The 144,179-nt window shown below is 45.5% G+C and overlaps 2 protein-coding genes across 6 annotated transcripts; both read right to left on the reverse strand.

Moving 5' to 3' along the window:
* Positions 1–10,623: 10,623 nt before the first annotated feature.
* Positions 10,624–77,545, reverse strand: allc (allantoicase). Of its 2 annotated transcripts, none has more exons than XM_038800330.1 (12): positions 77,484–77,545; positions 67,359–67,461; positions 56,757–56,807; positions 46,692–46,779; positions 44,912–45,037; positions 43,842–43,921; positions 42,788–42,920; positions 38,323–38,478; positions 36,236–36,309; positions 33,702–33,810; positions 28,881–29,008; positions 10,624–11,095 (listed from the first exon to the last, which is right to left on the reverse strand). In XM_038800330.1, the coding sequence occupies exons 2-12, from the start codon at positions 67,446–67,448 to the stop codon at positions 10,961–10,963; spliced, it is 1,170 nt and encodes a 389-aa protein (XP_038656258.1). In that variant the 5' UTR covers positions 67,449–67,461; positions 77,484–77,545; the 3' UTR covers positions 10,624–10,960. The 2 variants fall into 2 exon arrangements, with proteins under 2 accessions (XP_038656258.1, XP_038656257.1); XM_038800329.1 differs by lacking the exon at positions 77,484–77,545 and adding an exon at positions 72,673–72,780.
* Positions 77,546–95,210: 17,665 nt separating this feature from the next.
* colec11 (collectin sub-family member 11) lies at positions 95,211–139,790 on the reverse strand. 4 transcript variants are annotated; one of them, XM_038800341.1, is made up of 7 exons: positions 139,679–139,790; positions 138,270–138,425; positions 123,898–123,969; positions 115,355–115,426; positions 100,805–100,858; positions 100,611–100,706; positions 95,211–98,248 (listed from the first exon to the last, which is right to left on the reverse strand). In XM_038800341.1, exons 2-7 carry the CDS (start codon positions 138,397–138,399, stop codon positions 97,857–97,859), a joined length of 816 nt encoding a protein of 271 aa, XP_038656269.1. In that variant the 5' UTR covers positions 138,400–138,425; positions 139,679–139,790; the 3' UTR covers positions 95,211–97,856. The 4 variants fall into 4 exon arrangements, with proteins under 4 accessions (XP_038656269.1, XP_038656267.1, XP_038656268.1 ...); XM_038800339.1 differs by having other exon boundaries at positions 95,211–98,266; XM_038800340.1 differs by having other exon boundaries at positions 123,898–123,975.
* Positions 139,791–144,179: the final 4,389 nt, after the last annotated feature.

The raw sequence follows: 144,179 nt of genomic DNA on the forward strand, positions 1-144,179 counted from the left end.
ACGCCAGTGCACGTTCTGTTGGGCGTCCGGCATAACCTCAATTTTTGGCTACCGCCCGATTTTCCGCCAGATTGCAATTCGTGATTTCTGCATCGCTGGACAGAGAATCCCGCCCATAATCTTACACCACTTAAAATAGTAATTAAAATGTCTGCGTTAGTCCACAATTTTAAGAGTCTTTATCACATGCTGGAGACAAATCTGTCACTTTTACCAAAATCAAAGGCAACATCTGTATCTTCAGTAAACCTGGTCAAATGAATTGGACACTAACTTACCCGAGCAGTAAGAAATCTTACAACATCAGGTTAAAGTCCAAATTGGCATCTAAGGGCTGTTTAGCACAGGGCTAAATCGCTGGCTTTGAAAGCAGACCAAGGCAGGCCAGCAGCACGGTTCAATTCCCGTACCAGCCTCCCCGAACAGGTGCCAGAATGTAGCGACTAGGGGCTTTACACAGTAACTTCATTTGAAGCCTACTTGTGACAATAAGCGATTTTTGTTTTGCTTTCACATCATGGTTACCCTAGCAGCACAATGTGGAAGAAATACAACTGATACACCTTGTTTGGTCTTCCTCTTTCTCCATTTTACTTTGTCTCTTGGAAGCGGAGACATTGGCAACGGGAAAATAATACCTCAGCCAAGTAGCTGAGAATGTGAGAAGTTGTAATAACTGTAGAGGCCATTTAGCCGAATGAGTTTGCCCAACCAGTACTTTTCTTTCTTAAATACAAAAAGGTTTTCTCAGATCTCAAACAATGATGGGTCAAAGTACAGGAGGAAGATAGAGAACCTAGTGGCATGGTGCAATGACAACAATCTCTCCCTCGATGTCAGCAAAACTAAGCTGGTCATCGACATCAGGAAGTGAAGTATCGTAGACACCCTTGTCTACATCGACAGGGTAGAGATGGAGATGGTTGACTGCTTCAAATTCCTAGGTGCGCACAGGTTCACCAACAATCTGCCCTGCTCCACCCATGTCGATGCTACGACCAAGAAAGCACAAAAGTGCCTATACTTCCTCAGGAAATAAGAACATTTGGCATGTCTACTTTGACTCTTACCAATTTTTACAGATGCACTATAGAAAGCATCCTATCTGGCTGCATCACAGCCTGATATGGCAATTATTCGACCCAAGATCGTCAGAGACTACAGAGTCGTGAACACAGCCCAGTCCATCACACAAACCCGCCTCCCATTCATTGACTCTGTCTATATCTCCCGCTGCCTTGGAAAAGCGGGCAGCGTAATCAAGGACCCCTCACACCCAGGTTATTCTCCCTTCCAACCTCTTCCATCGGGCATAAGTTACAAAAGGCTGAGTAAACGCACGAACAGATTTAAAAACAACTTTTTCCCCACTGTTACCATACTCCTAAATGACCCTCTTATGGACTGATCTCTCTACGCATCATCTCTACTGTTGTTAGCACTGTACTCCTTATGCTTCACCTGATGTCTATGTATTTACATTGTGTATCTATCGTATGTCCTATGTTGTTCATGTAAGGAACGATTTCCTGGACTGTTGCAGAATAATACTTTTCACTGTACCTTGTGCAGTGACAATAAATAAACCAAAGAATCTAAATCTACACACAACCTTTCATGACCTCAGGACGTTCCAAAGCACTTTACAACTAAATAAGTAGTTTTAAAGTGTAGTCACTCTTGTAATATTGGAAACGTGGCAAGGACCTACAACAATAATGTGATCATGACTAGATATTCGTTTCAGAAATTGGTTGAGAGATAAATGCTGGCTAAGGTTCTCATGCTGTTCTTCGAAGCATATAACGGGATCTTTGACAGCGACCTGAAAAGGACAAACACACTCTCGGTTTAGTGTCTCAGGTGATACACAGCACCACTGACAGCAATAAAGTAATACTTTGTTGAAAAGTATTTTTATTCAACAAATTTTCAACAATTTAACAATACAAAACAACCCCACAAACCCCCCCAATCCCTCGCTTAACAGTCAACGGTAACCAACTCCTGAAAGTGCATGTTGAACAAACCCCAATAATTGTAGAACCCCCTCCTTCACCGCCCTCAGCTCGAAATTCACCTTTCCCAAAACCTCCACAGGTTCTCTCGCCACGGCGAGACACAGCATGGAGAAGTTGACCTCCACCCCAACAAGGCCCACCCACGAGCAATCAGCAAGGCAAAGGCTAAAACGTCTGCCACCGCACCCGCCTGCAGCTCTGGCCAGTTTGACACCCCAAATATGGCTTCTAGGGGACCAGGCTCCACGTCCATATGTAAAACCCCCGAAATGGTGCTCAACACATTCCTACAAAACCTTTCCAGCTTTGGGCAGGGCCAAAACATATGTTCACAGGGCCCCTCCCACATCTTGGTTCATCCCAGTACATACCTTCAGCTGTATCAGCCCCAACCTCGCGCACAAAGTCGAGCGGTTTACCCTCCGCAATACCTCACGCCACAGACCCTCCTCCAGCACACATCCAATTATATCCCGTCCTCCAAAATCATCAAGAGAACTCCCCTCCCCTTCAATGCCCCCCCCCCCCCCCCCCCCCCCCAATGGCAGCATGCCTCCAGCAATGAGCAGGCAGGCGCTATCACGAAGTTCAGGACGACCTTACTCACAAAGTCCCACTCCTGCATATACCAGAAACATTCATCCCGTGCTAGCCCAATCTTCGTTCCCAACTCCTCCAAACTCACAAATCGCCTTCCCAGGAACCAATCCATTATTTCCTTAATCCCCCTCTCTCCCTAACCCGGAAATCTCGCATCCATCCTCCCCGGCTCGAACCCACGATTCCCCTAATCGGCATCCCCTCTGACCCGGCCCCCAACCTAAAATGCTGTGTGAACTGTCTCCAAATCTTCAAATCTTCAACGTGGCCTCCACCACCGGACTAACCAAGTACTTCCCTGGGGCCATCGGGAACGGCGCCATTGCCAGCGCCCCCAACCCGACCCCCTGCAAGAGCCCGCCTCCATCCTCACCCACAAAGCCCCCCCCCCCCCCCCCCCCCCCCACCCCCCTGCTCCACAACCACAACTTCTCTACATTTGCCACCCAATAATAAGGCAATAAATTTGGGAAGTGTAACATCACCCGCCAGCCATTCCCTCTTCAGTATCACCCTCCTAATCCTGGCCACCTTCCCCCCCCCAAACAAACTTTGTTTAGGGGCTGGTTTAGCACACTGGGCTATATCGCTGGCTTTGAAAGCAGACCAAGGCAGGCCAGCAGCACGGTTCAATTCCCGTACCAGCCTCCCGAACAGGCGCTGGAATGTGACGACTAGGGGCTTTACACAGTAACTTCATTTGAAGCCTACTTGTGACAATAAGCTATTTTCGTTTCATTTCATTTTCACATCATGGTTACCCTAGCAGCACAGTGTGGAAGAAATACAACTGATACACCTTGTTTTGTCTTCCTCTTTCTCCATTTTACTATGTCTCTTGGAAGCAGAGACATTGGCAACGGAAAATAATACCTCAGCCAAGTAGCTGAGAATGTGAGAAGTTGTAATAACAGTAGAGGCCATTTAGCCCATTGAGTTTGCCTCCCTGAACAGGCGCTGGAATGTGGCGACTGGGGGCTTTTCACAGTAACTTCATTGAAGCCTACTCGTGATAATAAGCGATTTTTATTTCATTTCATGAGGAAATCAGCCTGTCCACCCCCCTGAAAAATACCTTGGGCAAAAAGACCAGTCGAAATTGAAACAAAAATTGGAATCATGGCAAAACCTTCACCATGGCTGCCTGCACCCAGATTGCCAATGACAGAGGGAGATTGTCCCACCTCACCAAATCAGCCTTTACCCTCCCCACCAAACTAGTGAAATTAAACTTCCAAAGCCCTGCCCAATCCCAGGTCAGCTGCAGCTCCAAACATCTAAAATGAGACGGCGCCAGGTGGAATGGCAGCCCCCCACCCCTGCTCCTACTCCCAGAAGGGAGATCACAGAACACTCACTTTTCCCTCAATTTAGTTTGTACCCTGAAAACGTCCCAAATACTCCCCACTGAAGTGCTCAGCTCCGAAATATACAGCAACAAATCATCTGCATAAAAGGACACCCCATGTTCCACACCACACCCTCCCCCGCCCCGCATTATTCCCTTCCTCAACCCTGAGCTCCTCAATGTAATAGCCAAGGGCTCTATAGCCAATGCAAATAGCAGGGGGGACATGGGACATGTAATGCAAAATACCCTGAGTTCATACTGTTTGTACACACGGTCACCATCGGCTCCTTATATAGCAATAAAGTAATAAATAAGATATTAATTACAAATCAATTCACTCCTCTACATTATGTTTCCTCTTTCCTTTGATCATTTTATCAGATATTACTTCATTTGCAACTAGCACAGAAACCATCCACATAACATTTAAAATGTCGTCTTTAATGGTTGGTTTCTTTGAAGCACAATTTTGAGCCAAGGTTTTTTGCTTCTGTTTCCAATTCTTAAAATTGCATTTGATTCCTCTCCCTTGACCTCATGAAAAAAATAAGTTTTGAATTCATTCATTGGACGTGGGCACCCCTGACTACCTTCTAACTGGGTTGCTTGCTAGGCCATTTCAGTCAACCACATAGCTGTGGATCTGGAGTCACATGTCAGCCAGACCAGATTTCCTTCCCTGAAGGGCGTTTGCGAACCAGGTGGGTATTTACAGCAATTCACAATGGTTTCATGGTCATCATTAGACGTTTAGCTCCAGATACTTTTTATTCAATTCAAATTTCACCATCTGCCATAGTGGGATTCAAACTAAGAACCCCAGAGCATCACCCTGGGTCCCTGAATTACTAGTCAAGTGAAATTCCACTGCGCCACTGCCTGCAGACATTTAAAGAAAATACGAGAAAGATCTGGCATGTAAGAAATAACCTAGACGTCGGTTGGAATAACTATACTTGTAACAGATTTATTTCTTCAAAATGTTGTTACGAAGCACATTGATGTTAACTGTGAGTGTTTCACAACTTGGAAAACTGATTCATGGGGGTATAGTTTTATTTTGATTTGGTGTGAGGAGACAAGCAAAGCCCCAGTGAAAATAGACAGCCCAGTCATTGTGTAACGCTTATTAAAGACTATTTATTAAAGTAAAGACAAATACAGGCAAACAGGATTACTCTGTTCTCATGCAACCGTTTCAAAATATATCTGTGATATCTGAATTCTGCAAGACTTCCCCATTTCCCCAAATAACATCCAAATTCAATAACCAGCTATTGTTCCTGCGCAGTATAGGGATGATACTTAAGTCTGGAAATCGTCCTTTTCTGTTCCAGCAATAGATTTAAAAATACCGTTATGAAAGTTATTTGCAGGGCAGCACGGTGGCCTAGTGGTTAGCACAACCGCCTCACGGCGCTGAGGTCCCAGGTTCGATCCCGGCTCTGGGTCATTGTCCGTGTGGAGTTTGCACATTCTCCCCGTGTCTGCGTGGGTTTCGCCCCCACAACCCAAAAACGTGCAGAGTAGGTGGACTGGCCACGCTAAATTGCCCCTTAATTGGAAAAAATAATTGGGTAATCTAAATTTATAAAAAAAAAAATGAAAGTTATTTGCACTGCCTTGGCTCGAGACTCAGCAACTTGTTTCCTATAAATTTGGCCTCTTGGATGATAGATGGAAAACTAGCATTCAAGCTTGGTGGCTGTAAATTGGCTTGTCTGCCTTCTGAGACTGCTAGATGCTAACTGCCTCCTCTAGCTTCTGATCGTCCGGACCATTATACCTTTGTTCTGCCTTGATTATGTCTTCTATGTATTTGGCTGTCTATCCTTATCAACTTCTTTAACTATGCATTAACATATGTACACCTCATGGACCTTCCCAAACTCTCTAAACTGTTTTTCCTCATAAGCTTTTCACACCTGATTTTTATCGAAACAGCCATCTAATCTTGTTATTGGGAGAGATGCATATCAATGGAGCACTTGAATACAATCTACTGCTGTCTCAAGGCAGATTTTTTTTTAAGTTACATGGTTTCAATAGCAAACTTCATCAGAATAACTAGGTGTTCCAATCTTGAAATCTCTCCAGAAATGTTCAAAGGGTTGTGGTCCGTATATTTGATTGTCTCTATTGGGTTTCTGGCAATACAAGTCTCACAATGTTGCAATGTTCAGTACCAGACTTAAAGTCTCTTTTCTGAGTGGTGGGCTTCACCCACATGCTCTGTGTTTTTGCATCTCACGGTGCCATTTGACCATGTCCTACTATGTGTCCCAAATATGAAATTACGGACCTCCCAGGAATGTCTTCCTCTAAGCAGTTCCCTTAGGTTGTGTAGATGCTCTTCCCAAATCTGGCTGTACACCACTAAGTCACTACTTTATACGGCACAGTGGCTCCATCCTTGAATCATTCGGTTTGTGGTCCAGCAACGTTCAAACTCCTTAACTTTGGATTGATGGCATCGCACAAATGGTGATCTCCTCTGCCCTCTCAGTCAGAGGTAGTTGCCAATAGTCCTTTAGCAAGTTTATGTTGATGATGATTTGTCACCATCCAATGATTTTGATGCAGTCTTCCAAATGCGGAATAGAAAATGAATCCCTCTGGGCTATGGCATTCACCCGCCTGTAGTCCATGCACATTCTCTGGGTTCCATCCGGTTCGGGCATCATGACGATAGGGGACTACAATTCAATAAGATCAGTCCTGAGCATATACTCAATTTCCTTCCACACCTGCGATAGCTTAGCTGGATTTAACCTGAATGGGTGGTCTTTGATTGGAATCGCATCCCCCATATCAAGGGTATGCATTGACCCCATTCTACCTGGTTTATTCCTGAAAATACATTTACAGGTCTGCAGTAATTCTGTCAGTTTGCTCCGGCTCTTATCTGGGAGATGACTTAACCACTGGTTCAACTCGTCCAGTACGCCCTCATTGCCCAAATTAATTATCGGGAAGCCACAGTCAGAATTTGACCCCTCATCTTCCACTTTGTAGTAATCCACGGGAGGCAGGAGTTCCGTCACCACACCAATATTTATTTACAATAACGATATTACAGGAGCAGCTACAAACAGTGCTGCTAGCAGTCCAGTCAACTGAAGACTGGCTCACAAAGCCTACACAGGTGATTATATGGGCCCCCTCAATGAGCTATCATTGAGGGAGCTCATACTCCAATTGGCCAACCAATAAAGCCAATTGGAGTTCATTACACACTTGCTTCATTACTACCAATGCTTCCTGTTGTTCTCACCTCCTCTAACCCAATACTTCTTTGACATGTTCACATGACATACTCTGTGTGATTTACATCTATCTGGGGTGCAAACCAGATAATTTACCCCACTCAATTTGCTTTCGCTGTGGTAGGGTCCACCGAATCTAGCTTTCAAGGGGTTTGCCTGATACAGTTAACAACATTAGCACTCTCTCTCCGGTTGTTAAGTCTGGGCCTTCGTATCAGCCCTGGTTTGTACTCTCCCCCCTCCCCTCCCCTCCTCCTGGGTTGTCTTTAAATGTTTAACTTTCAAGTCACTCTGCTGCAATTCAATCAACCTCTTTAAATTGAATGTTTGCCTCATTCTCTCTGCCTGTCTTATTGTCATTTAGCTTGCTAAAAATGGTGTCAGATATCCTGATCTCACTGGCCTCACACTAGCCCCGCAGCTCCTCCCTCTTTTGTCTTAATTTATGAGCCTCTGATTGAATCACCAAACAATCTGGAATTGCTGCTGGGGGGGGGGGGGGGGGGGGGGGGGGGGTCTATATTTACTTACTCTGTGGTTGGATTATCTATAGACTGTTCAACTACAGTAGGCATCACAACCACCCAGGATCCTGTAATATCATTCCCTAGAATGAATTGAATGCCTGGAATGCAAAAAGTTTCTCCCGCACCTACCACTGCTTCCCCGTCTTCAAGCTACTCTGTAAGCTTATTTTTACCACAGGAATTTCTTTCTCCATTTCCCCATTAAATGCCCACTCTTCTAGTTTCCATTGAAACCTGCTCTCCCTTTCCCTTTCGCTAATTCAAAATTCTTGAAATTTTGGGTCTGGATGACCCCTCTCATATATTTAAATGTATTTCAGCTTTCTTAGATCCTGTAGACAAGACTCCTTCTAATTTATCTGCTAATTCAATTAATTTTGTTTTCGGCACACTTTTCAAACTTGCTAATGCTACATTATCTACATCCAGATAAGATTGGGTGAGGTCAAGAGCTATTTTCTGCAGCTATCTTACTTCATATAACACATTCTTACTTGTTTCTCACGCTCACTCTTTTCACGTTCAAAAGTCCAAATTCCCGACACTCAAGTCACTTTTTAAGATACCAGAATAGACTAGAGCCCTCAATTTTCTGTCTCGAAGCACACTGATGTTATCGGTAAGGGTTTTGCAACTTGGACAAGGGTTGTGGGGGTATAGTTTTATTTTATTTTGGTGTGAGGAGACAAGTGAAACACCAGTGAGAATAAACAGCCCAGCCATTGTGTAACAATTATTGAAGACTATTTATTAAAGTGAAGAAAAGACAAATACGCATGAACAGGATCTATTATCATGCAATTAAGATGCATAAATTCCTAAACACACACACCATGTAATGTACCCTTGTTCCAAAATATATCTATGAGACCTGAACTCTGGACAGCTTCCCCATTTCCCCAAACAACATCCAAATTAAATTAAGGTAAAGTTGCCATAGTCCCAGTGACCATCGGCTGCTTTCCCAGTTGAGGGGGAGAGGTTACTGATGGTGGTTTAACCTGAGGATCACCACACCTCAGGCGAGGGACAAGGTTGAGAAGGCAAGCCTTCATGAATTAAATAACCATCTTATAGTTACCACACAATACAGGGATGACACTTAAATCTGGGAAACATCCTTTCCTGGTCCAGCAACGTTATTTAAAACTGCCGTTATGAAGGTTTTCTGCACAGCCTTCGCTCTGAGACTTAAAAGCTTGTTTCCTATAAACTTGACCCCTAGGATGGAGCTGGGAAACTGGCATTCAGGCTTGGTGGCTGGAAACTGTCGTATCTGCGTTCTGAGACTGCTAGATGTTAACTGCATCTTCTGGCTTCTGATTGTCCGGTCAATTATACCCTTGTTCTACTTTATTTATGCCTTCTGTGTATTTGGTTGTCTGCCCCAATTAACTTCCTTGACTATACATTAGCATATGTATAATAATTGTTACTATTAGTGTCACAAGTAGGCTTACATTATTACTGTAATGACGTTACTGTGTAAATCCCCTTGTCACCATACTCCGGCATCTGTTCGGGTACACAGACGGAGAATTCAGAATGTCAAATTCACCTAACAAGCACCTAAGTCTTCCGGGATTTATGGAAGGAAACCGGAGGAAACCCGCGTAGACATGGGGAGAACGGGAGGCTCCGCACAATGACTCAAGCTGTAAATTGAGCTCGGGTTCCTGTTGCTGTGAAGCAACAGTGTTAACCACTGTGCTAAAGTGCCACACACCTCATGGACATTCCCAAACATCTACACACTATTTATCCTCATAAGCTATTCACACCTGATTACCTAAATGGCCGTCTGTCTCGTTATTGGAAGAGACGCATATCAATAGATCCTTTTGTATATTGTCTACTGCTGTCTTTAGGCAGATTTCTACCTATTCTGTTTTGTTAAATTTGTTTACTGCTGTTGCTAGGCAATTCATGATAATGTTAATTGAGCCATTAACCCATGCACCTCTATTAAAAAAGCAGAGATAAATTTGATACAAGTACACTAAACATTCGCACAGTAATACCTACTTACTGTGAAAGTAATTCCGAGCCCACAACTTTCCAAATACATACATTTTATGAATTTACATTTTTATTTAGTGAGTGTCATCACATATTGCTTAAAAGTGAGAAATAGGCTCCAAAAACCTGCAGGTATTCATTCAGTCCTGACAACAGGCAGGCTAAATTGTTGAGAAAGGCTTGTGATTTTAAATTAGACTCAAATGTACCAACTAGATCCTGGCATATGCTCCCTCCTCAGGGTCTAATTGAGCCAGAACCACACCACAGCACAAATTTGCTTGCCTACATCTAAGGAGATAAAGTAGAGGAGAGCCATGATGTGGAGATGCCGGCGTTGGACTGGGGTGAGCACAGTAAGAAGTCTTACAACACCAGGTTAAAGTCCAACAGATTTGTTTCAAACACGAGCTTTCGGAGCACAGCTCCTTCCTCAGGTGAGTCACCTGAGGAAGGAGCTGTGTACCGAAAGCTCGTGTTTGAAACAAACCTGTTGGACTTTAAGCTGGTGTTGTAAGACTTCTTAAAGTAGAGGAGGGCTTTCCTTGAGCAAGTTCCCTTCGGTACAGCAGGGTAAAATAAGCCATATCATCCTGCTGGCTTGTGAGAATTCCCTGAGGAATTTTGGCAGTTTTTAGGTCTGATCACCTCTCGGTGTAAGGAGCCAATAGACCCTTTAAAGTATTATTATTATTGAATTGATAGGCAAGGCCACTGCAGACCAAACATGTAGTGGGTCTTCACCATTTCTCTTGCCCTTAGCAGTATGGCAGGTATGCATAGTGGCGGAATGGCACCTGGTTTGATTTAGACCAATTAAATCAGCCAAGTCAGCAGCAGTGATTTGCATCAGGATTTAACATTGAACACACATTTATAAGTTATAAAATCACAAAATAAGACTAGTTCATGATTTTAAAAAGGGCCAGTGCCTCCAGTAGTAAAAGGTACTTTGACAGTAGTACAAGCATGCATGATTGGGATTTGAGAGAAGATTTCCCTCATAACTTTAGTTTTCTAACTTCCTCTCAGGAGGCCAGTAGTTTTGTAAAGTCAATAAGACAAATTTGGAACTAAGAAAAGTTGGCAGACCAGCAGAAGTAGAATTCTAGCAGAGCAGATTTTGTAATTTAGCGAAGAATTTGCAGTGCATTTGCAGAGATTCTTTTCAGAGGTTTATGGAAGACAAGGTACATGGTATCCCAAGAGCCGCATTCTACTGATCCCACCATCAGGTTTAATCGTCAGTCGCACATGAGTTACAATGTCTTTCATTTCGATGGAGTAGAAGTGTTGCTGGTGTGGTTTCAACTAAAATTGAAAGAGAAAGGATCAAGTAGTTATTACAGACTAATAATGATTGAAAGGGACATTTTTCAAATAAAATTGGTTATAAAACGTATCTTAGAGAAAGAGATGAAGAATGGGGTGAACCATGAGCTATTTCCCTCACAATGAGATTGTGTGCAAGTGAGGTAGTAAAGCATTTTGACGCATAGTCGTACAATAGTTGGATGCTACAGACACTAACCCCAGTGCACCAGTGATTGTTCTCACAATGAGCTATCAACTGAGTCCCATTTCACTCCCCTTTCCCATACTCCTTTAATTTTATCTTTCTATTTCAAATGATTTACATCACTGCATCATGTGTTTATAAACAAATGAAAGGAGTGCAAAGGGATAATTGAACACTTTTTAGTAAAACAATGCCCCTTAATTGAAACAACTCAAAAGCAAAAGTGTAATCTCTAACATCCGCAATTTTCTTTCTATTTCCTTAGAAATGAGATGAGGGTTCAAGGCAAATGATATTCACAGAACACAGAACAGTACAGCACAAAACAGGCCCTTCGGCCCTCGATGTTGTGCCGAGCAATGATCACCCTACTCAAAACCATGTATCCACCTGTAACCCAACAACCCCCCCTTAACCTTACATTTTAGGACACTACGGGCAATTTAGCATGGCCAATCCACCTAACCCGCACATCTTTGGACTGTGGGAGGAAACCGGAGCACCCGGAGGAAACCCACGCACACACGGGGAGGACGTGCAGACTCCGCACAGTCAGTGACCCAGCCGGGAATCGAACCTGGGACCCTGGAGCTGTGAAGCATTTATGCTAACCACCATGCTACCGTACTGCTTAATTCATACCAGAGTGCTCACCAAGACCATGGAGGAAATTTGTGAAAATAATTATGAAAGAGTCAAGGGACATTGGGGGATACTAACAGACTGAAACCAATAGTATCCAACCAATGTAGTGCCCATATTCAAAGAAGGTAACAGAACAGGCACAAGCAACTATAAACCTGTTCAATTCCCTGCAAAAGAATAGAGTTAATTATCAGCAGTAAACGTGACAACAACCTAATAAAGAGCAGTATAAGGCTTTAGAAGGAGAAGAACTTGCCTGATAAACCATGTTGGTTTCATTAGTGACATGATAACCCAAGATGTAAATCCTACCATATTGTTTCCAAAAGGCATTGGTAAAGCTCACATAAAAGGCAATAACTTAACGTCACAGGAGGAGGACTAGGCCACTCAGTCCCTCAAGCCTGCATGCCACTCAATTAGATCATGGCTGATCTGTATGTCAACTCCATTTCCCACCTTAGCCTTTGATACAATAAACCTAATAAAATTCGATCCATTTCAGTCTTAATATCCACAATAGTCCCAGCATCCAATGCCTTTCAGGACAGAGAATTCCTATTTCAAATGTATGAAAAAATTATTGCCTGATTTGCTTCCTAAATGCTCTAATTTAAAGATTATGCCCTTTGTTTTTAATTGCCCAATCAAAGGAAATAGTTTATTTGCATCACCCCTATAGAATCCTTTCCAAACCCCAATTGGATTAGGGCTCAATCGTTGATAGTCAAGGGAATACAAGCCAAGTCTATGCACCCTATTTAATATGTAACCCCTTGTATCATCCTGAAGCCACCGTGCCATTTAAAGCTGGGGTGGGATCAGAGTGAAACCTAGGAAAAGATAAGAAATCAGCTGAAGCGTGGAAAACAACAGATACTGATTAGAGGGGTCATGTCGAGGTGGGAGGTGTACTGAGTGGGGTGTCCTTGTGCTCAATGTTGGGTTAATTTCTAAATCACGTTACTGTCAGAACTAAACGCAAATTGGTCAAATTTTCAAATTAGGAGGGAGACTAAATACTGAAAAGCCCAAAAATTACAAAACCAGTCAAATAAAATATGTGATCTAATCAATGGCAGAGAAAATTAAATGAATGTAAATTCATTGCAGTTGTATGAAGGAAGCAAATATGCATTATACATGTAATCTATGAAATAGCCAAGTATGATGTTGAAAGAAACCTTAGGGTCTTCTTAGACTTAATGCTCAGTTTGGCCAATCAATGCAGAGCAACAATCAATATGCTGAACCCGGTAGACAAAAGTCAGTGCTTTGGTCAGAGAAACACCTTGAGCATTGTGGCCAGTTCTCGTGGCTGAAAAAGAAGAAAAACATTCAAGCGCAGGAACACCCACAAGGTAGACCGCTAGGCCTAAATTTTCGCAACAGAGAGCCTCTCCACCGCTGCGAAAATGGTAGAGGAGACCAAAATCCAGATGTCCTGTCCCAACACAGCACCTACTACCTTTGTGGGGATGCGCGTTTTGTGAAAGCAGCTACCCAGCTACATAAAACAGCAACTATCTCTAGTCATGTGTCATTTTCCTTAGACAGGAGAGGGAAATACAATGTATGCAGGTTAGATCAGGTGGAAACAGGTCTAAACTTTGTGGAGTCCTTTGGAGAGGAGGGTACCCCTTTGGATATGGTCCCAAGACTTCTTTGGGGGACAGGTGTTTTTTGACATTGTTAAAAGTGGACATGAATGAGCAGGATGTGTATAAGCCCACAGGAACTGTTAAGCCGGCTATCAAAATGAACTGTCAAAAATGTCAAAAGGAACCGTCAAATGCAACTGGCAAAAGCAACTGTCAAGCTGTCAAGAAATCTAAAATGCCTGTCCTTTAATTCTTGGAACAATATGTGTTGCGTTTTTTTTAAAACTTGTTATTTCACTGTCTGTTGATGTAAACCTGAGGGTTATCATGACTGGATTATTGTTGGGTGACAGAGTTTACAACCTGCCATTATCACAAAGGCGATATCATAATTTGATTGGCATATACAAGTGGTGACTCTTTGAAGTGAAACTATGAATTCCATGTTTGTTTTAGAAGGGATTAATCACTTGAATTAAATGTTTGTTTTTCATAAGGGACTATGTAGTTTAAGGAATATAAATGTTTTTATAATGTGTATTTATCAGAGATTTAAAAAAAATAAAGACTGCAATAGAACTTAGAACTTTTTTAAAATTTAATCTCAGAATGGGTCTTGAGGTATGCCCATGGTGAGTGAGATGGCACGGAGGGCATGAGGGCAAAGGTGATGGGGCATGGATTAGCATGACTTGTGTTGTTGGAATGCAGGGCTATAAAGGATCATGTAGGTGGGTGCAGAGGCATAGAGTTTTAAAAATAGAATCCTTTCAGTGCATGAGGAAGTCACTCGGCCGATCAAGTCTTCACCAACTCTCCGAAAGAGCACTTCACTCTCCCACCCCATCCCCGCAATCCCCACCTAACCTGCCCACATTTGGACTGTGGGAAGAAACCAGAGTGGTTTCGTCGGTGGGGAGAACATGGCAACTCCACAGACTCCTGAGGCCAGAATCAAACCCAGGTCCCTGCCCCCATGCGTTCCTTGAATGTTTGCCATTGCCTATCCACTGTCATCCCTTTAAGTAAATCTCCCCAATCTATCGAGGCCAACTCACGCCTCATATCTTCATAGTTTCCTTTATTAAGATTCAGCATCCCAGTCTCCGAATCAACTACTTCACTCTCCATCTTGATTAAAAATTCTAGTTGGTTCTGCCACATATTGGTGAAGAAAACCATCCTGTATACACTCCAGAAATTCCTCCTCTACGGCATTGTGGCTAATTTGATTTGCCCAATCTATGTGAAGATTAAAATCACCCACGATCACTGATATTCCCTATTACATGCATCTCTAATTTCTTATTTAATGCCATTCCCAACATCACCACTGCAGTTTGGGGGTCTATATATGACACTCACTAATGTTTTTTGCTCTTTGGTATTTCTCAACTTTACCCATACAGACTCCACATTGTCAAAGTTAATATCCTTTTTCACTATTGTGTTAATTTCCTGTTTAACAAGCAGTGCCACACCACCACCTTTCCTTTTATGCCTGTCCTTCCAAAATACTGAATACCCTGGGACATTCAGTTCCCATCCCTGGTCACCTCGCAGCCATGTCTCCGTAATTCCAATTATATCGTACCCATTTATAACCATCTGCGCGATTTGTTCATCCACTTTATTGCATCTGCTGGAAGAAGATCCAGTGTAGGGATATTTCATGATAATTAAATAGTGATGAAGATGGAGAAATTCAGGGCAAGTGATGCAGGACTGGCAGGTGGTGGAAGCAATGAGTGTCAAGTAGGTGCAGTGTGGAGTTCATGTGCTGCCTTTCCCCCTTTGCATTGGAACAGACCCAGTTTCCAACAGAAGGGATTATAACACATGAACAGTGCAAGGTAGCACAAATAGGCAGCAATGTGATTGTAGAACGTTTCGAGATAAACACAGGGATTTGTAGCTGAGTACTGTTCAGAGAGATTAGGGGATGCAGAAGGACGTGTGACTGTAACTGGCATTGGAACGGCTATGTTGCCACCTCAGCTTTGAATTTTGTTGACTTTGAGATTTTCATTGAGGTAGGTGGGTATTTGAAGCTCATGTTAACCAGCTTAGGAGAGAGGGGCTGTGAACCATGAGGAAGCCTGTTCTGGAGTTGGGAACCTTTTGACAGGTAGCTTTAACATTTTTTCACATGTGAGAATTAAATGTTGCATGATCATTTAAGTATGTTTTTATGGGGTAGCACGGTGGCACAGTGGTTAGCATTGCTGCCTACGGCGCTGAGGACCCGGGTTCAAATCCCGGCCCTGGGTCACTGTCCGTGAGGAGTTTGCACATTCTCCCCGTGTCTGCGTGGGTTTCGCCCCCACAACCCAAAGATGTGCAGGGTAGGTGGATTGGTCGCACTAAATTGCCCCTTAATTGGAAAAAATAATTGGGTACACTAAATTTATTTTTTAAAAAGTATGTTTTTATGTAATGATTGATGATAGGGCTTTGTTCTTAAAAGGTTGACTGAATGGGCAAAAATCTGGCAATGAAAAATAATGTAGGAAAATTTAAGCTTGTCCACTTTGACCGGAAGAATAGAAATGGAGAGCATTATTTAAATAGAGAGAGAGACTGCAGAATACAAAGATCTGGGTGTCCAGTAAATGAATCACAAAAAGTCAACATGCAGGTAGAGCAAATAATTAGGGAGACAAATAGACTGTTGGCCTTTATTGCAAGGGGGATTAGAATGTGTGGTGGTTTGTGTAGGGAAGTATGGGGGTAGCTGCTCTCATTCACATCAGGAGAGTTCACATTGCGATGTGCAGGTTAGGATATGTGGTTACGGGGATGGGGCGGAGTGGACGGGGGAGTGGACATGGGTAGGGTGCTTTTTTGGAGGGTCAATGCAGACCCAATGGGTCGAATTGCCTCCACATACACTGTAGGGATTCTATAATTCTAATAACAGTAATAGTCAATCAATGCAATCTGAGCATTGAGAATCTCTAGAAGGCGAACAGTAACCTGTGGCCCATGATAGGATTTCTCAGGTTCGTGTGGGGTTAACAGTCACACCACAACGGTTAAAGGACCAGTAGTTAATCAAAGACACATTTTAACATTTACTGGCAGCAGCTAAGTTGAAACATGTTCTTTAAGGAAGGTGAAAGGACATAACTGAAGGGTACAAAGTCTTGAGTTATAGGAATTAAATAGTTGGTGATTATATTTCTACAATTAAGTACTGTGCAGAAAAAGTATTTAATTTTGCCCTTATTTATGATTGGTAAAGAATTAACCTTGTGGTAGATCTAATAACTGAATTCTACATTTATTTCACTCCCCCATCCCTGAACTGAGGGAAGGATTATTTGAAATGATTATTTAAAATGGATCTGTTACGCCTTTGAATTAAATCACTAACTATATTAACTTCCGAAAGCAGCTGCAGTCAAGAGGAAGACATAAATCTGTGAAAGCCCTGAAGTTGCTGCCTCACGCAACCATCCATGAAGCAGACATCGAACAGAACAAACAACTGCAAAAAAGCAATTCTCATTCCTGAGAGAGATCTGTGTACTGCATGAACAAACCCAATTATTACCCCACTTTGCAGGATTCTAAACAAGTAAGCGGCTAAGAAACTTTAGATCATCCTCAAGAATGCTCACCAGAGAGCTCAAATCACCACATGTAAAAATTAACAAGTTTTGAATCTTGTAATGGAGCAGTTTATGGAACATATTTTTTAAAATTCATTTATGAGATGTGGGCGCCGCTGGTTAGGCCAGCATTTATTGCCCATCCCGAGTTGCCCTTCAGAAGGTGATGGTGAGTTGCCTTCTTGAACCACAGTCCTTGAGGTGTAGGTATACCCACTATGCTATTAGGGTGGGAGTTCCAAGATTTTGATCCAGCGACAGTGAAGGAACGCCAATATATTTCCAAGTCAAGGTGATGAGTGACTTAGAGAGGAAGCTCCAAGTGGTGGGGTTCCCATGTATTTGCCTCTCTTGTCCTTCTAGATCTTAGTGGTCGTGAGTTTGGAAGGTGCTGTCTCAGGAACCTTGGGGAGTAACTGCAGTGCATCTTGTAGATGGTACACACGGCTGCCACTGTTCGGCGGTGGCGGCGAGCTTGAATATTTGTGGAAGGATCAGCAATCAAGCGACTGCTTTGTCCTGGATGGTGCTGAGCTTCTTGAGTGTTGTTGGAGCTGTACTCAGCCAGGCAAGTGGAGAGTATTTCAATACACTCCTGACTTGTGCCTTGGAGATGGTGGACAGGCTTTGGGGGAGGTGTGGGAGGGGGGTCAGGAAATCAGTTACTGGCCATAGGACGCCTATCCTTTGACCTGCCCTAGTAGCCACAGTATTAATATAGCTAGTCCAGTTCAGTTTCTGATCAATGGTAAACCCCAGACTGTTGATTGTGGGAGGTTCAGTGATGGTAACGCAATTGAATGTCATGGGGCGATGGTTAAATCCTCTCTTGTAGGAGATGGTCATTGCCTGATACTTGAGTGGTGCGAATAACTTGTCACTTGTCAGCCCAAGCCTGGATATTGTCCAAATCTTGCTGCATTTGAACATAGACTGCTTCATTATCTGAGGAGTCGCGAATGGTGCTGAACAGTGTGAAGTCATCCGCAAACATCCCCACTTCTGATCTTATGATGGAAGGAAGGTCATTGTTGAAATAGCTGGATGGTTAGGCCTTGGACACTATCCTGAGGAACTCCTGCAGTGATGACCTTGAGCTGAGATGATTGACCTCCAACCATCAGTGGAGATCCCCCCCCCCCCCCACCCCCCCCGATTCCCATTGACTCCAGTTTAGCTAGGGCTCCTTGATGCCATAATCAGTCAAATGCTGCCTTGATGTCAAAGGCAGTCACTCTCACCTCACCGCTGGCATTCAGCTCTTTTGTCCATGTTTGAACCAAGACTGTAATGATGTCAGGAGCTGAGTGACCCTGGCGGAACCCAAACTGAGCATCCATTAGCAGATTGTTACTGAGTTAGAGATGCTTGATAGCACTGTTGATGATTCCTTCCATCACTTTGTTGATGATGGAGAGTAGACTGATGGGGCAGTAATTGGTTGGGTTGGATTTGTCCTGTTTTTATGTATAGAACACACATAGGAAATTTTCCACATTGCCAGGTATATGCCAGTGTTGTAGCTGTACTGGAGCAGCTTGGCTAGTGGCGCAGCAAGTCTGGAAGACAAGTATTCAGTACTATTGCCGGAATATTGTCAGGGCCCACAACCTTTGCAGTGTCCAGTGCCTTCATCCGTTTCTTGATATCACGTTGAGTGAATTGTATTGGCTGAAGTCTGACATTTGTGATGCTGGGGACCTCCAGAGGAGACTGAGAGGGATCATCCACTCGGCACTTCTGGCTGAAGATTGTTGCGAATGCCTCAGCCTTGTCTACTGCATCGATATGCTGGCTCCTCCATCATTGAGGATGGGGATATTTGTGGAGCCTCCTCCTCCAGTTGTTTAATTGTTCACCACCATTCATGACTGGGTATGGAAGGACTCTTTCATATGCAAACCACCAATTGTCGCCTACTTAAACTGAGAGCCAAGAGGATTTTACAACAAAAACAAAGGACCCATTTAGAACGTTTACCATTAAATTTTCTTGATGCATTCAGAAGGAGACTGGCATAGAAAGTGAAAAGATATAAAAATCTGATTTTGAAATGGGGTGTGCTACCCCGGAGAACATAAGTTCATTGTTTTCACGAGTCATTTACATACAGGTTATTGATCGTGGCGCGGTGGTGGGGAGCAGTGGGTTGGGGTGGTGGCAAGTAGAACACTGGAATCCCAACAGTTCAGAAGGAGGCTATTTGGCCCACCGTGTCTACACTGACACTCTAAAAGAGCCCGCTACCTAGGCTCATTCCTCTGCCCCATGCCCACACCCCCATAACCTAACTTACATATTTGGAGGATACCGGAGCATCCAGAGGAAATCCATACAGTCACCACACGGATAGAATATGTAAAACTCCACACTGACAGTCACGCAAGGTCGGAAACAAAGCCAGGTCCCTGGAGCTGTGCGGCAGCAGTGCTAACCACTGTGCTAGTAGCTACATATAAAGTTTACATCTAACATCCCATTAATTTATCGTTATGTCAGGTACTCAATGTTGTAGGGTGTTCGATACTGCTCAAAAGATTTGAAGACGTCTTTGCAGTCATACACTAGTCCCGCACCACAGCGCCTGTTCCGATACACTAAGGCAGAATGTCCAATTCACCTAACAGCATGGGCTGGATTCTCCGCCCCACCGCACCACATTTCTGCCCCGACCCGCCAGCGGGATTCTCCACTACGCCGGCCGGTCAATAGGGTTTTCCATTGTGGGACAACCCCAAGCCGTCGGAAAAGCCCCCAGGCGCCAGCAAAATGGAGAATCACGCCGGCGGCGAATCCCGCCCCACATCTTTCAGGACTTCTGGGAGGAAACCGGAGTACCCGGTTGACAAAGGGAGACACAGAGAAGGTGCAGACCCTGTACAGCCTGTGACCCAAGCCGGGAATCGGACCCAGGTTCCTGGCACTGTGAAGCAACAGTGCTACGTGCTGTGCTACTGTCCTTATTGAGCCTTTATTGATTCTTGGAACTATTTATAAATACAGTTCTGGGTACAAGTTAGGAGCAGTTTCCATGCTTGGTTGTACACACAGCTCTGTCCAATGCCAGACTGACCCTGGGTGAAGGCCATGTCCTCTCTTATATTGCTGCATGGGTGGTACTGTACTCAGTCCAATATTAACCCTACATGTGCCAGAACCTTGTGCTATGCTCAGTATTCTCATACAGGATTTATCGACTAAAGAACAGCCCTTCAAACAAGGAAAAGAGGCAAATAGAAGGTACAAATACAGATAGGACTGAGATAACCTATAATTTACAGACAAGGCTATCAGGGTGAAAGGACAATATAGCTAAAGGGCTGCATTAAAAAAAATATATATATAATAATTCTTCAAGTTTCAAACACCAGCGACTGGCACAGCAATAGACTTCAACAGTGTGCTGAACGTAAGAAATTGCCAAATGCATTGTATTATTTTTATCTGGTGCAATAATGTTTTAAAAATATGGTTAGGGTGTGTATGTATCTGCTATGTTAATTGTTTTTTAGATCCTGGTTTGAAAGACAACCAGACTTTCGGCTGCAAAAGGTGCCATTAAGATGTCATAAAAATTAGTTCATCATTCTTTCAAACCCTGTATATGTTCACAAAGAGAGGCCTAATGGGTTTTTGCTATGATTTCTGGGGATTCTCTGGGGAGTAAATAATTCAAAATATTGGGCTGAATTCTCCACCGGCGGGATTCTCCCTTCTGCCGGCAGTGCACCCCCGCCCATGGGTTTCCCGACGGCGTGGGGTGGCTACAATGAGAAATCCCATTTGGCCAGCGAAGGAACGGAGAATCCCACTGCCAGCGATGGCTCACCTCGAGAAACACTCAGCTAGGGAGACAGAAAATTCACCCCATTGTGTTTAAATGTAAGTAAGTAGATCATGGGATTTGAGTGGGTGGGAGGATCCAGGTCAATAGCAGGCAGTTTAGTTTAGGTTCTCTGGAAACTGTGAGCTGAAAATCATCTTCTGCATAAGGCTGTCAGAGATTCAGCATTAATCTCTCAAGCACTCTCTCAAAAAATATGTTTATCCAAAGTTAGGCAAGTAATCCTCTTTAAAAGAGGTTTTTGATCTGTGAAGTGTTTTGCTTGATTGGAGATAAGGAAGTTAGAAGTTAAAATGTTTCCTTTTATTATTAAGCCTTGTTTAACTGGTAATTGTAAGCTACATTTCTGTGATGTTAAGGTAGTTTAATACTGTGTTAATTTTTTTTTTAAATTTTAGAGTACCCAATTATTTTTTCCAATTAAGGGGCAATTTAGCATGGCCAATCCACCTAACCTGCACATCTTTGGGTTGTGGGGGCGAACCCCACGCAGACACGGGGAGAATGTGCAAACTCCACACAGACAGTGACCCAGGGCCGGGATTCGAACACGGGTCCTCAGCGCCGTAGGCAGCAATGCTAACCACTGTGCCACCGTGCTGCCCTAATACTGTGTTAATAATAATGCTTGTTTTAAGATATCATAGCCCTGTTTTTTGCAAGGAATCACTTCTGGAGTAACGTATCCTTTCCTCACAGTTTTACAAATTATAAAAAAGTATTGGGGTTCATGTTCAGTATCCTAGCAAATGTTGGGGTCTGATCCGGAATTCTAACAGCAGGCATCAATCCTGTGCTATGACCATTAGAAAGTAGGATGGAGAAATATATATCTTACAGCAGATCCAGTTGAGACTGTATATTATATCATATTTTCTTTGCTTTCAAGGCCAAAAATGTAAATTGTTAAATTCAAAACCAGACAAAGTAAAATCTGGGTGGGATCATGGTTTATATTTTCAGCTTATATTGCTGATGATGGGAATGATTTGAAATGCTTAAATTGTTTTAACAAATTACTGCCTTCATGTCACTGAGGTTTTTTTTACAATAATAGACTTCTGCTGTCTGTTTTATAGTTTGGTAATTTCCGGACCTACCCCACATAAAACAGATTACCCAGTCCTAACTCAGACTGGCATCCAACCGGAGATAACTAACATTGCTAGATGAGGCCCTCTTTTTTTTAAAAGGTGCTTTTCTCCTTCTTTTATTGAGTTTCAGCAGCTCAGCAATCTGTTTCAAAGCCACAAATAGCTGCAGATACTAGGAGATGCACGAGTGGTCAAATTAACTTTTCCCTCCACTCTCCAGTAACAAGATAACAAAGGTTATGCCTTGGGATATCTCAGGTGTCCTAGAATTATGCAGAAGTAGGCAATTCACATCATTGACAAATAAACCCACTGTCCTGCTTTTTCCCAATAACCCTGTAAATTCCACCTTTGACAATGAACCCACTTCCTTTTTTTTAAAAATAATTTTTATTGAAATGTTTTGAAAAATATATATCAACAAAACAATACAATAACAATAACAATAATAATAATAAACACCCCCCGGCACCCGTAACAACGCATATAACAAACCCCCCACCACCCAATAAACAACAGAATAAATTAACAATAAGCAAATCAACTTAAACACTATCCCCCTAAACCCCGCCCCCCTTTCCCCACCTTCCCCCCGGGTTGCTGCTGCTGACCTAGTACCTTATCGTTGAGCCAGAAAGTCGAGGAAAGGCTGCCACCTCCTAAAGAACCCTTGTATCGACCCCCTCAGGGCGAACTTGACCCTTTCCAACTAAATGAATCCCGCCATGTCACTGATCCAGGTCTCCACACTCGGAGGTCTCGCATCTTTCCACTGCAGCAAGATCCTCCACCGGGCTACTAGGGACGCAAAGGCCAAGACATCGGCCTCTTTCGCCTCCTGCACTCCCGGCTCCACCCCAACCCCAAATATCGCGATTCCCCAGCCTGGCTTGACCCTGGATCCCACCACCTTCGACACCGTCCCCACCACCCCCTTCCAGAACTCCTCCAGTGCCGGGCATGCCCAGAACATATGGGCATGGTTCGCTGGACTCCCCGAACACCTGACGCACCTGTCTTCGCCCCCAAAGAACCTACTCATCCTAGATCCGGACATGTGGGCCCGGTGCAGCACCTTGAACTGGATGAGACTAAGCCTCGCACATGAAGAGGAGGAGTTCATCCTCTCCAAGACGTCCGCCCATTTCCCCTCCTCAATCTGCTCCCCCAGCTCCACCTCGCACTTAGCCTTCAGCTCCTCTACCGACGCCTCCCCCAACTCCTGCATTACCTGGTAGATGTCAGACACCTTCCCATCCCCGACCCACACCCCCGAAAGCACCCTATCCCTTACCCCCCGCGGGGGCAACAAAGGGAACCCCTCCACCTGTCGCCTAGCAAACGCCTTGACCTGAAGGTACCTGAACATATTCCCCGGGGGGAGCTCAAACTTCTCCTCCAGTTCATCAAGGCGCGCGAACCTCCCGTCGATAAACAGGTCTCCCAACTTCCTAATGCCCGCCCTCTGCCACCCCACGAACCCACCATCCATGTTCCCTGGGACAAACCGGTGGTTCCCCCGCAACGGGGCCTCCACCGAGCCCTCCGCTTCCCCCCTGTGTCGCCTCCACTGCCCCAAAATTTTGAGGGTAGCTGCCACCACCGGGCTCGTAGTGTACCTCGTTGGAGGGAGCGGCAGCGGAGCCGTTACCAGTGCCTTCAGTCTCGTGCCTCCACAGGACGCCATCTCCATCCGTTTCCATGCTGCCCCCTCCCCATCCATTACCCACTTACATACCATCGAGACGTTAGCCGCCCAATAGTACCCAGAGAGGTTGGGCAGCACCAGCCCCCCTCTATCCCTGCCCCGCTCCAAAAAGACCCTCCTCACCCTCGGAGTCCCGTGCGCCCAAACAAATCCCAGAATGCTGCTGTTCACCCTCCTAAAAAAGGCCTTCGGAACAAAAATGGGGAGGCACTGAAACAAAAACAAAAACCTCAGGAGCACCGTCATTTTAACGGACTGTACTCTACCCGCCAACAACAACGGCAGCATGTCCCACCTTTTAAACTCCTCCTCCACCTGCTCCACTAACCTAGTAAAATTGAGCTTGTGCAGAGTCCCCCAGCTCCTAGCCACCTGAACTCCCAGGTACCTAAAACTCCTCACTGCCCTTTACAGCGGGAGCCTACCAATCCCCTCCTCCTGATCTCCCGGGTGTACGACAAACAGCTCACTCTTGCCCAGGTTCAATTTATATCCCAAGAAACTCCCAAACTCAGCAAGAATCTACATCACCTCCGGCATTCCCCCCACTGGGTCTGCTACATACAACAGCAAGTCGTCCGCATACAGCGACACTCAGTGTTCCTCCACACCTCGCACCAAACCCTTCCACCTCCTCGACTCCCTAAGAGACATGGCAAGAGGCTCAATTGCCAGCGCAAAAAGCAAGGGGGACAGGGGGCACCCCTGCCTCGTCCCACGGTGGAGCCTGAAGTACTCGGACCTCCTCCCATTTGTCGCTTAACTCGCCATCAGGGCCTCGTACAGCAACCTCACCCATTTAATAAACCCCACCCCAAACCTGAACCTCTCCAACACCTCCCACAAGTACCCCCACTCAACCCTGTCAAAGGCCTTCTCCGCATCCAATGCCACCACAATCTCCGCCTCTCCTTCTGCTGCCGGCTTCATTATCACATTTAGCAGCCTTCGCACGTTAGTGTTCAGCTGCCTCCCCTTCACAAAACCCGTCTGATCTTCATGTATCACCCCCGGCACACAGTCCTCTATTCTAGTGGCCAAGATCTTCGCCAGCAACTTGGCGTCTACATTCAGCAGTGAAACCGGCCTGTATGAACCGCACTGCAAGGGGTCCTTATCACGCTTCAGGATCAGGGAGATTAGTGCCCAAGACATCGTCGGGGGCAGAACACCCCCCTCCCATGCCTCGTTAAAGGTCCTGACCAACAGGGGGCCCAGCAGGTCCGCATATTTCTTATAAAATTCAACCGGGAACCTATCCGGTCCCGGCGCCTTCCCCGATTGCATGTGGCCAATCCCACTGACCAGCTCCTCCAACTCGATCGGCGCCCCCAATCCCTCCACCTGCTCCTCCTGCACCCTTGGAAATTGGAGCCTGTCCAGAAAATTCTCCATTCCCCCTCCCACCGCCGGCGGCTCCGACCGGTACAGTTCCCTATAGAAGTCCCTAAAGACCTCATTGACCTCTGCCCCCTGCCGCACCACAGTCCCATCTCTATCCTTCACTCCACCAATCTCTCTAGCCGCGTCCCGCTTCCGCAGCTGGTGTGCCAGCATCCCGCTCGCCTTCTCTCCATACTCATAGACCGCTCCCTGCGCCTTCCTCCAATGTGTCTCCGCCTTTCTGGTGGTCAATAAATCAAACTTGGCCTGCACGCTACACCATTCCCCCAGCAATCCCTCCTCGGGGCCTCCGCGTACCTCCTATCCACACTCAACAGCTCCTCCACAAGTCTCTCCCTCTCCCTCCTCTTCCCCCTCTCCCTATGGGCTCGGATGGAGATCAGCTCCCCCCTAATCACTGCCTTCAGAGCCTCCCACACCATCCCCACCTGGACCTCCCCAGTATCATGGACCTCGAGGTACCTCTGGATACATCCCCGAACCCTCCTACACACCTCCTCATCAGCCAACAACCCCACGTCCAGACGCCAAAGCGGGCGCTGGTCCCACGCCTCCCCCATCTCCAGATCCACCCAATGCGGAGCATGGTCCGAAATCGCGATAGCCGAATATTCGGCCTCCTCCACCCTCGGGACCAGTCCCCTGCTCAGAACAAAGAAATCAATGCAGGAATAAACCCTGTGCACATGGGAGAAAAAGGAGTACTCCCGAGCCCTCGGCCTCCCGAACCTCCAGGGATCCACTCCTCCCATCTGGTCCATAAATCCCCTCAATACCTTGGCCGCTGCTGGCCTCCTGCCTGTCCTTGAACTAGAACGATCCAGTAGGGGATCCAGCACCGTATTGAAGTCCCCCCCCCATGATCAATCCCCCCACCTCCAGGCCAGGAATGCGGCCCAACATACGCCTCATGAAACCAGCATCATCCCAATTTGGGACGTACACATTAACCAACACCACCCTCTCCCCCTGCAGCTTACCGCTCACCATCACATATCTGCTGCCACTATCAGCCACAACCTCAGATGCCTCAAACGCCACCCTCTTCCCCACCAGGATCGCCACCCCCCGGTTCTTTGAGTCGAGCCCTGAGTGGAAAACCTGCCCCACCCACCCCTTCCTCAGACGGACCTGGTCCGCCACCTTCAGGTGGGTCTCCTGGAGCATGGCCACGTCCGCCTTCAGCCCCTTCAGATGCGAAAACACTCAGGCCCGCTTAACCGGCCCATTCAACCCCCTCACGTTCCACGTAATCAGCCGGATCAGGGGGCACGCCGCCTCCCTCCCCCGTCGACTAGCCATAACCCATCGACTGCTCGCCCATGGACATCACCCATTCAGCCCGTTCCCCACGCCGATAGAACCTCACCCTGACCCCCCCGAACTCCTCCCTGGCCAAAATCCAGCAGCAACCCGGTATCTCCCACCCCCCCAGACTAGGGCCCCTCCTAGCCACGACTCTCCCTCCACTGTACTCCCGTGAGCCAGCTGACTTCTGCTGACCCCGGCAGCTCCCGCTCTAACTCCGACCCCTCCCGATATGAGGTCCCCCCTCCCCCCCTGAATCAGCTCCTGGGCACTGCTTCAGCGCGGGAAACCCAGTCTAATAGCCACGCCCCTCGCCACCAGCTCCACCCCCTCGTTCCGCAGCGCGGGAAACCAGAGAAAAGCCCGCGCTTTCACACTGCCCCACCCCACCAACGCAGCTCCCAAACCGCAGTCCCAACCCAACCACCAACTCTGTACAAAGACACAGATCGACCACAAACCCCAGTACCCCTCTTAGAACACAAAACCATAACCCACATCGTCCGAAAGCGAGAGAAAAAACAAAAACAAACAGAATAACCCGCTACAGCATAAACAATGATACATGAATAGAATAGAAAAACTCCCACAGCCCCCAATCTCTAGTTCAAGTCCAGTTTTTCAGCCTGCACAAAGGCCCACGCTTCCTCCGGGGACTCAAAGTAGTGATGCCGGTCCTTGTAGGTGACCTACAGGCGCGCAGGCGGCAACATGCCGAACTTCACCTGCTTTCCATGGAGCACCGCCTTCGTCCGGTTAAACCCGGCTCTCCGCTTGGCCACCTCCGCACTCCAGTCCTGGTAGATACGCACTACCGAATTCTCCCACTTACTGCTCCTCACCTTCTTGGCCCATCGGAGAACACACTCCCGGTCGCTGAACCGATGGAACCGCACCAGCACCGCCCGCGGGGGTTCATTCGCCTTAGGCCGCCTGGCCAGCACTCTATGGGCCCCCTCCAGCTCCAGGGACAGATGGAAGGATCCTGCCCCCACCAGCGAGTTCAGCATCACGGCCACATAGGCCGGCAGGTCCGACCCCTCCAGCCCCTCCTCGAGGCCCAGGATCCGCAGGTTCTTCCTCCGTGACCGAAGCTCCATCTCCTCAAACCGATCTTGCCACTTTTTATGAAGTGCCTCGTGTATCTCCACCTTCCCCACGAGGGCCGAAACCTCATCCTCGCGCTCAATGGCCTGCTGCTGCAACTCGAGTATCGCTGCACCCTGGGTTGTCTGGGTCTCCAGCAGCTTACTCGTCGTCACCTTCAGGGATTCCAACAACTCCCCTTTCAGCTCCGTGAAATAGCGCAGAAGGGCCGTCTGCTGCTCCTCAGCCCACTGCCTCCACTCCTCAGGGGCTCCACCGGCTGCCATTTTGTCCACCTTCCCCAGCTTTTCCAGGGGAGCTGCTGCCGTTTTTCTCCTCGCCCCACTTCGAGTCCGAACCATAAATCCCGGGGGGATTTTCTCCAGACCCCTTTATCCACCGGGAATCGTCGAATCAGCGCCGTTTGGGGCCCTTAAAAGAGCCCACAAGTCCTATTAAAGCGGGAGCTGCCGAACGTGCGGCTTAGCTCCGCATAGCCACAACCGCAAGTCCATGAACCCACTTCCTATTACTTCATAATATTTTGGTTCTAATATGGCTCCATGGCCAAAACTAAATATCTTGGGCGGGATTCTCCGACCCCGCGGATCAGTCGACGCCGATCCGACGCCGGTCTGCCAATTCTCCGGTGATGAGACAATCAGTGGCAATGGCTCCAACGTGGCCACCCGGCCAATACTCCATGTTCGACGGGCCGAATGACCGCCAAATTCGGTGGAATTCTGCCGGCGTCGTTCATGTGAGGTCCTACCCAGCGGGACCTCAGCGTTCATGCTGCGGGGGCCGTCCTGGTGTAGGGGGGTGGGGGATCCGACTCCGGGCGGGGGAGCCTCCACGGTGGCCAGGCCCGCTATCGGGGCCTACCAATCAGCAGGCGGGTTAATCCCGGGGGGGGGCCTATGTTCCTCCGCGCCGGGCCCCTGTAGGCCTCCGCCATGTTGGCCGGCGCGGAGGAGGCAACCCACGCGCATGTGCAAACTTGCGCCGGCCATGGCATGCACGTGCGATCTTACGCCGGCCATGCCAGCGCCCATATCGGCAGCTGGAGCTGCGTGAGGCTCTCCAGTGCCGTGCTGGCCCCCTGTACGGCGCAGGACACTGATCCTAGGGGCCAGGTGACACCGTTGTAAAACGCTCCGGATATTTACGACGGCATCAACACTTAGCCCCAGGTTCAGAGAATCCCGCCCTCTGTTCTGACTGGGAAATGGTGGGTAAAAGCAGTGAAAGTTTAACTTCTAGCGACAAATACCTTCGTAATTGGCAGCAGTAATTTCCATTTCAAATGAAGACACTCTTTCCACTTCATAGTAATCCTTTGTTTTTCCTCTTCTGGAGTTATGGCACATCCTTCAATTTTGCAACTGTCTGGGAAGTTCCCTGGTGATAAAAGATTAAGAATGCATTGTTTAAGCACATTATTCACATTTTCACCCCAGTTTTCGCCACAGCCAAGGCTGACACTGTTAAAGCTGCTGCAAACTATAGGGGTAATTTAAACTCTCTCAGTAAAGGGAGGCAGATTAAACTCAGAAAAACAGGAACTTGAGCTGAAACTACTGCAAACCTGCCTACTTTCATTAAAAGTAGGGTTGGCGGGTCAGACAGTAACCCATTTTCAAGAGGCAGGTGAATGGATTTAACGGCTGCAGACTAGCATTCCCGGGGATCAGGAAACCTGATAGCTGAAGGGAGGTGAGAATTGTTGGATCCGACATTACTTATGTGCTTCATCCATCTTCCACTCAAATTGACCTGCCGCACCCCCCATTGAACACCAAATCTGCTCCCTGTGATCTTCAGAGTCCATGTACTCATGACCCTGCAACCTGATGTCTTTCACTCTGCAATCTCCCCAGGCCCCATGATCTCTAACCGTCACTCAACCCCAACCCCAACCTCTCCTGCGATTCTCCAATCCCCAGCTGTGACCTTATACAGCAGGCTTTCCACCTGCCCGGCAGCCTCTCATACTGGCTGGCTATCTAACAGGAAACTGCATAAGAATCCAAATAAGACCCTTCCATTAAAGTTGACAGGGCCTCTGCCGTTACTGGCCTATGTCAATCGCTTCCATGCCCTCCTTTCTTGCCATAAACATCGGGACTGATGCTAAAATTAATCTGTCACAAGCATCTGTGAATCAGTAATTTAGTCCATCGATCACAGACATACAAAAAAAGATCACAAACCTGATATAGCATTGGACTATGTTTAATTTATAATCTAACAAAATTAGCAACTTTAACAGACTGTACAAATAATGCCTGTTTCAGGAATTCACATTGCAATCTTCAATCTGAATCTTCGCCCACAGTGTATTCACTTTGAAATAGAAGTAAAGAAAAAGCAGAAATGACTGTGAACCATTTGGTCTACGTCACAAATTAAAAAGCTCTCAAATATTTATCCAATCAGCTTTGATGTTTTTCCAGACATTCTATTTCTACAGGCTCCCTGGACAGACCATTTCATGTTCAACACCCTCTCCATGAAGTAGTGCATCTAAACATTTTGTGAATTTTTCCTCTTCCAAGCTCAACCCTGGTTTTAACGTTGTGGCAATTTAAATTAAATCATGGGGCGGGAATCTCCGACCCACCGCCAGGTCGGAGAATCGCCGGGGGGGCCAGCCGCCGAATTCTCCGGCACCGGAGATTCGGCGGGGGGGCAGGAATTGTGCCGTGCCAGTCGGCGGGCGCTCACAGCGCCCTCTCCCGGCAATTCTCCAACCCGGGATGGGCCAAAATCCCGCTGGTTCTATGCCAGTCTCGCCAGCATAGAATTAGACTAGGTCCCTCATCGGGGGGGTTGCCCCCACGGTGGCCTGGCCCGCGATCGGGGCCCACCGATCCGCGGGCGGGCCTATGCTGTGGAGGCACTCTTTTCCTACACGTCAGCCGTGTCATCCTCCGCGATGGCCGACGCGTAGGTGAACCCCCCCTCCCCCTGCACATGCGCGGGGATGACATCAGCAGTCGCTGACACTCCCACGCATGCACGTACTTGCGCCGGCCTAGCCCCTGAAGGTGCAGAGGTGGAAGAGGAAAAATTCACAAAATGTTTAGATGCACTACTTCATGGAGAGGCTGTTGCACATGAAATGGTCTGTCCAGGGAGCCTGTAGAAATAGAATGTCTGGAAAAACATCAAAGCTGATTGGATAAATATTTGAGAGCTTTTTAATTTGTGGTGTAGACAAAATGGTTCACAGTCATTTCCGCTTTTTCTTTACTTCTATTTCAAAGTGAATACATTGTGGGCGAAGATTCAGAATTGGGGCGATCCGATGCCGGAGTGGTTCACGCCACTCCGTCCCGCCGGAACCCCCCGCCCCGCCGGGTACGGGAGAATCCCGCCCATGTATGTAAATTACAAATAGCCATGTCACTACCACTGCTTAGTCATCACACCAACTCCCAGCTCAAGTGGAGCATGGGCACCCTATTAACATCTGATGGAATATGTGCTCTTCTCCTCCACATGTACATCTCAAGCTTGGCTTGTGGATGAACGGGATCTAAAAGCTGTAATGCTAAATATATTATGTCCCCAAAACGTCCGTTGTAATGAGGGCTTTCATTCCCTCAAAGAACACCAGTCATTTTTTTAGACACGTTGTCTGTTCTATAAATCCCTCCAACTGACTCTGACCATACAGTACCTGCTATGTTCCAGCTATCCCCTCCCCCTTGCCCGTGTCTTTACCGAAGCACAGTCCATTCACACATAGCCTTCCCTGATCAATGATCGCTCTTTTTTTTATACCGTCTGTACCTTGCTACATTGGACTTTTATTTCAAATTCCAAAAGGAAAATGGTTGTTTTGTAGAAACAGGATAAAACCAACTTTCCAATTCTGCAATCAGTTTATTTTTCTTGATGAGTGGCAGTGTAACTCGGCGGGGGGGGGGGGTTGGACTCTCACCTCTGAGTCAGAATTTGAGGGTTCAAGTTTCACTTCAGAACATGCAACAAGGCATTCCCTGTGCACTGCTGAGTGATTGTTTCAGATGAAACCTTAAATCAAGGTTCCATCTTGCCCTCTCAGGTGAATGTAAACAATTGCATGATTTTATTTTGAAGAAGTGCAGGGTGTGATAGTCGGTATTAGGGGTATTACAGTACCTAGGTTGGAGGTACCTGATGCTGTAAGATCATTGGTGTTGGAGGTACCTGATACTGTAAGATCATTGGTGAAGCCTGCCTGCTGGTTCCGCCCAGTAAGGCGGAGTATAAGAGTCTATGTTTCCCTAGCTGCTGCATTCTGTATCTGCGCTGCTGGGAGAAAAATCTAGTTCAATAAAGCCTTCAATTGTCCTACAATCTCGATTCGGGGGTTATTGATCGGGCATTACAGGGGAGCACCTCCTACCAACAATATTAAAATAAATAATCTAGAGACATAGGAGCAGGAGCAGGTCATTAGTTTCTCGCCCATTCTCCCATTCAATTAGGTCACACCTGATCTGTACCCTAAATATATCTACTCCATCAAACCTATTGGCACAGAACTTCTACTCTCCAGATGGTCGTACCCAGAATTTATCTCTCCCAACACACACACACACCCCCCCCCCCCCCCCACCAAGTTGTGCTCGGGGAGACCCCTCAGAAGTCTCCACAAACTGACTACAGGGGCACTGCCTGGGTAGTTTGAATTTCCGATGGGAAATTCCCCTGTGTCTGAAACTGTGAGTTAGAGTCGGAGACTTCAAATTGTTCCATCTCACTTACCAGAATAGTTGCCCAGGAACAGTTAGGAGGATTAAAACCAGTTTTAACTCCTGTGCAGCTATAATACTGACCTCCCAACACCCTACTGGACCAAACACCCCCCCCCAACAAACTACAACCTCTGACCCTGGACACCCCCTCCCGGAATACCCCCCCGACTCTCGAACAACCCCACAACATGACTATTCCAGACCTATCCACCCTAACCTCACCCACCCACCTGCAATCCTACCCCTTCATCCACTCAACTACCCAACTACCACCTCACCCACCCACCTGCCATCCTACCCTCTCATATGCCACCCTTCCTCTTCACTCACTTATCTGCCACCCCCTCACCTTACACACTTATCTTCTCTCCCAAGCTTCTCAAAGTGGCTTGTGCAGCATAGTGGCACAGTGGTTAGCACTGCTGCCTCACTCCAGGCTCCCGGGTTCAATTCCAGCCTCGGGTGACTGTGTGGAGTTTGCACTTTCTCCCCGTGTCTGCGTGGATTTCCTCCGGGTGCTCCGGTTTCCTCCCACAGTCCAAAGATGATCAGGTTAGGTGGATTGGCCATGATAAATTACGCCTCAAGTGTCAAAAAGGTTAGGCGGGGTTACTGGGTTACGGGGATAGGGTAAGGTGCTCTTTCCAAGGTCCAGTGCAGACTCGATGGGCTGAATGGCCTCCTTCTGCACTGTAGGCATTCTATGGTCTACTGGAATATGGCGGCTAGTGTTGTAAAAGGTGGGCAAGGTTTGGTTTCTCCTGATGATCCTGCATCAAAAGGTAGAACTCCGAGAACAAGTAGACTGCATTTCAGAGGAGGCCCAGTTCAGCAGTCCAGGCAGAAAATGCCGCGCTTCAGTGCAAGGTAAGTAAATCAGAGCAGAGTGACAATTTGACGGGGTTTGCCACTACATAGAAGCTTTAGCCCATATCTGATTATTATCTATTTTCGCTGTTTGTTAGTACATTATGTTCAAATTGGTTTCAACAGTTCCTCCATTACCACAATGACCACTATAAAAGTACTTTATTCCCTGTTCAATGCTTTGGGAGGAACTGAAATTCTGAAAGGTGTTATATAAATGCAAGTTTGTTCTTTCTTAAGTCACATTGAAAGTTTTTTGCCTTGCAATTAGTTCGTGAAAACAAGAGAACAAATGCTTAGCTCAATGTTATGAAATTCCTTTGCTTCCAAATATATAGAAGGCATTAAGATTTTAAATTAATGGTTTAATGCCTCCATTAAAAGAACAGGTAAGGCAGTATCATATAATATGCTGAGCATGTGTACAATGATATCCAAATAACTTAATTTCAAGGTATTTATATGATTAAAAAGTCTACCTTTGAAGTGGCTTGTATCAATCTCAACGTGAGTTATTATGCCAGGATGTCCAAGCTTAAACACAGCCCATTCACAACCAGGAACCTGTAAAATACCCTGATCATCTGCCTAGAAAGATAGATACAAATAGCAAAAATCAGTCCACAGCATATTTAGAAACAACAGTTTTGAAAAACCAGCTGTGCTTTTGAAACGGAGGGCAAAATGCTGTGAAGTTCCCGGGAACGGAAAACAAGAAAGGTGGGGGCACTTATTGAACAAGAGACAAAACGTCAGCTTCCCGACAGCGGAAAGAAATTTGGGGATTGAGTTGGCAACAGATTGATAGCGGATTGCGCTTCCCGACGGCAGGCAGAGCGAACAGCATTTTAATACATTAGCATGGCATGCATGGTCATTAAAACACAACTTCACCAGATTAAATTCTACCCTTGGAATGAAATATACAGCAACCTAGAAACATATGCATTCAGATCCATGACTGGCTAAATGGTTACATAGCAGGTGGGTTCCTAGTGGATTTGGACCTTGTAGAAACTGCTTTTCTTGTATGGAAATGTTTGTTGAACCAGTGGAGGAGACATTGTCACACTGAGATCAGATTGCAGCTGTGAAAGGGGCAAGGGGCATGGCTGACTGAGGTACAGTGAGAAGTGGCAAGTCTATGAAGGCTTGTTGGAAACAGAGCGAGGAAGCTAGACCACACAGGGAAGGTCAATGTTTACACATGGTAGGTCATACATGATTGTGGGGAGATCAATAGTGAGGTCCTGGAAAGGTCAATGGTGAGGTCCTGGGAGTTGAGGGGAACAGAGGGAAGGTCAAGGATAAGATAGGGAGGGTCGACAATGACAGATGGAAGGTCCAGGGTAATGAGGCAGAATTCCAGTGTGATTTGGGCTGACCAATGGTATGGGAGAGAAGCTTGATGAGAGCTGGATCAAGGATCACAAAGCTAGGGCAAGGGTGATGGAGTGACGCAGGAGACATGCCTGTGACACTCTCATTGCAACCAGATTCCAGCCAGAATGAGGGCCCTGTATGATTCTCAATCTCCTCACAAAATGTTGTTGTGTAAATGTCAGCAGATTCAGGGATTATAAAATTGACACAAACTGCTAGATTGGTAATGCTGGATAGCAAGAATGTCTATACGGGTGCCACTCAAATTTGGTGCACTGACCTTTGACCCGATGAAGTAACAGCTGGGCTGCCGAATTTCTGCATGTCCCCACCCCATGATTGGTTGGGGGTCCTCACCTCTGCATATTGTTACACCCGCCACCCTGGGCAAGAGCGCGGTCAATTCCAGCCCCACATGTCCCGGAGTCACAACACAAGTGAATTAACCAAACACTCTGATAAAAATATCCAAAGTCTTTAGCCCAATAATTACAGTCACCAGGTGTGTAAGTTGAAACACAATTAATGTTTATTTATGCCAAGGACTATCATGAAAGATGCAGTAAATACAACTGGATAATAACAAGCTAATACCTACTACCCCCTTTAACTGTCCCACCCTCTGCCCACACACACAAGACAGACAAACACAGAGGGGTGGAAAGGCCTGAAGGTAATAAGGATACAGGTCAAAAGAGTCTTTGCTTTAAATGGTGGTTCTTTCGCACACTTTCCTCACAGCACGCTGGTGGATCGAAACCTCTGGTCTACTGATGGTCATGGGCTTCCTTCCAGAGTCATTAATTCAAGGTTCCCACATGCTAGAAATCACAGTACTTACAGGCAGCTTGCTTTTTGGAGAGAAGGTTTATTTCTTATCAAACTGGGCCTTCATCTGTAGGTTACATTTAGCCCTATATCTTTTGGTGTAGACATTTTATTTCACATCAAACCTTGTTTTCAGCTCATGGTTTGACTTGAAGCCTTTGCAGTCTCAAGAGAATGACACCCAGGCTTCCTGGAGAGAGTCAGCACTCACAGTTGGTTCCTGTAGAGGTTTATATAAATATTTTCTGACCCAAGTTGGTTAGATCCCTCCATCCAGGCTGTAGGTTCAAAAGTGAAACCAAAATGGAACCTTGTGACTCTGAAAACATTCCAGTGGGATAATATCCAATCACCACCTGTTACCGGGCACAGCAGCCTTTTAGTCTCATTCATTGGGCACCAGCCAAATCAATAAAACCGAGTCCCAGCCAATCTCTGTTATTGGTGCCGGACTGTCTACAGCTCCCGTTTGAACCAGCACAGTGATCTCTCCTGTTGCTGAAATCTTCTGCTTGAATTAACGGCACAGGCCACTTGCCGTCCATTAATCTTCCATTAAATGAAAATATAATGGCAAAATAAAATAATGGGGTAATAAGCGAATAGGCAGGGAATAAATAGGAAGGACCTTTACAACACCTAACAGGTTAATTACTGCATAATTATGCAAAGCCAGCCTCTCTGACTCTGAGCGCAAGTGCCATGTATTTCCAAGCTCATAATCAGGATCAGCGAGGCAAGAAGAAGACTCCACTCAGAGTAAATTGCAAAACTGAGCATCATTGGACCATTTCTTTCCTACCTTTAACACTGGCGGTCTGTCCAATCTCCTGGCAGTTTCCCATCCATCAGACATTACATTGGATCTTCCAATGCCTTCAGGGATAAGTTATGGGTTTTTAAAAGGTTTGAATGGTCAAGTATTAAAACGCAAAATTCAAGCAGAGAAAGGATTATTTAATTTGTATTTGCTGAAAATGATTAGAAGATAAGTTTTTTTTGTCAGTGCAGGCTTTGTGGGCCAAAGGGCCTCTTCTGTACTGTATGATTCTATGATTCAAAGGGAAATGAAGGCTCATCTAAATTGTCAAGCAATGTTAACTTATGATATCAGTGGTAGTCTGTCTCATACATACCATTCGGAAAATAACAGACAAACTGCTGAATGTACAAAAATTAAAAAGCTGGTGATATTAAGAGCAATATATCATGATAGAGTAGTTCTGGCTTCATTTTTCTCAAATGTATACTCAAAAATAATACATGCATGGATTAATGATTAAATAATTTATATTATTGTTAATAGCATTGATTCTTCTATCAACAAGCAGCCAAATAAAATTGTATAATTTTGTTTTGACGTAACAGCTTCAAAGAGTTGCTAAAGACTCATGTTTTGCCTGAGAAAACAGCAATGTTAAAGGCTACAGCTGAAAATACCGCATTCACGCCAATTGCTATTTTTTACATTGCGTTCTGGTGAGGTTTGCATGTCGCGTTCTGGTGGAGTTCTGCAAACTAGTTACGGGAGACTCAAGGTACAGGTTAAGATCATTTATTGAAGAGTCAAGCATACAGAAACAGCACTATCACAGAGAGACATCTGAAACAGCACTGTCCTCTCATACAGCACTCTGCCAAGTCACAGGTTTCCACTATATTTATGCACTGTTGGCCACGTACACAGAACATTATTTAAATTCCAATCTTGTCTACATATAGATTTCACCTGAAGCAGTGCTCGTGATCTCCTCCTAGCTAGAGACTCTGGGCGCGATTCTCCGCAAGGGCGGAGAATCGGGAAGGCTGCCGTGGAAGAGGCTGTCACCCACGGCAGCCTCCGCACCCCCTCCCGGGACCCGATTCTCCCCCCCCATCGGGGCTAGGAACGGGGCCCCGGGGGACTCGGCGGCGCGGCCTTGACGACCGTCGTCAAGGCCGCGTGCCAAGACTGACGCGCAGCTGGCGCCTGTATGACGTCAGCCGCGCATGCGCAGGTTGGACAGCGCCAACCCGCGCATGCGCGGATGACGTCACGTTGACGGCTCCGATGCGCGCATGCACGGAGCCGTCTTTTCCTTTTTCCGCCACGTCAATCTTGCGGGGCGGTGGAAGGAAAATAGTGCGTCCCTTTTGGACGCAAGGCCCGACGATTGGTGGGCACCGATCGCGGGCCTGTCCCCTCGGGAGCACGGACGTGGTGCTCTCGTGCCAATCGGGCGCCTAGAAGCCCCAAACGGGCTTCTGGCGCCCGTTCACGATGGTGGCGACCAGGTGTGTTTGCCGCCGTCATGAAAAGGTCATAAACGGCCAGCCACTCGGCCTCGGAGAAACGCCATTCGCCGTAAAAAACGGCGAGCGGCGATTCGGGGAGCGGGGCGACGTGGGGGGGAGAATAGCGGTGGGTTGTAAAAAATGTCGGGAGGCCCTCCCACTATTCTCACAGGCGTCATGGGGAGCGGAGAATTCCGCCCTCTGTCTTTCCCCATCATCCCTGCTAACAGTACACAACCAAGACTTTGCTTGAGAGTTCTGCTGATTCAGGCATTTAGGGTGTGTAAGTTTCACTGGTGTATAAGGTTTACTGGTTGTATAAGCATTTGACTTGCATGTGCACTTGCTCTATGTCAGGTGACTTTCACTTAATCTATTCATTTTCCCTAACAGTAGTACAAAGTGCAGCAACTGATATATGCGACACTAACAATAACCTAAGGAGAGGTTGCATTGGTCTCATTCAGGAACTGGATTCCTTCATTATTTTGATATGGAAAGAACCCTAAAATGGCTGGGGATCTTTAAACTCATATACATTGCTAAATTGCATAAAATAAAACATGCAACAACTTTAATGGCGTACTTTAAAGGAAATGTATTGCAAAAAATTACCTATAATGTTTTTAGGATGTCCAAAATGAGCATCACTGTATCCCAAGCAGACACCTCCATTGGTCATTGCAACCAGATCTATTGACTGTTCCTGTGAAACTGCTGACCAATCTCTGTGGCCTATGCCATAAACTCTGAGTCGGGCAATCCCACCATCTGAAGAAAGGAAACGTTGGAATGTTAACTATTTCAAGAAACTTGGTAAGATATATAAGAAAAGAAAACCGATATGTTGTGACACAATAACTGCGTAATGTAACCTACTTCCAATGTGTCCCAAACATCCCTTTCTTTCACTTATTCTAAGTGACACCTAAGGTACAGGATCAAATAAGGTGATTGGCCCCTCACCCTGTACAGAATGGTAATAGGAATTAAGTGGCCCTTGCCTCATTCCCAGTTTGTTGCTTGGTGTTGTCTTCCAATTTCTACTGGCTGCGGGGACAACATACATAGAACATAGAACATTATAGCGCAGTACAGGCCCTTCGGCCCTCGATGTTGCGCCGACCTGTGAAACCCCTCGAAAGCCCATCTACACTATTCCCTTATCGACCATGTGTCTATGATCATTTGAATGCCCTTAGTGTTGGCGAGTCCACTACTGTTGCAGGCAGGGCATTCCATGTCCTTACTATTCTCTGAGTAAAGAACCTACCTCTGACATCTGTCCTATATCTATCTCCCCTCAATTTAAAGCTATGTCCCCTCGTGCTAGACATCACCATCCGAGGAAAAAAGCTCTCACTGTCCACCCTATCTAATCCTCTGATCATCTTGTATGCCTCAATTAAGTCACCTCTTAACCTTCTCTCTAACAAAAACAGCCTTAAGTCCCTCAGCCTTTCCTCATAAGATCTTCCCTCCATACCAGGCAACATCGCAATACTCCAAATGCAGCCGCGCCAGAGTTTTGTACAACTGTAACATGACCTCCTGGCTCCGAAACTCAATCCCTCTACCAACAAAAGCTAACACACCGTACGCCTTCTTAACAACCCTCTCAACCTGGGTGGCAACTTTCAGGGATCTATGGACATGGACACCGAGATCTCTCTGCTCATCCACATTACCAAGAATCTTACCATTAGCCCAGTACTCTGTCTTCCTGTTATTCCTTCCAAAATGAATCACCTCACACTTTTCTGCATTAAACTCCATTTGCCACCTGTCAGCCCAGCTCTGCAGCTTATCTATGTCCCTCTGTAACTTGTAACATCCTTCCCCACTGTCCACAACTCCACCGACTTTAGTGTCATCTGCAAATTTACTCACCCATCCTTCTATGCCCTCCTCCAGGTCATTTATAAAAATGACAAACAGCAGTGGCCCCAAAACAGATCCTTGTGGTACACCACTAGTAACTGGACTCCAGTCTGAACATTTCCCATCAACCACCACCCTTTGTCTTCTTCCAGCTAGCCAATTTCTGATCCAAACTGCTAAATCACCCTGAAGCCCATGCCTCTATATTTTCTGCAATAGCCTACCGTGGGGAACCTTATCAAACGCTTTACTGAAATCCATATACACCACATCAACTGCTTTACCCTCATCCACCTGTTTCGTCCCCTTTAAAAGAACTCAATAAGGTTTTGTGAGACATGACCTACCCTTCACAAAACCATGTTGACTATCTCTAATCAAATTATTCCTTTCCAGATGATTGTACATCTGATCTCTTATAAACCTGTCCAAGACTTGCCCCACAACAGAAGTAAGGCTCACTGGTCTATAGTTACTGGGGTTATCTCTACTCCCCTTCTTGAACAAGGGGACAACATTTGCTATCCTCCAGTCTTCTGGCACTATTCCTGTAGACAAAGATGACTTAATGATCAAAGCCAAAGGCTCAGCAATCTCCTCCCTAGCTTCCCAGAGAATCCTAGGATAAATCCCATCCGGCCCAGGGGACTTATCTATTTTAACACAAGTGTGGGGAGAGGTGGTTAGTGAAGTTTGATGTGAGTGGCTGTCCTGAGAAGTGGCAGTGATGTTCAGCCTCATCTTCAGAGTCACTTTGTTTTCTTCGCCACCATCATCTTCCCATGTCACACACTGCTGCGATAAAGCACAAGTGCACATTACTCTTTTGAGATACGGCGACAGAAAATGGGGGCCGTGATTCTCTTTTCCAGGGACTGAGTCCCCACGCCTGCGGGAAAACCGGCACCAACGGCTCCAGCATCAACAGGCCCCCAAGGTGAAGAATTCTCACCTGTCTCGGGGGCGAGGTGAACGCCGGAAGGGTTGGCGCCGCTCCAGCTGGCATCGAAGGGACTGCGCGAGTTCGCGCATGCGCCAAAGGGCTGGCGTGATCGCTTGCATGCGCAGAACCGCCGGCATGTTTTGGCGCATGTGCGGGGTTTCTCTTCTCCGCACCGGCCATGGCAGAGCCCCACAGGAGCCATTGCGGAAGGAAGGAGTGCCCCCACGGCACAGGCCCACCCGCAGATCGGTGGGCCCTGATCGCGCACCAGGCCACTGTGGGGCCCCCCTGGGGTCGGTTCCCCCACCCCCCACTGGGTCGGATCCCCCCAACCACCCCTCCCACCCCCCCCCACCCCACCACCACCCCCCACCCCCCCCCCCCCCCCCCAGCCCCACCCCGAGGACCGCCCCAACCGACTTACCTGGCAGGTCCAGCTATGTGGGACAATACGTAACCCACGCCGGCGGGACTGGCCAGTAACGGACGGCCGCTCGGCTCATCAGGCCCCCGAGAATTGCCGGAGGGTGGCCGCTGCCAATGGGGCCGGAGAATACGGCAGCCGGCGTCGGGGCGGGATTCACGCCGCCCCCCCCCCCCGGGGATTTTCTGACCCAGCGGGGGGTTGGAGCTTCCCGCCCGGGGCGTTTAGTTTTGACTGCATGGTAGCACATAGGATGCCACGGTGACAACGTAGGTATGGGACCAATTTAGCTCAGTTGTCTGGACAGCTGGTTTGTGATGCAGAGCGAGGCTAACAGTGAGGGTTCAATTCCTGTATCGTCTGAGGTTATTTACAATGGCCCTCCAGTTAAATTGCCACCAGCCAGCTCTCCCTCTCAAGGGAGAAAGCAGCCTATAGTCATCTGGCACTATGACGACTTTACTCAGTTAGTAAACTAGCAATAGCAAGATGGCACTGATCTCACACTCTCCTACAGCAAGTGCTAAGTGCCTCTCCACAAGCTTTGTGGCCTTCTACTCAAAGTGAGTGAGATTGGGGAAATTCCCACCTAGTGCTTTACCTCTGATGGTCACTGAGAACGAATTATCAAATCCGTATAATGTAGGAGGCCATTTGGCCCATCGAGTCTGCACTGAGCCTCTGAAAGAGCACCCTGCCTAGATCCACATCTCCAAACTATCGTCGTAACCCCACCTAACCTTTCAGACACTAAGGGGCAATTTAGCATGGCCAATCCACCTAACCTACACATCTTTAGACTGTGGGAGGAAACTGGAGCACCAGGAGGAAACTAACGCAGAGACGGGGAGAATATGCAATCTCCACACAGTCACCCAAAGCTGGAATTGAACCAGCGTCCGTGGAGTTGTGAGGAAGCAGTGCTAACCACTGTGCTACCACGCTGCCAATTTATCCCATGCGGAAGATTGAATAAATATGGGGAGGGCTACCAAATGATATGGGTGAGCAAAATAACAAATGTAGGGGTGCATGGCTGTTAAGAGTAGTGGAAGGGGTTTCAGAGTTTCAAATATATGTAACTGCTGCTGGAGGGTTTGGGTAACCATGGTGCTAGAACCATCATTCAGTTAGAACCATCATTAAATATCAGCATTGCGAAAGCTAATTTGTGGAAAAGTTAACTTAGGAAGGTGGAAAATGTGCTTGTGCCCAGCGTGGGCCAGATTAAAAAAGCAGAGGTGTCCAATTATCTGTCTAAGGATGTGGGGCTTTGCAGCACTGTTCTGCAGTGCTAGGGAAAAAGAGTTAGCAGTGAGCAATAGTTTAATGTGGTTTGTTCCTAGTGCTACAGGGAAGTCTTGTAATTCACATCCTCAGCTAAATACTACCGGGTCTTTTATTTTCTTATTATATTTTTTAAGTATTTTCAGAATAAAGTATATTTTTGTAAAAAAAAAATTATTTAGTTATTCCTGTTGAAATTTCATAGAGCTTAAGGCTTTTAAATTGCTGCTCTTTGTGATGTTGCCTCATTTGTGGATTAATTCTAAATCAAACAGCTCTGATTGTCAATAGCTTGAGATATGTAGATCATTGGAACAGGAATGTATATTTTATAAGTGCTCCATGGCATGCACCAATAAAGTCCATAATGTTGAAAATTCTTCTATATCCACGCTGTAAGGATTGTTAGGACCGGAATTTGGCATCACTTGATCATGACTCCTGGATTTAGCTTGTCTTTTCGTTTCAAGCTTGGTCATGTTCTCGACTAGGGAGCACCTTGATTCTCCTTAGTTCCTTTTAATAAAAAGCCATTGAATGATTACCTGGGTACATGTTCAGTCTGATGTGAGTCCATTGCTTCAATTGCTTAGCAGGAAGATAATTGTGGCAAGTGTCAACGTAGCCTGGTTGCAGGATTGTCATTGGAACCAACTCAGTCCAGAATTCAGACTTCAACTGCCATAGAGGGTAAACAAACATGAAAAAGTTTCATTTATTATTCTTCATCTTAGATTGAGGATAAGAGTCCAGACAATTCTAAAGTATTCTTAAATAAAAATCAAATTATGTTTCTAAGGGCGGCATGGTGGCACAGTAGTTAGCACTGCTGCCTCAAAGCTACAGGGACCTGGGTTCAATTACGGCCTCAGGTCACTGTTTGCATGGAGTTTGCCCTCCGTGTATGCGTGGGTTTCCTCCGGGTCCTCCGGTTTCCTTCCCAAAAGACGTGCTTGTTAGTGAGTTGGACATTCTGAATTCTCCCTCCATGTACCCGAACAGGTGCCGAAATGTGGCGACTAGGGGATTTTCACAGTAACTTCATTGCAGTGTTAATGTAAGCCTACTTGTGACACTAATAAAGATTATAATTATAACATAGCTGTTATTTATGTAAAAGTGGTATTGTTGCTACATGGTGTACAATAGTTAAATAATATACAACCACACAAAAACTTTTACTGTAGGAGATCTAATGACATTCTAATGAGATGATTTAGGAACAATTTTTTGACCTTTGTACCTGAATTCCCAAAAGCACCTGAATTCCCGATAGGCACTCCCATCACCTAATGTTCTTCACCAGGAAAATTAGAAAAAGTACCCTATAATATCTTAGTGGTATGCTTTCCCCTGAAAAAGGGTACAGCCAAGCATAAAAGGTTGAGTTCTCATCATGCACACAGCAATGGTTGAACTATCACAGCTCAAGCAACCAAAACCTATCTATCAATACTCAGAGCTGGCCAGGCGCTTTAACACAGGTGAGGTCTCGGAAAATCACAGTCATGTAAATATTTTAACTGTAGTCGTTGATCAAATGTGAGTAAAGCCTTTAGTTATCTACTGCAGGGAAACTGCATTTCATCATTGACAAACCTTTCTGATGGCTTCAACTTCTTGCTCTGAGGCAGCAGTTCCCATCTTCTCCCCTCTTGAAGGGAAGTCTGGCACCTCATCTAGTCAATAAGAAGTATTAAGGATGATAATTTCAATGAAGCTGATGATTGTGCTTACAAATAACAGATAATGTGCAATTGACATCAAATGTGAGGATGGAGGGTTACTCGGGAGTGAGATTAAAGAACAATGGCTTGTGATGGAAAATAGTCCCAGATGACCCTTTAAGGGGGAGAGCTGGCTGGTGGTGATTTAACCTGAGGATCACCACACCTCAGGCGAGAGGCACGGTTGAGAAGGCAGAGCCTTCATGAATAACCCCAGCTGGTACAGGAATTGGCGCTGTTGGCCTCGCTCTGCATCACAAATCAGCTGTCCAGCCAACTGAGCTAAACTGTGCTATACTGTTGGATGGGATATTTAAAAAAGTCCCTACTTAATCTCTTAGGTGCACATAAAAGGTTCCACAGAACTGTTCAAAGAGCGGGTGATTTTCCAGTGTCCTAGCCAATCTTTATCACTCAAGCAACACCAGAACCAAATAGGACAAATGAACTGGTAATTTATTCCCATTGCTGTTTTCGGGACTTTGCTGTGTGTAAATTATCTCCTATCTCATACAGCAATTCACTGGCTGTAAAGTGTTGTGGAATGTCCAACAGATATATAAGGGACACTAAATAGAAGCAAGTTTAGTTGACCTGATGGCTCAGTGAATCAAGCAAAATTATTGGTATAGCAATTCCCCACAGTGATTGTCACAGCAGCAGTTCTTGATTTCAAGTGGAAAGACTGTGAGGTAAGCAAAAGGTTCCTCAGAGGTACATTGCAAATATCAGAGCTTGTCTATAAAAACTCCCCACTGCATCCACCACATGCAGAAGCCTGAAAAAAGGTCAGGAATTCTATAAAGCACAGAGTGGATTCTCAGGAGGGAAAAATAAGTTGTGAGGAGTGAAGGAAAGCTATATTTAGTATAATTTTGCAGAATTGAGGTTTTATTTAAAATCTGCTAAATGCTATAGTCGAATAAGTCACTGCTTACTAACCAGCATCTAGACGTGCTGCTGCAATCGACACAGAGGGAACATAATTGCCAGTAAAGTAAGAAGTGTCTATATCAAATCCATGTATGACTCCAGGCACGCCCAACTTGATGACACACCAATCATGACCTGTGAAGTACAAACATTGGTGTAATTCAAAGAATAGACCTTAATACATTAGAGGAAAGAAAAGCAACAGCAGAATCAGACTTGTAGCAAAATCTGAGGGATTCTGATTTCCAACTGATGCAATCAATTGCAAAGCCAGCATCAGACTGATATCACACGTACATGTATTTGTCTGGAATAAAAATAGGCAACTATAAAGTCAAACTACTTGAACTAAGTACAACTGGGGATAAATAATATTTAAGATGGGTCAAATCTGCCGATTTTCAGTTTTAACAGATGCGGAACAAGAGGCAGTTAACCAATTTACTATCATGAGGCTGGTCGTTTGGCCAAAATTTTAAGTAGATTTGATATTCTGGTCAGCTACCTATTGCGAATACTTTGACAAAAAGTTATCCAGACTCAAAATGTTAGCTCCCTTTTCTTTCCACAGATGCTGTCAGACTTGCTGAGATTGTCCAGCATTTTCTGCTTTTATTACATATGCCATTTGATCCAGAAAAATGTTACCATGTGCTTACTGGTCTCAGGAGTTCTGTTTTTGATTTTCCACAAAGCCTTTTCCGCCACAGTGTGTTCCTCAGTAGTTTATGTGAACAATAGATTATAAAGTCATCAAAGCTCTACGGTCTGGAATACTAATTTGCATCACAACACAAGGGACATGCACATGATTGTAACACTGGTCCAGGATTGGTGAGAAGAAAGGGCTGAATGAAAAAATCAGTCTTGGCTTTAACAATGAGGGTAGAGGGGCCAAAAGAACAGAGTCAGGAGGAAGTTGCCTTGAAAAGAGGAGTTTGGTTCTGTCTTCAATCTCCGTGTGACAATGAAGTAGTCGGAAAATGAGAGGTAGGCATTATTCTTTTTAAGATAGTCCACTCAGGTCCGGCAAGATGACAAGGTCAGCCATACACAAGGTTCACTCAAGTCAATAGCCCACAGCCGGGAAAGTCCAGAGGTGAGAAACGATGAAGGATTGGCAGCAGAAAGGAAAGGGAGATGTTGAGCAAGTCAACTGAGGCTGCAATTTCAAGGTGGATAGTTGGAAATTATGGTGGGTGCTGGTGAGGTAATTGCAGGGTGTATTTTTAGAAATAGTGGAAACTGAGGCTAGCAAAATTCTTTACTGAACATTCTGAACATAATTAATGATGGACAATCTAACTGTATCATATTGTTATGAAGAACTCAGGATTCAGATAATTCTAAAGGACAAGAACATTCTCCAATTCCTTCAATCATTTTCTATTCCTAATATCCTGAAAAATTAGATTCAAAAAATTTGGGATTTCAACTTGTTCGATGCTTTCATAATTATTTCCCAGACGCACACTCATCTTTGATAATAACTGTTATGATTATTATTGTCGCAATGATTAATTCCCCACATTAACATCTGGCCTTTGGTATAATGCTAATATCATAAGGCTCTGCTGTAATACTTAATCATTTGTATTCTCTTTCGATCCCCTCCAGCCTTATTCTCTCTTCTTTCTTCAAGGCACTGGGTTATGCCAGTCCAAAGATGTGCAAGTTAGAGGGATTGGCCATGATAAATTGCCTCCTGAGTGTCCAATGTTTAGGTGGGGTTTTGGAGTTACAGGGTCCTCGGCGTTCTGAGGCAGCTCCAGTTTTGATTTTAACTTACCTGGAATTCGTTTTCTCCTGGTTTCCCATCCATCCATCCATTTGCCAAAATTTGTAAAATCTTCTGCTTTCCATTGCGGTGCTACTCGCTATAAAACAATTTGTTTTGAAATTTGAGATACAGGATTTCGATGAGTACACTGCTCTCCATACCAGCCTCAGGAGGCACTCCCTATATAACAATTTAAGAACCGTCGCAACTCAATCTTCATGGCCCCTTGTAGCCCCCATGCCAACTTCATGCCAAGCCATGCCCTCATCCACCCCATAGCTCCTTATAGCCTCCATATTAACATATTGCAAATCCATGACATCCCATCCACCCTTGGCATCCTATAATCCCCCATGCTGACTTAATGTCAACCCACCCACCACCTGTGTCACTTAAACCCTCCATGCCAACTTACCCAGTGTCCACCATGGTCAGATCTCAGGAGCCATGTTGAGATAAAATAAAGGTCTAATTATCTATTACAGACTTAATTATATTTTAAAAATCTCACTCATGAAAGATAATTCAAAACTTTCAAATCGCAAGTGCTTAATCTCTTATAAAAACAAACAAACTTCTATTCATAATCCCCCACAAAGACAGTTAATTCTTTAATAACCTCTCTGGGCTGCCAAACAAAATGTCAACACTGCCCCTTTCCCGTACTAGCAAAAATGAGATATGTCAGAAAGAGGGGTGGGACTGACGTGTCCAGTTTTAAACATCTGCCGAATCAAACAACTCCGTGAAAATCTAGGCTGATTCCTCTTGAATATGATTTCAAACCTAACCAGGCTGATAAACTGAAGTCTCAGCTTTAAGAATAAAATTAGTTTTGTTTTCTTCAATAGAGATGAATTGAAAAAGGGGTTCTCCACATTAGGTGCCAGAGCTGCAATGGAAAAATTGAGGAAATCCCAGGAAAACATTTGACAGGGGGAGAAGGCTGCAAAAATAATCCTAATCATTCTAGTGAGCCTTTTCCCAATAGAAAATTGTGACACAGGTAATTTTTCAAGTTTGACATCAGAGCTCAGCATGGAATTTGCAGTGACATTCTACGGCAGAATTGAGAATATGCTGTGTTGCCAGTTCTATTGTATTTCAGACGAGAGATGTCAAACTGAAGCCATATCTGCTTGTTCCAGAGATTCAAGCGAATATTGAAAGTTCCAGGGCAGATGTTCTCATGAATATTTACATCGACTACTCAGGCAGAATGAGCAGACTAAAACTAGTGATATTGAGATGGGGAGGTTCACATACTTTTAATAGAGCCCACCCAATTCATGTTTATTTACAACTGTGGATTAAAAATTGGGCTGACTCCATTACAGCATTACAATCCTCCCTACTCAAATTGCTTTTGTGTCTAGCCACAGAAGTGGAAATCATGTTCTCTGTTCCTCCACCCATATCACTATATGATGAAAAGCAAAGCAGAACCATATAGGGGCAGAATTGTCTGCCATCCCCTGAGGCGGGTTTGGTGATGGCGGAGGTATTTTATGGGCAGCACGGTAGCATTGTGGATAGCACAAATGCTTCACAGCTCCAGGGTCCCAGGTTCGATTCCCGGCTGGGTCACTGTCTGTGCGGAGTCTACACATCCTCCCCGTGTGTGCGTGGGTTTCCTCCGGCTGCTCCGGTTTCCTCCCACAGTCCAAAGATGTGCAGGTTAGGTGGATTGGCCATGATAAATTGCCCTTAGTGTCCAAAATTGCCCTTAGTGTTGGGTGGGGTTACTGGGTTGTGGGGATAGGGTGGAGGTGTTGATCTTGGGCAGGGTGCTCTTTCCAAGAGCCAGTGGAGACTCGATGGGCCGAATGGCATCCTTTTGCACTGTAAATTCTGTAACTATCTCGTGGGAAGGTGATGAGTGGGAATCTTCTTACCTAAACCCCGATTAGGTTTGTGGCGGAAAGGTCCGTGGACGGCATTCTGTCCCGTCGCCAAATGAGGTTCTTAGGTGGGCAATTAGTGCCTAGTTAAGAGTCTCAAACAGCCACCGCTGGTATTCTCCATCGTGTGATGAATGAATTGGTATTCTCATTGCATTTTGTACAATCATGCTGAGCATATTGCATGGCTGTAATAATGCTCTTGGCGACAAAAATTGACACAATGCCATAAAGGAGAACCAGCACGGGAGAAATAACACAAAAATGTTGAAGGAGTTAAGAAACAGGTGAAATACATTTGTCTGAACAATGCTGACTCCTTTCCATGGGGATGGGACGTTTCGACATGGCCAATTCGGCGTGGCTGATTCGGCGTGGCCAGTTCGGCGTAGCCGATTTGGAGGAATTTTTCGGCGGAGGGACGTTTCGGCGTCAGATATCGTGTTTGTGCACCAAATCGGGTCTCTTAAAGAAAGGCACCAACATTAAACCAGTTCGCCAGTGATCTACACTGCTGTCTGACTTTACTGAGCCGGTGTTACTGAAAGTATTGAAGCAGATGCCCAGTGATCTACACTGCTGTCTGACTTTACACAGCCGGTGTTACTGAAGGTATACATAATAAATCTTTTAGACAAGTATAGTGCTTAAATAGAAATTAAATATAGAATAAAGTGTGGGGGCTGCTCACTGTCTGCACGGATTCTGGCCGAGTGTGGGGGTGGCTCACTGTCCGCACGGATCCCGGCCGAGTGTGGGGGCGGCTCACTGTCTGTCTCTATCCCGGCCGAGTGTGGGGGCTGTGTAAAGTCAGACAGCAGTGTAGATCACTGGGCAGTTGCTTTAATGCCGATGTAATTTCATTTTGTACAAAACAATTCGGAACTTAAACAATGAACATTCCTGCAACGTAAGAGATTTTCATTTTACAAATGGCAATTTCAGGGCGTAAAATTGCTGTCATATTGTGTTGAGGATAGGTGAATGAGGGTGAATGAGCTGGGGGCTCTTCCATTCGGCTCCACCACCCCCACCTCCTCCTCTTCCTCTCCATCGATCCTGTCCTGATTCTCCACATTGATCAGCTTTCTGTAACACCGCAGTCAGACAGCAGTGTAGATCACTGGGCAGCTGCTTCAATTATGGACGTCGAAATCTCCTGGCGCCGGAACGGCTGCGCCGAATAGTCCAATTATTTCCCTGACGCCGAATTGGCCACGCCGAATCAGCTACGCCAAATGGGCTACGCCAAAACGTACCAAACCCCCTTTCCATGGGGCTGGATTCTTGGTGCGGGAGACTATGGGCGGGATCCCTGTCCCAGGACGCCAGGAATACATTCCCCGTTGGGACGGAGAATCGGGTGTCAGGGGGAAATCAGGACTGGTACCGAAAGTGATGTTCCAACCCCCCGCTGGCGGCATGAACGAGGTCCATGATGAGCGCTGGCAGGGGATTAAAATAAATGCAAATGGGACCAATTTGTATCTATTTAGCAGGCCCAGTGCCCGAGGCTCTGGCATTCAGTGATTCGCCGGTCCCCGCAGCCAGGAATCATGCGGATGCAGATCACTTGTGGTCTCTACCAGCATGGCCCTGTCATGGTGGACCTCGTGGTCTGGAAGCTGGAGAGCAGTCCAGACAGGGGCAATGGAAAGCATTATAGATGTAATACTTACCTTACAGTTCCACGTGTCCATTCCTGGAAGGCATTTATTTCCTTGCTCCTGATGCCGTGCATGGTGGACCTCATTCCCGCCGCCAGCGGAGGGTCGGAGCACCAGATTTGGGTTGGCGCCTGGCTCTGTTCCAACTTTTTCCCTGATGCCCTATTCGCCAAACCATCAGGGACATGTGATCCAGATATCCGGCGACGGAGAATCCCGCCCATGGGGGTCCCGGCGGGATGGAGTGGCGTCAACCACTCCAGTGTCGGCCCGCCCCAAAGGTGTGGAATCCTCCGCACCTTCAGGGGCTAGGCCGGCGCCGGAGTGTTTTGCGCCTCGCCGGCCAGCGTGAAAGGCCTTTGGCGCCACGCCAGCCGGGGCCAAAGGGGCTCCGCCGGCCGGTGCAAGTCCGCGCATGCGCGGGAGCGTCAGCGGCTGCTGACGTCATCCCCACGCATGCGCAGGGGGGGTCACCTACGCGTCGGCCATCGCGGAGGCTGACACGGTCAGCGCGTAGGAAAAGAGTGCCCCCACGGCACAGGCCTGGCCACGGATCGGTTGGCCCCGATCGCGGGCCAGGCCACCATGGGGGCATCCCCCACGGCCAGATCACCCCGCACCTCCCCCGGACCCCGGTGCCCGCCCGTGCCACCAGGTCCCGCCGGTAAGGGACCTAGTCTGATCCACGCCGGCGGGACTGGCAAAGAGCCAGCGGGACTTCGGCCCATCGCGGGCCTGAGAATTCGGGCAACCCCGGGGCCCATTGAGTCGCGCCGGTCCCCGCCATTCTCCGAGGCGGGCGGCGCGACTCAAGCCTCGCCAACTTTTGGAGGGTCGGAGAATTCGGAGGACGGCGGGGGGGGCGGGTTTCACGCTGACCCCTGGCAATTCTCCGACCCGACGGGGGGGTCGGAGAATCCTGCCCATGGTCTTTGTATACTTAGCATTACTGAGCAATCCTTGGCAATTATTTCACAGTGGGCATGGTTCAAAAGCAATGCCTTAGCATCAGAGCATTTACAGATTAATCTCAAAATAACAACAATCTGTCAAGTAGTTAAAAAAAAATTAGAATTGATACCAAGAGCATGCTTATAGAATGGACACCTAGGTATGGTGGTGAAGTCAAAAACTGGGGTTATATTTAAAGAACAAGTAAACACTGTAATAAGCAGTGCCGAGTTGTCTGGATGAATGAATTAAGGCAATAAGACCATATGATTCCCTTATTGATGAAGAATCTAACACGTACTAACAGATTCATAAACAGCTTCTTCCCCGCTGTTACCAGACTGACGTTTAACCCTCTTATAGACTGAACTGATTTCTCCACCTATCTTTTCCACTGGGTAGCACTATACTCCTATGCTTCACCCGGTGTCAATGTCTATGTATTTACAATGTGTATTTATCGTATGTCCTATGTTTTTTCACGAATGCAACAAGCTGCCTGGACTGTAGCCTGGACTGTACGCAGAACAATACTTTTCACCTGTACCTCCGTACACGTGACAATAAATCTAAATCTATTGTCTCTTCCAACCTCTTCCATCGGGCGGAAGATACAAAAGTTTGAGAGCACGCACTAACAGATTCAAAATCAGCTTCTTCCCCACTGTTACCAGACTCCTGAATGACCTTCTTAGGGACTGAACTGATCACTCTATGCATTTTCTCTATTGTTGTAGCACTACACTTTGCATGCTTCATCCGATGTCTGTGTCTATGTGTTTACATTGTGTATTTATCGTATGTCCTATGTTTTTCATGTATGGAATGATCTGCCTGGACTGTACGTAAAACAATACTTTTCACTTCACCTCAGTATATGTGACAATAAATAAATCTAAATCTATTTCAGCCATAAATATACACAAGGGCTCTATCCCTCAGCTCTCTGTGGCAAGGAAGACTCATAAATCTCTCAGAGAAGAAATTCCTCCTCATCTCAGTCTTAAATTGGCATCCCATGAAGGAAAACATCCTCTCAGCGTTTACCCTATTTACCCTATCAAACCCCTTCAGAATCCCATATGTTTCAATGAGGTTATCTCTCATTCTTTTAAATTTCAATGAGTAGAGTTCCAACCTGTTTAACCTTTGTTCATAAGACAATCCCTCCATACCGGGGATCATCCTAGTGAACCTCTTTGAACGGCCTCCAATAAAAATGGGACCATAACTACTCATGGCGCTCCAGATGTGGTCTCATCAATACCTTGTACAGTTGCAAGACTTTCCTACTCTTATACTCCAACCCCCTTGAAATAAGGGCCAACATTCCATTAGCCATCCTGATTACCTGCTGCACCTGTGTGCTAGCTTTCTGTGTTTTGCGTACAAGTACCCTCAAGTCCCTTTGTGTTGCAGCTTTCTGCACTTTTTCTCCATTTAAATAATACACACACACACACACACACACACAACCTTTCCTAACCTGCATATCTTGTGACACTAAGGGGAAATTTAGTATGACCAGTCCATTTAACAGGGACTGGTTTAGCACAGTGGGCTAAACAGCTGGCTTGTAATGCAGAACAATGCCAGCAGTGCAGGTACCATGACAATAAGCTATTATTACATTACATGTTTCTGTCTTTATGGGCAGCACGGTAGCATTGTGGATAGCATAATCGCTTCACAGCTCCAGGGTCCCAGGTTCGATTCCGGCTTGGGTCACTGTCTGTGTGGAGTCTGCACATCCTCCCCGTGTGTGCGTGGGTTTCCTCCGGGTACTCCGATTTCCTCCACCAGTCCAAAGATGTGCAGGTTAGGTGGATTGGCAAATTGCCCTTAGTGTCCAAAATTGCCCTTAGTGTTGGGTGGGGCTACTGGGTTATGGGGCTAGGGTGGAGGTGTTGACCTTGGGTAGGATGCTCTTTCCAAGAGCCGGTGCAGACTCGATGGGCCGAATGGCCTCCTTCTGCACTGTAAATTCTACGTCATGTCATCAACCTGCACATCTTTTGACTGTGGGAGGAAACTGATATCTTCTGGTTCAGAACATTAGCTTCAGTTTGTTCGATTGAATAAGATTGTCACTTGGGAAAGACAGCTCGGTTTCTACTAATGAAACTGCGATTTCCAAAAGGTCATAACCCCTACTAATAATGAGAAGCAAGGTGAACTAGTTAGAATGAAATATTCACCTAATGTATTTCTCGTTGATAACAACAAAATATTTGCAAGCCCTAATGTAAATCCTCAATAATATAGCTAGGGGCAAGGTGAGGTAAAACAGGCTGTATTCCCTCTATCTTGTGTGTACGATATTTCAAACACAAGAGCAAAATACCACAAATCTGAAATTCTTTTATCTGAAGACTAGAAGATATTTTATCATTGTACTTTTTAATATATTTCATGGATCTAGTCTTACAGGCAGTGCATGTCAATAACACTATTTTTCCACACTGCTTGTTACTATACAACAAGATGTGCTTAATTGTGTGCAAAAAATCTAATTCCACAACTGACAATTCTCCGTTAAGTCAATCAGATTGTAGATGCTGATCACTCCACTATTGCCTAAACACTTGCAGTGGTTGATATAAAAGGCATTCTAATTTTACTATTCAATTACTTTATTTAGTTCATAAGATAATCATTTTGCTTTACTCCAATGATGGTTCACATTGGCAAAACAAAATTTGCCATCTAAACACTCACACTTTAATGCAACACAAATCAAACATCTCACCACTACGGGGAAAGAAGCAGACTTGGAGGGAAGTATGTAGACTGGAGGCCCAAAGGATTGAGAGCTGATCAGTGTGTAAATCATGATTATTTGTTGAACCATTGAGTGGAAGTATAGCACATTTGACAGAACATATTTCAATAATTAATTTCTATTAAGGTGCAAGCTAGCTCTGTGTTACTGTATTGAGAGGATTGGTCTGAAACCCTTGTCACTGGTTACAGTAAGAGAGGTTAATATTATGAGGAAACACAAGATCCAGCCAATTTGAATCAGTGTGGAATCGAATTGCCTGGATGGATACCAGTGGGGATATTGTGCTTGCATCAAATATTCTATGGGTCGTTTCTGACAAACAAAAAAGTGATTCTAAATGCTAATGTCAATTGAAAACATAGAATGATCTGCATCTGCTGAGCACCATGTTCATACGTAAAATCGACAGGGTAGGCAAAATAAAATCATTAAAAAATAAATTAAAGTAGTAAAAAAAAATTTTTTAACTACCACTCATTAGTTCCCCAAGGGCCACTTGGATCAAATTGTGAACAGGCATCAAACTCGGTTACTCCCCTGGAGAAGAACTGGAAGCCTGATTCAAATGTTGAAACCTGTGAGAAGGTGAAATATTGACCTGTGAGAAGGGGCAGCAGCAATCATTGGCTGTCGTACTTTTGACAGAAAACATTGTGGCCAGGGAGTTTGCCCTGTAAGAAGTAGTACCTCAATTTCAAGTGTGATGAATGAAAGAAATGGTTATACATTTCATATTTGTGGTAGTAATGTTATTAAAAATCCTGGCTTAAAATACATACAGGCAGTGTGTCTACTAAAGCTGTAATTAAGGAAAAGGTGAGATAATGATTGATTTTAATAATTTACTTGTTTATTGAGAGATGGCTAATGGGATACTGTTTTGATTGCTGGTGATTACCTGGAGTATAGATACTTTATGTGTTTAGTCCTAACTAAGCAGGTCAAAGGATATCTTAGTGGAATACAGATGATGCAATTAATGGGAGGAGCGAGGTCTATCTGTAGTTTTGCACTTGTTATAGGATTTTAAGTTGAACAGCAGTTTCCCACATAATTTGAGTCTGGCAAGACAGAAGGATTTTCAAGGTGTTCCCGAAAAGGGCCTCTCTCTCCAAAGTAAGCAAGTAACCTGTTTTGTTAACTTTATTTATAAGTGGTATTTGAACTTTATAGGTTTGCTTAATTAGAATTAGTGACAGGTATAGATAATAAGTTCAAGTTTTTCCTTTTATTTAAGAACCGTTTAACAGTTAACTGTAAAGCTATTTCTTTGATTTTAATGACCTGAGGAAGGAGCAGTGCTCCGAAAGCTAGTGTTTGAAACAAACATGTTGGACTTTAACCTGGTGTTGTGAGGCTTCTTACTGTGCTCACTCCAGTCCAACACCGGCATCTCCACATCTTTGATATTAATGTGGTTCATTCTGTGTTTAAATTAAAGTTTGTTTCAGCATAAAAGATGGTCAATCATCACATCTGGGGTGAAGTATTCTTTCCTCACAGTTTTACAGATTTAAAAATGTTGGAGTATTCTAACAAAATTTGGGGTCTGGTCAGGGTCTAACACAGGTTCCACACACGTTGATAGGCAGTTGAAGTAGATGTCTCTTATTTAATTTGATACGTATTTTGAAGGATACAGGTTTTCATTGACTATTGTCCATATATTTTATGCTTGTTAAATAAGTTTTCTGACTTGCATCCTTCATTTTGATCTGATAGAGCATCTGCCTACAAAAGAAAGGAATCATGTGCCTGCACTTGGTACATTCTAGTGAGCAGATATAAGGAATTTATGTTTGAACCTTGGGTGTCTCTGTCATTTACCTTGGTATTGGACAGGTGATGGCACAATCTGGACCATAGTGGAAGTTAAATCCACAGAGCAAAGTGGTTTGTGACAGAGAGTTAGAACAGAATATCTGGAATAAAACCCAGAAAATATAATGTAGGGAGGTACCTTCAAATTTGTACTTTCACTCACAGCCAACAGAAGGCTCAAAGAATCTGTATTTGTTTTATGCATCTCTGAATACTCTCATTAAGATCTGCTGATTGGTGTCTAGACGGCATTTTATACGTTGGCAAACATAGGCGCTTGCACCTTGCCTACTTAAAAAAATGACTCATGAACAACGATGGAAATCAGTTAATCTATGAGGAAGAAACCTTGGGATGTATATTGGGTGATGGTGAATTTACTGTCGTTTTACACTGCTCCTGATGTTCTGATCCATGGCTGTCAATGTGAAAGAACACCAGGCACTGCCAAAATCTACTTTCATCCCTGTTAGCTGTCATTTCAAAACATTATAAGTACTGAAAATACATGATGGCGTTTGGCACTGTGTCAGTCACCTACACATACTTATCTCTTTTTTTCTGTGTTTCTAAGTTACTCTACATCAAGCTGCATGGTCACCTGAATCGTCTGCTTTTGAGTCCAGTCAGCGTCTCCTCACTTATTAATGTACTTCAGCATCTGGGGCTGGTGTGGGGGGAGTGGCAGTCAGTGAGCCAGTGAGCACAAGACGATGCACGGAGAGTAAGTGGACACCAAAAGGTTTTGATCGTACCCTTGTTCTTCATAATAGCTGGGGTTTATTTTTGAACTGTATATTTTTCCTCAAATTATCTGCAGCAAAACACTTGCAGTAAAAAGCACCATCATTTAAGAACCTGGTTCACAAAGAATAGATGGATCACTTCAATTTACTGCCCAATTCGCCACTAGCAAAATCAACACAACCATTTTATGCCTTGCACTCACCTTCAAAAGATTCTCTGCAACTGCAAACCAATCATCTGTTGCAAATAGAATCTGCAAAATAAGAAGGTTAGTTAGTACATCGGCCTTGCCCCAAGGTTCCCCGTGTAGACGGTTTCTCATCTGTATAATTAGCAGAGTTACACAGTTCTCACAGGTAGGGAAAGAATATCTGCTCAGACTGTGTTCATGCACATCCGTATAAAGTAATGGTATTGAAAAAGGAAATCTGCGCACTGTTGTGGACATGGATAAAGAGGAGAGCTTTGATAGCCTAAATTGAGAAAGACAAAGCACTAAAATCAGGAAAGAGAATATAAGAAAAATAAACAATCACAAAATGACAAAATCTGCAAATTAAGATTTCATTTTATTAGGTAACATATTACTCTGTTTCTTTCTATAATCTTAACTTTAGCTTTCTCTTTAAGGAAAACACTGGGAATAATTTAAGCAATCTGAGATGTCAACATAATATTATCAGATTGTGCACTATAATGCCATGTACATTATTATATAAACAATGATGAACGCATCTATACCTTCCCATTCAGAATATCCTCATAAATTTTGAAATCCAATGTCATAGTATTTTAACAAGTGACCATATCCCTATTTTAGGACTCCTTCTCAAAATGTGTCACTGAGGAGTCAAGCAGAAATCGAGCCTGCACTAGACAGTATTCTTCAATGGACCCCACAAGCAAGTAAAAAAACAATTGATTAAGAAGGACGCACTTCCAAAGGATCAAGAGGAACAAGAATGTTCCTTCAAAGTCCACAAGTATCATTGTTGCCCTCCATACCAGAATCTGCTCCAACCCTTCCCCAGAAGGCATCTGCTGGGAAGGCAGTCAACCCTAAATTAGCGCTTCCCATCGGCTGAGCTGACTATGGAAACATGCCCATCACCGGCAGCTTCCAATGAATGTGCTGATAACCCAGAGCACCAATTTCAAAAAAGGATCCAGACAAAAGTTTATCCTTACACAGTTGAGAACTATGTAACTATGGCCTGAAAGGTAATGTGACCCAATTCTCCAAAGTTAGCTAAATCGAGTACGTGCTCAGAGCCAAGATTCAAGTCTAGGGATACACTAGAAATGGGAGAGGAAATGTGCATGCCAGGTAAATTTTAAAAGACTGAGACAATTAAAATAGCATATCACAATAGAGGGAAATTAAATCTGAAAAGCTATGAAGGCAAGTCATCCACATAACAGTCTTTAGCAAGACTGAAGAGGCAGGGGGAAAAAATTAAGGAAAATAGAACTCTAAATGGAGGCACAATTTCTGCAGACAAGTGACAGAGCAGCTCTTCATCTGAATCCCTAATTGATGTCACTTGAAATGGAGATCCTGCACAAGGTACCATCCCCTATGTTAGAACTCTAACATGCCTGCAGGAAGATGCAGTAAAGTTTCATGTTACAGCTGGCCATTATTGTACTGGAACTATTAAATTTGAAGAGGGCTAATTTCAATGGGAAGGGACATATCCAGGATAAAATGGAACCTATGACTGACAAAAACTGTAACGGAACAAGAAAATAATAATAACAATGGGTGATCTTTAAAGAATAGATGCTTCATGTCGAGGTTAGGCACAAACCAACAGGGGCAAAAGGGAAAGGAGCTAAAAGCATGGCTCCGTGGATGACAAGCGAGATAGATATGGTGAGGAAATAAAAATGGACGTTGTGTAACGCAGGTCAGGTGAATTCTTCAATTGAAAAACAGGTCAAATATAATAGGTTGAAAGGGGAGGTGAAGAGGAAAATACAATTGGCAAAGAGAGAGTATGGGAATAGAATGGCAATCAACCTAAAAAGGAAACAAAAACATTTCTATCAGTATGTAAATAGTAAGCGGGTAGTAAGAGGTGAAGTGGGTCCTATCAGGGACAAAGAAGGATATATGGAACCACAAGACAAGGCTAGAATACTTATGAATTCTTTGCATCCATGTTTTCTGAGGAAGAGGAATCTGACAAACTATCGGTCGAAGCAGAGACTGTGGAGGCAGAAAATAGATGGCTTGCATCTCAGGTTGCTAAAGGGAGTGGCGGTAGAGATAGCAAAAGGGCTTACCTTAATTTTCCAAGCTTGCCTAGATATCAGGGAAGTACCAGAAAATTGGAAATCGACAAATATGACACTCTCATTCAAGAAAGGAAGTGAGGACAGTCATGTTGCAGCTACAGGCCTGTCAGTCTAATGTCAGTGGTGGGTAACATTTTGGAATCCTTAATCAGGGAAATAAAATCAATAGGCACTTGGAGAGGTTTGAATTAATTAAAAAGAGTCAGCACAGATTTGCAAAAGGCAAATATGTGTGACGAATTAACTGAATTTGTAATGAAATAAAAGGTCAATGAGGGGTGGTATTTCTATAGATCTTAAGAAAGTGTTTGGCAAGGTACCACATAAAAGGCTGGCTGAAAAAAATCAAGGTCCAAGAATAGCAGGGGATCTGTGCTCAATTAGATTTTTTAAATGGCTTGACGACACAAAGCAGCAAGTCGTGGTAGATGGTTGTTTTTTGGACTGAAGGAGTAGACAGTGTTCGCAGCTGTAGGCCCTTTTTTGTTTTATATAAATAACTTGAATTTTGGCACACAGAATAACATTTCAAAACTGCAGATACCAAACTTGGTAGCAGAAACAAGAAGTTCAAAGGGAAATTGAATGGGCACTGTTATAACCTGCCTGCTTACCACTGGTTGGGGACTAATGACAATCCCACAATCCTGTGGGAGTATGAGCTTACCCAGTGAGGGAGGCGGAGAAATCATTAGCAGACTCCCTGCATAAATAGAGCTGGCCAGTTTGGAACTGGCTAGAGAGAGAGGAGTGAGCAACAAGGGAAGTTGCTGCTGCTGCTGTTGTATATATACGTTATTGTAAATAAATGTTATTTCATTGTATCCTTAAAACTCATGCTGGATTCTTCGTGGCCCTCACAAAACTGGCGATGAGGGTTAAAGTGGATAGCTGTCGACGCTGCTGAAGCCACCTCCCTGGATCTCTGTTGGAGACAGGTTGGAAGTTGTTTTCTATTACACCATGCCTCTGTATGGACGTTTGGATGTTTTTGATGCTGCGCTGGAAAGCTGGAACCAGTACGCACAACAGATGCGTTACTATTTCCGGGCAAACAACATCTCCGAAAACGAGCGCCAGGCAGTCATATTGCTCACCGCCTGCGGCCCGCATACGTTTGGGGTGATTAGGAGCCTTACATACCCAACTGCGCCGGACACCAAAACGTTTGATGAACTTGTGAACTTAGTGGGGCAACATTTTAACCCAACCTCATCCACGATAGTCCAACATTACCGGTTTAATATCGCTGAGAGGACCCCAGGAGAATTCCTTGTCGACTTTCTATCCAGGCTACACAGGATTGCGGAGTACTGTGACTATGGTGAGACCTTATCAGAAATGCTACGCGACCGTTTGGTTTGCAGTATTAACAAAGCGGCCACCCAGAGAAAGTTGTTAGCTGAGCCAACATTGACTTTTCAACAGGCCATTCAAATAGTATTGTCCCGAGAGAGCACAGAACGAGGAATTTGGGAGCTTCAGGGAATGGAGGTATGCCTTGGGGCACAACCCCTTCCGTCCGAAAGCGTCCCCCTGCACCCCTGCGGTACCTTGGGCGAGGCGACGTCCGGATCGACGCCAGTGGCCCTCGGACATTCCTCCCCGAAGGGAGCCTTCTCCAGAACCAATGGATGAGGAGCCATGTCCGTGTCAGACTTGTGGGCGCCGACCCCATCGTGGACGCCAGTCCTGTGGGCGCCAGAGGCGCTGTCGTTCCGACCAAAACTGGGGCCAGTCCAGGGGCCGTACCTTCCATTTGGATGAACCTGCGGCAACTACTCCCGAGGACGTGGAGACGGAGGACGACTGCCTGCAGCTGCATTGTGTGGCAGCTCTCTGTGTGGCCCCCATTAAGGTGACAGTAAGGTTCAATAGTCACCCACTTGAGATGGAGTTGGACACTGACACAGCGGTCTCCGTGATCGCCCAGAGGACATTAGACCACATCAAGCAGGGTTATACAGACCCTTACATTAACTGATACACAGGCCAGGTTTACCACCTACACGGGGGAACCATTGGACATTGCAGGAACTATGGTGACCCCTGTTTATGGACACCAGGGGGGGTGTTTCCCACTTATCGTGGTGCGCGGCCATGGGCCCAGCCTGTTTGGTCGGGACTGGTTGCGCCATTTGCGGTTGCAATGGCAGCACATCCCCCAAACAGTTTCTGGAGGGTTGGCTGAGGTGCACTGAATACACACGTTTGCCTTTTGGAGTATCCTCTGCCTGCGCTATTCTTCAACGCGTTATGGAGGGCATTTTGAGAGGTTTACCGCATGTTGCTGTTTACTTAGATAAGGTTTTGATCACAGGGACGTCGGAGCAGGAACATTTGCAAAATTTGGAGGCTGTCCTTAGATGCTTTTCGGAGGCTGGAGTCTGCTAACATCGCACAAAGTGCGTTTTTCAGGCGAAGGAAGTAGTCTACCTGGGTTATCGGGTGGACCGCGAAGGTTTGCCCCCCGTCGCAGAGAAGGTGCGTGCGATTCAACAGGCCCCCGCCCCAACTGACACTTCGCATCTTCGTTCGTTTCTCGGTCTCGTAAACTATTACGGAAAGTTCCTCCCCAATCTGGCAACTACCCTGGCCCCGTTGCACATTCTGCTAAAGAAGAATCACACCTGGGTTTGGGGTCAGCCGCAGGAAACCGCTTTCCGGCGGGTAAAACAACAATTGTCGTTGTCTGGGTTGCTAACCCACTATGATCCTGGAAAGCCTTTGCTCTTCACATGTGATGCATCCCCGTATGGTATTGGGGCCGTCCTGTCCCACAGGATGGGGAACCGTGCCGAGCGGCCGATAGCATTCGCCTCCCGCACACTGACTGCAGCGGAAAAAAAGTACGCGCAGATGGAGAAGGAGGGCCTGTCGGTGGTCTTTGCGGTGAAACGTTTCCATCAGTACGTGTATGGCCGCCACTTCACTATCGTGACTGATCATAAGTCTCTGCTGGAACTTTTCAGAGAGGATAAGCCAATACCGCCCAGTGCTTCCGCACGGATCCAGCGCTGGGCTTTGTTGCTCGCTGCATACGAGTATTCCCTGGAGCACAAACCAGGAACCCAGATAGTGAATGCCGATGCACTGAGCCGATTGCCTTTATCGACCGGCCCCATGTCGACCCCCACGACCGGTGAGGTGGTTGCAACCCTAAATTTTATGAACACCTTGCCTGTCACGGCATCACAGATCCGTGAATGGACCCAGACGGAGCCAGTCCCCTCAAAGGTTCCGCATATAGTCCTGTATGGTGGGCAGCATCGACAGCTCCCAAGTGAGTTGCGGGCATTTTCCTCCAGGCTGTCAGAATTCAGCATGGAAGACGGCATCCTTTTGTGGGGGACGCGTGTGATTGTTCCGGAAAAAGGACAGGAGCTGATACTGAGAGACTTGCACAATGGGCATCCAGGTGTACCAAAATGAAAATGTTGGCCCAGAGTTATGTCTGGTGGCCAGGCCTCGACACCGACATTGAGAAGGTGGCCCAAAACTGCTCCATTTGCCAGGAGCATCAGAAGCTTCTGCCAGCTGCGGCCCTACATCACTGGGAATGGCCAGGGCGGCCTTGGGCACGCTTGCATGCGGATTTCGCCGGCCCTTTTCAAGGATCCATATTCCTTCTTTTAATCGATGCCCAGTCTAAATGGCTAGAGGTGCATAAGATGGTAGGCACAACGTCCTGCGCAACAATCGAGAAGATGCGTTTGTCTTTCAGTACGCATGGCCTCCCCGAGGTGCTGGTCACGGGCAATGGCACTCCGTTCACAAGTGAGGAGTTTGCGAGGTTCATGAAGATGAACGGCATACGCCATATCCGCACTGCCCCTTACCACCCGGCTTCAAATGGGTTGGCGGAGCGCGCAGTGCAGACATTCAAATGAGGCCTAAAGAAGCAGTCTTCCGGGTCGAGACCGGCTCATTTTTTGTTTTTATATAGGACCACCCCCCCCCATGCGTTGACTGGGGTAGCTCCCGCAGAACTCCTAATGGGCCGGATACTTCGCACCCGCCTTAGCTTGGTTTTCCCGGACATTGCCCCAAAAGTACACCGCACACAAGAACGGCAGGGACAGGGTTTTTGTCGGCATCGGCCGATTCGGCAGTTTGCGCCCGGTGACCCAGTGTTCGTTCGGAATTTTGCTGGTGGTGCCCTGTGGGTCCCTGGCGTAATCTTTCACCAAACGGGCCCAATCTCTTACCAGGTGCAAGCCCAGGGTCGTCTCCAGCGCAAACATGTAGACCACGTTCGGTCCAGAAGACCATCCCTTCCAAAGATTCCCCACCCCCGGAGCTCATTTCTACAGCCACAGAGACAAGACACAGTGGAAAGTATTCCTTACAATCTTCCTCTGGTGCCTCACTCAAAGCCTGCGCAGGTCGTGACAGAACCGTGTGGAGATAGAGACGCCGAGATGACGGAGGCAGCAGACTCCAACTCCGAGATGGAGAAATAGGACGCCTCAGAGGGGGAATCCTCGGGCCCAGAGGCCGTGGACATACAACCGTTTCCCCGTTCATCACAGAAGCGCCGGTCTCCGTCTCGTTACACGCCGCCCGATCCAGCGCCTCGAGCAAATGGTGTCCGGCCTGCGGCAAAACGAGTCCGAAGCCCTCCCTTGCCAGGGTCTTCAGTGGATTCCTCGGACTTTGGGGGGGAGGGATGTTATAAGCTGACTGCTTGCCATTGGCTGGGGACTAATGACAATCCCACAATTCTATGGGAGCGGAGAAATCATTAGCAGACTCCCTGCATAAATAGAGCTGGCCAGTTTGGAACTGGATAGAGAGAGAGGAGTGAGCAGCAAGGGAAGTTGCTGCTGCTGTTGTATATATACGTTATTGTAAATAAATGTTATTTCATTGTATCCTTAAAACTCATGCTGGATTCTTCGTGGCCCTCACAAAACTGGCGACGAGGGTTAAAGTGGATAGCTGTCGACGCTGCTGAAGCCACCTCCCTGGATTTCTGTTGGATACAGGTTGGAAGTTGTTTTCTATTACACCATGCCTCTCTATGGACGTTTGGATGTTTTTGATGCTGTGCTGGAACCAGTACGCACAATGGATGCGTTACTATTTCCGGGCAAACAACATCACCGAAAACGAGCGCCAGGTGGTCATATTACTCACCGCCTGCGGCCCGCATACGTTTGGGGTGATTAGAAGCCTTACGTACCCAACTGCGCCGGACACCAAAACGTTTGATGAACTTGTGAACTTAGTGGGGCAACATTTTAACCCAACCCCATCCACGATAGTCCAACATTACCGGTTTAATACCGCTGAGAGGACCCCAGGAGAATCCCTTGCCGACTTTCTATCCAGGCTACACAGGATTGCGGAGTACTGTGACTATGGTGAGACCTTGTCAGAAATGTTACGCAACCGTTTGGTTTGCAGTATTAACAATGCGGCCACCCAGAGAAAGTTGTTAGCTGAGCCAACATTGACTTTTCAACAGGCCATTCAAATAGTATTGTCCCGAGAGAGCACAGAACGAGGAGTTTGGGAGCTTCAGGGAATGGAGGTGCATGCCTTGGGGCGCAACCCCTTCCGTCCGAAAGCGTCCCCCTGCACCCCTATGGTACCTTGGGCGAGGCGACGTCCGGATCGACGCCAGTGGCCCTCGGACATTCCTCCCCGAAGGGAGCCTTCTCCAGAACCAATGGATGAGGAGCCATGTCCGTGTCAGACTTGTGGGCGCCGATCCCGTCGTGGACGCCAGTCCTGTGGGCGCCAGAGGCGCTGTCGTTCCGTAAATAAATGTTATTTATTTGTATCCTTAAAACTCGTGCTGGATTCTTCGTGGCCCTCACAAAAGGCACTTAAAGGAAATAGACTTCAGGGGCTATGGGAATCGGGTGGAAGAGTGGGGCTGACAGGATAGCTGCACAGAGAGCCACTAAAGACTCAATGAGCCAAATGGCCTCCTGTTGTTCACAGAACGTGGGCATCGCAGGCACTGCCATCATTGATTGCCCATCCCTAATTCCTCTTGAGGGGGCAGTTAAGAGTCAACCACATTGCTGTGGGTCTGGAGTCACATGTAGGCCAGACCAGGTAAAGATGGCAGATTTCCTTCCCTAAAGGTCATTATTAACAGAGCAGCAGGCGGCGGGCTTGCCGCAAGCAGAAAATCTGTGTGGAGTCCCTTGTGGGCTCGGAGGGGAGGGGTCCTTAATCAAAGACACTTAGTGCCTGATCATGGGATCCTGCATCAAGAAGTGGGTGCCCACTGCCCATCCTGTGACCTCCCCCCATCTCGACATGACTCAACTCTGCCTAGAATACAGCGACAATACCAGGCCACAGGAGGATGTTACGCGGGCTGCAGCCACCGCCCCCTGGTGGTGCTGCTGTTTAATAGATCTGCCGGCCTCTGACTGATCAGCAACTAACCCCAGGCGGGACTTCGGCTCTGGGATCCTTGAAGGCCTACTGCTCTCCTTGAGCGGCACTTTGTATAGTGGACCTTCCCGAGAAGAGGCAATGCAAGGCTTTTGCTGGCTCTCCATTAAATATTAACCTATGATTCAATGACTCATTCTTAAGTCACCTTCTAAATATAGGTGTCACTTGCAAGACTGCTATTTATTGCCCAGTTATATAGTCATCATAAAAAGTGGTGGTGAATGTTCTTGAACCGTTACAGCCCCTGTGGTGAAAGCATGCCTGCACCATTGTTAGGCAGAGAGTTCCAGGATTTTGGCCGACAGAGAGCATAGGAACACCACCATATCTCCAAGGCAGGATGCTTTCTGATTTGGAAAGATATTTGGAAGTGGTGATGATTTTATGCATTTGCCACACTTTGTCTTTCTAGGTGGTAGAAGCTATTTGTTGCAGTGAATCATGTAAATAGTACACACTGCAGTCATAGTATGCCAGCGGTGGAGGGAATGGACATTTCAGTTAATTGAATAAGATAATTTAATGGAAATGTGAATTTGGAGGCAGCAGGATTTGGGGGAAAAGACACAAGTGTGTTTTTAGAGAGAATCCTGAGAATTTGATGAGGCCTGATCAAACTTGAACGTACTTGAAACAGAATGTATTTTTATTTTCTACCATTGGCAAGGTATTGCTGTGAGTGCATGTTTAATTATTGTCAATTACTGTACGCTTGTGATTACTGTACGCTGAATTCCTGTGAACATCAACGATAAATGGTTTAAATCATACAGTTTTGAAGAGTAATTTATAAACTTATGGGTAAGACCACCTAATTTCGAACACCAGGTGTGGCTCCAACCAGTGGATTCCCCCCCCCCCCCCCCCCCCCCACCCCCGATCCTCAATGGTTTCAATTTTGCGAGGGCTTAAGAAAAAAAATACTGTCTTGCAGTCACTTCATCTTTGGAATTAGATTCCTTTTTCCATGTTTTGACCAAGGTTGTAATGAGGACTGGACTGGAGCCAAGTGATTTTGGTGGAACCCAAACGGATCTTCAGTGGGCAGGTTTTGGTGAGCAAGTGCCAAACCGGACACTTTTCCACAATTATCAGGTAGAAGCCAATTTTCTACTGGAAAGCTTTAGTTGGGGGAGTGGGTGGGGGGGAGGGGGGGGGGGGGGGGGAGAGGGGGAGGAAGAGACGGTGGATCACAGCTATTCCTGGAGTGTATTGCAACACTACAGCTCAAATGCTGTCAGGGCCTTTGGGCTTGTTTAGCCCAGAGCATTCAATCATTTCTTGATGTCGCATAAAGTGAAATGAATTTTACTTGTTACACATTTAGAGTACCCAACACTTATTTTTGTTCCAATTAAGGGGCAATTTAGCGTGGCCAATCCACCTGCCCTGCACATCTTTGGGCTGTGGGGGTGACCCCACGTAGACACGGGAAGAATGTGCAAGCTCCACACGGACAGTGCCCGGGGTCTGATTCGAACCTGGATCCTCGGTGCCGTAAGGCAGCAGTGCTAACCACTGAGTCACCGTGCCGCCCCTACAGTGAAATTAATTAGCTGAGGACTGGTAGTTGTGATGCTCCGGAAGTCAGAAATAGGTCAAAAGAATAATTTTCCTGGTGCTTTGGCTGAAAATGGTTACAAATGCCTCAGCTTGCATTTTGCAATTCCCCACCACCCGCCAAAGATTCACAAATAGAATTTTGACTCTAGGCTGAGGGAGCGCTGCATTAGCTGAGGTGCTGGCATTCACATTCACATTAAACAGCCCTATTTAATTAAATGTCAAAGATCTCTTTTCATATTTGAAAAATTGTAGGGACTTTTCCCAGTAATATGCCTACCATTCCAAACATGTATTAGCTAGGTCAATCACATATTTATTTGCTGTTCATTGGGTCTTGTACATTAACCAGTTGTCACATTTTCCTACAAACAAGAATTAACTGGACTTGCAAAGTAATCCAATGGTTTTAAACGACTTTGGGAAAATTAGGACATTAAAGTCTTGATATAAAAGCAATTTATTTATTTATACATTCTACAAGGGCTTGTCAAATTATCGAACGCCAATGTACGCTTACCTTTGCTCCTGTTGTTTCACAAGCCAAGTCATTCAACTGGACAAAGTCTGGAAGTTTTCCCGTCTTTTCCTGGATCGGACGAGCTGCCATTCTTCAATCAGTTCTAACAGATTAAATGTTGTAATTTCTTTCTGATTATAATGCTCTTGACAAATGAAATTTATTGCAACAAATCGCAAAGCAATCTTTTCTTTTTGTAAATTATATATTGAAATCAAACCAAGGTGAAATGCAATAATAAGATTGAAGTATTTTCCCTGCAGCCCAGCACTTGTAGTATTCAATACATTAAATGTGCAATGGCACAGTAATGTGGGTCCTTATGTTTAGGTTGCACTAAGTACTTGATCGGTGTTGTTCGGCTATTAGGGTTGAAGTAAGACCCTTCAGCACCAGGAAGGGACATCAAAACTCTCCCAAACGACCGATAGTCACAAAACACTTCATTTCACTATGGTACAAGCAACTTTCTGAGGCGTGGGTGTGATACAGATCCCAATATCTCCTGTATAAACCACCTGCCATGCCTTTTTCCAAAAGAAATGAAGATCTGCTTTCATGTGGTTCTGCAAATCATGACAACAGCCCATTGTGTGGATCCACTAGTCTGCAGGAAATCAGCAGCAGCCTTTCAATGCAATAAGAGGAAGGCGATGCAGGGAAGTTGTCTTCATGTCACTCTCTAAAGGTTATACTGAGTACCGACAGAATGGTAGTAACAGAAGACTAACAGCACACTTGCCTGCTTTACGGGAGGGGGAGGTATAGAAACAAGATCAAGAGCACTGGAGCTTTGAAATTCAATGCCTGTCCATTTATTTGCAGCAAAATTGGCATTTTGGCATTCAATATGCTGCATCTTCATTAAGTGTTGGAAGTTCACTGCCCGCCATATTGGTCAGGGCAGAAAATGGTTTGAGACAGGCATTAGTCACTTGCATATGCAAGTATGGGTAAAGTACCCATTTGACATTCGCTTTTCAACATTAGGTTGCCCCAAACACAACCTGCATTAGTAAATGTAGTAAATGTGCTCCACAGGCAATCCTTAAAGGGACCGCTGGAGACCACCACCAAAAAGGTAAATATTCTTTTGCCCAGACCTCACCAATCTGTCAGCACAAAGCAATTTCTGGGTCTGAGCTTGGAGAAAGGAATGATGCTTCCTGTTAAAATTGACTTCAAAGACATCGGCAGGAAAGGCAAAATTCAGCTTTTGTATTTACATTATTTCCGCACAATAATACCACAGAAACATAAGACACAGGGGACGGGATTCTCCGTTCCGAGACTAAGTGTTGGCTCCAATGGAGAATCCATGGACTTTTACGACAGAACAATCGGCGCTGCACCTGGACCGATTCTGCTACCATTGAGTGGCTGGCACCGGCGCTACGTAGAACACACTTGATACCAATGGAGTCGAATAGTGGTGCGGTTGCACCGGTTCCTGGACAAGGAGCAAATTATAAGGTGCGCCAGATAGACGAGGCGCTGCACCTGGGAGGGCAGTGAAATCTGAGTGTACCAGGACCTGGGTGCTGAGTTGGCCAAGTGGAGAGCGAGCTTTAACAAGGTCAAGGCAGACCTCTACAAGGGGGTGAAGTTTGGGCTACTGTACCCGGCACGTCTACGTGACCTACGAAGGCCGTGAACTGTACTTTGGTTCGGTGGAGGAGGTGGTAAATTTTGTTGAAGACAATGGACTGGCAGGAGAAGGTGGACTTTGAACTTTGGTGGAGATGCTGTTATGATGTTGCTGTGAACTTATGTTTGGCACCATTTCTTTCTTTTTCGGCTTCAGGTTTGTTCTTTGTTCTTTGATAGGAAACAGGAAGTTAGTCTCTTTGTTTGGGTTTGGGTAGGGGTTGTTTTTGCTTGTTTGCACTAATGTTCAAGCCGGGAGAGGGTAATTAGTGGGGGGTAGGATGCTAGGCGCCATGGGCGGGGGCTGCCAGGCTAGCTGGGCAGGCTAGTTCACAGAAGTGCAATGGGGGGGGTGAGTGGAAGGTCAGTGGGGGGGATGGGGAACAGGGGTTGTTACGGGGGATTTGAGGGTTGGGGGGGTGTACTGCTGACAGGGGAAGGGCATTTAAAGTGTCAGGGGAGGCCCAAGAGCGACTATGGTTGATCAGCAGAGGGAGCAGGGTGCCCCCCGACCAGGCTGGTCACATGGAACGTGCAAGGATTGAATGGGCCAGTCAAGAGGGACGCGTGTTTGCACTCTTAAAGCGATTGAAGGCGGATGTGGGAGACCAGGTTGGGCTGAGGAAGGGATGGGTTGGGCAAGTATTTCATTCAGGATTGGACTTTAAAACAAAGGGAGTGGCGATTTTGGTTAATAAGCGGGTGGCATTCGAGGTGGGAAATATAGTGGCAGACTCTGGGGTAAGTACGTTATGATAAGCAGGAAATTGGAGGGGATGTCGGTGGTGTTAGTAAACATCTATGCCCCGAACTGGAACAATGTGGAATTTATGAGGCGGGTGCTGGAGAAGATTCCGGACCTGGACTCTCATCCGGGAGGTGGGGGAGCTTTAATACAGTCCTGGAGCCGAGACTGGGTCGATCGAGCTAGAGGTTGGGGAGGGTGTCGGCTACAGCTAAGGAGCTTTGTAGGTTCATGGAGCACATTGGGGATGGGGGTGGATCTGTGGAGATTTGGGAGGCCGAGGGCAAAAGAATTTTCGTTTTACTCCCATGTGCACAAGGTGTACTCCCGAACAGATTTATTCATGTTGGATAAGACGTTGTTGGCAGGGGTGGTAGATGTCGAGTATTAAGCAATAGTGGTGTCGGACCATGTCCCGCACTGGGTGGATTTACAAGTGAGCAGTGGGGGAGGGGCAGCGGCCACAATGGAGGCTGCATGTTGGACTGTTAGCAGAGGAAGTACTGTGAGCCGGTAAGGAAGGCCAGCCAGGGATATGTAGAGATTAATGATACGGGGGAGGTTTCGGCAGGTACGGTTTGGGAGGCACTGAAAGCAATGGTCAGGGGGGAGTTTATTTCGATTTGGGCACACAGGGGGAAGGTGGAGGGGTGGAGATAGAAAGGCTAGTGGAGGAAATCCTGCAGTTGGACAGGAGATATGCAGAGGCCCCAGAGGAAGGGCTGTTAAAGGAACGCCAGAGGCTGCAAATGGAATTTGGGTTGTTTGGGTAAGGCAGTAGGGCGAAGGGTGAGAGGGGTGGTAAATGAGTATGGAGAGAAAGCGAGTAGGATGTTAACACACCAGTTGAGGAAGCAGGAGGCGGCGAGAGAGATTGGGAAAGTAAAGGACACAGGTGGGAATACAGTCTTGGACCCGGCGGGAGTGAATGGGGTGTCCAAGGAGTTTTCCAACAAATTATACGAGTCGGAACCCCCAGCCGGGGAAGAGGGGCTGAGGCGGTTTCTGGGAGGGTTGGAGTTCCCCAAGGTTGATGAAGAGTTGTGCTTGTAGAAGTAGCAGAGGGGCTGGAGCCGATGCAATGGGGTAAGGCCTCGGGACCGAATGGGTACCCGGTGAAATTTTCTAAGAGGTTCTCAGGGGTTGTGGGATCGTTGTTGGTAAGGCCCTTCAATGAAGCAAAGGAGTAGGGTGCCCCCCCGACCGACATTGTCACAGGCGTCGATCTCCCTCATTTTAAAGCGGGATAAGGACCCGGAAAAGTGTGGGTCTTACAGGCCGATCTCCCTGTTAAATGTGGATGCCAAATTATTGGCGAAGATCCTGCCCACAAGGATCGAAGACTACGTCCCAGGGGTAATAGGGCAGGACCAGACATACTAAGGCCCAGTTGGCAATGCCAGCTTTCAGGTGCACTGCCAGGGTACCAGGTTGGCACTGCAAAGAGTTTGTGATGCCATTTAAAAATGGCGTCCCAATCTCTCGCTACACTGAGAAATTCTGGCGAGCTAAGCTCCTCATGCAGAAAACAGGGTTATGTGTGGCGTTGGCCATGCTTTTTCCGCTGAGGCCCCCTAAATAACCCGAGTGCCGTTTAATAGCGTTGTGATTCTCGACACTGCGAGCACCGGGACTAACACATGACTAAACGCGCTCGCTGTGGGACCCCTTTCACATTTATTTAAATGGCTCCCCATATATTTGGTCTCTTCATCAAATTCATTGACATTGATTGTGAATGGTTGAGGCCCTAGGTTGCACTGATCCCTGTGTCACTCCTCCAGTTCCTCCTTGCCAATCCGTAAAATATCCATTTATCCCTACTTCCTGTTCATTAACCAATCCTTTATCCATGCTAGGTCGTTACCCCCTACATGCGCTCTTATCTGGTATGGCACCTTACCAAATGCCTTTTGGTACACTAATGTTATCCAGCTTGCTTGTTCTTCCTCAAAGAACTCTATTAAATTAGCTAAACCCCATTTCCCTATCACAAAATCTGTCTGATCCCATTATGATTTTCTAAGTGACCTACTATCAGCTCCTTTATGATATATTTGAGCAATTTCCCTCTGACAGATGTTAGGCTAACTAGCTAGTTTTCTGTCTCATTTCCTTGAATAAAGGTATTAAATTTGATATTTTCCAATCCACTGGGACCCTTCCAGAACATCAGGAATGTTGGAAAATTCTAATCAATGTATTTACTCTCTCCACAGCCACCTTTTTAAGGTGCATACACTCTCCCTCCGTCCACAGCTGCCAGCAGAGCATTCAGATGCTGCTGTCAGGTTTTTGTAAATACCTCCCTAAATTGCTCTCTCTTGCCATCTTCCCCTTCATTTAAAAACCTTTGAAAAGCCATCTCCTCACCAAGTTTTACTCACCACTCATTCTCTAGCGTGAAACCAGTTCTTACATGTCTATCGGTGAAGCACACTGGAATGGTTTTCTAACTTGAAAGGTGCTATGCAAATGCACATTGTTTCACCTTACATTGTGCACTACCACCTTGTCACCTTTTTCCGAAAATGTACAGACCTGTATATGATTAAATCTTTCCACTATTGTTCACGCATTAACTGGTGCATTAAATTGCTTCTATGTCATGGCCTTTTATAGGCTAATGAGCTATATTTTTTAGCAATCAACGTTCCAGCTTGAATAGATTCTAAATGGGCATTTCGAACTTCCCATAGGAATAAGAATTTTGTATTTTTTCTTTGGCAAATCTTAGCGTCAAAACAGAAATAACAACATCAAATGCTTCAAATTTTAAAAGGCCACTAAAGATAACAAACGTTTCTCAAAAAGAAAATTCCATCACAAATTCACAAACTGTTCATTTTATTCCGATTTCTACAATTTAAATTACACCAACACCAAATTCACATGAATATGCAAGTTATGCATTTGACATACCACTTTTCCTTGATAAACCAGTTTACAACCTCACCAGCCAGCGAGTGACGTTGAAATGCAAAAACGTTGCAGCCTGCTCAACAACTCAACCGTAAACCTGCAGAGTGAACTTAGAGTCAGGCAGGCACTGACCTCGAGCTGCATCATCCGGCATTGCAAACCATGCAAAACGGAAAACAGACCAAAGGTCTGCATTTAATCAGCTTTTCTTATTCAGTCTCACAATATACAGAATTAAAATTCCTTTCCATCCACCTTTGATGTGACCAGTCCTGAATTAATACTGTTATCTGTAGTAACTGTTCTATGTGTCACAGGCTCTAATGCAAAGATCTTACTCATCCCACCCTGGCCCAATCATTGCACAGAACAGAGCATTTCTGCGTTTCCTAGGAGAGGGCAAAACGTAAAGTAGCACAGTTTCAAAACTCACCACTAAATGTGCAGTGATGTTAAACTAGCAAAATCATTTGCTAGTGTCTCATTTTTAAACAGGGGTCTGATCATCCATATAATAACCATCATATCTAGTGCAAAGATTATTTTGTTCAATGTTTTCAAACGTTTTCCATTCATAGGAAATAGAATTGGGATGGGTTTGGAAAAACAGGGGAAGTCAGGAGTAACAATTTAACATCTATACTATACATTTTCAGGAGATTGGTCTAAATAACATCTTTTTAATGCTTAATAGAGAGCAAATAAAGGTTTTGTTTATTTGGGGCGGGACAAAGGGTGACCTCTGCACTGCTTTGATGTCAATGCTGGTGAAGGGAGGACAGTACTCTGCTTTAAACAATTTGAGGATAGTCTTAGAAAGATGGAAAACCTGGAATGGAGGTTGTGGAGTTTGACAGTGTTGCATAAGGCTGGGCCAGTTGGACAGTGTTGCACTGGGCTGGTGGTGTTTGACAGTGTTGCAGTGGAACTGTTCCAGTGGAGCTGGTGGAGTTTGACAATGTTGCAGTTGGGCTGGTGGAGTTTGAAAGTGTTGCAGTGGGGCTGATAGAGTTTGACAGTGTTGCAGTTGTGCTGGTGGAGTTTGAAAGTGTTGCACAAGGCTGATAGAGTTTGACAGTGTGGCACTGGGTTGGTGGAGTTTGACAGTGTTGCAGTGGGGCTGGGACAGTTTGACAGTGTTGCAGTAGGGTTAGTGGAGTTTGGCAGTGCTACAGTGGGGTTGGTGGAGTTTGACAGTGTTGCACTGCGCTGGTAGAGTTTGAAAGTGTTGCACTGGGCTGGTGGAGTTTGACAGTGTTCCAGTGGGGCTGATGGAGTTTGACAGTGTTGCAGTGGGGCTGGTGGAGTTTGACAGTGTTGCAGTGGGGCTGGTGGAGTTTGACAGTGTTGCAGTGGGGCTGGTGGAGTTTGACAGTGTTGCAGTGGGGGTGGGTGGAGTTTGACAGTGTTGCAGTGGGGCTGGTGGAGTTTGACAGTGTTACAATGGGGCTGGTGGAGTTTGACAGTGTTCCAGTGGGGCTGATGGAGTTTGACAGCGTTGCAGTGGGGCTGATGGAGTTTGACGGTGTTACAGTGGGGCTGGTGGAGTTTGACAGTGTTCCAGTGGGGCTGATGGAGTTTGACAGTGTTGCAGTGGGGCTGGTGGAGTTTGACAGTGTTGCAGTGGGGCTGGTGGAGTTTGACAGTGTTGCAGTGGGGGGGGGTGGAGTTTGACAGTGTTGCAGTGGGGCTGGTGGAGTTTGACAGTGTTACAATGGGGCTGGTGGAGTTTGACAGTGTTGCAGTGGGGCTGATGGAGTTTGACAGCGTTGCAGTGGGGCTGATGGAGTTTGACGGTGTTACAGTGGGGCTGGGATAGTTTGACAGTGTTGCAGTGGGGCAGGGATAGTTTGACAGTGTTGCAGTGGGGCTGGTACTGTTTGACAGGGTTACAGTGGGGCTGGGACAGTTTGACAGTGTTACAGTGGGGCTGATGGAGTTTGACAGTGTTACAGTGGGGCTGGGATAGTTTGACAGTGTTACAGTTGGGCTGGTACAGTTTGACAGTGTTACGGTGGGGCTGGGACAGTTTGACAGTGTTACAGTGGGGCTGGGACAGTTTGACAGTGTTACAGTGGGGCTGGTACAGTTTGACAGTGTTACGGTGGGGCTGGGACAGTTTGACAGTGTTACAGTGGGGCTGGGACAGTTTGACAGTGTTACGGTGGGGCTGGGACAGTTTGACAGTGTTACAGTGGGGCTGGGACAGTTTGACAGTGTTGCAGTGCGGCTGGTAAAGTTTGACAGTGTTACAGTGGGGTTGATGGAGTTTGACATTGTTGCAGTGGGGCTGGGACAGTTTGACATTGTTGCAGTGGGGCTGGGACAGTGTTGCAGTGGGGCTGGGACAGTTTGACAGTGTTACAGTGGGGCTGGTACTGTTCGACATTGTTACGGTGGGGCTGGGATAGTTTGACAGTGTTGCAGTGGGGCTGGTACAGTTTGACAGTGTTACAGTGGGGCTGGGACAGTTTGACAGTGTTACAGTGGGGCTGGGACAGTTTGACAGTGTTGCAGTGGGGCTGGGACAGTTTGACAGTGTTGCAGTGGGGCTGGGACAGTTTGACAGTGTTGCAGTGGGGCTGGGACAGTTTGACAGTGTTACAGTGGGGCTGGGACAGTTTGACAGTGTTGCAGTGTGGCTGGGACAGTTTGACAGTGTTACAGTGGGGCTGGGATAGTTTGACAGTGTTGCAGTGGGGCTGGTACAGTTTGACATTGTTACAGTGGCCCTGGGACAGTTTGACAGTGTTGCAGTGGGGCTGGTACAGTTTGACAGTGTTACAGTAGGGCTGGGATAGTTTGACAGTGTTGCAGTGGGGCTGGGATAGTTTGACAGTGTTGCAGTGGGGCTGGTGGAGTTTGACAGTGTTGCAGTGGGGCTGGTGGAGTTTGACAGTGTTGCAGTGGGGGTGGGTGGAGTTTGACAGTGTTGCAGTGGGGCTGGTGGAGTTTGACAGTGTTACAATGGGGCTGGTGGAGTTTGACAGTGTTCCAGTGGGGCTGATGGAGTTTGACAGCGTTGCAGTGGGGCTGATGGAGTTTGACGGTGTTACAGTGGGGCTGGTGGAGTTTGACAGTGTTCCAGTGGGGCTGATGGAGTTTGACAGTGTTGCAGTGGGGCTGGTGGAGTTTGACAGTGTTGCAGTGGGGCTGGTGGAGTTTGACAGTGTTGCAGTGGGGGGGGTGGAGTTTGACAGTGTTGCAGTGGGGCTGGTGGAGTTTGACAGTGTTACAATGGGGCTGGTGGAGTTTGACAGTGTTGCAGTGGGGCTGATGGAGTTTGACAGCGTTGCAGTGGGGCTGATGGAGTTTGACGGTGTTACAGTGGGGCTGGGATAGTTTGACAGTGTTGCAGTGGGGCAGGGATAGTTTGACAGTGTTGCAGTGGGGCTGGTACTGTTTGACAGGGTTACAGTGGGGCTGGGACAGTTTGACAGTGTTACAGTGGGGCTGATGGAGTTTGACAGTGTTACAGTGGGGCTGGGATAGTTTGACAGTGTTACAGTTGGGCTGGTACAGTTTGACAGTGTTACGGTGGGGCTGGGACAGTTTGACAGTGTTACAGTGGGGCTGGGACAGTTTGACAGTGTTACAGTGGGGCTGGTACAGTTTGACAGTGTTACGGTGGGGCTGGGACAGTTTGACAGTGTTACAGTGGGGCTGGGACAGTTTGACAGTGTTACGGTGGGGCTGGGACAGTTTGACAGTGTTACAGTGGGGCTGGGACAGTTTGACAGTGTTGCAGTGCGGCTGGTAAAGTTTGACAGTGTTACAGTGGGGCTGATGGAGTTTGACATTGTTGCAGTGGGGCTGGGACAGTTTGACATTGTTGCAGTGGGGCTGGGACAGTGTTGCAGTGGGGCTGGGACAGTTTGACAGTGTTACAGTGGGGCTGGGACAGTTTGACAGTGTTACAGTGGGGCTGGTACTGTTCGACATTGTTACGGTGGGGCTGGGATAGTTTGACAGTGTTGCAGTGGGGCTGGTACAGTTTGACAGTGTTACAGTGGGGCTGGGACAGTTTGACAGTGTTACAGTGGGGCTGGGACAGTTTGACAGTGTTGCAGTGGGGCTGGGACAGTTTGACAGTGTTGCAGTGGGGCTGGGATAGTTTGACAGTGTTACAGTGGGGCTGGGACAGTTTGACAGTGTTGCAGTGGGGCTGGGACAGTTTGACAGTGTTACAGTGGGGCTGGGACAGTTTGACAGTGTTGCAGTGTGGCTGGGACAGTTTGACAGTGTTACAGTGGGGCTGGGATAGTTTGACAGTGTTGCAGTGGGGCTGGTACAGTTTGACATTGTTACAGTGGCCCTGGGACAGTTTGACAGTGTTGCAGTGGGGCTGGTACAGTTTGACAGTGTTACAGTAGGGCTGGGATAGTTTGACAGTGTTGCAGTGGGGCTGGGATAGTTTGACAGTGTTGCAGTGGGGCTGGGATAGTTTGACAGTGTTACAGTGGGGCTGGGACAGTTTGACAGTGTTGCAGTGTGGCTGGGACAGTTTGACAGTGTTGCAGTGGGGCTGGGACAGTTTGAAGCTGGTTTGAATGGAGTTTGGAGGAGGCTGGGGATGGGACTAGGATTAGCCCCATTGCAGCAGTTTTGAGGAAGGTTCAAAGTTGGGACAGACGGGACTCCCGGGAGAAGCTGCTGCTGAGGGAAGTCGAGCCCCGGCAGAAAATGGGGAAATGGCAACAAGCTTTATATATGCTAATGTAAGTTTGAGTAAAATGAAACAATAAAACGTTTCAACGGGGAGGGGAACTTTAATAAAAGATGTTTTATGAAGTTTAATAGAAATAATTTACCTGCAGTTAACTAAGATGGCGGAGTCCGAACGCTGAATTCACTCGCGGTTGCCCCTAGTGCCCGAAAGTAATAATTACACTCAGTGCTCAAGGTGAGTAATTACTCCCAGTGGTCAGGTTGGGTAATCACACTCAGTGGTCAGTGTCGGTACTTGCGCCCATGTGGCCAGGGTGAATAATTACACCCAGTGGCCAGGGTAGATAATTCCACCCAATAGTCAAGGTGCGTACTTACACCCAGTGTCAGGGTGAATACTTACAAGCAGTGGTCAGAGTGACGAATTACACCCAGTGGTCAGGGTGAATAATTACACCCAGTGGCCAGGGTAGGTAATTACACCCAGTGGTCAGGGTGAATAACTACACCCAGTGGCCAGGGTAGGTAATTACACCCAGTGGTCAGGGTGAGCAATTACACCCAGTGGCCAGGATGGGTAATTACACCCTGTGGCCAGTGTCAGTACTTGCACCCAGTGGTCAAGGTGAGTAATTACACCGAATGGTCAGGGTGGGTAATTATACCCAGTGGTCAATGTGAGTAATTACACCGAATGGTCAGGGTGGGTAATTATACCCAGTGGTCAAGGTGAGTAATTACACCGAATGGTCAGGGTGGGTAATTATACCCAGTGGTCAGTGTCAGTACTTACATCCAGTGGCCAGGGTGAGTAATTACACCCAGTAATCAGGAGTGGTCAGGGTGAAGAATTACACGCAGTGGTCAGGGTGAAGAATTACACCCTGTGGTCAGTATGAATAATTACATCCAGTGGTCAGGGTGGGTAATTACACCCAGTAGTCAAGGTGAGTACTTACACCGAGTGTCAGGGTGAATACTTACAAGCAGTGATCAGAGTGACAAATTACACCCAGTGGTCAGGCTGAGTGCTCACACTCAGTGGTCAGGGTGGGTAATTACACTCAGTGGTCAGGGTGAATAATTACACCCAGTAGTCAGTGCCGGTACTTACACCCACTGGTCAGGATGAGCAATTACACAATGGCCAGGATGGGTAATTACACCCTGTGGTCAGTGTCAGTACTTGCACCCAGTGGTCAAGGTGAGGAGTTACACCCAGTGGTCAGGGTGAATACTTACACTCAGTGGTCAAGGTGAGTACTTACAAGCAGTGGTCAGAGTGAAGAATTACACCCAGTGATCAGGATGAATACTTACACCCAGTGGTCAGGGTGAGTACTTACACTCAGTGGTCAGGGTGAGTACTTACACCCAGTGGTCAAGGTGAGTACTTACAAGCAGTGGTCCCAGTGACAAATTACACCCAGTGTTCAGGATGAATAATTACACCCAGTGGTCAGGGTGAGTACTTACACTCAGTGGTTGAGGTGAGTACTTACAAGCAGTGGTCAGAGTGAAGAATTACACCCAGTGGTCAGGGTGAATACACCCAGTGGTCAGGGTGAGTACTTACACTCAGTGGTCAAGGTGAGTACTTACAAGCAGTGGTCAGAGTGAAGAATTACACCCAGTGTTCAGGATGAATACTTACACCCAGTGGTCAGGGTGAGTACTTACACTCAGTGGTCAGGGTGAGTACTTACACCCAGTGGTCAAGGTGAGTACTTACAAGCAGTGGTCAGAGTGAAGAATTACACCCAGTGTTCAGGATGAATACTTACACCCAGTGGTCAGGGTGAGTACTTACACCCAGTGGTCAGGGTGAGTACTTACACTCAGTGGTCAGGGTGAGTACTTACACCCAGTGGTCAAGGTGAGTACTTACAAGCAGTGGTCAGAGTGAAGAATTACACCCAGTGTTCAGGATGAATACTTACACCCAGTGGTCAGGGTGAGTACTTACACCCAGTGGTCAAGGTGAGTACTTACAAGCAGTGGTCAGAGTGAAGAATTACACCCAGTGTTCAGGATGAATACTTACACCCAGTGGTCAGGATGAATACTTACACCCAGTGGTCAGGGTGAGTACTTACACCCAGTGGTCAGGGTGAGTACTTACACCCAGTGGTCAGGGTGAGTACTTACACTCAGTGGTCAGGGTGAGTACTTACACCCAGTGGTCAAGGTGAGTACTTACAAGCAGTGGTCCCAGTGACAAATTACACCCAGTGTTCAGGATGAATAATTACACCCAGTGGTCAGGGTGAGTACTTACATTCAGTGGTCAGGGTGAGTACTTACACTCAGTGATTGAGGTGAGTACTTACAAGCAGTGGTCAGAGTGAAGAATTACACCCAGTGGTCAGGGTGAGTACTTACACTCAGTGATCTGGGTGAGTATTTACACTCAGTAGTCAGGGTGAGTACTTCCACCTGATGCCAAATGTACACCAACAACACTTGGGAATGTGTGACTTCCATAATCTGTGGGGGAGGCAAGGGGAATAATTACTCGGGAAATAAAGATAATTAATCTTTGATGAGCAGGAAGAAGAATTTTATCAAGATATTGGTCAATTTAAAATGATACAGTTGGAAAATTAGGTGATAGTTCCTGCCCACATCCCCTTGCTCTTCTCCTTTCTGTCTTATCATATTGCTGCACCATTGTATCTGTCCTTTCTTGGTGCTCTCTATATCTCATAGTTATTGTTAAAGAGAGGATGTTAGATTTACTGGGTTGTCTTTAGATTTCTAAAAATCTAATATTGATTGTATTTAACATTTCAATGCAAGTATTGCTTAACATCCAAATCCACCCATGGGTTCCTAGCAAGGAGATAGAAGCTGTCCACTTGTAGGTAGGAAAATAAGGAACCTAAGTAAAAACTGTAAAGGGGCTCAGGCAGTGCTTTTAATTTCAGAACATATATGCAGGCCTCTCAGTGTTACCTAGCGGAGTTGTGGACAGTGCAGAAGGATGTTACAAGTTACAGAGGGACATAAATAAGCTGCAGAGCTGGGCTGACAGGTGGCAAATGGAGTTTAATGCGGAAAAGTGTGAGGTGATTCATTTTGGAAGGAATAACAGGAAGACAGAGTACTGGGTTAATGGTAAGATTCTTGGTAGTGTGGACGAGCAGAGAGATCTCGGTGTCCATGTCCATAGATCCCTGAAATTTGCCACCCAGGTTGAGGGGGTTGTTAAGAAGGTGTACGGTGTGTTCGCTTTTATTGGTAGAGGAATTGAGTTTCGGAGCCATGATGTCATGTATTGGAGTATTGCGTGCAGTTCTGGTCGCCGCATTATAGGAAGGATGTGGAAGCATTGGAAAGGGTACAGAGGAGATTTACAAAGATGTTGCCTGGTACGGAGGGAAGATCTTACGAGGAAAGGCTGAGGGACTTGAGGCTGTTTTCAATAGAGAGAAGAAGGTTAAGAGGTGACTTAATTGAGGCATACAAGATGATCAGAGGATTAGATAAGGTGGACATTGAAAGCCATTTTCCTCAGATGGTGATGTCCAGCATGAGGGGACATAGCTTTAAATTGAGGGGAGATAGATATAGGACAGATGTCAGAGGTAGGTTCTTTACTCAGAGAGTAGTAAGGGCGTGGAATGCCCTGCCTGCAACAGTAGTGGACTCGCCAACACTAAACGCATTCAAACGGTCATTGGATAGGCAAATGGACGATAAGGGCAGCACGGTAGCATTGTGGATAGCACAATCGCTTCACAGCTCCAGGGTCCCAGATTCAATTCCGGCTTGGGTCACTGTCTGTGCGGAGTCTGCACATCCTCCCTGTGTGTGTGTGGGTTTCCTCCGGGTGCTCCGGTTTCCTCCCACAGTCACAAAGATGTGCAGGTTAGGTGGATTGGCCATGATAAAATTGCCCTTAGTGTCCAAAATTGCCCTTAGTGTTAGGTGGGGTTACTGGGTTATGGGGATAGGGTGGAGGTGTTGACCTTGGGTAGGGTGCTCTTTCCAAGAGCCGGTGCAGACTCGATGGGCCGAATGGCCTCCTTCAGCACTGTAAATTCTATGATAATCTAATTCTATGATAAGGGAATAGTATAAATGGGCTTTAGAGGGGTTTCACAGGTCGGCGCAACATCGAGGGCCGAAGGGCCTGTACTACACTGTAATGTTCTATGTTCTAGTATTGGAGTATGACCTCAGCCGAGTACTGGGAGTTTGGTGAGTTGGGGGAGTCAGAGGAGGGAGGTGTCCCATTTTCTAACTTTTTCTCCCTAGAAATTAGTTATTGCTCTAATACAGGGGGAGAAGCTCGCTGTTTGGTGAGTGATTAATGTATGTTATATTTCTAAGGTTTAAAATAGTACAGGATTTTGTGGTAAGATTAATGAAACACAAACGAAAATAAATAATTGAATAAAATAATTATGCAATTAATTAAAACATATAAGAGTGGCAGTGCTGGTGATGTTGCATGGCTGCAGCATTTGGGAGGTCCTGGACATGAGAGTGACTGATGGCAAGCTTGAGGAGCTTCGGCTCGGTCATTGAGCTGGATGTTGATCTGCAGGCACTGCAACTTAACAGGGAGGGGGAATGTTACCTGGATGCTTTGTACCAAGTGGCGGTCACACCCCTTAAAATAGGTTCTTCTGATTTGGAAGGTGATCAAGGACAGGAAGGTGTGATTGCAGCTGAGGCAGGTAAGGGAACCCAGAGGGCAGGAATGCAGGAATGTCAGCCTCTACAATAGTCCAACAGATTTGAAGTTCTTTCACTTGATTGGATTAGGGTGGAAGTTGCAGGGTGGATGAGTTGACTGACTATGACACTAGTACAGGAAACCAACCAAGTGGGAGGAGCAAAAGGAATATAATGGAAATAGAGGACAGCATAGTGAAGGGGATTGACGCTGTTCTCTGCAGCAAAGAGCAAGAGCCAAGATAACTTCACTGCCTGCCAGTGCTAGGGTTCAGGACATTTGCTCAGGAGAGGAACTTACTGTGAGAAGGGGAGGATCCCCTTTGTGGTCTGGGTGCCAACGAGTGCATGAAAACAGAGATAGCTAAATGCAACTGGCAAATGTGCTTAAGGGATAGGTCAATAGAGGTTTAGTGACAGACATGTAAAGGGATATTTCAGAATAGACAGAATAGATACATTCCAATGAGAAAGAAAAAATCCAAGGGGAGAACACACTATCTGTGGTTAATAAAAAGAGTTAAAGATAGTATCAAACTTAAAGAAAAAGCATATCATTGCACAAACTGGGTGTCAGGTCTGAAGATTTGACAGAATATAAAGAACAGAGGAGAATGAGGGAAAAATTACATGAGAGTTATGAGAGTAAACCAGCTGGAAATATAAAAACAGATGTTACTACATATAGATATTTAAAGAAGGAAAGTGTTAACAAAGTGAGCATTTGTCCTATGGAACGTGAGCTGGGAAATTAATGATGAAAAAGAAGGATATTGCAAATGATTATAACAGGTATTTTTCATTGGCCTTCACAATAGAGAATATAAGTAACATCCCAGAAATAGCTGCAAATCTGGAAATGGAAGGGAGGGAAGAACTCAGGAAAATTACAGTCACCAGGCAAGTGGTACTGAGCAAATTGCTGAAACTGCGGGCTGACACAACCCTGGGCCCTGATGGACTTCATCCTCAGGTCTTTAAAGAAGTGGCTCATGAGATAGTTGATGCAATAGTTTTAATTTTCCAAAATTCCCTAGATTCAGGAAAGATTCCATTTGATTGGAAAATGGCAAATGTAATACCTTTATTCAAAAATGGAGGGAGACAGAAAGAGGGAAACTACAGGCCATTTAACCTAACACATGTCATAGGGAAAATGTTGAAAACTATTCTCAAAGAGGTTATGGCAAGGCAATCAGGAAGAGTCAACATGGTTTTCTGAAAGGGAAATCATGTTTAACCAATTGATTGGAGTTTATGATGGAGACACGTGCTGTGGATAAAGGAGAACCAGTGGATGTGCTGTTTTTAGATTTCCAAAAACCATTTGATTAGGTGCCACATTAAGTGTTACTGTATTGTGGAAAATAAAACCTCATGATGTACGTGATAACATATTGGCATGGATAGAAGTTGGCGAGCATGCTTTCTGGTTGGCAGGATGAAAGGAGTGATGTACTACAGGGATTCGTGCTGGGGCCTCTACTTTTCACAATTTATGTAAATGACTTGAATGAAGGGACTCAAGGTATAGTGCAAAATGTGCTGATGACGCCAAGATTGGTAAAAATAAAAAGTAAGCTGTGAAGAGGACATAAAGTAAAGTGAAGTAATCTTTATTGTCACAAGTAAGCTTACATTAACACTGCAAATAAGTTACTGTGAAAAGCCCCTAGTCGCCACATTCCGGCGCCTGTTCGGGTACATGGAGGGAGAATTCAAAATGTCCAAATTACCTAACAGCACGTCTTTCGGGACTTGTGGGAGGAAACCGGAGCACCCGGAGGAAACCCACGCAGACACAGGGAGAACGTGCAGGCTCCGCACAGACAGTGACCCAAGCCGGGAATCAAATCTGGGAACCTGGAGCTGTGAAGCAACAGTGCTGCCCACTGTGCTACCGTGTTGCCCACATAAGGAGGCTACAAAGGATCATGGATAGGTTAAATGAGTGGACAAAGATCTGACAAATGGAGTATAATGTGGGTAAATGTGAAATTCTCCATTTTAGCAGGAAGAATAAAAAATAAACTTATCAGGTAAATAGTGCAAGATCTCAGAGCTCTGAGCGTCAGAGGGATGTGGGTATACAAAGGGCTAGTATGCAAACACAGCAAATAATTAGGAATGTCTATAATAGGAATGATAGAATGTTATAATTTATTGCAAGGGAAATTGAATGCAAAAGTAGGGAGATTATTCTTCAGTTGTACAGGACAGCAGTGAGACCAAATCTGAAGTACCGTGTCCTCCTTAATTTAAGGAAGGATATAAATGGGTGAGAAACAGTTCAAAGAAGGTTTACTGGGTTGCCTTAAGATGAAAGATTGGACAGGCTAGGCTTGTATCCACTGGAGTTTTGAAGAGTAAGAGGCAACTTGATTTAAACCTTAAAGGTCCTGAGGTATCATTGTACCTCCGGCACCATTTCAGATAAGTTGGAGACCCTCTCTGTCATGACGAATATTCAGGCCAAAGTGTCTTCAAAGGATGTAAGTATGTTATTTGGGTGAACAGAAGTTCTATTTTGGCAGGAAGAATAAAAAAGAAGCATATTATCTAAATGGTGAGAGATGCAGAGCTCAGATTCAGAGGGATTTGGGTGTCCTAGTGCATGAATCGCAAAAGGATGTGGGTACAGCAAATAATTAGGAAAGTTAATAGAATGTTGTATTTGAATAGAAAAGTAGAGAGGTTACGCTTCAGTTATTCAGGGCTTGGGGAGGTCACACCTGAAGTATTGTGTACAGTATTGGTCTCCTTATCTAAGGAAGAATGTAAATGCGTTGGAAGCAGTTCAGAGGACTACTCCACTAATACCTGGAAAGGATAGGTTACCTTATGAGGAAATGTTGGACAGGCTAGACTTGCATCTGCTGGAGTTTAGAAGAGTAAGAGGCAAATCAATTGAAATAAGTAAGATCCAGAGGGATCTTGACAGGGTTTGTGTGGAGAGTGTGTGTTCCTTGTGTCTTAATAAAGCTCTTAAAGTTGAAGTAGATGCTTTGTTTGTTCTCTCTTCACTGCTTAACTTAAAGTTACATCAATGCTGCTTGCCTATGTCTAGCTACCAGTTCCCGTTCTGTGAAGTGTGCCCTGACTTCCTGTTCTTCTGCCTTTATATCTCTCCCGTGCTCCCTCTAGTGCTTGCTCAGTTGTATTGCATCTACACAGATATACAATCACCACATCCCCCTTTTTTCTTTACTTATTTTCTGTACATTGTTAAAGAAAATTGTACAAAACAGTTAGATTACTTATGATATTATGATACAAGTGATGATGATGTTGGATATTTTACAAAGTCAATTAATATTTATGAGTCCAATCTTAATAAAAACATTTATGAGTCCAAACATGATGAATTTGTTCATTGAGTTTTTTTCTTTTTTTCGTTGTTGACGTGGTGATATTGATATTGCAATTCCGTTGTGAATGTTGTCGGTGTTCTTGTTTTGTTTTTTTAGTAACCAATACGTCATCCCGAGGTGTTTGAATGGTCGAACCACTGATGTTGACTGACATGGACTGTTTTTGTACTTGTGGTATCGATTTGGTGTGTCATCTGCCTTGAAAGCTGGTGTGCTTGCTTGTTCTGGAGCAGATGTGAGTTTGTGAGATTCGTTGTCATCCCATGGCATGTTTGTAGTCTTGTCATTGTTTTGCAGTGTGCTGTGGCATTGTCCTTCATGTGCAGAGCTGTACCATTTTGTACAAGTCGTTGTTTCATTGTTGTTGTTTCTGTCATTTCTGTCTTTGTTGTTTTCATTGTTGTTCTTGTTGCTGTTTTTGTCGTTTCTGTCTTTGTTGTTTTCATTGTCGTTCTTGTTGTTGCTTTTGTCATTTCTGTTTTGGTTCTTGTTGAGCTTGTTGTGGTCTTTGTTATGCTTCTTGTTGTTTTTATTGTTCTTCTTGTAGTTCTTGTTGTTGTGCTTGTAGTTTTTGTTGTTGCTGTTGTTGTTCTTGTTTCTGCAGTGCTTTTTGCAATTTTTGTTGTTCTTATTGCGCTTCATGTTGCTTTTGTTCTTGCTGTTGTTGTTCTTGTTTCTGATGTGCTTCTTGTGGTTTTTGTTTTTCTTGTTGTGCTCAATGAGTGTCCCGTGTGGATAATTTGAGTCATTGTCACAGTTATTGGTGCGAGTGTCCTTTGTGGAATCTGTTACATTGAACGTTTCATCTAGAGAATGGTGAGAATGATCTGATGTTGCATTGATGCTGGTGACATCAGTCATTTGTGGTGGATTTGATTCCTCTTCTTTGCTTCCTTTGTGCTCCTCTTCTGGAGTCATTTGTGGTGGATTTAATTCCTCTTCTTTGCTTTCTTGGTGCTCCTCTTCTGGAGTCAAGTTCTTCACAATTTCATTTTCTTGTTGGTCTTGGTGCTCGTCTTCTGGAGTCAAAATCTTCATGATTTCCATTGACGTGGTCTCTCTGGACTCTTGGTGCTCCTCTTCTGGAGTCAAAATCTTCATGATTTCGATTGACTTGGTCTCTCTGTACTCTTGGTGCTCCTCTTCTGGAGTCAAAACCTTCAAGATTTCAATTGACATGCTCTCTCTGGACTCATGAGTGGCCCTACTCTGTGCTTCTGTTCAGACAAGCTGAGATCTGACAGTCTCGCTGTGATCCTGCACCCCCTGTACGTCGAGTGTGATCAGATTGTCACTGTTTTCGCATGCAATGGGTAGATTTACATTGTCTTCTTGTCGATTATGTGAGCTTGGTAGACTTTCATAGTCTGCTTGCGGTTGCTCAGATACGGTGAGTTGACCTTCATGGTCTTGTTCACGCATGGTGTTTGCTAGGGCGTGTTTGCTTGCTTCCATTTTGGAGTCTTTCAATGAGCTGTCTGTGGAGGCTCGCGTCACTCTCTTTGTGGGGTCTTTCATCGCTCTCTCTGTGAAGCCTGTCATCGCTCTCATTGTGGGGTCTTTCTGTGCTGTCTGTGTGGCATCGTCTTCATCTTGGGTATTGCTGTCATCCAATGTATCGACGATCTGCCATGCCACGATGGTGTTGGATTCAGCAACCATGAGTAGAGTCGTGTTGAGTTTTGCGACCGTGTTGCTGATGCTGTGATCAGCATATCCGAATAACTCAGCCGTGCCTGAGTAGTATTGTTCGAAAAACAAATCATCTTTTTTTGTTTCGGATTTAGTATTGTTTTCTTCATCTTTTTTTGTTTTGGAATTGTTTTTGTTCTCTTCACTTTGGGTGGTGCAGACTGCTTGTTCCAGGGTGTTGTGAGAGTTATTGTCAACTGCTGCTGTAAGTTCAGGCGTTTTTCTGTCTTTTCAGGTAAGAAAATTGGGTTTTACAGCTTTAAGTTTCTTGTTTTAAATTTTCGGGCATTTCCCTTTTAAGTGGGCATGTTCCGGGTCCTCAGACGTCATGACGCTCGTGATGTCATGCGTAGGAATTGATTGCGCATGCGCAAATCGGTCTTCCTTTACTGTGAGGTTTTGTGTCCACTGCGCATGCGCGGCTTGCGCATGCACAGAACCATCTTCGAATGGTGTACTCGTTCCTTTCAACTGCGCATGCGCATAACGATCCGCGACCAAAACTTTTTTTAACTGCGCATGCGCGGCTTGCGCATGCGCAGAATGGAAAACGGCTGATTTCAACTGCGCATGCGCGGCTTCTGTTTCCTGCGCAGATGCAGATTTTCATCCTTTGTTCCCCAGAGACTGTGAAATGTGCTCAGACACCATTTTACAGTGGATTTCAGCATTTTTTTTCTCTAAAAAGTTCAAGTTACTTTTTCCTTTCGATCTGGACTGGATTTCAGCGTTTTGTCTTTGTGAGAAGTTCAAGTTACTTTTTCCTTTCGATCTGGACTTTTCACTCACGATTTCTAGACTGAACCCTTTCTGTTTTTTTTAGAATTAGAATAGTACAGCACAGAACAGGCCCTTCGGCCCTCAATGTTGTGCCGAGCATTCCAATTGTTCTGATAGTGATTGTTTGAGTTTTGCATCACTCAGTCCCCGTGCAGTTTGGTCTTTGAGCATACAGTACTGTTCAAATTTCATACAGTGCTCTTCAAATTTTTTTAGTATTATTTCTAATTTGGTGCTGTCTTCATCTTTCAAGTATTTAAAGCAATTATATGTTTCTCTAGCTTCATGTCCTACGATGAGCAGTGCTATTTTCATTTCGTCTGAGGCTGCTTCTAAATCATTAGCTATGATATATAAATCGAACATTTGTTTAAATCTTTTCCAGACATTACTTAAATTACCGGTTATGTTCAGCTGAGGTGGGTTCCAACGAACATCATCGAATTAGCGAAGGCCTCCCAAGTCGAATGTCCGATAGGTGTTTTCCTTGCCATTTTGGTCTTTCTGTGTCTGAAGCTTGTGTAATCTTGTAGTAAGCATTCTGAAGCCACTCCTTGGTACCATGTGTTGTTCCTTGTGTCTTAATAAAGCTCGTAGTCTTAAAGTTGAAGTAGATGCTTTATTGTAAGTTTGTTCTTTCTTCACTGCTTAACTTAAAGTTACATCAATGCTGCTTGCCTAAGTCTAGCTACTAGTTCCCGTTCTGTGAAGTGTGCCCTGACTTCCTGTTCTTCTGCCTTTATAGCTCTCCCGTGCTCCCTCTAGTGCTTGCTCAGTTGTATTGCATCTACACAGATATACAATCACCACAGAGAGTACAATTTCTCTTTGGGAGAGTGTAGAACTCGAAGTCACTGTGTAAAATAAGGAGTCATCAATGTAAGACAGAGATGAGGAGAATTTTTTCTCACAGGCTGTCGTGAGTCTTTGGAATTATCTTCCTTGAAAGACAGTGGAAGGAAAGTCTGTGAATATTTTTAAGGCAGCGATAAATAGATTCTTGGTAAATTGTTGGGGGGGTAGCGTGAAAGGTGATTGGGGGTAGGTAGGAGGTCACAGTCAGATCAGCCGTGATCCTGTTGAATGGCAGAGCAGGTTTAAGGGACTGAGTGACATACTCTTGCTCCTAATTCAGATGTTTATACGTATGCCTCCCAAGACCTTTACATGATGCATACAAGTTTTAGTTTTTGTCTCCCATTAGTTGGCCATCCTCCCCTGTCATTTTTCCCTTTTCTTTTTTTTAATAAATTTAGAGTACCCAATTATTCTTTCCAATTAAAGGGCAATTTAGCATGGCCAATCCACCTATCCTGCACATCTTTGGGTTGTGGGGGTGAAACCCACGCAGACATGGGGAGAATGTGCAAACTCCTCACGGACAGTGACCCAGGGCCGGGATACGAACCCGAGTCCTCAGTGCCGTAGGCAGCAATGCTAACCACATGTGCCACCGTGCTGCCCTCATTTTTCCCTTTTCAATGCTGCAGTTCAGTCCCCCACCTTGTGGTCCTGTGTCTCCTTCGTTCACAGAATCACAGAATGGCTGCAGCTCAGAAGGCTGCCATTTGGCTTTGTTCCCCCTATTGCTTAGCCTAAGATAGCTGGATGCCTATATAGGCCAAAATAGCATGACCAGAGGTTCAAATGGGTCAAAGTGGAAGGAAAGAAGGAAATTAAAATCTATAGCACCTTTTGTGACCTCAGGCTGTCCCCAAGTACTTCATAACCAATGAAGTAACATACACAGAAACACACATAGAAAATAGAAGCAGGAGGAGGCCATTCAGCTCTTCGAGCCCTCTCCGCCATTCATTATGATCATGGCTGATCATCAAGTTCAATATCCTGATCCTGCCTTCCTCCCATATCATAGTGAGAGGATTTGACTAAAGGAATAGGGATGTTTTACTGCAATTGTATAAGGTGTGGCCTCACCTTATACAATTGCAGTAAAACATCCCTAATCCTTTAGTCAAATCCTCTCACTATGAAGGCCAACATGCCATTTTCCTTCTTTACTGCCTGCTGTACCTGCATGCTTAGTTTCAGCAACATGCATGAGGACACTAAGGCCTCGCTGAATTCTCTCTCAATTCACACCGATTCAAATAAAAATCTGCCTTCCTATTTTTGCTACCGAGGTGGATAACCTCACATTTGATTACCGAATCCCTACAGTGCAGAAGGAGGATATTCGGACCATCAAATCTGCACTGACCCTCTGAAAGAGTACTCCACCCAAGCCCATTTCCGTGCCCCATTCCAATAACTCTTTAACTTAATCTATACATTCCTGGACACTACGGGACAATTTGGCATGGCCAATCCACCTAACCTGCACATCTTTGGATTATGGGAGGAACCCAGAGCACCCAGAGGGAACCCACACATACACAGGGAGAGCGTGGAAACTCTACACAGACAGTCATCTGAGGCCGGAATTGAACCCCGGTCCCTGGTGCTGTCAGGCAGCAGTGCTAACCACTGTGCCACCCATTTATCCAGAATGTCCTGAATCTGCCATGCATATGCCCACTCACTCAGCCTGTCCAAATCCCACTGAAGTATCTCTGCATCCTCCTCACAGTTCACCCTCCCATCCAACTTTGTATCATCTGAAAATTTGAAGATAATACATTTAGTTCCCTCGTCCAAATTATTAATATATAATGTGAACAGTTGAGGCCCTAGCACAGATTCCTGTGGTACCCCACTAATCACTGCCTGCTAACGTTTTGTTTCCTGTCTGCTAACTGGCTTTCTATCCATCTCAAGACACTACCTACAATCCCATGCACTTTAACTTTACGTAGTAAACTGCTGTGTGAGACCTTGTCGAAAATCTTCAGAAAGTCTAAATAAACCGCATCCACCGGGTCTCCTTGGTCAGCTCTACTAGTTACATTGTCAAAGAATTCTAGTAGATTTGTCAAGCATAATTTCCCTTTCCATGCTGACTTTACCATTGCTTTCCAAATGCTGTGCTATGAATCCTTGATAATGGACTCCAGGAACTTCCCTTTTACCAATGTTAGGCTCACTGGTCTCTGGTTCCCTATTTTCTCTCTACCTTCCTTTTTGAATAGCGGGGTTACATTCGCTACCCTCCAATCTGTAGGAACCATTCCAGAGTCCAAGGAATTTTGGAAAATGACCACCAATGAATCTACTATTTCTGGGACCAATTCCTTCAGTACTCTGAGATTAAGATGATGAAATCCTGGAGATTTATCCGCCTTTAATCCCATTAATTCCCCCAAAAATATTTCTCTACTAACACTAGTTTCCTTCAGCTCCTCACTAAAGCTTGTGTTACTCAGAACTTCTGGTACATTATTCATGCCTTCTTTCGTGAAGACAGAAGCAAAGTATAAATTTAGTTCCTCATCCATTTCTTTGTTCCCCATTCCGAATTGCCCTGTTTCTGACTGTAAGGGGCCTACATTCAATTTTATAAATAGTTTTCTCTTTACATACCTATATAAACTTTTACAGTCAGTTTTTATGTTCCCTGCTAGCTTGCTTTCATATTGTATTTTCCCCTTCTTAATCAATCCCTTGGTCTGCCTTTGCTGAATTTTAACTGCTCCCAATCCTCGGGTCTTTGCTTTCTCTTGCTAATTTGTATATCTGTTCTTTGAATCTAATGCTATCTCTAATTTCTCTTGTAAGCCATTGTTTGGCGACAGTTCCTTTTCTACTGCTGCGCCAAATAGGAATAAACAACTTTTGGAGTTCACCTGTTCATTCCTTGAATGCCTGCCATTGCCTGTCTACTGTCTTTCCTTTCAGTAATGTTTCCCAGTCCATCATAGCCAACTCGTGTCTCACGTCATCATAGTTACCTTTATTGAGACTCAGGATCCTGGTCTCAGAATCGACTACCTCACTATTCACCTTGATAAAAAATTCTACCATATTATGGTCACTCGTCCTCAAGGGTTCTCTCACAACTAGATTGCCAACTATGCCTTTCGCATTGTACAACACCCAGTCCAAAGTGGCCTGTCCGCTTGTTGGCTCCTCAACATACTGGTCCAAAAAACTCATCCTATATACGCTCCAGAAATTCTTCCTCTATTGTACTGTGACTAATCACCCAATCTATATGCAGATTAAAGTCACCCATAATCACAGATGTTCCTTTATCACATGCGTCTCTGATATCCTGTCTAATAGTATACCCAACATTACCACTGCAGTTAGGTGATCTGTATGCCACCGCATGAATGTTTTTAGCCCCTTGGTGTTTCTTAACTCGACCCATACTGATTCCACATCATCTGTACTAATATCTTTCCTCAATATTATATCACTATCTTCTTTAATCAACAATGCAATTCCACCCCCTATTTCTTTCTGTCTGTCTTTCCTCAAAACTGAATAGCCTTCAATATTTAGTTCCCATCCTTGGTCACCCTGGAGCCATGTCTCCGTAATCCCAACGATATCGTATCCCTTCACATCTATCTGCGCAATTATTTCATCCATTTTATTTTGAATGCTCTGAATGTTCAGGTACAAAACCTTAAGGCTAGTCCTTTAAACGTTCCTTGTCCCATCCCTACAATTATTTACAATGCCATTATCTGATACAGGCCTTTGATTTCTATGCCTATCACTTTTCTTATTCTCCTTGCTGTCTTTTTCTCTTGTTATTGATTCTCCCTGCTCTGAATCCTTACATATGTTCCCATCCCCCGGCCATTTTAGGTTAAATCCTCCCCAACTGATCTAGCAAGTACACCTTCCCCCATCAAGGACATAGTCCCAGTCCAGCCCAGGTGTAACCAGTCCAGTACAGGTTCCACCTCCCTTTCTACTGCTGTGCCAAATAGGAATAAACAACTTTTGGAGTTCACCTATTCATTCCTTGAATGCTTGCCATTGCCTGTCCACTGTCTTTCCTTTCAGTAATGTTTCTGTGATGAACGGTATTAATAACTGCCGTAAATGGTACCTGACCTTTAATACCTTGCCCCTTTAAGAGGCTTGGAACCCTGGGGGACTCCGCCTCTGGCTATGCCCCCAGGAAACGGTATATAGGATAAGGCTCCATGTGGTGAGCATACTTCTCTCGGATGCTGTTCAGTTCTCTGTAGATTAAAGCCTTTTGATTACCGACCTCGCTCTCGCATCATAATTGAGGGTTCCTCAGTTTCCCAGTCTATCATAGTCAACTCGTGTCTCATGTACTGAAACAGGTTGCAAAAAGCTGTTTGTGCTCTCTCTCTCTCCAAAGTATTGTGTCAGATCTTGCAAAGTAACCATCCCAAGAAGAAAACCCTACCGAATACCAGCATATTTTTGGGATAAAAAATGGAAATCTGCTCCATACAACTACATTCAGGAAAAAAATTGAACAAAATGACCACGCCATTGAATTACTGCATCGAGATCAGCCAAAGAATCGCTAACCATATAGTCATTTGTTTTATCTTATGAACAAACTGTTAAAAATCCTTAAACTATCCTCTTATTTTACCTTCTGTACCTGTCTGCATGGGCTCAGGGAATGTGTCTGACATCTGAATGGTTATTATAATTTATCTAGTTTTATTTTCAATTGTTTAAATTCAGAAAACCTATCTGACTAAATCTTTACCATCTGAAAGTGTATAGGGTGGGTTATTTTACCCCTCCTTACGTTGTCTGTAACACCTTCTCACTCATTAAGCACTGTTGCTTCACATCGCAAGTGTCCCAGGTTCGATTCCCGGCTTGGGTCACTGTCTGTGCAGAGTCTGCATGTTCTCCCCGTGTCTGCATGGGTTTCCTCCGGGTGCTCCGGTTTCCTTCCACAAGTCCCGAAAGGTGCGCTTATTAGCTGAATTGGACATTCTGAATTCTCCCTCAGTGTACCCGAACAGGCGCTGGAGTGTGGCGACGAGGGGATTTTCACAGTAACTTCATTGCAGTGTTAATGTAAGCCTATCTGTGACACTAATAAAGGTTATTATTATTATTTGCTTGCTAGTTCCCCCTTAAAGGTATTTCTACTATTTCACTTCAACCACTCCGTGAGGTGCAGAGTTCCATATTCTTTGGGTGAAGAAGTATTGTTTGAATTCCCCAGTGGAATTCTAGGTGGCTACCTTGCATTGATGGCCTCCAGTTTTGCTCTTCCTCATATGTGGAAACATTCTTTGTGTATCCAGTTTATAAAAAAACATTCATAATTATATAGACAATCCTCAGCCTTCTCTTTAAATTGCCAATGGAGGGTAAAATAAATATTAATGCAGTAGGTAAAATCTTCAGTAAAAATCATGTTTATTTCCAATTCAAGATAAGTAACATGAGTAAAAATGTATTTTTGTTTATTATTATCAGTATATGTTTCTTCATAAATTATTCTATTTTGCAGATTTTATTTTATCCACAGGCACAATCTAAAGGACAATATAGGCCGGGATTCTCCCCTACCTGGCGGGGCAGGGGGTCCCGGCGTGTTGGAGTGGCGTGAACCACACCGGCGTCGGGCCACCCCAAAGGTGCGGAAATCGGCGCACCTTTAGGGGCCAAGCCCTCACATTGAGGGGCTAGGCCCGCGCCGGAGTGGTTCCCGCTCCGCCGGCTGGCGTGAACGGCCTTTGGTGCCACGCCAGCCGGGGCCGAAAGGACTTCGGCCGGCGTAAGTCCACGCATGCGCCGGAACGTCAGCAGCTGCTGACGTCATCTCGGCGCATGCGCAGGGGGGGGTCTCTTCCGCCTCCGCCATGGTGAAGACCATGGCGAAAGCAGAAGAAAAAGAGTGCCCCCATGGCACAGGCCCGCCCGCCGATCGGTGGGCCCCGATCGCGGGCCAAGCCACCATGGGGGCACCCTCCGGGGACAGATCGCCCCGCGCCCGCCCGGGCCGCCAATCCTGCCGGTCAGGTAGGTGTTTTGATTCCTGCCAGCGGGAGAGGCATGACAGTGGCGGGACTTTGGCCCATCGCGGGCCGGAGAATCGCCATGGGGGGCCCGCCGACCGGCGCGGCGCGATTCCCACCCCCACCGAATCTCGGGTGGCGGAGAATTCGGGACACGGCGGGGTCGGGATTGACACCGGCCCCGGACGATTCTCCGACCCGGCGGGTCGAAGTCATAGTCAATTATTTGATTACTCCACACCCATTATGTTTAGTGTTATGATGAGGTTGTAAGTGTAGTGAAAACATGGGGTGCTATTAGTTAAGTTTTACTTTTAGATTACTGTAGTTATTTTTCCTCGTTTATTGTTTATTGCTAAGAGATAGCACAAGCAGTTAAGCTATTTAGTGTGGACAGGTATTACCCACACTAGGTCATATCAGCTGAAAGCAGGCAACTTAATATAAAAATGACAACTCTGTCCTATCACAGTGTTAAATATTTTTTATTATTAGTGGTATTCGAAATTGGTGACATCAGTAGCACTGATCACAGTTGAGGCCAAATTACACAATGCCAGCAGTACATTGGGGTTCAGAAAGACAGCAGAGAAGCCAGGTTTATCAACATCTTTTACAGCATTACCAGAAACTACACCCAATGGATAATGAGTTTATAAAGTGAACCTGTGTTAATGAAATATGGAAATCAATAAGATATTTTCTTTACACAAAATCACAGAGATTAATACCTAACCTGTGGTAACCAGACATCACAAGGTTCAAAAGGGATAATAAGATAGTACAAATATATAATCTCAGGTACAGACTCAAACTAGAGGGGGTCGCAGAAATGATACGATTTTTAATTTCCTTTCAGAAGGCAACCTTTGATATTCTTGTCCCTATATGCATTGAAAGAATAGGAAAGTTGAAATCATAGTTCTCCTGCCAAGCTCAAGGGTATTACCATTCTGCTCTTGCTATGTCTCATTTACCTTCCCACTCATCGATGCAACCTTAACCACAAAACATTGAACTCTGTCTAAAGCTGTCTTTTTGAGCTGTGCTTCTTCAACATATCTACTTATCCTGTTGTTTGACTCCTGGGAGAGCAGTCCACCAGTACTCCCAGTCACCCTGAGCAAAGTAATGCCTCACAGCAACCAACATCACTCTCAGCAATAGATGGAAGTATTAGCACAATTGCCAGAGGAGATAGCACTGCTGAGTGCAGTGCACAGATGGGAAACTACATGGGTGCTACATGTTGGAAATATTTAATTGGAGATAGTTAAATACTGGGAAGAACAAAACCATTTCTCTTTGCCACGCCCACCATAAACCCCATTCCCTTGTTACTGAATCCATCGGTCTTCCTGGCTACTGTCTGAGGTGGAACCAAACTTTTTGCAATTTTGGTGTCAGATTTGACCCCAAGATGAACTTCCAACCACCTCCGCTCAATTATTAAGACCACCTAATTCTACATCAATCAGATTGCCCGACTCAGCTCTTCTTCTGTTGAAACCACCATCCATATCTTAGTTACCTCCAAGCTTGACTATTCCAATGCACTCCTGGCTGGCCTCCACTGTTCTACCCTCCCTAAACATAAAGCCATTCAAAACTCTGCTGCCCTGTTGGAGGACCAAGTCCTGTATGTCCATTAACCCTATCCTTGCTGGCCTATATTGGCTCCTGGCTAAGCAGGAGCCTTGATTTTAAATTCTCATCATTGTTTTCAAATCTCTTTGTGATCTTGCTTATTCCTATCTCTGTAATCTCCTCCAGGCCCACAACTCTGAGACATCTGTGCTCCTCTCATTCTGACATCTTGAGCATCGGTGGCCGCGCCTTCCACTGCCAAGGCTATAATCCTTGGAATTTGCATCTTGAACCTCTCCGTCTTTGTATCAATTTCCTCTTTAGGACACTCCTTAAAACCTACCTCTTCATCTGCCTTAACATTTCCTTATGTGGCTCAATATCAAATGTTTCTTTATATCACCCCTCTGAACCACCCAATAAATTTGATAGCATGAAAGGCGCTTTATGAATACGCATTGTTGTTGATGATGCTAGCCACATAATGTCAAATGTTCCTTTTGTTTTGGAATTACAGCAGTGCAAGTAAATAAGACAGTCACGCCAGCCTGTTGTTGCTAATTTGTGGGAAAGGAAATTAAAGTTTTGGCCTGACTGAATATGACATCAGTCACTTGTGTGATACATGAGTGGGCATCAAATTGGTTGATACTGCAGATGATCTCCATGTTATTCTGGAATGAGAGAAGCAAGAAGGTCAAGGGAGAATGTGACTTTAACCACTGCGGCAGTACAATCCCAATGATGGCAGTTTCCTTGCATCCTCACTCATTGTCAAATAGCTGTTCCTGGGCCTGCAGACATGTGACTGGCAAAATGGCGGATGCAGACAGTTCACCTCAGATTTCTCCAGGTGTCCCGAAAATGCTTACTTTGATTTTCTTTGTGCCATTGCAAGAAATTCTGTGATAGGTTAACTTTAACTTTGAAGTAAGTGGAAAATGAGAACAGGAACAACCAATTTCTAACCCCTCAAGTCTTGCATGGCGAGAAAAAGAATTACAGCACCTTTAAATGCTTGCTTTAATGTTCATTTTAAATCGGCAGAGAATTGTTTAATCCAAAGCAAAAATTAATAACTTGTCATTTACCATATTCAAAAATATATTGAAAGACCAAACCCTTAGCAAATGGGAAGAAATAAATTTATGCAACAAATCAGTGGGGTAATTCTGTTTTTGTGCAATACTTTTAATTAGCAATGTCAGTCACCGTGTATACACCTCACCTAATTTTCATTCCCATTGACTTAATTGATCTTCCCCTTTTTACATGATCATCGTCAAATTATTTCCAGCCTTGTTCTCTGAGCAGGTAAAGGACAAGAAAATGGTGCTGCTAAAACTCAATACATTTATCCTACTTACATTATATATCTTACAGCACGAGTGAATGAGGTCTATACAAAAACTCTGGTGGTTTTAATCATTCCTTCATTGAGGTATCATAGCTTTTAAAACTAATACTAATTTCTCCATCGTGGATGTGGAATAATATCATGCTACAACATCAGGAGTTGACTGAATTAAGGTATATCTTTATCAAATTCACAGACAAAATACATTGTAATATGACAGGCAACATCATTCCACCCCCCAGAAGATACCATTTCCGCACAGTCTTCCTCATCATAGGCGTTGTTTGGCTCTCCATTCCGCCACTTGTTGAAGGTTTGCAGGGGTGACCCATCTGTAAAGACAAACTGGCCTTCCTCCTCCAGATCATTAACACCAATGAATACTCTGCTGAGACCTGCTTCGCTGATGTAAGAAGCAATGAGGCTATTGGTTGCTTCATCTTTTGGCATTATAAGAAGTCCTCCTCGGTCATGACAATACTCATGGGCATCTGTGTACCTCTTCTCTTCCTTCACCAGTAGGTAAATTTTATTTTCTACCTCTCGTACTCCAGCAACAGCTGCAGGGGAGGGCAGTGCTGAAAAGTGAGCACTTTGATTTCTGTTATATTTAATAAGATATAAGCAGCTTTATAAAGACACATATTCCCCTCATCCAAATTATGAGTTAAGCTGGCATGCCTACTCCCATGATTTTATGGAGGGGAAATATCAAAATGCATGCATGTATTGGATTTGGCAATAAGGACACAATAAAAAATAGAGGGAATTTGATTAAATGCAAGTGGCCTCAAGTGATTTCAGGAAAAATATGAATAGGTTAGATTAGACCATTAGATGTCAGACAAAGTTTAATGTCGTGAATGTGAGGTGACACATTTTGAGAATTTGGAGAAATTATGCACATTTATTTGTAAGAATGGGGGAGCAGAGAGGCTGCCATGTCTTGCATTACAACAGTGACAACACTTTAAAAATGCATTATTGTCCAAGAAGTGCTTTAGAAATTTCTTGAGGTTATGAAATTAACTATATGAATACAAGTTTCAGTTTGTAATATTCATAAATCTTTTAAAATAGGAGAATAAGTTGATAACAATGTAAAAGCAGAGGATTGTTGGGCGTTATTAATTGGCATGTAAAAGCAATGAAGTAATATAAAATGTATTTAAATTCATAATTAAGAAATGAGTTACAGGTAAGTTGGATCTACAGAAGACAATATTACGAATGAGAGGCTGTGTAGGTATGACAAGAAATGAGAGAAACTGGGCTCTTTTCATTAGAGAAAAAATAAGGGTTAAAGGAAACCTGATGCAGATATTTAAAATTATGAAGAATTTTGTCAGCGTAATTCTGGAAAGATTAACTTGTAACTAAAGTGCATAAATTTATTAGCATTGGCAGAAGTTGAAAGGAAGAGATGAGGATATGTGTTAAAATTATGCAAACGTATAATTAAGACACAGAAACCTTACCAAAATTAATGGTGGGAGCTAAGTTCTTAATGACTTTTAAGAGGAAAGTAGATAATTATTTGGAACAAAAAAGATTAAAATAAATGTCACTAAATGGATAGCTCTTTTAAAGAGCCAGGTCAAATGCAATGGCCCAAATATGCTGTAAAATGTAATAATTACATTTAAAGCAGGATTATCCGAATATCTCTACGTTTCCCCTAAATTTTAATGGCCAAGAGTTTATGTTGGTTTACCTTGAAATCAGGAAAACCATCACAAAAGATGGCCTAATTTCATAAGCAAGTTTTATTATGCGTGAATCAAATTTCCACCAATCTTCAACACTGATGGCAGTGTTTGAGGGCAGCACGGTAGCATGGTGGTTAGCATAAATGCTTCACAGCTCCAGGGTCCCAGGTTCGGTTCCCGGCTGGGTCACTGTCTGTGCGGAGTCTGCACGTCCTCCCCGTGTGTGCGTGGGTTTCCTCCGGGTGCTCCGTTTTCCTCCCACAGTCCAAAGATGTGCGGGTTAGGTGGATTGGCCATGCTAAATTGCCCGTAGTGTCCTAAAAGTAAGGTTAAGGGGGGGTTGTTGGGTTACGGGTATAGGGTGGATACCTGGGTTTGAGTAGGGTGATCATTGCTCGGCACAACATCGAGGGCTGAAGGGCCTGTTCTGTGCTGTACTGTTCTATGTTCTATGTTCTATGATTTTTTAAATTCCTGCTGGTATTTGGTGCCACCACAAAACTGGCCAAACTCACAGATCCAAATAAAGAGAGTGGTTGATTGTGCCTTTTTGAGGAGGCTCTTCAAATTAAGCTCCCTTTAGAATGCAAACATTAGTGACATGTTTTAAATGTTTGCCCATGTTAAATATATTTAATTTAATGAAAAACTGACTAGTGTAAAATGAAACTAGTAAATGACTCAGTGGAGACATTTTAAGTATTTTTTGGTGAGTTACAATCATTTTACTCAAAGGTGGTGCTGAACTGAACATTACTATTTTTTTACTTTCAATTGTTTGATTAAAACTTCACCAGATTACCACTGTTAAATATATGATTAAATATTTTTTGAAAAAAGAAATGATTACATTCTATAATCTGCTCAATGGCATTGGCTCATGGAAAATTTTACACATGTTATCATGCAAATTAATTTGGTGGAAACTGGACCCATAGCTTCACTCCAGAAAACAAAGCAATTTCAAGCACTACTTGCACCCAGATTGTGGATTGCACACAAGCAGAAACTCTACCCTAAAATACTGAATTGTACAACTTCTTGTTGAGCATGCTACATTAAAACAAATGGATTACTGCCTTAAATACATACACGCCTGCACTTTGCAATCATTGCAGTTTTAAAGATTAATCACTGAATCATTGCCTGCTCCATAGTGAAATAGTTATTGCCATTTTAATGCTGTAGCAAAGAAGTCTTACTTAGAACTTACCATTTTTAATGAAATTGAGTTCGTTTGTTAACTGTGTCACAAGAATGTCCATTTCTCCAATTACCTTTCTCAGTGGGCCACATTCACAGGGTAAGCCTGAGGAAATTAGACAGGATATTATTTAGGGATAAATTTTTAAAAACAGACATGATATAAAGCAGGACTATACCCAATAGAATTTCCAATAACTCTACCTGGATCTCCGTTTTCCCCTTTTCCTCCAAGGTCACCAGTCTCTCCTTTGTTTCCTGATAAATGAAGAAATAAGAATTTGAGCTTCTCGGGTTCTAATAAGAGATCGAGGGCGCGATTCTCCGAAATGGAGACAGAGTGTTTGCGTCGCCATGAACGCCATCGAGTTTGACGGCGCGAAACGGGCGCGGGCACTACCGATTGGGGGCCAGCACAGCGCTGGAGCGATTCACGCCACTCCAGCCTCCCTTCCCAGCGCCAAATGGGCGCCGTGCCAACCCGGGCATGCACAATTGGGCCGCGCCAACCCGCACATGCACTTGGGACTTCCTCAACATGCTGGCCCCAACCGAACATGGCGTGGGGGTTCAGAGGCCGGCCGCGTAAGAAAATAGGGCCGGGGCTGGAGAGGCTGGCCCACCGAACGGTGGGCTCCCATTGCGGGCCAGACCCCATCGGAGGCAAACCCCCCCCCCCCCCCCCCCCCCCCCCACCCCGGCCCAGGTGCAGGAACGCTTTTCCCCACTGTACAGGCCGCCCCCCTACATGCAGAGTTCCCACCGGCAGCGACCAGGTGGGAACGGCGCCGGCGGGACTTTGCTTTTTCTGTGCGGCTGATCGGCCCATCAAGGCTGGAGGATCGGCGGCCCGGCTGCGGACAGCGGCCCGTGACAGGCGCCACGCCAAACATGCCGCCGCAAATGCCGCCGATTCTCCACTCCTCAGAGAATCGCCTGCCGGCGTCGGACTGGCGCCGTGGGAAAAAATGGCGCGACCGGCAGTTCTCCCATACGGCGCAGCATGGGAGAATCGTGCCCAGATCCTCTCAACTATCAACACCTTCTTAATTTCTTCTGAACTTTCCCCGAAACGTTGACATAGTTTTAATATTCAATATGTAAAGCAAGAGGGTGAAGGATAGTACTGGAGCCAATCTTTATTTAGTCTTACATTTATTTAAAGAGTGAAACATTCCAAGCATTCACCTCCTTACTCAAAACACCCCAGAGTTTAAACAGTGTCTCTTTATATGTGCTCAAGTGAAACTGCAATAAAAGCCATCCACCTGCATATAATTAAATAAAATTGATAAATAATTAACACTGAAAGAAACCATCATATCCTTCCTGTGGTCTCAGCATAGTTTGAATATAGCTAATATTACAGCTGTTAAACTATTTATATTATTGTTGAATCACATGTCACACAAGCCTCCTCTTCATAAAATTTTATTTCCTGTTGTCAAATTTTCCAATAATTCCTGAGTTATTTTGTTCGGTTTTATAATGGAAATTAAACTGGTCACAAAGTAATTCTACCTTTACAACAGTTGTTGTGCTCCACCACCTGACTTTTAAATGTTATGGTTCCTCAGTCTGCGTTATGGAGAAACCGTTAAGCTCCAAACAACCCCACTTCTCTGCTTCCCAATTTCTCTTAGTTTTTCTCTTTAACTATTAATAATCATTTAAAATCAAAGTACGATATAAAACTCAAAACAAAATGCATGACTTTAAGCTAGGGACTGAATGACGTCCATGCACCCCAGTCTAATTATCCCCTTCCCTCTGATTCAGCCTGATTTCCAAATCTCCAAATATCTGTCCTGATCCACCCACGTCAACGTTACCACCAAGAAAGTACAACAGCCTATATTTCCTCAAGAAACTAAGGAAATTCAGCATGTTCACATTAACTCTGACCAACCTTTACAGATGCACCATAGAAAGCATCCAATCTGGCTGCATCACAGCCTGGTATGGCAAGTGCTCGGCCCAAAACCGCAAGAAACTTCAGAGTCGTGAACACAGTCCCAGTCCATTATGCGAATCCCCCTCTCATCCATTCACTCCATCTACACCTCCCGCTGCCGGGGGAAAGCAGGCAGCATAATCAATGACCCCTCCCACCCGGCTTACTCACTCTTCCAACTTCTACCACCAGGCAGGAGATGCAAAAGTCTGAGAACACGCACGAACAGACTCAAAAACAGCCTTTCCCCCGCTGTTACCAGACTCCTAAACCACCCTCTTATGGACTGACTTCATTAACACTACACCCCTGTATGCTTCACCCGATGTCGGTGTTATGTAGTTACATTATTTACCTTGTGTTGCCCTATTATGTATTTTCTTTTATTTCCTTTTCTTTTCATGTACTTAATGATCAGTTGAGCTGCTCGCAGAAACTGTACTGTACCTTGGTATACGTGATTATCAATAAATATGGCATTGTGACTTTTGTTTTATGAGCCTGCATTCCTAACAGGGATCCTTCCTGCCAGAAGCAGCAGTAATGGTAATGCAACTGCCCTTGATTTACTGACTAAATTGGCTCATGGATAATGCCCACCAGGATTTTCCATTATGCCTTTGACTTAAGCAGGCCAAAATATACAGCAGGCAGATACAATAGATGCAATGGCTAATTAACTGGCCTTTTTCCTCCAGGCAGAGAGCAGTACACACCAGGGCAAATATTAAACATCCTGGTTCAAACTACTCCATGATTTCTGACTAGAAATGCGGAACTTGGGAAATTTCTGAAATGTGCTCGCAATGTGTATGCATCTTTGCCAGAACGACAGGCTCTTAATGTTACCCATAGCTCTTTATTAAAACGTGGCATACAGACCAAAAACAGAAATGATCCTTTTGGTCAAACCACTGTCAAACACATACAGCTCCTACGATGGCTCAATTGGTACATGAACTGTCCACTTTTGGAACGGAGTCAGACCAAGAAGACTCATGGCCTATTTCTAGACTAACCTTGACTGGGATAAGCATTAATATCAGATCAGATATTAGCTTTGTTTACAAAAATGGTGGGAAAATCAGCAAGGATATGCTGTTCAGTGACCCTTTGAGGGAGTGCATTTTGCTTTATAAATGTTGCATGAGGCAGGAATGGGCTTCGCTATGACACCGCAGAATGCCTGCTAACATTCAATGGCCATACTCACAATGGGCAGCCAGTGTCTACAGAAACATACCGTACTTATGAGGAGGAAGGCGGAGAGAAGAAAATTAGGTGTTGAAAATTTAAGACAAATGATAATCGGACCTAATTCACACTATTAAAAGAATTGAATTAAATGGGACTTTTGTTTATTTAAATGTATACAGTACCTATTATTGATAAGTTGGAGCTATTGTTATTATGTATGTGATATATTTTTACTTTTATAGAGAGAAATCAGCCTGTGTAGGATGACATTATACCTATTTCAGTGCATCAGCTGCTGAATTTGTTCCAATTCACCAGACGTTTTCTGGCACCTCAGCAAAGCAACTAGTTTTCATGGCTGAACTTAACTAGTAAATGTCAAAAAAAACATCCAACAACAGGCAACATCCTATCTGAACCCAATCCCTGCCCTTAATTTCTCAGAGTTTAATTTTAAGCAAGAATCACTGTAAGATCAGGAAACCTCTAGATGATATTTCTTCACCCCAGTATGGGGGCACTGAGATTGAAAGTAGCACCATGCTGCTGACTGAACTGAAATCGACAAATACAGCATTGGCTAAAGGGTCAAACATAAGATAATAAGAACATATGAACTAGTAGGCCATCTTACAAGTGCGTTTAGCCATGCATTGGACAACACTTTCAGTGCCGAGAAACACAATTCTATCTAACATGACTCTGGTTAATGGGGCCTCAGCGGGGAACGCATGGCCGAGACCGTACTTAATCCCGCTTCCTGCACTGAGGAGCCCCGCTTGCCAAAACTCCGCAGTGCCGCGAGCGATCTAGACACCATTTTTAAATGGCGTCCCAATCTCTAACCTCCCCCAACGCAGCTCCTAGCCCCCCATAGCCCCAACACACCTGTAAGGGGGAACCTTGCACCCCTCCCCCGCACTCCGACCTCACGTGCATACAGCACCCACAGGCCTGATCCTCGTCACTAAAAAATGCCAGCCTGACACCCTGGCAGTGTCACCTGGGCAGTGCCAAGCTGTCACCCAGGTGGCACCCCCAGGGTGCCAGGCTGGCAGTGTCAGGGTACCACCCTGCCCAGAGGGCAGGCACCTGGGGCATCTGTTCCCCTGGGAGACCCCCATGAGTGCCTTTCTATCTAGTCCCCGAGGCAAAGGAGATATATACCAAAGCCTTGGTTACCTCAGGGAACTGCATATTAGAGTGAGGCTAACTGAGGTGATCCAGCATGTCGATGAGGCCGCAGAAGTGGGCATGGTCACAGCACCCAGAGATGATGCGATGCCTAAACCTCTGCAAACAACTCAACACACAACGACAGCCAGCGCCACACCAGAGCATGCTACAAAGAAAAAAAAAAACAAACCAAGGGACCAAAATACATCACCGTGTCCTAAAAATTAAAACAAAAAAAGAGAGGACTGGGAGAACTACCTCATCCCACCAACCAACCAGCAACAAAAACAGTCGCAAGTGGCAAGCAACAGTATGCACGAAAACGAAAGAGACAGCGACTGGTAACACAAATATGGCAATCTTGGACATAGCCCTATCAAAGGCACAGGGCGAAGCGCAAGAGAAGCAAGGCACCAGCAGTCAAGCAGTCTCTGACAAGGATGGCCACTATGCGAAAGAATGAGATCTGTACAAAGGAAGTGACACTTATCAGGCACAGCATGTAAATGGACACTTTAGTAAAACTTGACCACGTTACCAGCTACATATAATGAATGTATAAAGTTTAATGTTTAATGTTACCTTTAAAAAAAATAATCTCAATATTTTGTGAGAAAGGGGGGTGTGATGATATGCCTATGGGCCAAATCATAGCTGGAACGTGTGCGACCTCCAACCAGCAGCTGGCGGTACAGACACATTATGCAGTCTCTAGACTAAGGTCATGTGACCTGTGACTCCAATATAAAGGGAGACACATCCGACTATCTTCAGAAGAAGTTTGAGAAGGTAATAAGACATACAAGTGAATGGTCAGTACTAGGTGCAAGCTTCTGAGGAGTAGTTAGCAGATTCCATGATAACGTGCTCTTTATCAGATTCCGATCTTACCACACGGGACTCAATAAAAGATTCTGTTTTGGACAAGTCGCAGCATTTGGTGAGTTCCTTTGTGAAGTACAAAGGATCAAACACAACACCAATTACTTTTATTGCTTCGTCCCAAATCAATGCATTCAGTTAATTTACCTTATTTTGTTAAATCTTCGCAAAACTGTCCAGGGTAAGAGAGAGAGACACAAATTATTTTGGATTAGTTAAGGAGGTGGAAACACTGAGGGCTAAATTTGATTATCCCTGAAAGCAGAGGCAGGGGTCACTATGCATAATTACTGTGTTTACTCAATGTCGTGCAGCTCAAATGCCAACTTTGTGCTGCCTGATTATTTGAATTATTGTTGTGTGCAAGCAACATTAACTGTGCTACTTATTATTGATTGCATGCATCAGGAAAGGGTCCAAAATTGTAAATTGTTAGTAACACTTAAAGCCAGCCTGCACTGCTTAAAACTAGCCTGCACTTCCTAAAGTGGAGGTGCAATGTTGTTGGAGCAGATGTTGGCAGTCATGCAAGAGTAAATCTGACCAGGGACACAGTTTTTTTTTAAATGCACAACATAGTGGAAAGTTTGCTCTTCGGACATTGCTCTGAAGGCCTTGGTGGGGAGGTGGAAAGGAGGAAAGGTGGCCTGTGTCTGCAGGTGGCCAGGAGGCCCTCCAAACAATGTTCAGAAGGCAATGGGAGCTGATAGCCATGAAGGCCAATTCCAAAATTCAAATCCTTAAGGTCCAGTTAATATTGTTATAATTAGTCTTCCTCAATTTAGCACATTCACCCTAGGACCACTCTTATCCTTGTCCACCAGCTAATTTAAAACTTACTGAATTGTGGTCACTGTTCCCGAAATGCTCCCCTACTGAAACTTCTATCACCTGGCCAGGCTCATTCCCCAATACCAGGTCCAGTACAGCCCCTTCCCTAGTTGGACTGTCTACATATTGTTTTAAGAAGCCCTCCTGGATCCTCCTTACAAACTCTGCCCCGTCTAAGCCCCTAGCACTAAGTGAGTCCCAGTCAATATTGGGGAAGTTGAAGTCTCCCATCACAGCAACACTGTTGTTTTTACTCGTTTCCAAAATATGTCTACCTATCTGCTCCTCTATCTCCCGCTGGCTGTTGGGAGGCCTGTAGTAATCCCCCAACATTGTGACTGCACCCTTCTTATTCCTGATTGCTACCCATATATCCTCACTGTCCTCTGAGGTGTCCTCCCATAGTACAGCTGTGATATTCTCCCTAACCAGTAGCGCAACTCCACCCCCCCCCCCCCCCCCACCACCTTTTACATCCCCCTCTATCCCACCTGAAACATCTAAATCCTGGAACATTTAGCTGCCAATCCTGTCCTTCCCTCAACCAGGTCTCTGTAATGGCAACAACATCATAATTCCAAGTGCTAATCCAAGCTCTAAGTTCATCTGCCTTACCCGTTATACTACTTGCATTAAAACATATACACTTCAGGCCACCAGACCCGCTGTTTTCAGCAACATCTCCCTGTCTGCTCTTCCTCAGAGCCATACTGGCCCTATTCCCTAGTTCTCCCTCAATGCTTTCACCTTCTGACCTATTGCTCCGGTGCCCACCCCCCTGCCATACTAGTTTAAACCCTCCCGTGTGACACTAGCAAACCTCGCGGCCGGGATATTTATGCCTCTCCAGTTTAGATGCAACCCGTCCTTCTTATACAGGTCAAATCTGCCCCGGAAGAGCTCCCAGTGGTTCAGATAACGGAAACCCTCCCTCCTACACCAGCTGTTAAGTCACGTGTTTAGCTGCTCTATCTTCCTATTTCGAGCCTCACTGGCACGTGGCACAGGGAGTAATCCGAGATTACAACCCTAGAGGTGCTGTCTTTTAACTTTCTGACCAGCTCCCTGAACTCCTGCTGCAGGACCTCATGCCCCTTCCTGCCTATGTCGTTAGTACCAATATGTACAACGACCTCTTCCTTTTTGCCCTCCCCTTCAGGATGCCCGCTACCCTTTCGGAGACATCCTGGACCCTGGCACTAGGGAGGCAACATACCATCCAGGAGTCTCTTTTACGTCCACAGAAGCGCCTATCTATGCCCCTGACTATAGAGTCCCCTATGACTATTGCTCTTCTGCGCTTTGACCCTCCCTTCTGAACATCAGAGTCAGCCGTGGTGCCAGTGCTCTGGGTCTGATGGTGTCTCTAATGCTGCTGGCACAGGGCACTATCACAAAATGAAGACAGTTTCCAGAATATCAAGCATTGGCCTGATTTGCAACCTGTTGGACACTGAGGGAATGGAATCCCTTTAAAATTTGGTAGAGGGCAAAGTTGGCATTAGGTGTCTACAAAACAATGTGATTTTAATAGCATCATTGTGGTGAATGTGATTCACACCGGATTATAATCTCTATATACATGTGTCTATATTGTAAGTGCAGTTGCACTACCTGACCACCAGGGGAGTAGCTCTGGGAATGCGCGACAATTGTACTGGGCTTCTCCCTTGGCTCCGTTCAGGACTCCTCCCACTGGAGCTGCTGTATAAAGATCAGTGCCACATGGTCAGCCGGCCAGTTCACCGAAAGTTCAATGGCTAACAGGCTGGCTCTGTTGTGAGTATATTAAAACAGCTATTCTAATCCGACAAGCACGTGTCCGTAGAATTGTTGGTTCCAACAATTTAAAATACTCAGAAAACAGTCGAAGAAATCATGGAAGCAGCCCTCAGCCCTCAAGAACTCGACCCACAGGATGCAGAGGCTAAGGAAATTTTTTCCCACTGGCTGAGGTGTTTTAAAGCCTACCTGACAGAAGCCAGCACCACCAGAACAACGGAGGAACAAAAACTCAGCCTACTGCGAGGGTAAGCCACAGAATCTCCACACAGCTGAATCCGGCCGGTTCTTACACCGCAGCGCTGGCAATATTGGACAAAATGTACGTTAGGCCCATTAACGAGGTTTATGCACGCCACGTGTTTACGACTCGCCGTCAGTGGTCTACAGAAACGCTAGCCGAGTTTGTAAGGGAATTGAACAATCTTTCCAATGACTGTAATTATCAAGCCGTTACCGCGGCTGAACATAGGGAGCTTGCTGTGCGGGATGTTTTCGTGGCGGGCCTTAGGTCTAACTATGTGCGCCAAAGACTGTTAGAAAAGGGGGCCCAGGACTCAGACACTACTGTGGAGGCTGCTACCACTATGGAAGTTTCCTTCCGCAACCTCACCTCGTTTCCCGCGGACCCCGCGACCTCATCGTGGACCCCCGACCAACAATCCCCCCAGGCCTGTGCCGCACGGCCCCCCAGCTACCTCGCTGCCAAAGCCAGTTACTCTGCTGCCCCAGCCAGCTACTCAGCTGCTCCAGCCAGCTACTCAGCTGCCCCAGCCTGCCATTTCTGTGGCCAAAGCCAGCACCCGCGGCAGCACTGCCCGACCCATAACACGACCTGCAGCAGCTGCGGGCGAAAAGGACACTTTGCCAGAGTGTGTCTGGCGAAGAAAGCCCCAGCCTCTAACTCTCCCACGGCTCAAAGCATTTGTTCCGCCCCAGCCTCTAACCCTCCCACGGCTCAAAGCACTCGTTCCCTGAATTCACAGGCCTGCAGGCCCCGAAATGCTGCAGCCTGTATGCCGACTCCGCCCCAACCCGACATGTGCGACTCATGGGGGCGGCCATCTTGGCAATCCTCCTCCATGCAGCCGGCCATGTGCGACTCATGGGGGCAGCCATCTTGGCAATCCTCCTCCATGCGGCCGGCCATGTGCGACTCATGGGGGCGGCCATCTTGGGATCCATCCCCTTCAAACTCTGAAACTCACCTCGACGACTACGAACTCAGAGGGCAGTCATCACGGGACCACTCCAGCACAGCTGATCGAGCCGCCGACTACCCGCAACTCAGCGCAGTCACCCTGGATCAATCCCGCCCCAAGCACCTACGAAGTTCGATGGCGGAGGTCCAGATCAACGGGTACAGCACGCCATAGAACATAGAACAGTACAGCACAGAACAGGCCCTTCGGCCCTCAATGTTGTGCCGAGCCATGATCACCCTACTCAAACCCACGTATCCACCCTATACCCGTAACCCAACAACCCCCCCCTTAACCTTACTTTTTTTTTTAGGACACTACGGGCAATTTAGCATGGCCAATCCACCTAACCCGCACATCTTTGGACTGTGGGAGGAAACCGGAGCACCTGGAGGAAACCCACGCACACAGGGGGAGGACGTGCAGACTCCACACAGACAGTGACCCAGCCGGGAATCGAACCTGGGACCCTGGAGCTGTGAAGCATTTATGCTAACCACCATGCTACCCTGCTGCCCATGCCTTGCATCTTTGACTCGGGAGCACCGAGAGCTTTATACATCCAGAGCTGGTAAGACGCTGTTCGCTTTCTAGTTTTCCGGTGAGCCAAACTATCGCCCTCGCTTCGGGCTCCCACTCAGTCCAAATCAAGGACGCACCATTGCTATGCTCACAATTCAAGGCGCTAGTTATTCGAAATTTAAACTTTACGTCCTGCCTGACCTCTGCGCGCCACTCTTATTAGGCCTGGATTTCCAGTGCAACCTCAAGAGCCTCACCCTCAGCTTCAGCGGGCCCCTGCCCCCACTCACAATCTGCAGCCTAGCCACGCTGCGCATCTCCCCCCCTCCTCTCTTCGCCAATCTCACTCCAGGTTGCAAACCAGTAGCTACTCGCAGCAGGCGATACAGCCTACAGGATAGGGTCTTTATCCGATCGGAGGTCCGAAGGCTGCTCAGTGAGGGGATCATAGAGGCCAGTAATAGTCCCTGGAGAGCTCAGGTGGTGGTCGTCAAGACCGGGGGAAAATTTCGCATGGTCGTTGACTATAGCCAGACCATAAATCGCTTTACGCTCCTAGACGCGTATCCCCTCCCCAGAATTGCAGACATGGTTAATCAGATCGCCCAATATCGGCTATTTTCCACGGTGGATCTGAAGTCTGCATACCAACAGCTCCCAATCCGCCCGGAGGACCGCCACTACACGGGATTCGAGGCCGATGGCTGCCTCTTCCATTTCCTCCGGGTCCCTTTCGGCGTCACTAACGGGATTTCGGTGTTCCAACGAGCAATGGGCCGAATGGTAGACCAGTACGGGCTGCGGGCCACGTTTCCGTATCTGGACAATGTTACCATCTGCGGCTATGACCAGCAGGACCACGACACCAACCTCCACCGTTTTCTCCAAACGGCACAGAAATTAAATATCACTTATAGCAAGGAGAAATGCGTTTTCCGCACAAACAGACTGGCCATCCTCGGCTATGTCATGGAGAACGGAGTCCTGGGCACAGACACGGACCGCATGCGCCCCCTTTAGAACTCCCCCTCCCTCATTGTCCCAAGGCCCTCAAACGGTGCTTGGGGTTCTTCTCATACTACGCCCAGTGGGTCCCTCAATATGCGGACAAAGCCCGCCCACTCTTTAAGGCCACACGATTTCCCCTGTCAGCTGAGGCACGCCAGGCCTTCAACTGCATCAAGGGGGACATCACCAAAGCAGCCATGCGGGCGGTGGATGAATCCACTCCCTTTCAGGTTGAGAGCGACGCCTCAGAGGTAGCTCTAGCAGCCACTTTAAATCAGGCAGGGAGGCCCGTTCCATTTTTCTCCCGTACCCTATCCGCTTCAGAACTCCGACACTCCTCAGTCGAGAAGGAAGCACAAGCCACCGGGGAGGCTGTTCATCACTGGAGGCACTACCTCGCAGGTAGGAGGTTCACCCTCATCACCAACCAACGATCGGTTGCCTTTATGTTTGACAACTCGCAAAGGGGCAAAATAAAAAATGATAAAATCCTTTGGTGGAGGATCGAACTCTCCACCTATAGTTACGATATTAAATATCGACCGGGGAAGCTCAACGAACCCTCGGATGCCCTATCCCGCGGGACATGCGCCAGCGCGCAAATCAGCCATCTGAAAGCCATCCACGTTGACCTCTGCCATCCAGGGGTCACCCGGCTCGCCCACTACATCAGAGCCCGAAACTTGCCTTTCTCCAACGAGGAGGTAAAAGCGGTCACCAGGGACTGCCCGATCTGTGCAGAGTGCAAACCGCACTTCTATAGACCAGACAGGGCCCACCTGGTCAAGGCTTCTAGGCCCTTTGAACGCCTTGCGATCGATTTCAAAGGGCCACTCCCCTCCACTAACAAGAACATTTATTTCCTAAATGGGAGGAGGAACTTGGGGAGCAGATAGAGGACGGGACTTGGGCGGATGCCTTGGAGAGAGCCAACTCTTCCTCCTCATGTGCGAGGCTTAGTCTCATCCAATTTAAGGCGCTGCACCTGGCCCACATGTCCGGGACTAGGATGAGTAGGTTCTTTGGGGGTGAGGACAGGTGCACCAGATGTTCGGGGAGTCCAGCGAACCATGCCCATATGTTCTGGGCATGCCCAGCACTGGAAGAATTCTGGAAGGGGGTGGCGGGGACGGTGTCGAGGGTGGTTGGATCCTGGGTCAAACCAGGGTGGGGACTCGCGACTTTTGGAGTTGCGGTAGAGCCGGGAGTGCAGGAGGCGAAAGAGGCCGGTGTCCTGGCCTTTGCGTCCCTAGTAGCCCGTCGAAGGATACTGTTACAATGGAAGGATGCAAGGCCCCCAAGCGTGGAGACCTGGATCAGTGACATGGCGGGATTTATAAAATTGGAAAAGGTCAAATTTGCCCTGAGAGGTGTTTAATCTGTAACTTTATAGTGTGTTAATTTGCGTTGTTGTTAAAATGCTGGGTTGTTCATGGGGATGGGGCGAATGTATATGATTGTTAATATTATTGTTATTTTCGGTATTTTACTAAGGTGCGTCAATGTTGTATAAAATCAAAATTTTTCAATAAAAATTATTTTTAAAAAAAGAACATTTATTTCCTCAAAATCATCGACAAGTTCTCCCGATTCCCTTTTGCCATTCCATGCCCTGATATGACCTCCCACACAGTCATTAGGGCCCTGCATAGTGTCTTCACCCTGTTCGGTTTCCCCAGCTACGTGCACAGCGACCGGGGTTCGTCCTTTATGAGCGACGAGCTGCGTCAGTACCTGCTCGACAAGGGCATCGCCTCGAGCAGGACTACCAGCTACAACCCCAGGGGGAACGGACAGGTGGAGAGGGAGAACGCGACAGTCTGGAAGACCGTCCTACTGACCCTCCGGTGTAGAAAACTCCAAGTCTCCCAATGGCAAGAAGTCCTCCCAGACGCGCTCCACGCAATCAGATCCCTCCTCTGTACAGCTACAAATCAAACCCCCCACAAGCGACTCTTCATTTTTCCTAGGGGCACTACCACGGGAGTCTCACTTCCGGCGTGGCTGAGGACACCAGGCCCGGTCCTCCTGAGGAAGCACGTCAGGGGGCACAAAACTGACCCACTTGTTCAAAAGGTGCGCCTCCTCCATTCCAACCCCCAGTATGCATTCGTGGAGTTCCCGGACGGTTGCCAGGACACAGTATCCCTTCGGGACCTGGCACCCGCTGGATCCAGCCCCCCCCCCACCCCCGCTGAGGAACCCCTTACCCCGTTCCCTATGCTGCCGCCACCTCGCGTCCCCGATTCCGCAAGCTCACCCCACCGGTTCCACGCGCCAGAACCAGCCCGCCCCCAGCGCCCCCAGTCTCCGGTCGAGCCAGAGGTGTATAAAGTTTGGACGAGACCCGCCCCGGAGTCTGCCATCGTACCCCAGCTCTCAACACCCACCCAGCCACCGCAAGAGGCTGCAACCCCGGTGCTCCGCAGATCGAAAAGAACAATTCATCCACCGGACAGACTAACTCTGTGAGCCACCACCCCCGCTGGACTCGATTTTTTTCACAGGGGGTGAATGTGGTGAATGTGATTCACACCGGATTATAATCTGTATATACATGTGTCTATATTGTAAGTGCAGTTGCACTACCTGACCACCAGGGGGAGTAGCTCTGGGAATGCTCGACAATTGTACTGGGCTTCTCCCTTGGCTCCGCCCAGGACTCCTCCCCCTGGAGCTGCTGTATAAAGATTAGTGCCACATGGTCAGCCGGCCAGTTCACCGAAAGTTCAATGGCTAACAGGCTGGCTCTGTTGTGAGTATATTAAAACCGCTATTCTAATCCTACAAGCACGTGTCTGTAGAATTGTTGGTTCCAACAATCATACATCACGATAAACTCTTTCAATCCTAGCAAAGATCATTCAACCTGTTTCTCATTGAATAGAGTGCCTCATTGCCCTTCTTTAAGTAACAGTGGATGTTGTATTAAAAAGTGATCATCAACTACTTACGAGTTACTCAATTGTGAGTTGATTTTTTTCCAGCTGTTTTGTAACTCTACAAATTTTGGGGTCTTTCAACCAATGTTGCAAATTGTAAAAGTCTCCGGGAAATGGAAAGATGTTTTGGTTATTGCAAGGCTTCTGCATTAGTGAATCCTTCCAGGCACTAGTAGGCATTGCCCTTGAAAAAGAGCAGGATATGGAAAATAAACAATGGCCTTCCAGAGCAAATCATACTGGTGGAGGAGGTTGAAGTGGCAGGTGGAGTGGTGGGGTGGGGCGGGGAAAGGATTCTCGGCAGAAAGCAATGATGGAAGATGTTGCAAATTTCTCCCGTTTCAGAGGAGCCAGGCACAAATGTTCATTACCATGGTCACTTTCAGAGCCACTGGCAATGTCGTCATTGTACTGCTCTGCCTGCCCCAGTGGCAGCAGCTGGTGGAACATTTCAGTGCTGATGTCCTTACTGAATACGGATGGTCTGCCAATTGTTCCTCATAGATTCAGGTGGCAGAATTGCTGAATAACCTGGGCAGAAATGTCCTTCCGCCAAAAGGCCTTCTTCCCCTTCTAGCTGCTTGTTCTGTTCTGCATGAGCGCTGACCATTCTCCAAATCATGCTCTTTTCTCAGGGAAATTCCTAAGGTTTGGAGAAACTGGCTTGTACGCATGTGCTGAAATCAGCAAAAGGTCATTTAGCAGCTGCCAATCCACCACCTGTAGACTTTTGAAACTTGAAACAACGATATTAAAGCACCAAACATTTGTAGAATCATAGCAAAAAGCATGTTTCAATCAATAATTGATCTGTAATTATTTGATGATCTCTTTGAATATTGCTGGTGGGTTAAGGGAGCTGCTGACCAGTTCAGTTATTCTAGGTTAAGAGAGGGCATTAATTGGAGATGCAAAATAGCATTTACTTCCCACCAATATTCACTCCACAAGATATAGCGTCCTCACCAATGTAAAAGTCTGGCATGATTCACCACACAAATGTTTTCAAATGCTGCAGCTCTACTTTGGAGGCCTAAGGCCACTTGTCATGCTCAAAACTGGGCATTAATGATCCCAATTTCTCGACCAGTTACTTTGATAGGAGCAAAACAATGATTAATGATGGAAAATATGAGATGAGAACGTTTTAGCATCGAAAATTGTGTTTGGCAAGGAGATCCATACAATCCACACAGCTGTTTTGTTGGATAGTGTGCCAATATTTTTGTTACAAAGATCAAAAAGAAAGTTACCATACCTTTTAAACCAGCTAAGCCTATTTTTCCGGAGCGACCAATTGCACCTTTTTGGCCTTTTTCGCCAATAGGTCCTGCAAAAAAAAAATTATACATGGTTCAACAAAATCTCTCAGGCTATTTTATTTCATACGACCTTGTGGGGTTAATCCCATCATTCAGAATTTTGGAAATGTTGATTATTTTCAAGAACACTTGTTTTGAGGTTTTCAAGAAAATAGGTATATGGCAGGACACCTGTAAAATGCAGCAATAAAAATGAATTTCTACTTGCCTCCGTAAATCTATAGGCCTGGCTATCATTCCCCACATAATTTTGTCAAACATGCATGCACACAAGGAAGTTAAGCTAGACAGATGGTTCACTGAATCAATGAAAATGAATTACGAAAGCACACGTGTAGGCAACCAGGAATTGTGCAGATGGATGTGATGTAGATTAATTTGCAGCAATTGATATTTTGGCATTAAGTGCAATCACTGCTTTTGTTGTAGGAGTAAGAGCTTCTTTCAATAAAGAAGTTATATTTTTCTTTTTTAAATTTAGAGTAGCCAATTTATTTTTTCCAAGTAAGGGGCAATTTAGTGTGGCCTATTCACCTACTCTGCACATCTTTGGGTTGTGGGGTGAAGCCCATGCAAACACAGGAGAATGTGCAAGCTCAACAAGGACAGTGACCCAGGGCCGGGATCGACCCTTAGGATATAGGATGGGAATAGAGGGATTCAGACCCCGGAAGTGGAGAAGATTTTAGTTCAGATGGGCAGCATGGCCGGCGCAGGCTTAGAGGGCCGAAGGCCTGTTCCTGTACTGTACTTTTCTTTGTTCTTTGTGAGGCAGCAGTGGTAACCACCGTGCCACCTTGCTGCCCCCGTAAAGAAGTAACATTGGGCAATGATGGCAAAGTTGTATCTTTATTTCCTACCCCTATGTGCCCCGAGAACTGGTTCCCCTTGGTGGCATATTTTTGAAATGCTGCAATTCTTGTGATGAAGGTGCTCCCATAATAGCATTAGATAGAGAATTCCGGGACATTAGCCCAGCAACAAGTGAAGAATTAGCGATGCTTGCCGAGGATGTTGAGTGAATCGGATGAAGTTGGAGTTGATTGTGTCCAATGAATGAATCTGTGCTTCAACTGCACTGTTTTAAGCTAAAGTTACGGTACAAAAATGATAATAAATATAGTCACTCATGTTTTAAAGTGAGAGTGATTTAACATCACCCCAGTGGCAGACCTCAACACATTGTTAAAAAGTAGCAAAAAATGAGGTTTGAACTTTTGTTCCAAAACTTTGGAGGTCTTCACAGATTTAAACAGAAATATTTCAAAAACTGACATTTGATCCACAAATACAAATAAGCATAAACACACGGAATAACCAGTTAGTCATTGAATTCATTCTCTGGCTGAACTATGTTAGTGTGTGACCTCCTGTCCTTTATTCTAAACAAAGGCCTGACCACTTGCAAGTAGTGATCATTAAAACAAACCATGTTGTAGTTGGTGAGCTAATGACAGCTTGAAGATCCATTTATGTCCATGAGACATGTAGTGGCTGTTAAGTACTTCTTGGGTGGTACAATCAAGAAACAGCCAGCTTGTGGGAAATAGTTCATTTTCGGAATGCAGGAGATCATTTTGAATTCAATATTTTCAGAGGTCACAACAAGCATATTTAATATCCCAACCAGATGCACTAATATGTAGAATTCATATTCAATTTGAATATACAGTGAAGATAAACTGAGTATTCTATATTTCAATATTAACTGAAATTTACTTTAGTTATTTACAATAATAACCACAGCAAGGACGACACTTTCGGCAAAGCCTTCTTCAGGCACTCGGAAATAAAGAATTCTAAGAAGCCAATTTCTGAGCCTGTGGGAATGTGGCACAGGAGTTCACAAAACATATTCATAGTAAATGGTAATTCGCCTGATAAGGAGCAGTGCTCCGAAAGCTAGTGTGTGAAACAAACCTGTTGGACTTTAACCTGGTGTTGTAAGACTTCCTACTGTGCCCACCGCAGTCCAACGCCAGTATCACCACATCATAGTAAATGGGTAATACTATTCAGCATAACATTGCAATAATGGAACTCTTGTTGAATTTTCCCTCCTTCGATAAGATGATAAGAACAAAAGTAAGCTATTTCCCACCTGAATCCTGATCTCAATTGGCTGACCACTTGATATTGTTACTTAATAGCTATTTATTTAAGTGCTGAAAGCAACAACCATCCCAGCATCCACAGGCCATGAAGTCTGATAACATGCAAAAATGGGTGCAGGGATTGCGATGCACAATTAACGATTGTTTTGATGCACACTGCAAATAAATGAAATCTGTCCATGATCTTCTTAAAGCTGGCAAATTTCCCTTCTAAAAATAAATCCCCGAAATCCCTCCTTCTTTTTCAGCAGTCACTCAATGTCAACGATCACTTGCTTCCACACGGGGGAGGCGGGTTCTGCAGTGGCTGAACAGTCCAATCCTGGATCCGCAGACTCTGCCACAGGTTTGGCAGGTGGTGTTTGATGAGGTGGGTGGGCGAGGTGCTCTGGATTCTGCGTTCTCTTCCCGCTGTTTACGCTTGGCCTCTGTGTGCTCAACCTTATGACGCTCGAGGTGTTTGGAGCCTTCGCAGATGCTTTTTCTCCAGTTTGTGATTTCTGAAGCAAGCAATGCCCACATGTTGATAGAGGCATTGCATTTATTAAGGGAGGCTATCAGAATGTATTTGTAGCGTTTCCTGTGCCCTACTTTTTTTTTTAATTTTAGAGTACCCAATTATTTTTTCCAATTAAGGGGCAATTTAGCATGGCCAATCCACCTATCCTGCACATCTTTTGGGTTGTGGGGGTGAAACCCACGCAGACACGGGGAGAATGTGCAAACTCCACACGGACAGTGACCCAGAGCCGGGATCGAACCCGGGTCCTCAGCGCCGTAGGCAGCAATGCTAACCACTGTGCCACCGTGCTGCCCTCCTGTGCCCTACTAATGATCGCTTGCCCTTGCGGAGCTCGGAGTAAAGCACTTGTTTCGGGAGTCTTGTGTCAGGCATGCGGGCAATGTGGCATTGGAGTTGGTCCAGTGTGACCAGTGCCTCAATACTGCGGGCATGGCCTGGGAGAGGACGCTCACATTGGTACGCCTATCCTGCCAGTGGATTTTCAGGGTTTTGCAGAGGCAATGTTCTCTCCCGAGATTTGAGGTGTGCTGTATATTGTCCATGTCTCTAATGCAGGGGGATGTGGACCATGGCTGCTCTGTAGACCATGAGCTTGGTGTGGGATTTGAGGTCTCAGTCTTCAAACACTCTGTTCCTCAGGCGTCTGAAAACTTGACTGGAGTCTATGCTGGATTTTGTTGTCAATTCTGCTCACATCTAGAGGAGGCTCCCGAGGTAATGATGGGCACTATTGCTTCATAGTGCCAGGGTCCCAAGCTCGATTCCCGGCTTGAGTCACTGTCTGTGTGGAGTCTGCACGTTCTCCCTGTGTTTCCGTGGGTTTCCTCCGGGTGATCCAGTTTCCTCCCACAAGTCCCGAAAGATGTGTTTGTTAAGTGAATTGGACATTCTGAATTCTCCCTCTGTGTACCCGGACAGGTGCCATAGTGTGGCGACTAGGGGATTTTCACAGTAACTTCATGCAGTGTTAAGGTAAGCCTACTTGTAACACTAATAAAGATTATTATTATTATTATTATTATAAGGGAAATTATCCACATTGTCCAACGGCTCACCGTGGATCTTGATGGTCGGGGGGCAATTATGTGTGACAGGAGTGGGCTGGTAGAGAACCTTTATTTCCAGATGTTTAGTCTGAGGCAATTCTCTCATAATACTATTAATCTTTATTAGGGTCACAAGTAGGCTTATATTAACACTGCAATGAAAGCTTGGCCTCTGAATGAGCGCACACACAGGCATTGTCTATATACTGTAGCTTGATGTCAGCGGTTGGGGTGGTCTTGGTTCTGGCCTGGAAGCAATGGGAGGTTGAACAGTTTTCCACTTGTCCGGTAGGTTAGCTCCACTCCAGTAGGGAGCTTCAGGGTCATGGGGTGGAATGTTGCTGCGAGGATGGAGGATGGAGGATAGAAGATGGAGAAAAGCACTGGTGAAATGATTTAGCCCTGTTTGACCCCAATTTGCACACATCTTGGGTCTGTGGTGGTCCCGGTGGTGAGGATATCGACTTGCATGTCATCATGGAGTAGGTGGAGAATGCTGACCAATTTCTACGGGTAGCCGAATTTGAGGTGGTTGATCCACAATCCCTCACAGTTAACAGAGTCAAAGGCCTTTGCGAGATCAAAGAAAGCCATGGACAGAGGTTGATGCTGCTCCCTGCACTTTTCCTGGATTTGATGAAGATCAAGTCCATCAAACCTCTTGATGGGCGGTGTTGTGTTACTGGAAAGAATGCTAGAAGTCGTCCAGTAGTTGAAGGAAGGTTTATTGTGCTACACAACTTAAATGATTGCGTGAGCTCTTACTTACAGAACTGCACTTGTAAAGGTTACACTTCTCTGTGCTCTGCAACTAGGCCTGACCACACTAGCAGACCTGAGCTCACTTCCGTCCCTGTACTCCTCACCGTCTCTTCAGCCAAAGTGAGGGGGAGGGCGTTCGGCGTCACTCTTATACGTCCCCGTGCTGCCGCCTGGTGGTATTTCCATTTCCCATCAGCCCCTTCTGTACACACTCAAGTGAGGTTCACTACATGCGGAAGCCACATTGAGACTCAGGAGAAGCTCTTACGCCACTGGGAGGATGTGATTGAGGAGTATTCTCATGATGACATTTCCCATGGCAGAGTTGGGAAATCCCTCTTTAATTTCCGCAGTTGGACCTGCCTCCTTTCTTGAAGATGGTCACAATTAAGGCGTCTCTGAGATCACCCAGCATGCTCTTTTCCTTCCACACAAGGGCGATGTGGACTGGTTTAGCTCAGTTGGCTGGACAGCCTGTTCATAATGCAGAGCAAGGTCAACAGCACGGGTTCAATTCCCGTATCGGCTGAAGTTATTCATGAAGGCCCTGCCTTCTCAACCTTGCCCCTCGCCTGAGGTGTGGTGATTCGTCACCACCAGTCAGCTCTCTCCCTCAAAGTGGAAAGCAGCCTGCGGTCATCTCTTGTAGCCACAGTATTTCTTTGGCGATTCCAGTTCAGTTTCTGGTCAATGGTAAGCACCAGGATGCTGATAGTGGGGGAATACAGTGATGATTATGATATTGAATGTCCAGGGAAGATGGTTAAATGGGGGTGGTCATTGCCTGGCACTTGTTTGGCTCAAATGTTATTAGCTACTTTTCTGCCCAAGCCTGAATATTGTGCGGGTGTTGCTCTAAATGGACACAACTGTTGTTTCAGTGTTTGAAGAGTTCCAGCAGTCCTGTTTGGCTCATGTTGTCACGAAGATAAACCTAGAACTTTTGATTGCTCATTATGGTGTTGATAAGCCTAACAGTTTTTCCTACATTAAAAAATTATTAAAAGTTTCAGTGGCTAGCCTTTGCACCAGAAAGACATTCCTGTATGCTGAGAACAGCTGCTTCAGGAGGTAACGATTGCCTAGATCTAGTCAAAGCAGCTTCTTCATTCTTGAAGCCTGCGTGCTCAACTTGGAGGGTGGCTTCTAAAATCAGTTTTATACAGTTAGGTATAAGCTGTTTGACCACTTTGACAGGAGAAGCTCAAGGGATTCATGAGCTGGTTTTCCTGACTGATGTACCATCAATTGGATGCGAGGCACGATGAAGATCCAAACTGTGGCTTTAATCAGCTAGTTGTTAGCCCGGTGGTCGACTACAGAGAAAGGCCGACCACTGGGAACTCTGGGTACTTATACCCCGCCTCAAAGGCGGGGTCTACTTGTCTCTTGACCAATTGGTGAGCAGTCACATGACTAGTCCCAGCCAATCAGGCGAGAGGCACATGACCAGCCAGAGCCAATGAAAAACCAATGCCCTGCACCAATGGCAGTGCTCCCATTCATACCACCACACTGACTTTAGAAAAGCAATGACTTTAGAATGGTGCCAGACCTCCAGGATTATTCTAGTGTCAGGAAGGCTGGGCCAGCACATATTCTTTTCTGCAGCTATTGAAGAGGTGAGGAGTTGATGATTACCAACATGTGGTTTCCCTCTGTCTGCCACTTCATCAAGAACTTTTCAGCTAATGTCATCAGGGAAATGACCAAATGCCCAAAGTGTCGGGTCTACAAATCTTGAAAGGACCCATCGACAATCTCTATCAATTATTATTTGTAGTGAACAGATATAATTTCATCTCACACTTACACACTTAGCACTGCTACAAGAATCACATTAACATCCCACAGCTTGGGCAGCACATTGGCACAGTGATCAGCATTGCTGCCTCATGGCGCCGAGGTCCCAGGTTCGACCCCAGCGCTGGGTCATTGTCCATATGGAGTTTGCACATTCTCCCCGTGTTTGCGTGGGTTTCGCCCCCACAATCCAAAGATGTGCAGGGTAGGTGAATTGGCCTCGCTAAATTGCCCCTTAATTGGAAAAAATGAATTGGGTACTCTAAAATGTTTTTTTTTAAAACATCCTGCAGCCTGCATAGGCTGTCAGCTATTCAACCACAATGGTGATATCACCCAAACACTTTGTACCATACCTATTCATGCACTTCTATCATCCTTGCAGGACAAGGTGGCACGAAACCAGAAGCAGCAGCAGCTAACTGAGGAGGACAGGCATGATGCCATGTCCTTTTCCCAATGAAGGTCACTATCATTTTAGCAGTCATGACTAAGGCTGTGGCCAGGGAAAGGGCTGAAACCATCGAAAGTCATCAGACCCAATTTTTCTTCTCACCTCTCACTTGTCCCTTATCTCTTCTGATTTCCAAATTATAAATAGGGTAAGCGTGCATAATTTGCTTCTCCCTGGCCCACCCCATCACTCTCCCTTTACCAAAATTCTACTCTTGAATCTTTCTCCTTCCAGATACCCAAGAACTGTAATCTGGCCAGGTAATGGTGGGAGGGAAAGAGGCGAAAGACCTTGATGAAAAAGAAACACCACGACTTGATTGCACACCAGCCTAAATGCTAACACTGCATATACTTTGGAAGATGGTTTAAATGCACCATCTGAATGTAGGGACACCACAGGCATGAATGTCTTGCAGTTAGGGCAGGGGGAAATGGTGGCAAAGGTGTTAGTTCACAGTAGCTAACCAGAGAGTGAATCAGTACAGGATTTTGCACAAAGCATGGAACCCATCCGCTCCAGTAAGGAAATGGTGGCCAGCACCATGAGAACGTTTGTGGGCTCAAGCATGATTCAACATCTGACGGCTGGTGTCTCAGCTTCCATTGCAGCACAAGCAGAAGCCACCCAACATCTGGATGCTGTCTAGAAAACTCGGACTGAAGTCATGCAAGCTCAGCTTTCTTCCTTCACAACTGCAGATGCCAGTGCTCAAAGGGGTTTGTAGATTGTCACAGCAGGCCAATAATCTGTCCTCCAACACACTGAAAAGATTGCGGAGGCATTGCCCCCACACAGTGGCAGTGGCATCATGGATCACAAACCTAATGCCCTCCCTCAGGATGACATCAGTGGATTGCGAACCACTGCCACGTCTGCCAGTGCCCTTGCTGCTTCCTGTCAGTTAGCCAGCCCAGAATGCTGCTGCCCATTCCAAGGTGGCACACTCTGAATCTGGACCTTTTAGGACCTGAACTGCTCGATGTCACCTTTATGTAGTCACCCCCACAGCCTTCCACCAGTCATGCTGCAGCCATTGGATTAACACTGCAGTGCAGCACTAGGACTAGTAAAGGCAATCCAAGAGGACTCCCGGAGGGCCTCCTACACCCTGAAGGATATAGGAGTCTCTCCTCCTTTCCGTCTTCTTCAATTAGACTGCATTGGAGAGTCGTCAAAACTTTGAAGCCTACTCTGTCCCATGTTGTGCTATTCTTCAATGTTTCCCAAATCAGAGTCACTGCCTGCATGACTCTCAACAACTCCTCCACCACAATGCACCTCTATAAGTTGTGCTGGCTGTCTCTGAGTCGTGCCAACCACTCGCAATCAACAGCACAGTGAGCACTGGCTGGATGTCAAAATTGTTGATATGAATGAGGAAGCAGCACAAATTGGTGCATCAGAATGTGCAGTTGTAGGTAGGATCAATGCATCACAGTCCGTGCACCTATTTTTGAAGGCTATCAAATTTAGTCCCGCAATATTTAGCACCTTGCTCACAATATGCTGGCAGAATTAAGAAGTAGCAAAATGGATACATTGGAGAATATAATAATGATCATGTGAGGGGTGGACCTACTGCAAAAATTAGAACATGTCTCTTAGAATTAGAACCTGTGCAGACTGGTGAATCTTTGAAAAATGAAAGCAGTCAATTAACCCTTTCATAGCTATAACATACAGTAATATTCAATGTTTGCATTTTATATTATATTATACAAACAAGTCGCCTTTCAATGAGTTTATCGTTGTAGAAAATCTTGATTTTAGTCACCTGGTTGCCCAACTGGGCCAACTTTTCCTATCCTTCCAGGCTCTCCTTTCTCGCCCTTTTCCCCGGGTTCACCTGTATCATGATATAAAGTGACAGCATCATCCTCATTGTAAAACTGGCTGCACAGAAATGATACATTTGTGTCTGTGTAAATAGGGTCCCCAGCCCAGATCAATTTCAGCGACCGTTACCAAATGGCACACAAGTGGAAATCTCAGTCTGAGAGATGAGAAAATAGCTGGTATTGGAACAGGCAAAAAATGTCATATATTCATTATTGCCTGTTCCCAATTATTATGCAATTATTTACACTGCAGGAGTCCAATCTGTTTTCTGTGTGAAATATTGTGATTACTCACATATTGGCAATATATTCTGTACTACACTATATGTAATACTCACACTGGAATATAAATTGCTTTGCCTGTATATTATATTGGAATCGCTATCATTTATTGAAAATTTAATCTGCTACTTATACAGCGCAGTGTAGTTATCACATTAGGAATGAAATCATTAATGCTTAAATACTAGATTTTAATTACAATCATAGGCCTCATGGAACTGATGGCAATTTCACTTTTTTAGATATACAGTACCTTAGCAAGCTGGTATAGAAACTATACAACTAGACACATAGACCTAACCAACAATAGCCATTGTACAGACCTTGCCAATATGATAACTTTTTTTTAAATCACCTTTGAATTATTTTTTTAAATTTTGCACCTCCAAAGATGGTTCAATATTTTGCTTATAATTAAGATGCCACAATTATCATTATGCTGTATACCTACCTGCGCTTTCTCATTCTACTCAAAGTTACTTCTTCATTTTCACTTCAATATTCCTGACATTTGCCAGTCACAAGCTCTGTATCTCTACTCAACAGCAAGCAGTTCCACCTTCGCAGGTGTTGTCCTCCATATAATCTTGTTCCCAGCTGGAACCCATTGAATTATCATTTGAGGTATCAATTTCTATGTCCTGACCATTACACTCTTCTCACTGTAACATCTTCTAATACTGCACACAGACTACTGTCTCATTTTCGTGTTGGCAACTCCATTCTCTGAGTTGCTACCCACCATACTTAAGGACACCATCGAAGGTCGTGTTCAGACTGAATTAAATTGAAAACTGTTGTGAAACGATATTTGATGGTATTACAGACCATCAAACAGTAAGAAAGAAGCAGAAAAGACATTTAAATAGGTTTTCAAAAATAATACATTTGGAACACTGTTTCAAGAGTCGGCTAACAAGCAGTAATAATGGTCAGAATGGGGAGCAGTTCACATAGTTCACTTCGACAGTTTCCAAGTCAGTATATTATGAGGAAGTCAAGGAAAAGGCAAGCTGCAAGACAATGATAAGAGATCACTAATGAACTCTTTGAAAGCCATGAGCTAATTAGGGACAGTCAATGTGAGCTTGCAAAGGACAGTTCATGCTTCTCTAAACTAATCAAGTTCTTCAGGGAAATGATTGAGCATATCATAGAATCATAGCATTTACAGTACAGAAGGAGGCCATTTGGCCCATCGAGTCTGCACTAGCTCTTGGAAAGAGCACCTTACCCAGGCCCACATCTCCACCCTATCTCCATAACCCAGTAACCCCAAAAGGGCAATTTTGGACACTAAGGGCAATTTAGCGTGGCCAATCCACCAAACTTTGGACTGTGGGAGGCAACCGGAGCACCTGGAGGAAACCCACACACACACACACGCGCGGGGAGAATGTGCAGACTCCACACAGACAGTGACCCAAGCCGGGAATCGAACCTGGGACCCTGGAGCTGTGAAGCAATTGTGCTAACCGCTATGCTACCGTGCTGCCCGGTATATATAGAAAGGAAATGTAGTCGATATAGACTTTCAAGAAGCATTTATAAGAGATTTTTTTCAAAGATTAAGGAAATTAAGGATAAATGGATCCATGTAAATGGGTGTTTCTCAGATGAGTGTGTTGTCAGAACCTGTGTTCCGACTTCTTATTTCTCCATCTGCATAAATGATTTGAGCACAGTAATATCAGCATTTTCTGGAGCAGCTAAATTAAAAGGCATGGCAAATGGTAAAGATGAAAACAGGAGGATAAATGTGAGTTAGGTAAATGTTCATGACTGGTAAATATAGTTTAATGTAATCATGTATTTTGAGGAAACAAACAGAATGGAAAATCACCTAATTAGATAGTATTCTCAATGGAAATGAGGAAGAGGTGTGGATTACATTTTCAAAAGCAGAACTGCAGGTAGGACATTATAACAGCAAGGAGATGAAGGTAAAACATGTTTGTTGCTTTTGGCCACACATTCATATAAAGGATATTGAAGCCACTGAAAAGGTGCAGTGCAGATTTTCTAGAGTGATACTGGGCCTGAGTATCAGCTTTGATCATTTGCTCCCTTATGGACCCCAGCACAGGTTATAGAGCATGTTCCTTTGTCAGAGATACCATCATTTGGAGGAAATGTTAGATTTAAGATTAATAATAACGGCATAAAGGACTTCTGGTGATGGGATTGTGCTAAACGGACGCGCAAAATGTGGCTCACCTCCTGGAAACACGGATTTAGGTATTTTTAATCCAATACCCTGCTAAATCCGGGAATAAAACCTCACCCTCTTCCAACACCACATCAACTAAGGAGACAAGCCAAGCAGCAACCCTAGGGGCTGAAGAGATGGCAAAGGCAGTAAGAGCTGGAGAGAATGACCAAGGTGATAGCAAACACACGGGGTGATGAATTCCCGGCCACACCAGAGCAGGATGGACCACCGGACCATATCCAACGAATGGAAGAAGCTCCTAAGGCTGGAACTCCAGGAGCTCAAGAATGCCAGCAAATTGGAAATGGTGGCAATGGTAAAAGTGGCATTAACGGAGGAGCTGGTCACCCTGCAAGTGGTTTTTAAAAAGGCAGTTAGAGATGCAGGAAGCGACGATCAGAGTGATTGGATCACCTCGCTGGAGACAGAGATGGCAAGATTGGAAGCAACGCAAGGGACAATAAGGGGGAAGATCGAGGATCAAGAAAATCGATTGCGCTGCCGGAATCTCCGCATTGTGAGCATACCGAAGGGAAGCGAGGATAAGAACCTCATTGAGTACGTGGCCCAGACGCTAGAAAAACTAGTTGGAAGGGAAAGTTTCCCCATATCCCCAGAGGTGGACAGAGTCCACAGGTCACTCCGGCCAAAGCTCAAGGCCGGAAACAAAGGGTAAACCCAGAGTGCAGGAGCACACCTACATGGCATAAACATAGATGGCAGCCATCTTGGGTGGGCCCACAACAAAGTGAAACTCCAGAGTGCAGGGGCGTGTTCACAAGTTAAGTATGGTTGATCACACAGGAGCAGAGGACAGAAACCTCCTGTCAGAATAGTCACGTGGAACTTCAGGGGACTTAATGGCCCAGTGAAATGATCCAGAGTGTTCGCCCAGCTGAAAAGTATAAAAGCTGACATAATCTTCCTTCAGGAGACCCAACGGAGGGAGAAGGACTGACTGCGGGTAAGAAAGAGTTGAGTGGGACATTTGTGCTACTGGACGAGAGCTGGGGGGTGGCCATACTGCTCAATAAGATGACCGCATTTACAGTGACAAGGACAGTTAAGGACCAAGGGGGACAGTTAGCAGTGTCCTGGAATGGGTGCCAGTAGTCCTTGTAAATGTGTACACTCCCAACTGGAATGATGCGGAATTCGGGATAAAGATAATGTCAGAAATCCCCGACATAGACACACACCAACTCATCTTGGGGAAGGACTTTAACTGAGACAGACAGATCAAACCCCAGATCAAACCTGGCGAAGGAACTGGGCGTGTTCATGGAACAGATGGCGGCAGTGGACCCATGGAGGTTCACACACCCAAGGGAGAAGGAGTTCTCTATCTTCTCCCAGGTACACAGAGTCCAAGCCAGGATCAATTTCTTTGGAGTGGGGAAATTGGTGCTTCCAGGGATAGTGGAAGCAGAGTACTCCGCAATCGTAATCGCCAACTAAACTCCACATTACATGGATGTGAGATAGGAGACAAGCCAAGCACAACGTCCCAATGGTGGCTAGACGTGGCCTTCCTGGCCAATCAGGCACTCTGCGAATGGATGTCACAGATTGCCCATAGATGGATACATTACTAACAACCAGAATGGAGAGGTTGCACTCTCCACATTATGGAAGGGGCTGAAGGCAGTGATAAGGGGGAAAATTATTGCATACAAGGCCCACAAAGATAGGTGGGAGAGAGCGGCTAGGCAACAACTGGTTGACTCCATACTCGAGGTGGATCGAAGGTACTCCAGGGCCCCGGCGTAGAGCTACTGGCGGAGAGGAAGAATCTACAAATGGACTTTGACCTGTGTTATGGGCCAAGCTTAGAGAACCCCAAAGTGTATCATGGAGTTCACCTGGCCCACAACCTTTAATAGATTGTGGTATAGGGAGCACACGGCCCACTCTACAGGCATGGTACAGCAGAAATGGAGAAGTATTTTTTAAAGCAAAACAATGTTTATTCTATGAACTCAAGTTAACATTTTAAAACATACAGTGAACATCTTAGCAACCATTAATTAAAATACAACCCCCAAAGACTACAACACTAAGTAATGATTAAGCTGTCCTTTTAACATCCATAAGACGTAAAGAAAAACCTTTAAACAGAAACACATCAGGTTAAAGTCACTACTGAGAGCAGTTATTAGTTTTAAATCACCAAAGGATCGATTTACAGTTTTTAGATTACAGAGAGAGACTCATACACCTTCTGGCTGAGACTGCAGCTATCCAGCTCTGAAAACGAAACTAAAACACACCCTGCAGCAAACAGCCTAAAATGAAAGTAAAAAGCTGACTGACAGCCCAGCTCCACCCACTCTCTGACATCACTGCAGTAATAAACACCCATTTCTTAAAGGTACTCTCACGACAGATATTTATATACACACCCATTTATAAACATCAATTTCTTAAAGGTACTCTCACATGACACCTGCTGTCCACAGGGAAAGCAGTGCACTAACTCAGCCAGACATGAGGGACCTTCTAGTAACACGGAAATAAAGCCAGTGCCTGCTGACTCACCAGCTGAGAAAACAGGCAGCCACGAGGGAAATCACATGTTAGGAACAGCAGCGGCAGGCTAGTCGCCACACTGGACACACTGGAAAGGGTCAACGACGCCTTCACAATCTTCTACCAGGAGCTGTACACCTCCGAGCCTCCACGAGGGGGACTTGGAGTTGAAGCAGTTCCTTGATGGAATGGACATGCCAGTTGTAGGGGGACAGAAGAGATGGTGCTGGAAGCAGTATTAGAACTGGGACAAGTCATGGATGGTATAAACTCCATGCAGGCGGGGAAGGCGCCAGGGCCAGATGGATTCCTGGAGGACGTCTACAAAACATTTGCGCAGCATTGGCTCTGCACTTGTGGGAGTTGTTGGCAGACTCGCTGGTAAGGGGCTCTCTGCCACTGACACTAGCACAAGACTCAATGTCGCTGATACCCAAAAAGGACAAAGACCCATCTAACTGTGGGTCCTACAGGCCCATCTCACTACTCAATGTAGATACAAAGACTCTGACACAAACCCTGGCAAAATGACTGGAGAATTGCTTACCAGAGGTAGTCGTGGAAGACCAGACCAGCTTTGTCAAGGGCTAACCCCATCGAACATCAGGCACCTGCTGAATGTGATAATGACACCATCTGGTGAGAGAACACCAGAAGTGATCATCTCCCTGGACGCAGAAAATGTCTTCGACAGAGTCGAGTGGAAGCATCTCATAGACTGCAATAGTTTGGGTTCGGGCCAGGGTTCACCTCCTGGGTGAAACTACTGTACAGTTCTCCCATGGCAAAAATATGGACAAACACCACCGGCTCCAGATACTTCCAGCTGCCCAGAGGCACGAGGCAGAAATGGCCACTGCCCTGCTGCTGTTTGCTCTGGCAATCGAGCCACTGCCAATTGCCTTCAGAACATCAAAGAGGTGGAGAGTTACCAGAGGGGGGACAGATAGCACAGAGTTTCACTTTATGCGGATGATCTCTACATCTTGAACCCCTGGGCCAGCTTGGAAGGGATAATGAAACTCTGAAAGGAGTTCAGAGCCTTCCCGGGGTACAAACTCAACTTGAGCAAAAGTGAGATCTTCCCGATGAACATGCAGGGGGGAGGGACAGAGCTAGAGGGACTGCCATTCAAACAAGCCCAGACCAAATTCCACTACCTGGGGATCCAAATAGCCCACGACTGAACATGGTTTCTCAAATGGAACCTGATGGAAGTCAAAAGGGACCTGCAGAGGTCGTGCCCACTCCCACTCTTCCTGGCAGAGTGATCAAAATGAACGTACTGCCCAGTTCCTCTTCCTGTTCATATCTCTTTTGATCTAAATCCCCAAGGGCCTTTTTCAACACAGTCAACAAGCTAATCATGGCATTTGGGTGGAGCTGAAAACATGAGGCTTCAAAAGAAGATCCTATAAAGGAAAAGAAATCTGAGAGATCTGACCCTCCCAAACCTATAGTTGTACCACTGGGTGGCCACAGCAGAAAGAGTGAGGGGATGGGTGAACGATGCGGGAGCAGAATGGGTGAAGATGGAGGAGATTCCCCAGTACTAGTAGCATGGACAAAGCACTTCGGCCTAACTGAAATGTCGCACTACGGCCCCCATCTGCAACAGGTTTACTCCAGAAACAATGGACATCACCTTCAAAAGGTGGAGGCAGAACAAGGGGACACTGACGGTTTGGGGCATGTGCACAGATGATAGAATAGCGAGCTTGGAGGAACTCACGGAGAGGTTCTAATTATCAAAAGGGGACAAACCAAGACACATACAGGTCAGAAACTTCCTCTGTAAGGAAATAAAAAAACATACCCTAATTGAGGAACTGTTGGATGTGGGCTGCCTGGGAAAGGAAACTATGGGGTACTGTACGGGCCACTGCTGGAGGAGGTATGCTCCCCCCTGGATGAGGCAAGGGAAAAATGGGAGGAAGAAGTAAGCAGAGAAGTAGGGGGAGGACTCTGGATCGAAGAACTACACAAGGCAAACTTCACCACCATGTGCACAGGGTTGAGCCTAACACAGCTAAAGGTGGTGCACAGAATGCACCTAACCAAAACTCAAATGAGCAGGTCCTTCCTGGAAGTGGAGGCCAAATGCGAACAGTGCCAGTGAGGCCCGGCCAACCACACCCACATGTTCTGGGCCTGCAACAGATTTGTCGGGTCCTGGATGACCTTCTTTGAGGCTATGTCCAAGGTTGTGGGAGAGGGTGGAGCCATGTCCAAAAGTGGCAGTCTTCGGAGTTTCAGATTAGCCAGAACTCTCTCTGAGGAGGGGGGCTGACACCCTAAACTTTGCCTCCCTGATCGCTCGCCGGAGAATCCTGCTTGGCTGGCGATCGGCAGCACCACCCAAAGCTGCAGACTGTCTGTCCGACCTGATGCAATTTCTCAAGCTGGAGGAAATATCCGGGGGTCGGAAGAGGGCTTCCATAGGACGTGGAATCTGTTCACTAACTTGTTCCAAGATCTGTTTGTAGCCAACAGCCAATCGAGTACGGGAGAAGGAGACACAAACAAGCCACGGGACAAAGGGCAAAAGGAAATAGGGAGGTGGGGGGAACGGGTGGGGAGGGAGCGAAGGCACACAATGTATGCGAGAGAGACAAAGGATAAAGCCGAGGAGGCGGGCTTGAGGGCAAGCTGAAACCCAAATGAATCTGTAAATAGACATCTGTAAGTACGTGTTCTGGCCATACTGGGGAGTGTAACAGATGTAGGCTGAGCACAGCCACAGCGGGAAGACAATTGCCTGTAAATATATGTGCTGATTTTTATTTGTTTTTGTCCTTTTTTTTTACTTTTCCCTGTTTTGCGTGGTTATACAATATGTAACCTAACTTATAAATTGAATTATGAAACATAAGATGTGAAAACCAACAAAAAAATGTTTTAAATCTAATAATAGCAGAAAGAGAGTGGTTTGATATGCAAAGAGACATTGAAGTCAAAGTAATCACAGTGTTTAAGAAGGCAAGCGATCAATCTACCAAAACATTTCCAGCCAGAAAAACATTTCAATTTTCATTGGATCAACTATATCTCCTTCACTTGATGTATATGTAAATTCCCAGTTATATAAACTAACTGCAACTTGTCACTAACTAGCTTCACTTTCCTCAGATTAATGAGCTTCAAATAAACCATTAATTTCTAAAACGGAGCAGCTATCAATGAAGTCTCCCTGCCCTCGTATTTAAGACAACAGGTACTCTTTCATACTTTAAAAATTAAGGAAGTTTTAAGGGGATTAATTTTGTTTGAAAGCACTGGTTAGCACTGCTGCCTCATGACGTCGAGGACCCGGTTTCGATCTCCCCGTGTCTGTGTGGGTCTCACCCCCATAACCCAAAGATGTGCAGGATAGGTGGATTGGCCACGCTAAAACACAAGCTCATATAAAAATGTATTTTAACACTAAAATAACAGTATTTCCTTCTCGTAACTGTAAACAGTGCTATTCCAGAGACCATGGAGAGGGAAAGAAAGAGGGACAAACTATAGGCCAGTTAGCCAGGCACCATCATGCAGGGAAATGTTTGAAACTGTTAGAATGGAAGTAGAAAAAGTGCACTTTGCAAATTATAGTATAATTAGGAAGAGCCAGCATGAAAGTAAAATCATATTTGAAAGGATCATTGGAGCTCCTTGCTAGAAGAGGAGAGAAAGAGGAATCAATGAGTGAAGTCTGTCTGGATTTCCAGAAGGCATTTGATAAGGTGCCACATGAAATGATTTTGCACAAGATAAGGCTTCGTGCGGTTGGGAGTAATATGCTAGCATGGACAGAGGATTACTTAAAGAACAGTAAGCAGAGAATAAGAATAAGTGGGTCATTTCCAGATCGACAATCCATTTAAAAATGATGTGTCACAAGTATTACTGCTGGATGCAGTCTCAAATACTGTACTTGTAAATCTATATTAATATTTTTAATGAAGGGAGTGAGTAGAATTCATCCTGGTTTGCTGATGATAAAAAACTAGGTGCAAAAATAACCTGTGAGAAGGACAATTTTCCTGAATCAGGAAAATTCTGAGCTTCGCAAACCCGACTCAGGGCAAAGTCAGTTCTTGGGGTGAAAGTGATAGCTGGAGTTGGGTCCACTGGCCCCAGAAAGAGTTCAGAGGCAGGCACAGGGGCTGCTGGGTGCAAAGGCTGGCTGTGTGATAGGCCTGCCTTGGTGATCTGGGACTTTGTCCCAGCTTTAGAATTACAATAAAACATCCCTCCAGCCCTCACACTTTACACACCCTCACTCCCCCACACATTCTCCATTCATCATCCGTGCTAATTCATGACCCCTCATACCCTTCATGCTAACCTATACCCTCCACCCACTCATGTCACTTTTAAACCCGATACCAACTTAGTGCCAACTCATACCAACCCCCCACCCACAACTTTTCCCCCTACACCCTCCATACCAACTTCCCCAGTGTCCACTATGAACAGACTTCAGGACCCATGTTAAGATGAAAATAACATTTTTAAATGTCTATTGATGAATTCACAATTCTTAAAAAAATGGAATTGATAAAAACACTTTCACTTAATTTATTTGTCTGTTAGTACTTAATCCTCTGAAAAACAGGTATTTGTAATCATAGCCTCACTTCAAAGACATTATAGGCACTTGGAACTATGAACTGGCAGGCACCCCACTCTGATAATGGTAGGTGGCAAAATCACTCATGCAGCACAAATCTTATAATAATAAACCTCAAGCGTTTATCGACGGAATGAAATAGCAAACATTGATTTTTATTTGAAACAGCAGATATCATTTTAAAATTAAAAGTTAGAAGATTTAAATCCCTTGACAGCTTTACAGTTCCCTTGACAGCTTGACTGTTCCATTCACGAAGAGGGTGGTAAATCTTTGGCATTATCTACTCCAGGTGGCTGTGAACAATCAATCATTGAGCGTGATTAAGCCATAAAAGTATAGATTTCTGGACAGTAATTACATCAAGGAATATAGAGATAGTAAGGAAAAATGATTGGAAGTAGATTAGCCATAATCTGTTTGAACGGGGAAGCAGGCTCGACAGGCCAAATGACGCATTCATGCTTCTAGTTGCTCTGTCCTATGATCTAATCGGTTTACCAGTTCCCATGAGTTTATCAACTTTTTATACATATTTATGTCTACTTTTAACAATTCCAAAGGGCACTTAACCTCTCCCAAGGTGCATTTGACCTCTCCCAAAGGGCAACTGACCTCTCCTAAAGATGTCCCTGGACTTATCCAAAAGGGTACCCTGGCTCTCCAAATAACCTCTTCTCCTGATCGGTGTTAAGCCCACAAGCCCACTAAAAATATTGGGTCTGACTGAAGGCAGTTGCACTTTTATATGTGTAGCTGCCTCCAGGAACCACAGATGTGCAAACTACACCCTGAACTCAATCCCTTCCCTGATGTAAATGATGGTACCGATTCATGGGCGGACCTCTGGATTCCATCTCACTAATTTCATGATCATTTCAGGTAAGTTGGAGACCCTTTCTGTCACAATAGAAATTTAGACTATTATGGGTAATGCTCACAAATAGGAAGGGTGCAATCACAATGTTGAGATTGTACTATAGGCCTCCCAACAGCCAGCGTGATACAGAGGAACAGATGTGTAGTCATATTCTGGAAAGATGTGATAATAACAGGGTTGTTGTGCTGGGTGGTTTTAATTTCCCCCACATTAACTGGGACTCCCTTAGTGCCAGAGTTTCGGATGGCGAGCAATTTGTTAGGTGTGTCCGAGAGGGGTTTTTGAGACAGTGCGTTTAATAGTCCAACCAGGGAGGAGGCCTTGCTGTACCTAGTATTGGGGATGAGCCAGGCCAGGTGACCAAAGTTTCAGTAGAGGAACATTTTGGGAATAGTGATCATAATTCCCTTAGTTTTTGAATACTCATGGATAAGGACAAGAGTGGTCCTCGAGTAAAGGTGCTAAATTGGGGGAAAGCTAACAACAACAGAATTTGGAAAGCTGGAGAGTGTGGATTGGGAGTGGCTGTTTGAGGGTAAATCCGCATTTGATATGTGGGAGGTTTTTAGAGACCAGTTGATTAGAGTGCAGGACAGGCATGTCCCAGTTTTATATACATTGTTGTACAGTACATAATATTTTCTTGTATCTATTTACAATTTGTCACTGTCTGTCTTGGTGCGCAGGCCTCCTTCATCCCCACCCCCCTAACTCTCCCTTGATACCCTCCCTGCTAACTTGGGGTGTGCCTCTCCCTCTACATTGGCACTCCCCCTTCCTCCCCTTCTTTCCTGTGAGTTTCTGACGCATCTGCCTTGTGGGTGATGGGGGTGAGGGGGGGTGGTGGTTTTTCCGCACCCTCTCCCTCTCTCTGTTTTGATCCTTTTATTCCGCTCTGGTTCCTTCCTCTCTTCCTCCCCCCCCTCCTGCTGGGTTGTGTATTCCTGTCATTCCTCTTTTAGTTTTTTCATTTTCCTTTCTGCTAGTTTTCTACTGGCCTCGAACAGGTCTTGGAACAGGCCGGCAAATTGCCCCCATGCTTTAAGGAAGCCTTCCTCCGATCTTCGGATGGTGTGTTTGATCTTCTCCAAGTGGAGAATTGATAGAGTTTAGTGAGGAAGTGACAAAATTAATTGATGAGGGAAAGGCTATGGATGTCATCTACATGGACTTTAGTAAGGCATTTGACAAGGTCCCTCATGGCAGGCTGGTATAAAAGGTAAAGTCGCATGGGATTTGGGGTGTGTTAGCCAGATGGATAAAGAACTGGCTTGGCAACAGGAGACAGAGCGTAGCAGTGGAAGGGAGTATTTCAGAATGGAGATCTGTAACTAGTGGTGCGCCACAGTGATCAGTGCTGGGACCACTGTTGTTTGTAATATATATAAATGATCTGGAGGATGATGTTCCAGCTTACATTACCTTACATTTATCCATGTTAAAATTAAACAGCCTTTTCTTACTCTATTAATTATTGGTCAAAAGGCTTTTGAATGCGACCAATTTCCCTTTGTCAAGGGCAGCACGGTGGCGCAGTGGTTAGCATTACTGCCTCACAGCGCTGAGGACCCAATTTTCATCCTGGCCCCGGGTCACTGTCCATGTGGAGTTTGCACACTCTCCCCATCTCTGTGTGGGCCTCACCCCCACAATCCAAAAAGATAGGCAGGGTCAGTGAATTGATCTCGTTAAATTTCCCCTTAATTGGAAAAAAAAGATATAGGTACTTAAAAATTCCCTTTGTCTAATTGCCCAGTTCATGAGGATCGCTGAAATTTATTTTGCTGATGGAAAGCGAATTTAAGATAGGGATAACTTTGCCAATTCATTCAGTGAGTGCTGGTTGTATAATTCTGTACGTATTAGATGAGAGCAGTATTCTGTTCAACTACGTGCCTCTACCTGACTCCCCCCCCCCCCCCCACAATGACAAATAGCCTGCAGGATCGCTCACCATCAAGGATCACCCTTGAAAATGACTAATGCACCCAGAGGTCAGCTGCTGATCTCGGGAAAGAATCAATTGATTCAGGATTCCGTAGAGGAGAAGATAAAAAAAACTTTTGCTTTCATCGCATTCTTACCATTGGACTGACTACTTTGCCTCTGGGATATTGAAATTTTCCACAGATTTTAGCTTAAAATTCCCCATGCTAGCATAATATAAAGATGGTTGATAGTCTACCTTCAAACTCCATCTAGGTGCTAGAGATCAGATTAAAAATTAAGAAAGACATTGATTCATATAACACAGGGACACTGAAGTGATATTTTCTCCTTAACAGCAAAAGAATATTAAATGTGTACCTGCTACCAGAGGCAAACAGCTCATATTCATTATTAGAATGGCTTTGGAGCTGCATCTATTGTCACCTCTGAGATGGCAGTAAAGGTAGCTTCAATGTCAATATATTTATAATAGGTCATCCCCGCTGACTAATAGTGTCTTTAAATAATAAATTGTGAATTCTGACTTTTCTGAATGTCACGCCTGACAGATCTCAGTTGTGTTGGTTAAATTAGATTTATCATGTACCACTCCTTGCTCCCAATCTCAGAATGTGTGTGCAGGATCATCATCACAGAAGATGTACCATCATATCCCACACACAGGCATGCATGGCAAAGCTCTGAAAATCGAACAAGTGTATAATCGATAGATTGCAGCTAGCATTAACTGAGCCACACAAGTTATGCAAAGTTGACCTTAAGGAGTCAGCTTCACACTTCTAATTATAGTCGCACAACTGATCTCATCAGATGTAATGGATTGGAGGAAATTGTGATAGCTCTTCATAAATGACTGGAGCTATGCATTTTGAATGTGCCAAGAAAGGCTGGTCCCTCTCCTGTGAATATTGTACTTTACACTTGATTTGTAATCCTGCATTTTTTCATGAATGTGACAAATATTAACAATAATAGCAACATCCCATTTTTCCACCCACTTCATTTACTCCTATTTTTATCTGAAGTTGCTGCCTTACAATGGGGATTGGTTCCAACAAAACTCCACGATCTCGCCCAGTGGCCTTTCCTGATAATGAGCGTCGGCCACGAGAGGTATTACAGTTGAACTGAATCCTGTCCTCAATCACCATTTGTACACCTTCCAGTGGTGCTCATTGGATAGTGATCAGGGGTGGAATGCAGCACCTTATCACCCCTGCTGCCTTGGCTAAGATCAGTAAACTCAGCACAGATAAGGAACTTGGTTTTATCTGTATTGCTTAGTTCACAAATGGGTATTGGATTTACAAAATGAATCTCCAGTCATCCCCAACCACCTTCATTTGCTGCACTTTGTAATGGTACCTGGGTGGCACGGTAGCACAGTGGTTAGCACTGTTGCTTCGCAATGCCAAAGTCCCAGGTTCAATTCCCGGCTTGGGTCACTGTCTGTGCGGAGTCTGCACTTTCTCCCCATGTCTGTGTGGGTTTCCTCCGGGTGCTCCAGCTTCCTCCCACAAATCCCGAAAGACGTGCTGTTAGGTGATTTGGACATTCTGAATTCTCCCTCAGTGTAACCAAATGTGGCGACTAGGGGCTTTTCACAGTAACTTCATTGCAGTGTTAATGTAAGCCTACTTGTGAATAAAGATTATTATTATAAACTCTGCAGCGCTGCTTACCAATAAAACACACCACTTGTTTCGCACCCAGCAAGTTGTCATGACATCAATTGCACGCTAAAGTCATGTAATTTTAATCCAGCGAGAAGTGCACCAGGAATAAAATGCTGTCAGTCTGCCTCACAAATTACAAACTTTTAAAAGGAAAATACATCTACCTTTCAGACCCGGGACTAGGATCTGTACTGAGCATGATTCATCAGCTATATGTTGAGATTCTCCAGATCTGAGCAAGGACAGGAACAGCAGGCCAATTCGGAACACAAGTAAAAACAGTCCACTGTTCATAATGTTCACAAAAGGTTCATTGACTCCTAAAGACAGAAATTCTTTTATAAATAACCACCACAGTACTGAGATGAAACAAACACATTCTTTAACTCGTTAAATACTAGCAGAGTTTAAAATTTTCCGACACATGCTTCTGCTGCCTGCAAGAGCTCACTGTGTCAAACCGTTTAGCCTAGTCTCTCTCCTATTCCCATTTATTCTTCCCCAGTCCTCAAAGCTGCAGCAATTTGGGATTTTCTTTATTCCTTTAATATTCAAGTTTTTACTTCCTATGATTGGTAGTATTTAAAGCCTGATACTCCTCAGCTGTGGAAGTGTGAAAAAAACCCACCTGATCTGAGTGGCTGGCAGAGGAATTTGAGGCTCGGTCATCCCCATTTCTTTTAATTAAAGTTCTCCCACAAGTGGCCGTATGGGATTCCTGAACTTGGCCATCTCTTAGCTGTCCTTGCAGCACAGGGAGGGACTAGTGAGGAGATATCACCTACCTGCATTCCACCAGACCCAACACCAACCCAACACTAAACCCCCATCCGCCCACCTCCCATCCCCACTCCGCCCCACTCACCCCATTCACCACCTCCCATCACCTTGTCCCAATGCTGTGTACATGTCCACGACACAGGTTGAAGTCCCACACCGCTCGGGAACTTGCCAAATAACAGACTACCACAGGAATTCCTAGGCTGTAAACGCTACTACTGAATTTATCTGATCGCAATCTATTTCAACCAGTGCCTTGTGTGATGGAACTTCACTTTGATTTTTTTTTCTAGGTTGTGAAGTCCTGCAAATCTAAACTGGTCAGTAAACAACATTAATAGAAACACAACCATGCCCAAATTCAAAGTGAGTCTATCAACTATACATCAAACAGGCTGAATACTTCAGTCTAAAAATTCTACAGATCGAGCTGGAACATTTTTAGCTATTCTAGAGTACGATCAGAATGACATTTTACTGCTTAAAATTAAACCAAGTCCATTAGCTCTCAAAATGTTTTTTGAGTAGTTCATGAAATAAAGTCCCATCCCCGCACCATTTCTAATTCTCGGAAAATAGTTAATATTTTAGCACACCCAAATTCCAAAGCATTTTAAGAGTTAATTGATTCTCCAACAGAGCACTCTAGTACTAAACTGCTGAAATAAATCTGTTTGTCCTTATGTTCTTCTGCTAATGTGCTCCCTCCTCCTTGCTCCAGCCAGGAACGAGGGCTGCCCTTTGGATATTTAGCTAACTACGGAACCAGAAGCAGGCTGGAAGCTCCTCTTACCTTATGAGGGAAGTCAGAGCAGTGAGCGAGGAATCATCCTCGGCCCTTCTCTCCCATCACACAGATGAACTTTATTGCCGTTCTTGTTTACCAATGTTTGACAGTTTTTTTTTTGGAGGCTGACTCGTTAATATAGCCTGCCCAAGGAACCAGCTCAACAAATCAAAGAGCAAAAATTGTAAGCATGACCCATAAGAAACATCCTGTTTGACAAATGTCAGCTGGGAAGCTTGCAGCTGTAACATGAGTCTATGGGAAAATCCCAGGCAGAACGGTACCAAAAAAAACCAATCTTCAACATGTTCTTTTTTGTTTGTTTTAAACAGCAAACGTGATATTTTTTGATTCAATATCAAACTCTTTCCGTCACACGAGCAAATGGGGTTTGCAATATGAATAGGGACAAACTCACAAGTTATTTCCCCTGCGGCAGAATGTTCAAGCTGATTTTATTTTCTGTCAGGCAAATTACCAAGGATCCTCAGTGACATTTTCTTGGCTTTTCATGGTGCAAGTTATCATAACATTGTCTCGATTGAACCACTGTTTTCCCTAACATCTTTATGCTCATTTTTTTCCCCCTCATGGTAACATTTTCAACACTCCCAGATCATGGTCAAGCTTAGATTGTTTATTTTTAACTGTTCCTGAATTTATTTGTTTCTTTCCATGTATACACGCAGAGCGTGAAACTTATGAGAGTGCTGAGAAGCCTAGAAACACAGGACTTCATTTTCAGATTGTCAGATACTGGAGGACCTCCCAACTGACTCTTTCTGTGAGAGGCTGACAGGGCTTTGAGGGGCTTAAGGGCCATCAGAGGTGTTGAGGGGCTTAAGGGCCTTCAGAGGCTTTGAGGGGCTTATGTTGGGTGCTCTTTCCAACCGGTGCAGACTCGATGGGCTGAATGCACTTTGGTGATTCTACTTCATTCTACATTTAAGAATATTGTCCCGCTTGCATACTATGCCCCAGAGGAAAACAAAATCCACAGTCCTCCATAATACTGGGCATAAAAAAATAATAGCAGGAAACTCTCAACCTATTTGTGTTCTGTAAATGGTTTTAATTTTATAGACTTAAATTAATAAATTCAAATTTTTTTTTGAGTACAAGTCTCCTGTTTCCCCATGTCAGCTGGAGATTTTAGTCATTTTGCAGTTTAAAACCAAATGATTCAGACCAGATAGTTCTTCTTTTGATTTCCTGCTCTGCATTGGATTCTGACAACTGAAGTACAGTAATACAATTGGCTTCAGCAGCCCGGGCTACAGAGAGAAAAAATAATTGAGGGTTTATGCTATTGGTTACCAGCGAGTGATCCTTGGCTGAAAACGAATACGCTGATCAGACCCGACTGTGATGCCCTTCGCAGTTAAGTGGCCTCCTGGTATTCATTGTCTAGCCACTGATGAAGACTGGTGAAGGATATCTCTGGAACCGTAACCCGGCAGGAGCCACTAAGCAAGGGAGAAGAGAAGAGAAAATGAGAAAAATAATGGAAGATTTTTTTTTTCCTGAGAATGAGAATTTACTTTATTTCCCACAATTCTTGGCACCTTCCTCATCTGTCCAGTGCTGTACATATTGAATACATGAGAGAAAAATAACAAGAAATTAGTATTTTCCATTGACGGGAAAAGTGGTCTGCAGAGAGACTGGTTCAATAATGTAACTAATACCTAACTGAACAACTTTGTGAAATCACAGGACAAGAACTCTTAAAATAGCTGTTTCCCTTCCAGAGGGATTGCTTTGCCAAAGAAAAACAGAATCGCTGAATTGTTACAGCACGACAGGAGGCCATTTTGTTCATCGTTTCAGCAAACGGAAGCAAAGATGGATTTTACTTGCTGCAAGATTGTCGGTCATTAATCAAAACCATAGGAAATAAGAACATGATTAGGCCAATCAACCCTTCTGAGTCATTTCCACCATTTAGTAAGATCATGGCTGCTCTAACATTCACTAAATCCACTTTCTAGCCTTATCTCCATAATCCTTAAACAAACAACAAAGAACAATACAGTAGAGGAACAGGCCCTTTGGCACTCCAAGCCTGTACCTGTCATGATACCAACCTTTGCCAAAATCCTCAGCACTTCCTTGTGCCGTATCCCTCCATACCCATCCTATCCTTGTGTTTGTCAAGATGCCTTTTGAACACCGTTAATGTATCTGCATCCACAACCACCCCTGGCAACGCGTTCCAGGCACTCACTACCCTCTGCGTAAAAAATCTACCTCGTACATCTCCTCTAAACTTTGCCCCACGGACCCTAAACCTTTGCCTCCTGGTGACTGACCCCTCCACCCTGGGAAAGAGTGCCTGCCTATCCACTCTATCCATGACCCTCATAATCTTGTAGACCTCTATCAGGTCACTCCACCTTTCTAATGAAAACAGTCTGAGTCTATTCAGCCTCTCCACATAGCTAACACCCTCCAGACCAGGCAATGCCCTGGTAAACCTCCTCTGCACCCTCTTCAAAGCTGCCACATCCTTCTGGTAGTGTGGCGGCCAGAATTGTGCACAATATTCGCAATAGTGCAGCCTTTCCAAGGTTCTATACAACTGTAGCAGACTTGCCAGTTTTTATACCCGATGCCCTGTCCAATCCGTTTGCTTTCTTGTCTACCTTGTCCACTTGTGTTGCTATCCTCAAAGATCTGTGGGCCTGCACACCCAGATCGCTCAGACTTTCTATATTCCTAAGGGTTTTACCATTTACGGTGTATTTCCCCTCTATGTTAAACCTACCAAAATGCATTACCTCACTTTTGTCCGGATTAAACTCCATTTGCCATTTCTCTGCCGAAATCTCCAACCTACCTATGTCCTGCTGTATCTTCTGACAATCCTCAACACTATCTGCCACTCCACCAACCTTGGTGTCATCAGCAAACTTACTAATCAGACCGGCTACATTTTCCTCTGAATCATTTATGTGTACTACAAACAACAGAGGCCCCAGCACAGATCCCTGTGGAACACCAATGGTCACAACCTTCTATTCAGAAAAACACCCTTTTCCTGCTACCTTTTGCCTTCTGTGACTGAGCCAGTTCTGTATCCATCTTACCACCTCACCTCTGATCCCAGGTGACTTCACCATTTGTTCCAGTCTGCCATGAGTCACCTTGTAAAAGGCTTTACTGAAGTCCATGTAAACAACATCCACTGACTTCCCATCATCAATCATCTTTGTCACCTCCTCAAAAAACTCGAATCAAGTTAGTGAGGCGTGACCTCCTCTTCTATCGCTTATGAGTCCATTTGTTTCCAAATGGATATAAATCTTGTCGCTGAGAATTCTCTCCAATAATTTACCTATTACCGAAGTGAGGCTCACCGGCCTACAGTTTCTAGGATTATTCCTGTCACCTTTCTTAAACAGAAGTACCACATTAGCTATTCTCCAATCATCTGGGATCTCACCTGTCGCCAATGAGGATACAAAGATGTCATTCAAGGCCCCAGCAATTTCCTGCCTTGCTTCCCTCACAATATCCCTCGTTATCCAAGGCTACCTAAACTTCCCATACTTATCCTTCATTCTCTCAGGAACGTGACTTTCCTGAATCCTAATGAACTGTCGCTTTAAAGACTCCCATATGACCGATGTTGATTTACTATCCAACAGCTGCATGGTAGCATTGTGGATAGCACAATCGCTTCACAGCTCCAGGGTCCCAGGTTCGATTCCGGCTTGGGTCACTGTCTGTGCGGAGTCTGCACATCCTCCCCGTGTGTGCGTGGGTTTCCTCCGGGTGCTCCGGTTTCCTCCCACAGTCACAAAGATGTGCAGGTTAGGTGGATTGGCCATGATAAATTTCCCTTAGTGTCCAAAATTGCCCAGTGTTGGGTGGGGTTACTGGGGATAGGGGGGAGGTGTTGACCTTGGGTAGGGTGCTCTTTCCAAGAGCCGGTGCAGACTCGATGGGCCGAATGGCCTCCTTCTGCACTGTAAATTCTATGATTCTAATTCCTGTCTAATGTTATCGTAATTTGCCTTTCCCCAGTTGAGCATCTTAACGCGAGGGTTACCCTCATCCCTGTCCAAAAGTACCCTAAAACTTACAGAATTGTTGTCACTACTCCCAAAATATTCCCCCCCCCCCCCTCACACACACACACACACCGCCCCAGAAGAAATTTCACCTTTTCCAGGGTTAGGAACTCTATTAGGTTCCCCCGCCTCGCAGAGGCAATGGATGGAGAAGCTGCCCTCTACCCAACAAGACCTGGCTGTGAGCAATCAGCAAGGCACAGGCATCTGCCCCGCATCTGCCTGCAACTCTGGCCAGTCCAACACCCTGAATTTGGCCTCCAGGGGACCGGGCTCCACATCAATGTACAGAGCCACTGAAATGGTGCTAAAAACTGACCTCCAGAACTCCTCCAATTTCGGGCAAGACCAGAACATAGGCACATGATTTGCAGGAACCCCTCCCTCACCACTCACAAATGTCCTCCACCCCCTCAGGCAACCAGCTCATC

This window comes from Scyliorhinus canicula, chromosome 6, assembly GCF_902713615.1.
Source record: "Scyliorhinus canicula chromosome 6, sScyCan1.1, whole genome shotgun sequence".
NCBI classification, from domain to species: domain Eukaryota; kingdom Metazoa; phylum Chordata; class Chondrichthyes; order Carcharhiniformes; family Scyliorhinidae; genus Scyliorhinus; species Scyliorhinus canicula.

Bases quoted from the DNA above. Each gene is read 5' to 3' on its own strand.
- allc (XM_038800330.1), bottom strand. From the start codon at position 67,448: ATGGCAGCTCGTCCGATCCAGGAAAAGACGGGAAAACTTCCAGACTTT. The intron at 46,780-56,756 runs GTGAGTGCAAGG...ATTGTTTTATAG, and splicing joins TTGCAGAGAATCTTTTGAAG to CGAGTAGCACCGCAATGGAA. The intron at 11,096-28,880 runs GTATTTGTCGCT...TTTCAATTTTAG, and splicing joins TACTGCTGCCAATTACGAAG to TTGAAACCACACCAGCAACA.
- colec11 (XM_038800338.1), bottom strand. From the start codon at position 138,399: ATGAACAGTGGACTGTTTTTACTTGTGTTCCGAATTGGCCTGCTGTTC. The intron at 115,427-123,897 runs GTGACTAAAATC...TTTTTTTTGCAG, and splicing joins TGGCCCAGTTGGGCAACCAG to GACCTATTGGCGAAAAAGGC. The intron at 98,267-100,610 runs GTAAGTTCTAAG...CTCACTTTTCAG, and splicing joins ACTCAATTTCATTAAAAATG to CACTGCCCTCCCCTGCAGCT.